This window comes from Telopea speciosissima, chromosome 8 (assembly GCF_018873765.1).
Source record: "Telopea speciosissima isolate NSW1024214 ecotype Mountain lineage chromosome 8, Tspe_v1, whole genome shotgun sequence".
NCBI lineage: Eukaryota > Viridiplantae > Streptophyta > Magnoliopsida > Proteales > Proteaceae > Telopea > Telopea speciosissima.
This window is the reverse complement of record NC_057923.1, coordinates 5688938-5831904: the sequence shown is the minus strand read 5'-3', so window position 1 is coordinate 5831904 and position 142967 is coordinate 5688938. Positions and strand designations below refer to the sequence as shown.

At 38.4% G+C, this 142967-nt stretch overlaps 11 protein-coding genes and 1 long non-coding RNA gene across 16 annotated transcripts in view; 5 read left to right on the top strand and 7 right to left on the bottom strand.

Moving 5' to 3' along the window:
* LOC122670702 (protein HHL1, chloroplastic) overlaps positions 1 to 1147 on the top strand; it is a 7467-nt gene extending 6320 nt beyond the window's left edge. Inside the window, exon 6 of the mRNA XM_043867662.1 lies at positions 908 to 1147. Within this exon, the coding sequence (XP_043723597.1) occupies positions 908 to 920 (13 nt within the window). The 3' untranslated portion in view covers positions 921 to 1147. The remainder of the gene's footprint in view (positions 1 to 907) is intronic.
* On the bottom strand, positions 1030 to 2943 carry LOC122671187 (tryptamine 5-hydroxylase-like; the record flags this gene model as incomplete). The annotated part of the gene is made up of 1 exon (XM_043868290.1): positions 1030 to 2943. A coding segment is annotated over one exon (1518 nt), but the record flags the coding sequence as incomplete, so codon positions are not given.
* Positions 2944 to 5569: 2626 nt separating this feature from the next.
* On the bottom strand, positions 5570 to 10962 carry LOC122638241 (probable carboxylesterase 11). Its single transcript, XM_043831108.1, has 2 exons — positions 9911 to 10962; positions 5570 to 6478 (listed from the first exon to the last, which is right to left on the bottom strand). Exons 1-2 carry the CDS (start codon positions 10933 to 10935, stop codon positions 5941 to 5943), a joined length of 1563 nt encoding a protein of 520 aa, XP_043687043.1. The 5' UTR covers positions 10936 to 10962; the 3' UTR covers positions 5570 to 5940.
* A 6195-nt stretch (positions 10963 to 17157) lies between these two features.
* Positions 17158 to 29337, bottom strand: LOC122671370 (serine/threonine protein phosphatase 2A 57 kDa regulatory subunit B' theta isoform-like). Of its 3 annotated transcripts, XM_043868534.1 has the most exons (4): positions 29180 to 29337; positions 28809 to 28973; positions 27034 to 28701; positions 17158 to 18020 (listed from the first exon to the last, which is right to left on the bottom strand). In XM_043868534.1, exons 3-4 carry the CDS (start codon positions 28249 to 28251, stop codon positions 17661 to 17663), a joined length of 1578 nt encoding a protein of 525 aa, XP_043724469.1. In that variant the 5' UTR covers positions 28252 to 28701; positions 28809 to 28973; positions 29180 to 29337; the 3' UTR covers positions 17158 to 17660. The 3 variants fall into 3 exon arrangements, with proteins under 3 accessions (XP_043724469.1, XP_043724468.1, XP_043724470.1); XM_043868533.1 differs by having other exon boundaries at positions 27034 to 28973; XM_043868535.1 differs by lacking the exon at positions 29180 to 29337 and having other exon boundaries at positions 27034 to 29042.
* A 7829-nt stretch (positions 29338 to 37166) lies between these two features.
* Positions 37167 to 58891, bottom strand: LOC122671950 (probable thimet oligopeptidase). The gene is made up of 20 exons (XM_043869444.1): positions 58639 to 58891; positions 58026 to 58147; positions 56260 to 56423; positions 54449 to 54539; positions 52619 to 52798; positions 51987 to 52067; positions 51100 to 51180; positions 47957 to 48049; positions 47325 to 47405; positions 47062 to 47224; positions 46843 to 46963; positions 46660 to 46732; positions 45332 to 45439; positions 41966 to 42063; positions 41840 to 41885; positions 41008 to 41104; positions 38869 to 38942; positions 38692 to 38796; positions 38517 to 38597; positions 37167 to 37525 (listed from the first exon to the last, which is right to left on the bottom strand). The coding sequence occupies exons 1-20, from the start codon at positions 58757 to 58759 to the stop codon at positions 37415 to 37417; spliced, it is 2091 nt and encodes a 696-aa protein (XP_043725379.1). The 5' UTR covers positions 58760 to 58891; the 3' UTR covers positions 37167 to 37414.
* Positions 58892 to 62195: 3304 nt separating this feature from the next.
* On the bottom strand, positions 62196 to 77874 carry LOC122671835 (AUGMIN subunit 6). Of its 2 annotated transcripts, XM_043869280.1 has the most exons (14): positions 77598 to 77874; positions 77433 to 77489; positions 77177 to 77271; positions 75764 to 75914; positions 75102 to 75227; positions 74840 to 74999; positions 72081 to 72141; positions 71682 to 72003; positions 71138 to 71263; positions 63962 to 64123; positions 63585 to 63837; positions 63301 to 63432; positions 62941 to 63252; positions 62196 to 62477 (listed from the first exon to the last, which is right to left on the bottom strand). In XM_043869280.1, exons 1-14 carry the CDS (start codon positions 77805 to 77807, stop codon positions 62437 to 62439), a joined length of 2208 nt encoding a protein of 735 aa, XP_043725215.1. In that variant the 5' UTR covers positions 77808 to 77874; the 3' UTR covers positions 62196 to 62436. The 2 variants fall into 2 exon arrangements, with proteins under 2 accessions (XP_043725215.1, XP_043725214.1); XM_043869279.1 differs by having other exon boundaries at positions 62941 to 63432.
* A 5390-nt stretch (positions 77875 to 83264) lies between these two features.
* LOC122670476 (signal recognition particle subunit SRP72-like) lies at positions 83265 to 92501 on the top strand. Its single transcript, XM_043867365.1, has 6 exons — positions 83265 to 83507; positions 83612 to 83754; positions 84957 to 85309; positions 90010 to 90106; positions 90187 to 90474; positions 91423 to 92501. The coding sequence occupies exons 1-6, from the start codon at positions 83363 to 83365 to the stop codon at positions 92437 to 92439; spliced, it is 2043 nt and encodes a 680-aa protein (XP_043723300.1). The 5' UTR covers positions 83265 to 83362; the 3' UTR covers positions 92440 to 92501.
* Positions 92502 to 93604: 1103 nt separating this feature from the next.
* On the top strand, positions 93605 to 101883 carry LOC122671566 (plant UBX domain-containing protein 1-like). Of its 2 annotated transcripts, none has more exons than XM_043868865.1 (8): positions 93605 to 93754; positions 95311 to 95413; positions 95587 to 95649; positions 96980 to 97047; positions 97508 to 97637; positions 97734 to 97838; positions 100613 to 100829; positions 101854 to 101883. In XM_043868865.1, the coding sequence occupies exons 1-7, from the start codon at positions 93671 to 93673 to the stop codon at positions 100810 to 100812; spliced, it is 753 nt and encodes a 250-aa protein (XP_043724800.1). In that variant the 5' UTR covers positions 93605 to 93670; the 3' UTR covers positions 100813 to 100829; positions 101854 to 101883. The 2 variants fall into 2 exon arrangements, with proteins under 2 accessions (XP_043724800.1, XP_043724798.1); XM_043868863.1 differs by having other exon boundaries at positions 100613 to 100828; positions 101838 to 101866.
* On the bottom strand, positions 93837 to 108909 carry LOC122671567. The gene is made up of 3 exons (XR_006334361.1): positions 108739 to 108909; positions 99057 to 99060; positions 93837 to 93848 (listed from the first exon to the last, which is right to left on the bottom strand). It is a non-coding gene; the product is annotated as an uncharacterized LOC122671567 (long non-coding RNA).
* Positions 108910 to 114175: 5266 nt separating this feature from the next.
* LOC122671186 (glucose-6-phosphate 1-dehydrogenase 6, cytoplasmic-like) lies at positions 114176 to 120670 on the top strand. The gene is made up of 15 exons (XM_043868289.1): positions 114176 to 114322; positions 114826 to 114911; positions 115666 to 115732; positions 115830 to 116016; positions 116547 to 116704; positions 116813 to 116881; positions 117489 to 117547; positions 118330 to 118366; positions 118458 to 118529; positions 118738 to 118885; positions 119060 to 119155; positions 119619 to 119689; positions 119966 to 120081; positions 120271 to 120316; positions 120406 to 120670. The coding sequence occupies exons 1-15, from the start codon at positions 114176 to 114178 to the stop codon at positions 120571 to 120573; spliced, it is 1527 nt and encodes a 508-aa protein (XP_043724224.1). The 3' UTR covers positions 120574 to 120670.
* Positions 120671 to 125311: 4641 nt separating this feature from the next.
* Positions 125312 to 128360, top strand: LOC122671185 (F-box protein SKIP14-like). Its single transcript, XM_043868288.1, has 2 exons — positions 125312 to 126680; positions 127821 to 128360. The coding sequence occupies exons 1-2, from the start codon at positions 125730 to 125732 to the stop codon at positions 128358 to 128360; spliced, it is 1491 nt and encodes a 496-aa protein (XP_043724223.1). The 5' UTR covers positions 125312 to 125729.
* A 2628-nt stretch (positions 128361 to 130988) lies between these two features.
* Positions 130989 to 134195, bottom strand: LOC122672818. The gene is made up of 2 exons (XM_043870309.1): positions 133740 to 134195; positions 130989 to 132195 (listed from the first exon to the last, which is right to left on the bottom strand). Exons 1-2 carry the CDS (start codon positions 133915 to 133917, stop codon positions 131198 to 131200), a joined length of 1176 nt encoding a protein of 391 aa, XP_043726244.1. The 5' UTR covers positions 133918 to 134195; the 3' UTR covers positions 130989 to 131197.
* Positions 134196 to 142967: the final 8772 nt, after the last annotated feature.

The window sequence follows — 142967 nt, the reverse complement described above, 5'->3', positions numbered from 1 at the left end:
TAATCAGATCAATATGGCCGAGGATGAGATTAAACAGCGTTTATTACTCCACTCCAACCGGCATGTTCTGTCACAAGGTGATGTCATTGGGTATAAGTCGGGGCTTGGGACAACATACCAGCGAGCCATGACTTGCCCAATAGTGCTCAATGTGTTTCTGATAGACATCATCTTTGATTGCATCCTGAACAGATCTGTTGCAATTCTGGAGGATCATGGCACATCCTGTCCTGCACTCGGGTCTAGATTGTGAGAGCTATGGGAAACTCCATGGAAATCACCCGATTTGTTGCCGTGGGCAGAATGCTGGAACTACAACCAAGAAACCAAATCTTTGTTGATAACCCAGTCAAACTAAACCCAGTCCGCAAAGAGTTTTTTTTGGGAGGAGGGGGGCACCAAAAGCTGAAGAGTGAATTGGCTGAACTTTGGGGTCATGAATCCTGTTCCACCATTCTACTCTGATCAAGGCTACATCTGCTGAAGAGAGAATTGAGTATTAACAATGTAGGAAAAGATGGCCCCCTGATTCACTTACTTGCATATAAGTCAGACGTGAGGAAGTTGCCTCCTCAGCAATCTCATTTTGTATGTATTATAGGTGTCAATTTTCTTGTGAGCAGCCTCCCTTCCAAACGCATTACATACATGGGAAATTGGATTTTCCAAATAATTGGACTCCGAGAACTGCTTCTATCCATTACTGGGGAAAGTGGTGCGGGAAGGGATCGCTAACGACATGAAGTCTACATCAGGCATTATATATGGATTTTCATGGGAAAAATAACATGATACATCTTTGATTGGTTTAGTCACCTCTTAGTTATGGTCCATTTATTTATTGTTTAACTGTAATTTGGGTTTGATGTAGCTATGCATCAGCTCTTATACTTGCACTTTCTTATAGGGTGAAAGACTGAGGGTGGAACATTCCAATCTCATCAACACAGTGCAGTGGTAATTGTTCCTTTGGGTTCGAAAACGATCATTTTGATGTATTACTCTCATGCAGTGGAGCAAGCTTTTATGCATAACTTGGTAGCACAAGGTTTTGTTCACAAATCAGAGTTGATCAAACAAAATTGTAGATTTTTCTGTATATGATGAAGAAAAGTAGAGTTTCTTGATATGCAAAAATGGTGATCATACATTGTTAATCTTCTATCCAATAATTAAGGATTTGCTAGAGTACTAGAAAAGTTGTAATGCTTTGATTAAAAGTAAATGAAGACTTTTCCTTACTTTTTAACAGATTATGTTTATTAAGCTCATCAATTACATCTTAGCTGTTGATACTGTTCTTACTACTGAAAAGCAAGCAGAGGATAACAGACTAGAACCACCTTGATGATAGAAGGAGCCTACATAAAGAACTCTAAATGATACAAAGTACTGCCACAACAAGATTGTACCATGAAAAGGTAACTAACAACCATAGTTTCCCTTGAACTCATAATCCTTATTGCTGATAGGGAGAAGAACCAGGGCAACCTTCTTTCTGGTGGCTAACCCAAAAATCTCAGTAAGGTCAACATCATCAGCTGTGACACCCAGTGGCAGGGCCCAATCAAAATGATACAGAAGCCTGGCCAGTGCAATCTCTATGGTAGCCAAGGCAAAGGAATAGCCAGGGCAACCCCTCCTCCCTCCTCCAAATGGTAACAACCGGAAGTCTTGATCCTTCACATCGATGTTAGTATCGGTGATGAACCTCTCAGGGTTGTAATCCAGAGGGTTATCCCAATACTGAGGATCACGTCCGATCGCATAGGCATTGATCAAAACTCGAGTTTTTGCTGGTATCTCGTAGATACCATCGTCGTCGAGGGTGCATTTCTCAATGGATTCTCGAGGAACCAAGAGTGGGACTGGATGGTGTAACCTTAATGTCTCTTTTATCACTGCTTTAAGGTAATGAAGTTGATGGAGATGGTGTTCTTGTACTGTTCCATCGCTTCTGGCTACCTTTCTCACTTCTAATTGGGCTTTCTCCATCACTTCTGGGTGTCTAGCCAGTTCCGTCATGGTCCATTCTAGTGTGGCTGCGGTTGTATCAGTCCCAGCAACAAACATGTCCAGAACCAGTGCTTTAAGATTATCATCAGTAATGGGAACTTCAAGGTCTCCACCTCCTTGCACCCTTAGCAGAACATCGACAAAATCCTCCTCTTCACCAGAAGAAGCCTCATCACCCTCCTTCCCCATCTTCTTCATTTCATGTTCTCCAATAATCTCATCACAAACCCTTCTCAAATCTCTCAAGTTATTCTCCAATCTTCTCCTCAGCCCACACCACTTGTTAAGCCACAGCCATTCCATACCTGGGAAGAAATCTCCCAAACTAAACCCAGCCAACAACGCTTGCGTCTCTGTCAGAATTTCCGGTAGTCGATGGTTTTCTCCCAAAAACCTTCTACCGAACGCGACCCGACACAATACATTGTTAGACAAAGCCAACAACCTCTCGCTCATATCGGTTTCGGACTCGGAAGAAATGGACCTCAGCAACCGATTCACTTCCTCGTCTCGGATGAGTTGGAACGAGTTGACTCGTTTCGTGCTGAGTAAGTGGGTGACGCAGATCTTACGGGTTTGGCGCCAGTAAGGGCCGTAGCGAGAGAAGGTAATGTCGGAGCAACCGAAGGAGAGGAACTGAGCTGCGATGAGTTGGGGTCGACTGGCGAAGGCGTGGTCGTGGGTTTTTAGGACTTGACGAGCGAGTTGAGCGGAGGAGATCACGAGGGTAGGGATTCCACCGAGTTGGAGGTAGATGATGGGACCGAGTTGGGTGGCTAGATGGGATAGGGTATGGTGGGGCATGTCGGTTTGGAGGAGATGGTGAAGGTGACCCAATATTGGGAGCTTTGGTGGAGATGGAGGGAGTCTCTTGTGCTTCTGTGACTGTGAGGGTTTGAGTTTCTTAAGGATGAATTTGATGAAGAAGAAGATGGTGAAGAGGAGGAGTGAGAGAGAGAGAAGGGTGAAATTTTCCATTTTTACTTCCTTTCCTATGCAAGGATTTTGAGATTTCGGAACTATCGATGGATGAAGTGTCTTCATTTTATCACTATATGTTGACTCTGTGTCTTTGTAGATCAGTGAGAGATAGAGACTAGAGAGTGTCTGACAGTGGATGGGCATTAATTTTGAGTATTAATTATGGGCATTAATTATGGCTTGTAGGAAGGATAGGGTTTTGGGTTTTGTATTTGGTGTTCATTTGGTTAGTGGGAGGTTCTTACAGATGGTCTTTGTGACTGACGACTGATAATGGAGAGGGAGGGACAGAAGGAGACAGTCCTTTGGGAAAATGTGAAAGAGAGTTTTCTTGGAAAGAACATCAAATTGAAGTCAATTCTGAATATATTACTTGTAATCTGGTTGATACGCATACAATTTTATGGAATTTGAGTTGGATCTAGTTGGATCTAGTTGGATCTTGTAATTGGTTCAATGAAAAGTAATCAATATGCCTAGGAATGATATGGTAGTTGATTCCCTTACAAAGAGAGTTTGTACAAAAGTAAATGTTCGAAATATTTATGAGACTTAGAACAATCTAAGTCTGGATTAAGAATTCAATGTTCCTTGTAATGATAATAAAAATCTTATAAAGATTGTTTCTAGTTCATTACAGTTTTTTCTAAAAATGAAAATATAGTGTGCATTTGGCTAACTTGACCAAGTGGGAGATGTTGATGATGTGGCCACATTGACTCAAGGTACAACATTATTCTCCAATAGCTGCACTTGTGGAGCAATTAACCAGTAATTATTAAGGAGCCCTTAATCGCCCAAAGACAGATAAACAAACATCTTATCGTTGATCACTCTATTAGTTCTCTCTCTCTGTTTTGTTTTTGTTTTTTTTGTTGTTTTTGTTTTTTGAAGTTCTGCAATAGGAAATTTCTTCGCAGCACATCTCTCCGTGTGTGTGCTAATCACACTCCTGTTAATCAGAAATAGTAATGTTGATTAATTCGGTTTTTTTTTTGGTGTTTCCTAGCTGTAATTAATCTGCATAACACGCCCTAAAGATGACGTAAGATCGAAAAATGATGTGAACAAGGAAAAAGAGGGTGGAGTGGCCTTGCCTATAGAAGCCTCTGATACCTCTCCTGTTCGACTCTTCCTTACATAGATCTACTAGGGAGGAACTTAATTTTTTATTTATTTTGGTAAAAAGAAAATTTATTGATGAAAGCCTCTAGGGAGGTAGGTACTACAAGCATCAAACATTAGAAAATACAACAAAAAGGAGGGAGGGGATTCTTAGAATGAAAAAACAGAATAAAGGCGGCCTCCAGAAACCAACGCATCAGCCATGAAATTGCCTTCTCGAAGCGTATGTGTGAAATTAATTTGTTGAAATTTGTTAGAGAGACCAATGCAATCAGTAATGATGTGTGAGATACACCAAGGGATAGAGATATTTAAACCTCTGAGACTGTTGATGACCCTAAGGTTGTCACTCTGTATAATAATATGATGGTAGCCTCTGAAGATGGCGATAGTCATGACCTGCCGGACAGCCAGAGGTTCAGCCACACATGAATGGATAGTACCAACATCAGGGAGGAGCCTTACTTGCGTGGTGAAGCTTAACCTTAGGTAATATGTTCTTGATTTAGACTTAGAATGCCAAAACAGAAAATGATCTTAACTTGATAAATTAGTTGGGGCTGATCAACTCTGTAGATTTGTTTGAAGATCTGTTTCGAACCAAGCACCACTCCTTGTGGGCACAGGTAAAGCAATTAAGACTGAATAGTGCATGATTTGGTTCTATGGTAGATTAGGTGAATGTTCTCCTATTTATTCTGTTTCTTTCTTTTTGGGGGTGGAGGATTGGAATGATCTGAGAAGAGGAGTGTCTAGTCACATAGAGGATGATGTATTGGCTCTTAGGTTGCTGAGGGAAGAGTTCGTGGAAGCCTTTAAGTAGACACATGGGCAACCAAGGAACTCTTTAGCATCCACCAGAGTGAATTTGAGAGCATTGGTATCCACAGCCATGGTATAGGCCAGAACCATCAATCTTCACACCAGAGATTGGCCTACAATCTACATTTTCAAGGGCTCGAGTTCTTCCACATTTGGAGATCTGTTTAGAAAATGAAAAGGCTTCTTTGATTACTGAAAACAATACCCTAAGTTCTCTTACTGCTTGATCTTTTGTGAAGACAACCAAATTACCTATATTATTCAACATCAATGTTTTCCTAAATTATTCATACTATGGTATTGTAGTTACTTGCTGTAAATAGGAACCTCAGCTAGTGATGAATTTAGAGGCCCCTCGTTCTTCATTGAGTGCCTCCCTGAGTCCTTCCCACTGAGACATGTGCATCCAAGAGCAACAGGACACTCAGAAAGGATGGATGGTGCAAACCCAGAAATCCCTCTCCTGGGTTGGGCCAAGACCTGCTTACATGCATTTAAAAGGAGGCACTGTGCTTTGAACTCCATTTAAATTGGGAACACATCAATGTCCCTCATAGTGGAGATCTTGCAGAATTCTTATTTAGGTCCTCCTTGAGCGGGAATTTCCTCTCGACAGGCATGAATGATTAATTGAATTCTATTCATGACAAATAATACATCTCACGGGGATGGAGAAAGCAAGAACAAAGACGCTCTTAGAACATCTGAAGAACACGAACTTGAACATGGAGGGCAATACATCTCACTGTCCAAACAAATCATAATCTCCGATGATACTTCTTATAAAAAGGAGCGAAGGGAGAAAAAAGAAAAAGAAGAAGGATTGGAACAAATCTGAAGCTATAACAGCAAGATTGGCAGGAAAGCACACCCCACGTATAGGACAGCCAGAGTAATGGGAGGGATTATTGTGATGCTCCCTCCCTTGTAAAAGAAACAAGAATACACAAAAATGTTGCTCTGGCTGCAACTATTGCTGCCTTTGTTTACATCTACTTAATAGGAGAACTCGTGACCTCTGAGTGAGATGTACTTCTTGACCCAGATCGCAATGTCCTCTGCACAGGCTTGGGCCTGCGGGGTCCTAAGGAGCATGTCAAGTGTTGCAAACTCATGCACAGCATCTTTATACTCAAGGACAGGAGCATCAACATTAACCTTCCTGAGCTCTTCTGAGTATGCAATGGCACGATCTCGCATCCAGTCATGTTCTGCAACAACTGTTAGTGTTGGGGGCATGTACTTAAGTGGTGGCTCCCTCCCAGGAATGAGAGGATTGGCAGCAGGATGGTCCAGGCTAAACTCCTCCTCTGGTAAGAAGAGTTTCCATGCAAGTATGCACATAGCTTTATCATAGAAGTAAGAGTTTGCTAGTTTGATCTCCGAATGTGTGGGGACACTACCAATGAAGAAGGGATACATTAAGACCTGTGCCACAACTTTGACAGGATCCAGAAGTTTGCCTGCCTCCACAGCTTTCCGAGCTACATAGTCTGCAATGTTTGCACCACAGCTCACACCCAAGAGTACGCACCTGTTTGAATGGCACGAAGATGAGTTAGGGTTTCTGTAACATTTGAGCATACAAATGCTACATTAGAACAAAATAAAGGAACAAATAGATGATAAGAAATATCAAGCAAAACAATGAACTGAGAATTAAAACCTACAATCTTAGCATAGATTTCAGCAGACCCCATTTAGTTGGGATAAGGCTGAGTTGTAGTATAACCTTAGCATAGATTTCAAGCTTGAACCCTTTCGGATTCAGTTTTCAGGATGGTGAGAATTAGAAAACAACCACCGTGCAAATCCTAGGTCACAGTATTCACACAATTGTACATCGCTAATTAGTGATTGCACAGATCCAATGCCTTTAGCCACCAAGCAATGTGCAAAATGAGTCAAAAGCTTCCTCCTTCAAGAGGACATATCAATAGACAATGTGCATACTGCTTCAGGAGGTAGTATTGGGTCATCAGATAGGACAATGTCAATGCTGGCATCATCCTTGTATTGTTAAGGCATTCAGCAAATTACCAATGAAATTTCTTGCCTTAATCAGAATGAGAAGAACATTAATGAGGACAATAGGCAAATACACACACAGTCAACTGACCTAAATAATTGAACATTTCCTCGTAGAGATGAGAAGTCAGACAAGTGGTTTTAGTGAAACTGAGAAATTCAAAAGGAGATAATTAAACATAGAATACAGTATCCAAATATCCAGTTCTCATTATCATTCAAACTTGTGGATCTTTGGTTGCATAGCCAAAAAAATCCTCTCCCAATTGAGTTTGGTAGCAATAACAACCACTAAATATAATTAGCAAAACGTACACAGTACAAGGTAAGGGAGCTCCAGAGAAGGTGGAGATTTTTGCATGGATTTTGTCTGGGGAGAGGTATTTACACATTAACAACAGCAAAAAGTAAGCTTTAAGTAGCCCAAGATTTTATTTGTATCACCAGCAGCATATTTGGCAAAGCTTCTCGGCAGCTTCTGCTTAGTGGTTTCTAGGAGCCAGTTTCCAAGGATTACAAGGGTTTGACAGAGGCAGGCCAGTGAAAACATTTTGTTAGGAACTTTACTGCCAAAAGCCTAAGAAACATATGAACCATCCCTCCCCCTCCTCTCCCCTCCTCCTCCTCTGCTTCTGGGGCTTCTTGAGCTTCTGGAGATAAGGATTCAAACAAAATGTTTTCATTGGCCATGCCCTTTTTAACCCCATAATCCCCAAAATCCGGCTTCCATAAGCTGAGAAGCTTAGCCAAACATGCATGAAGTAAGAGGAGGATCCAACATTTGGACCCTGGAATTCAGAAGAACTCTGTGAGACTTTGAAACCGATAAATGTTCTAACCTCCTTCACAGACTACAGAATATGTTGTTTATTTCACTGTAACAGATAAAAGATGAGTTCTCAGTTTAGTCTTGGTCTCTTACTACAATTTCTTTTGTGGTGATGAATTTGAAATTAACGACAAAGCATGCATCTGAAAAAGTATAGCTCCTCCAAGGACAAAGCATCCAGGCCCAACGGTCAAGATTCTGTAGTGTATTTTCTAATCAATTTTGTCATTATCTTTAACCAAATTCAGTCCCATGCCTCTGCAACCTAAAAAACGATCGTGAAAAGTCATCACATCACTTATATGAAGCCATGTGGAGGGATGTATGGCTTAAAAATAAAAACCCTTTTAGAACACTTTTCCAAAGTGCTAGCAAAATCTGATATCAAAATAACAATTAACAAAACCTAGAACCTCCCAAACTAAGAGAATATGGCGATAAACTATAAGCCCTCAGAATGAAGAAGAGACTCTTGCATAACCAACCTCATTTCCAACATTATTCAAATTTTCCTTCTTGGACTGTAGATATAACACAGAATTCTTGTACAGTAACTCCCATCCTCACAACATTAGTGATGATTTTCCATCTCTCCACAATTTCTTCAGGATAATTGTATGGTCTTAATAGGGAGGGAGGCATAATTAACAGAAAAGTACAAACTTTGCATTGTCTGAAAATTTGCACATCTTTGCACCTTTAGAGGTTGGAGATGGACGATGGCTAGGCTATAATCATTAGCTTGTTTGTTTTGGGTTCAGGTGGTCCTTACAATTTGAATGGAGGCCTATTACCCCACTCAATCTTGAACATTTTGTTCGGGTAGATGGTAACCCAAATCAAATGGCTTAGCCAATGATGGAGTTGTAGATTTGATGTTACTATCCTGATTTGGTTTCTTCAATCTAACAGTCTTATCCATCACTGGGCACATTGTTATCTTTCAGGTGTCTGCCTTCTTGTACTCTTTATTCTTTCAATATTCCCTAAAAACAGAACTCTCAAATCACATTGCCACTCCTCTTGGTAATCATCACCCTCCTTCCATTGAGGACTTAAATCATCATCACAACTTGAGCCACTTCAGCACTCTAATGAGCAAGAACATACAATTGAATGGCCCCCTGACAGACTTACAGAGTCATAGTTGACATTCTATGAGAAGATAACTCATTACTTTGCACCAGTCTTCTTCAGGATAAGATTTTTAATATTTGCCATCTCCTCAAGCTCAAGTTTTGCACCTCCAGAAATTTTACCCAACATATGAACAGAAAATCCACAAGGCAACAACCTCAGAGAATAAACTCTAAGTATCAGTCTTTCCACTAGCCATAGAGTCTCCAATTGTAAGACATAACAAGAAGAGTCCTTTTTTGCTGATTCACAATAACGTCTATTGATATCTGCTGAATACTAGTGAGCACTATTGTAAAAGGAACCTGCCTCAATTATCGTGGTTTTAAACTCCGAAATTCCATCTCAATCCCACCAGAGCTCATATCATATATGTTTCAAGAAGTAACACTCACTAATTCCTTTATTGAGGAAAATATACCAGGTCTGATAACCAAACATCCTCGGATCTACCCAGACCAATTTACCATTGTCTGTAATCCTCTTCCTGAGATTAAGGAAATGGTAAAACAGCAGTAAGCAGCCTTGGAGAACGGTACCATAACATGTTTCACAGGGAGAAAAATTAAATAACTGTGTTGCTACGAAATTGCATTACACTCAACCTTGTCTTATTAATCTACAAGACAAGATAAAAACTGATCTTACATAACATTTAAGAATAATGTAATTCTGTGCAAGTCTGGCCATTTGTTAATTGTAATATTGACTTATATATCAACCAGAAAGTTATTTTGAAAAAAAAAACAATGCTTACAAAGTATACTTCCATCACAGCAGTTTCTCTTACTAAAGAGGCAGTATTTCGATAAACAGATGCATTGAAAGTTGGCCAAACAAGTGTCGCATTGCATAACTTGGTTTCAGAAAACATACGAGTAAATTCTTAACACAGAACAACCATAAGACAAGCGCATGAAATCATCCAATGTCAGACAGAAGCAGAAAAAGAATAGTGGATTAAAATGTAACCTCGTGGGATCTCCATGGGCAGCTAACCAAGGCTCCACCATTGACGCACCAATGTCAACAATATGCCGATGAATATCAGATCTCTGGATATCAGAACCGTCAGCACGTTTACTCAAAAGGGACTTACCACACTCCGCCAGATTGACCTGCTTCGCCAACCAATGCAAAGCCTTCAATCCATCATCGAAGGCCGCCGGATACCGGTTCTCGGGCGCTAGCCTGTAACCAACCGCAATGACAATCACATCACACAATTTGACGATCCGTCTGCAGAAGAAATCATTGGCAGATGAGTCTTTGCTGCTAGCAACAAACCCTCCGCCATGAAATTGCAACAAAACTGGCAATTTCCGACTAGACCGTCGGTTATTGTCAAGGGACGGAGAATAACCCCCGTAAGGTCCCGTCTCCTGTTTCGAAGCCAAGCTCTCAGCCTCGGCGCTACCACCGTAGCTGCTCCTGCGGATCTGCTCAGCCAGATTAGCAGCAGACTTGGAAGAGGTGGAGGGGCCATAGCTGTTGCGACGATGGAGGCTGTTATGGTCATTGATGGAAGAATGTGAAGAATCCGGATTCGAGGACCTCGCAGAAGCCTTGATCCTAGCCCTAGCTTGGAGTTTGGAATCGGAATCGGAGGCAGCAAGACAGGTCTCAGGGAGGAAGATACGGACGGAGAGAGAGGTGAAAGGATCAATGTGAATGTCTTTGGTGGCAACGCCGTCGGTGAAGGAAGGGTTAGCGGCGGCGACTGATTCTTCGGGGCGCGTGGTGACACCAAAAGAGCTATCATCATCCAAAGGGCTTTGGCTATGGTTCTGCAAACGGTGTTTGAGCAGAAATTTGAAGAATACACTATATAACTTCACAGCGACGCTAGGCATCTCTCCTGTTCCTCTCTCTCCTCCTGGCCCCCCGTCCCACGTTCGCTTGCAGAAACCAGCGCAGAAGAGATAACGGTGTTTCCTTCCTTCTCTGAAAATTACGGTGAAATCATGGCGTTTGGTTCCATTTGGAGCTCTCTGCATACGGAGACTTCATGAAAGACGAACAAAAACCAAATTAAAAAGTTTGATTCAATTCGATCTTTCGAAGGAGTTTGAAGCCAAAAGAAAGCAAGAGCGAGAGACGAAATCACGAAAGAGAGAAGGGAGAGGGGAGAGAAGAGAGAGACGTAAATTCAGATTTTTCATACTCTTTTTTATTGTGATTTGATTTTGAATGACCAATAAGATCGGAGGCTGTTTCTTTTTCCCTCTAAATATATCGAAGGTTGTGTTTGCACTCCTGATCTTGGCGGCTCCGTTTGGTTTCAAGGGAAATGAAATTTCAGAACCTTAAAAAAATAAAAAACACTTTTGTAATTATTATCCATCATTGTATCATTTAAGTCTAAATCATTTCATATTTAGTAAAATTCATTTCACTTTGCATTGTAAATCTCTTAAATTTGGAAAGTGGAATACAAATTACATTTAAAAAACATCACTACTAAATATGGAATATGATTATCAAAATTTCCTTTTTAAGTTTAAAATAGTTTCTCTTGAAACCAAATGGAGCCCCTAAGGTAAGGTTGTTAATCGGTTTGATTTCGATGTAATCGATTCGGTTCAGTTCAAACCGTTTAATTAAGCGGTCTCAACTTTGAAATCATAATCGAACCACTTACTAAACTGTACGATATGATTCAGTAAACGGTTTCTATTTGCTTTTAGCACATTTATGTATATTTAAGAGTGTTAAATGGTTTATTCGGTTAAACGGTTTAGTTCAGTTCAAATCGTTTAACTAAACAGACTCAATTTTGAAACCATAACCAAACGGTTTCACAGTTTTAGTTTAAACGATTTCGGTTTGATTTTGACACCCTTACCCTAAGATATGCTTTCCATTGCTCCTCCATTCTGCACCAGGGTTTTAAAAAAGGAATCAGGGTTCGAACCGATCAATACATATTCTTGTTTAATCTAAAGATGAGCGAAATGCGGTTTTACTCGCCTCTCCTTGGTGGTTTGAAAAACACAGATTACACCTCCTTACTATTTCACCCTCTTCTCCATCGTTCTCTCTTCAGTATGAGCATTTCCACATTTGGGTATAGCTTATTAATATCCCTAAGCCCTGCTTCTTTGTTGATTGTGTTACAAAATACTTAGTTAGTAAGTTCAGGAACGGCAATTGATCAGGAATGGATACGTTCGACAATTAAACGGATTAGACGGCAATAATACTTTTCAAAAATTAGGTATAATAATATGCATACGACAATAATATGATACATATTTAATACGGCCGTTCTATAAGCAAAAATACGGACATATATTCACTATGTAATAGACATGCACCACTTAATAAACGAAATAATAGCATATAGATAATGATTTTATCAAAAAGAAACCTCACAACTAAAATAAACACGATATAATATTTCCTATTACATCTCATAAGATTATCATTTAACAAATCAAAATATCAATAAAAGTATCTCATCCGACATAAGAAAAAAAAATAAGACATAATGTGTTCTATATAACTCATCTCTAAGGTGAGCTCACATCAATGAACTCATCTCTGAGATGAACTAACATCACCAATGGAAGTTCATTTGCCTCAACAATCACCAATTTACCTAGCTGTAATTAATCGGCCACCTGAACTAAAATGAGAATGGAGATGACGAAGATGAATGGAGTGGGGGTAGTCGACGGCTAGGGTTCGAAGGGAAGAAGACCAAAATCGTATTATGCGAGGGTTTTGTTTTGCGTTTTTAAAAAAAAAATTAAACTAAACTTAAATTAAAAAATATAGTTCATGTTTAATACGTGTATAATACGGATGCATTTAAAAAACGAGTATTTTACCATATATATATGAAAATATACGGTAAAATATGTTTTCTTGAATTAAACGTTTGGATACGCGTATAATACGCGAACTTACTAAGTAAGACAAAATGTGTGAAACACTTGGGTAGGGGTGTCAATCGGTTGGTTCGATCCGGTTTTTTCAGTTTCGGTGTGGCAATTAGGGAAATCGAAATCGAACCAATAAGGACTTTTCGGTTTCGATACGGTTTGCTTTCGTGTCGGTTTCGGTTTATGATAACGGTTTGGATTCGGTTTGGTACCGGGTTTTCAAGTTGGGTTCGGTTTGTGCCTATTTTCTTCTCTTTCTCTTTTCAACTACATAAAATATTTCATTAGCCCCACACAGGAGATCAATGGAACAAGTATTGTTACAAATCAATTTCCCTATTTTCATTACCTCATACTCATTGATTTGTAACAATTTCCCTTACAACCATAAATTTGCTCACTAATATTGAAATCAATACAATTATTCATAATCTTATACTCATTATTTTTTAATTGGTTTCATTAGGTTCGGTCTTTGATTTTTTATTGGTCAGTCAGGTGCGGTCCGATTTTCAATCGGTCCCGTCATACCACAGTCCAAAACCAATCCAATAAGGATCGGTTCGGTTCGGTCTCAGGTTTTTTCGATCGGTCTTAACGTTTCGGACTAGGATTTGACATCTTTACCTGAAACTAACGTTTAACATCCCAAAATAGCATACTGGACCAAAGTGTTACAGTGTTTTGAAAGTAGAAGAGAGTTTGCAATTTGTAAAGTTGTAAGGATGCATTTGAATAAATGGGCATTTTTAAGGGGACATTTGTAAAAAACCCTAATTTTTTTATCCAATAGATCTAGGAAAATTGTCCCCATACAAAATTATGTTTGGCATCATGGAAAACTTCTTGTCCATATTTTTATTTGCAAAAAAATTCCACAAACAATCCAATCAAATACCCTCCTTTATTAAATTTCAGGATATATAGCATATGGGAAAAGATCTATGTTCGGGAGTGGCCTATGCCAACACTCCCATGTGTCTATCTCTCTCCTTCCCATATGAAAAGACAACTCTACCCCTTGTTTGGAGGAAGAAAGAAATAGACACACGGGAGTGCATGCGTAGGCCACACTCAAGAACAGGAAACTGCTTCCCCATAGCATACTTACATATAAGGGTGTCAAAATGAAAACCAAAATCGATTGTCAGAATCGGAACCGATCGTTTACGATCTAACCGAACCGCACCGTATAAAAGTGATGGGAATCCGATCTCATAGGTTCTATTATTGATTCAGTTCAATTCAAAACCGGAAAACCATCGATTAACCACACAGAAAACCGAGATTAGAAATATTCTTATTTGTTTAAAAATGGGGTTAAGCACTCTAAAATATTAGGACTCTTTATTGAAATTTTTTTGAATTTCAGTTTGAGTGCCAAATTCATGATTGGACGGAAGGTTTTAGTACGAGCTTGTTGTAGTGGACTTCATTAATGAATTGAGTGGGGTATGGATTGGTGATCTCCTCAGGTTGATTTCCCTTGCGAAACTTTGCGGCCTTGAGTAATCACTTAAAATTATCATTGCAACTAGCATGTCTAAGTGAACTTTGCCTAGAATTAGATGTGTATGAGACAATATAATTTCTCCCACATAACAAGGATATAGAAAATAAAATTAAAGGGTACAAAGGTGAAACCGATATTATAAATCGGATGTAGACCAGATAATGAAAATCGAATAGAAATTATTAAAACTGCACCACATATATAACGATTTTGAGTGATTCTTATTCGGTGCAATTTTAATTTCTACCTTACAAAATATGCACCGAATCAAAACCGCACCATTTGACACCCTTACTTACAGAGATGACCCTCTGTACTTCTCTTGAACCCTTCAATAGGAAATGGTTGCAAAGTGAGACATTGTAACCTACTTAGTTACTCCAAATCCTGAGCGTTAATAGAGCTCATCACATCATTAGATTGATTTAGTAAGACCCCATATGCCCATGTGCAGGCCATCAAGGCAATGAGCAAATATGGGTATCATAGCTGTACTGCTGTAGTGCTTTTTGGGCCCACATGGCTTGTGTCTCGCAGAGTTGAGCATGAGACAACTCACATCCAGCAGTAAAACCTTTTTCTTTGGCTACTGGAATCTTGGATTAGAAACAAATCTTGGTTTATACTGAGATGTGTCACGTGGTACGTTAGATGTTACTAAAAAGTAGAAGAGATCAAATATTAGTTGGAGACTTGGAGTACTAGCTATCATGAATGGACATTTATGGAAATACATGTCAATACAGGGAAGAGTATTTGACTTAAGGATTGATGTTCTTTGTGCCGTAGTGCAGTCTGTGCCCAAACAAAAGGGACTGCCATTCAGGGGGCAAGGTGATCATTTTGCCCACCCCCATGTGTCTGGATGCAGCCAGCAGCCCCACACACAGAACATTTGGCCTTGACTTAATTAGTTTCTAAAATATCATGTCCTCTCTATTCAACAATCAAAATGGTCATTACCTTCACAAGTGGCACAAATAAGTACGCAATACCAAGTATTGTTTCTAGTCCACCTACGGTTTGAGGAATCGTAATCAGATCGTTGATTTCCGTCAATCGGACTGAAGTCGGCCAATTCCGATTCCAAATTCATACTTTCCTGTTAGGGTTTAGGTCACTTCAGGCTGAATCGGAATCCATGGAGGCCAATTTCATTGTTGATTTCTTCAATTAAAATACTCAATTCAACTCAACTTAGTCATATCCCAATTAAATGGTTCACTACATGAATCATATTCCTACAATCATGCTCTATTCGAAACCATACAAGATTCCAATTCTAAGCTACATGTCTTTTCTCAACACTTTTTCTATGGTTACTTTAGGCATTTTTTTCTTGCTCATTCAATTTGAACTATATCACTTCTCTGTATTAGAGCATTCAAATGCCTCTGTTGCACATTTTCATGCCATCTTAGACGAGTTTCTCACAATTTATCATGAATAGGGACAACTCATAGGTTTATTCTAATTTGTTCATTCTTTATTTTATATATCTTTCTAGTTTTACCCAATGTTGAAGAACTCACTATCGAGGCTGGTTTCGACCAGCCAGGAAACTGAGATTTCCCACCTGGTATTTTTTTGGGCAAAACTCGACATGTCATGAACTGGCCAAAACTCAAAACTAGGTTGAAACTTGGTATTTCTTTTTGTCGAAATAAATAAAAAATTATCGAAATTTCCAAAATATTGTCTAACTATGTCGAAACCTATTCAATACAGTAGTACATATAGGTTTCGTCTCGAAAACTTGGGAAACTGAGATATCTTGGTTTAAATGTTTTTTCTTTACTGCCCAACATTCAGCCCTATACGTCATTGTGGCCATAAAAATGTTCTATAAAATTTCTCTGAGTTTAAAAAGGATACGTTGATCACACAACACTAAGGATGCACTTCTCCATTTCATCCACCTTATTCTAATTCTTTGTATAATATAATCATCTATTTCTCTTTCTTTATTCATAATTGAATGTAGAAATCTAAAATTGTCACTTTGTGGTAACTCCATGTCATTAATTTGTTGTTACTAAATTTACACATCATATATTCTATTTTTGTTTTACTTTATCTTGATTCCAACAAATAAGGAAAGAATCTTTATGGGTGCTCCAACAAATTAGGTCATTTCTAACAAGTGGATGCGTAACATGATCATTCTGACTATTAAAAATAAAAATATGATCCTTTCTATAAGCCACAAATCAATCTTAGTGGTCCACCTCTAATGTATGGACCAGTTGCCCACCACAATGTACCAGACTCTTCCAACATTTATTTATAGTATGTTAACAGTGAAATTTAAAAGAACAGAGTTCTTTTAAACATTTTCGAATCTTAAATTTCATGGGATTCAAATCTAAGCTGTTCTTTGAATTCAAATCCAAGTTAGAGTCAGCTAGTCTAAGGACACCATCTTATCAGCTAGTGGTATCACTCTTGTTCCTTTTCAAGTAGGGTTATTAACATTTTGGGAAAACAAAACCACCTGCTAGGTTGCGTGAAATCTGCGCCCAGACACAAGAGCTCACGAAATTACCTCCTACACCCATGAAATAAAAAATCTCATCCATGTTAATGCTTTTGTGTGTGTTCTCATTGGTGTAGGGGCCACACAACCTAGCAGCGATCTCTTGCCCTAACATTTTTACTAAAGGAATAGTAAGGACAGCACCTAATGAACTAAATCTCTGAGAAAGAGAGAGATTCCTTCATGTGGTCAGTAACATTGACAATTGAAACAATTCATATTTATATCCTTTCTCATTTACCCAATGTATCAAGTATATAAGAAGCATAACAGAAACTCATGCCAATAAACACTTCCATTCTTGAAAGAAATAAAAATAAAGGCATACACATAAATAAATGATGATTGAGTGGTTTAATTCGCATTCCGGAACCAATAGAAGCAAAAGAAGTACATGTGCTTAGGTAGGTAGATACCTCTGACTTGTAGCTCCTCTATGTGACCCTTTAGAGTTTATAACATCAACCAAGAAAAGCCAGAATTACTAAGCATCTTCCTCTATGATTGTGAACTGCAGTTGCTTGTAAACCCCATATGCTTTGTCCCTCATATATACAATCTGTGTATAAAACCAGAAGTTTGGGCCAGTTTGTTCCCTGTACAGTGATGCTGTTGACCCTCTGGGACCCGACAACCCAAAACAATCAGAAGTAACTAAGGGTGAGCAACTAGAGTACGAAGAACAGCATTCCACCTCCTAAAGCTTGTCACCTGTTTCATTGCTCTCACACCAATTGGAAATTTGAGACCGTTGGAAGGAACTACCAACAGATCTCTTTAATCTCTCTAGCCCACAGATGCATGGGGGAGGAATACTCGAGTAACAAGAACGACTTCGTTACTTGCAGCTTTTGATGCAGCAATCTCTTCTAACCGTTTCCAGGTGGCCTCACGCTTTGCTTTGATCTCCTTCTCTTTTGCTTCGTCCTCCTGAAACTTGACCAAGCACTCCTCAAATAAGCCAGGATCAATATCAGAGAAGATCTTGCGTACATTCAGTGTCAAGCTCTGAACTGCCTGATTCCAGTGGCTTCTTGCATTTTTCTCTAAGGCAGGGAAGATAATGGGCAGTATAACTTTGCGGTTTTGTTTGATTAAGTTCTCGATGTGATCATTGTTCCATAAGAACAGAGCCCTTTCTGCCACCTGCAACCAAGACTCAGTTAGTGGCGCTACTCAGTTTAAACCCTCCTCATATACACTCTATCATGCCATATAGGTAAATTAAGATAAGAACATAACTGTGCATTTAATCCTTAATTCAGTTAGGAACTTCAATTCTGATGGACAGGACAAGTGTTTCTTGCTACACAAAAGCAGGCAGCATGGTAAATATATATATGGGCTGATGTTCTCTGTGCCGCAGCGCAGCCTGCGCCCAGACATATGGGCTGAGTATTCAGGGAGGCAGGGTGGTCATTTCACCAACACCCATGTGCCTGGGTGCGGCATGCGCCCCTGGCACAGAGAACATCTATCTATATATATATATATATATGTTAAAAAAAAACAGAGCATCCCAGTGCACAAGGTTCCCGCTACTGCAGGGTCTGGGAGGGGCTAATGTACGCAGCCTTACCCCCCTACTTCGCAGGAGAGGCTGTTTCCAAGACATAATATCTGTTAATCGTTCTCTAATTAGTTGTGTGGGCCATCATTTATGGGCCTTGGTATAGTGGTGCTGTTGACCCCCTGGGACCTGCAACCCAAAACAATCAGAAGTAACTTAGGGTGAGCAACTAGATTACGAAGAACAGCATTCCACCTCCTAAAGCTTGTCACTCGTTTCATGACTCTTGCACCAATTGGAAATTTGAGACCGTTGGAAGGAACTACTAACAGATCAGTTTAATCTCTCCAGCCCACAGATGCATGGGGGAGGAATATTTTATGTGTATATATAAAATATATTGGAAAAATTACTTTAAATTACATCAATGTATATAAACCATAGTTCACAATTTCGCTGAAATCTCAGCAAAATTTAGCTCGTTTTGACATGCCTGAGACAAAACAGGAGGTGAAACCCAGAAGCAGCATAATTTTGGTTTAAAGTCTTAGTCATTTCGACTGTTTGCCCCCCAAAATGGCCAAGCAAAACTCACGAAAAAATGCACTGTTTCGGTCATTTCGGGGACTAGTTCCATCTTCCAGTGATGCCGTAGCATTATCTTGGTTGGACCAACAAAACCCAACCTGGAAACCTAGACTGAGACGAACCGGACCTAAATCAGGATTTCGGTAAAAAAAGGAGTAGATGGGAATTTGTTATTTGTTCGGGTTATTCTTGTAACCTTCATTTTACATTTTAGGGAAAAAAATCCCCATGCTGTCCATTAAACAGACACCCTCTCACAGGGCTTTTTATTCATTTTTTCTCTCTTCTCTTACCATATGGGTCCCCTACTAATGATACCGTCCCGCACGCTGCCATTGGCGTGGGAGACTCCTACACTGGCAGCTTCGGGAATCTTCCCCCTTTATTAATGTAGAACCAGTCCCCAACGAGACTAAGGAACTAATTCCACAGTAGGATTGTTCCATGCTAACAACATCACTTAATACCACCAATCCCAGCAATATAAGCTCCATAACTCTTAATAGTAAATAAGCAATAAATTAGAAAATAGAGAAGAAGAGGAAGAAGAAGGGAATAGATGGTTTGAGTATCTGACTCGCACCTAAGCCTCTCACTTCAAGGTCTCTCACCTCACATAGGACTCTCTCCTAAACAATTAATTAGGGTTTACCTAAAGTTTTGGTCCAAAATATGGCCATTTGACCACTTTAATGACTAAACGAAACATGAAGAGTTTCAGTCGAAACCCACAATATTTCGGTTTCAACTGAGTCTAAACCATAATCTCATACCTTGCGAGGCGACAACTTGACAACTATTGTAACATATGTCTGCCAAGGGCCACAGTCATTGGTCCTTTATTGTAAACTCTGAACTAGAAAACGCCTTGACAACTATGCAGAGATGTGACATACGTCTGTCAAGGGCCAGTCGTTGATCCTTTATTGTACACTCTGAACAGATAATCCTAATAGTTGACACATACACAGATTTCTTGCAAGCAAAGGGGAAAAGACAGTAGCAGCACTAGTCCCCAAATAGCCCCCAGGAGATGGTGGATCTATTCCCAAAAGATAAAAGCATCTGCACAGAGACTGCCACTCTGTTCCATGGCCCAAAAGGTCTTTCATCTTCTGCAATCATACAACGTATCTGATGACCTTACGGCAGAATACACCTATGAGTGTACCCAAATTACAACAATCCCCCTCAAGTTGGTGCATATTTATCACATATGCCCAACTTGCACAGAATAGAATGAAACACCTTACTACAAAGCCCTTTAGTGAAGACATCAGCCAATTGATCACCAGATTGAACAAATGGGATACATATAACTCCTTGATGAAATGGCGGTTTATCTCAACGTGCTTTGTCTTGTCATGCTGAACAGGATTGTGGGCAATACTAATAGCAGATTTGCTATCATAGTACAGAGTCATGGGTGAATTGGAATTAACACCAAGGTCATGATAAAGAAGACCCTTAAGCCACCACTTCAAGATCTTGGTAATATCTCTCTTTTTGAAAAAAGCGAGACAAGACTTGAGGCGAAATGAAATATTACCCCAACTCGGTCGAGATCTCGGTTCGAGATTTGGACCAAACTTACCTTTATAATGTACATATCTCGACCGAGACAATCGAGATCTCTCCAGAACTCGACAAAGAAGTGTGCATTTGACCTGATTTTTTAGGATTTTCGACGGTGGTTTATGATAGAGATATATGTAATAAGTTAAGATTGATGTATTGTACACTTTTACATTTGTAATGTTTATTTAAGTTGTTTTCTATTAATTGTATGATTTGATTGCTTTCAATTACTAAATTATGTGTAGAATAGGGCCTATTAGTACATCGTCGCCTACCAACCTAGGGTCTGAAGTGAAACTCCTATTTGGACTTTGTTTTTGCAAATCTAATAGTGCCATTGTGTTTAATTGGCCTAAAATAGGCTAAGTACCAAGTTCCAGGCCCAAACTAGGTCTAAAACCCATCGAAACCAACCTTCGAGTTCAAAAAATAATTTTACACCCACTCGCCGAGATCTCAGCCCAACTCGGTTTTTTGGCTGGGCAAAACTGAGTTCTTGAACCTTGTCAGCCACCAAAACTCACATATGCCATGTGTCATAGCACGGAATTTAGCCTCTGCACTAGACCAAGCAACAACAGCTTGCTTCTTACTCTGCCAAGTCACAAGGTTACCTCCTACAAAGGTACAATAGCCAAATGTGGACCTTCGATCATTAGGAGAGCCTGCCCAATCGGCATCAGTGAAGCCTTTCACACCCATGTGACTATGAGGAGAAAAAAGAACCCCTTACCCTGGAGCTGACTTTAGGTATCTTAGAATAGGATACACAGCATCTAAGTGGGTCGAGTATGGGTCATGCATATACTGACTCACCAGACTCACAGCATGAACAATGTCTAATTGCGTAAGGGAGAGATATATCAACCTTCCCACCAGTCGCTGATAGCCTCCTTTGTCAATTGGCTCACCATCTTTGCCCTTCAGATGTGTGTTTGCTTCGAGAGGAGTATCAACAGGGCAACAACCAAGCATCCCAATCTCGGATAAAAGATCCAAGGTATACTTCCTTTGAGAGAGAAAGATTCCCTTACAAGAACGAACAACTTCAAATCCCAAGGAAGTACCACAATTGCCCTAAATCTTTGATCTCAAAATCTTGTCCCAAATATTGTCAATTTAGCTATTTCAGCTGAGTCACTTCTAGTAAGGACGGTATCATCAACATAGAAAATGAGAACAATAATGTGATCACTTGACCGCTTAATGAACAAGGTGTGATCAACATTACTTTGAGTGTACCCAGTTGTGACCACAGCCTTATGAAAATTCTCAAACCAGGCTCTAGGGGACTGCTTTAGCCCATACAATGCACGCTTCAACTTACACCTTCCCTTGAGTTTCCTTACTTGAGAATCCTTGAGGAACTTCCATATATACCTCTTCTTCAAGTTCACCATGGAGGAAAGCATTTTTAACATCAAGTTGTTGTAGATCCCAACCCAAGTTAACAACACATGAAAGGATAACTCGAACGGTGTTTAGTTTTGCAATAGGTACAAATGTCTCCTGGTAGTCAATCCCATACATTTGGGTGAAACCCTTTTGTAACCAACCTAACTTTATATCGATCCACTGTTCTATCAGCTTTTTGTTTTACCGTATATACCCATTTGCAGCCCACGGGTCTCTTGCCTGAAGGAAGAGAGACAAGGTTCCATGTATCATTTTTTCCAAGGGCTCTCATCTCCTCTATCATAGCCTCTCCATCTCAAATCTGCCATTGCATCTTGCCAAGACTGGGGAATAGAAGTAGAAGACAATGAAGAAAAAAAATGCACGATAGGTAGGAGAGAGGGAATCATAAGATACAACATGAGAAATTGGGTGTTGGGTACAACTCCTTTTCCCTTTGCGGACAGCAATAGGCAAATTCAAAGAGTCATCACTAGGATGACAAAGGTTACTAGGTTCCATAGTTGTCACGGCGTCTAGGGGACCCAAGGTGTTGGAGATTGTCCAAAATCAAGGCGACACCAACAAGGCACACAAGTCGACTAAGTCGCCTGGACACCTAGGTTGACAACTATGCCAGGTTCAGATTATCTGAAGAGAGCGGTTGGCCAAGTAGAGCAGCAGTAGTGGTAATATTGGCTGAATCTTTGCAAGACGGAGAGCGAGTGAACACCTACAATGGTTTAGCACTTGGTACACTGTTAGTAGAAGGCTGCTCCCCTTGCACAAAGGGGAGCACATCGAGCTCAGGACGAGACAAGGAGGGATTATCGAGAAGAATTAGCGGCATGTCGTCAATAGAATGCTCCCCCCGAAGAGGTGCCGAGGAATAATAAGCAACGGACTCATGAAACACGACATCCATAGTGACAAACATACACTTATAGCCCTTCTGAGTGACAGAGTAGCCACCGAAAATGCACCGGAGCCCCCGAGGGTCAAGTTTGCTAGCAAAGTGATGGTTGTGTGCGAAACACACAACCAAAGACCCGTAGAGGAAGAGTAAAAGAGGATTGTTGTTGGAGAACATTCAAAGGAGACTAGGAACTCAACACGCGAGAAGGCATGCAGTTGATTAAGTAGACAACAGTAAAGACGGACTCACTCCAATAATGTTTAGGGACATGTATTTCAAACATTAGAGCGTGTGTGACCTCCAAAAGGTGACGGTTTCTGCAACATCGTTTTGCGCTGGAGTATCCAGGCAACTAGTTTGATGGATGATGCTTCAACAGCAAGATAGAACTGAAAAGATCCCTCAAAATATTCGCGACCATTATTATTGCGGAGAACTTTACCAATAGCATTAAACTGGGTTTTAATCATATGCTGAAAAAGCTGAAAGCAATGAAGCATCTCCTCTTATGACGCATCAAATATATCCAAGTAGCACAAGAATGACAATCAATAAAAGTCACAAAATAATGATAACCACAAATAGACACACAACGAGAGGGACCCCAAATATCAGAGTTAATTAAAACAAAAGGTTCAGAACTCATGTGTTCTGAAAGAGGGTAAACAGCACGAGTTTGCTTGGCAAAAAACACAAGCATCACAGAAAAAGTCATTAGGATTACACTTCTGAAATAGACTAGGAAAAACAAGAGATAAAGTCCTAAGAGGTGGGTAGCCTAAATGGCGATGCCACTGATGTAACTCTAATAAGGAGGAAATGGAAGCAAAAGCAAACGAATCCAACTGATGAGTTCGAGAGGTAAGAATTGAAGCCGCAGGGTGACTGTCCTATAGCAGATATAGACCACCACTCAATCTACCACTGTCAATCGTTCTCCCGTCACCAAGTCTTGAAACACGCAATGAGATGGAAAAAATGTGACCATACAATTTAAGCCCCGAGAAATACTACTATTAAAAAGAAGATTAGTAGAAAAATTGGGCACATAGAGAACAGAGGATAAAGGTAAAGAAGTAGAACAAGAGATGGATCCTTTCCCAAAGACACAGGAAAAAGAATCATCAGCTACTTGAACAAGTTCCTTACCTGACCCTGGATAAAAGGTAGAAAACTGACTAGAGGAACCAGTTACATGGACTGTAGATTCAATTATTCAAGATGATGGAATAGTAGAAGCACAATGACCAACAAAAGTGATACTTGAGTGCACAAAGTTGGAGGCAGAAGAGATCGAACTACAGGTGGCAGAAGCCGTAGAAGTCTGTGTTAATGAAGAAGTGGGTTCTAGCCTAGACATCAGTCGGCGGAGAACAAGTAACTCATCCTAAGAAAACTGGCCCTTGGTGGATGCAGGAGGTGGCACCTCAGTGTGATGTGCATAAGCAGTGTCCGAGGCACCACGTCCACGGCCACAGCCACGTCCACATGTAGCGGTGGAGGTAGGACGGCATTGTAACTTCCAACAATAATCCTTCGTGTGACGTTCTTTCCCGCAATACTCACATTTCGCCGAATCACCAGTTCACGATCAGAAGTGTGGGTAGAACCACTCCGTGACTGAGAACCAAAGCCTATGCTAGTGTAGAGAGCTGATCTCTCCTGGGAAACGGGTTGTAGCATGGCTGTCCAACGGCTCTCCTCAAGCTGAACTAGAGCATAGGACTAGTCCAAGGGAACGGGTCCCAACTGAGAAACTGGGATTGCATATGATCATACTCCACATTCAATCCTACCAAAAAATCATAAACACAGATCATATCTTCACGTTTCTTGAAGTTGGCAGCATCGGTATAACATGTAGCCTGAAAGGTCTCATAGAAATCAAGTTCCTGCCACATGCTGCGCAACTCAGGATAGTACTGGGACAAGGACATCTCATTCTGGGGGGTTCCATGAATTTTCTTCCGCAACTCATAGACTTGTGCAGCGTTTCCAACCTAAGAGTAGGTTTCCTTGGCTGCTTTCCAAATCTTCTCAGTAGAGTCTAAGAGAAAATAGCCACGAGCAATCGAAGGTTGCATAGAGTTAATCAAGAAGGACACGACAAGAGAGTCATCAGAAGTCCATTTTTGTAACGAAGGACCAGCAGTCGTAGGCTTCACAACTTCACCCATAAGGTATCCGGTAAAGCCACGGGCAGCAATAGAGAGGAAGCAAGAACGTGACCACATCAAATAGTTGTGGCCATCCTAGTTGATGGAGCTAACTGGGAACAAAGGACAGTCACTATTAGGGTTGCGAGTCACACCTTCAGTGTTAATAGATGTGGTACTTTCACCAGACATGATTGCTGATCAAATGATGATCCCAACTGCTCGCTACATCACGGTAAAGTTGAAAAAGCTGCTGAAGCAAAAGAGCATCACAAGGAAAATCCAGCGGAAAAGGAAGTCGCTGGTTTAGTCCATACGATGCAAACCAAACACAAAAAAAGGGACCCTTGGTGGGAAAAGAGAACCACTGAGGGTTAGATCATGTAGAAGCCTCCCGGAGAAGAGGAAGAGGGCTGTAGAAGAGAGGGAAAGAAAGACAAAGCTCTTGCAGTAGAGGAAAGAAGGGAGTCACGAAAAGAGGCCGCGAGAGGTGTGAGGGAGTCGAGAGGGAGGGGCAGTGGTGTTAAGAGTGGTGAGAGAGTGAGTTGCGAGAGGAAAAAGAGAAAGAGAGAGGCGTAAGGGTGCTGGCGGTGCTGCTGTGTTGCTTCACAATGGCGGTGGCGCTAGACAAAAGGACAGGTACTAGGACAGGGATCCCAAGACTGATTCCCGCTCTGATACCATGATGGAAGTTATTGGGGGATAATTGCTTGTGTCCCAAGGGATCACAGCCAAGTTCTATTTATAATAAAGGAGAAAAGAACAAAATTACAAGTATACCCTTAGGGCAGAATACACCTATGAGTATACCCAAATTACAACAGTATCATCTTACGTTAGATGGTTAGAATCTCAGTTCCAGGTCCCAATGGAAACTAATGGAGGTGGACAACATTCTTAGTATGAGATGATGATGAGGAACAAAAAAAAATTCCTTTCAGAAGCAGCCAAAATGATAGGTTGCTTTTGGGACTTGATAAAGAAATTTTTACCCTCACTTCAGCCAACAAAAATAACTACAAATTCCCTCCCCTCACTGCTGCTACAATCAACGAAACAAGTATCTCCAAAACCAGTCTTGGACCACACAAATTTAACTCTATTACCCCAACTTCCCCAAATCTCCAAGGACCCAATGAGCCATTATGTCAGTGAGCTGAATTCTGGGATTATTTCTGCCACAGGACTCCTTGATTACAGACTCTTGGCCTCGATGGCCAGTTTCTACTCCCATCAAGCATATGTTAGAACCGAGAAGAGGGAACCAATCACAACTTTAACCCCATCTTGGCCAGTTACAGTCCAGCAGAAGAAAATAAGTGAGAACATATCCACATCCATATCCTCCTGTTTCTCCTCTAATGCACTGAACCATGGATCTCCTCTAAGAAATCCAACAAACCAGACAGCTCCACAAATGTCCTTCATTACTAGATGTAAATGAGAGGTTTCCCATGGATGAGACAATCCATCATTCATGACTCATTTCCAGCCGAAAAAGAACCCAAACATGTAAAAAAACTTCTTCCCTTTCCTTCTATTCATTGTTATAAATATAAGCACAACTATTCTCGATAAAACACACGTGGGGATGCATCAAACACAAGCCAAAGCATTATAAAAGGCTGAAGCCATAAAAGGAAGAAAAAGATTCTAGATCATTTTGAAACAGTACATATGACTTTGTCTATTTTAACCTATGATCCTGAACAGCATCATCCAAAGAGAGGGGGAAGAATGTACAGATAAAGGCTGGATTATTAACAAACAATAATGTGATAAGTATACAACAAGGTAAACCATACCTCTTATTGTTGATTGGAGGAGACCATTTAGTCTCCATTTGAATTAAACAAAGATATGAGATCGTAACGAATAAAACATAAAACCATTTACTTGGAGCAAGAGAAGCAACATACAGAAAAACCATTTCGTTGAAGCAACGGAAGCATGTCTCCTGCAGAAAGGAATAGGAAAAGGGAGTAGCTGGTAACAAAACCTTGCAAAAGTTACTACCTGAAAGTGTGAACTGCTCAAACAACGAGCAATCTGGCGGAATAATGGTACCATACAGCGCTGGAACTCTTGAGGCTGAGTCGCTTCCAAAACCTCCTCCAGCTCACCTAAGAACATGACCTCTTTTGAACTATTAGTGATTGGCCAATACTTCAATAGGCCTCTTATAACAGTATCAGAAAGCTTACAATCTTTCTCTACAAATTGTGTAATGCAGTAAGATAACTGCTGATGGTACATGGGTATGCATTTTGGTTTGTGAAGTGGAATCAGAACTCGAACAAGAAACAGTTTGTGCTCTTCCTTCAGCGGTAGAGCAAACCCATTGATTATACTGCCCAAAATCTCTAACAATTCAGCAATCCCATTATGCTTCTCTGTTTCAAACATAAAACGGTAGAAGATGTGATTGATAGCTTTCCGGATGAATGGGCGGTGTACCATAAATTTTCCATAGGTACGGTGTAGAATTGTTTTCAAATATTCCCTCTCTCTGGGATCTTCAGAGTCAAAGAGATCTAGCAGCCTGAGAACAAATGAGTGATCGATGTACCTTTTAGCTAACTTTGCATCTGTCTCAGGGGATGCAACAAACCTCAGAAGGAACTCATACACAATTTGCAGGTGTGACCATGCAGGGTCCATTAAAGGTTCCTCCTCTTCCAAATCAAAGGCTTCTAGAATCTTGTTCTCACGCGGTGGGGATGTGAACGCTCTAAACAAATTCACCGATACCATTTTTATTATTTCTTGCATGACAGCTTCTGTGAACTTCCCATTTGCAGAAGTAACAAAATCCACAAGCTCTAGCAGAGTCTGCCGTTTGATTTCCTTTTCTTTCAGGTTCTTTGTTGGGTCAGTGAAGTCAAACACGAAGCAACATAAGTTCAGCTTTCTGATAAACAAGTTTTGCTTCTCAGAGCTGGGGACATCCCTAAAACTAGGCAGTGCCTCATAGGCACATGTTGCAGAATTTCCATTCATCTTTGAGTTTGCGATTGATGAAAGCTTATTCCCATGATTGACCCCAGAATTTGAAGCAGAATTAGAGGCTGGAAGAGATGAATGGTTTGGGTTCATAGACCGGCTATTTGATAGATCGTTGCTTCTTGAACTGGCAGAAGAATTTGAAGAAGGGCCAGAGGATCCACCTGATTCACGATTTTCAGCCGACTTAGAGGGCTTCCGAGGGAGCCTACCAAGTATCTGCTTGATCATAATTGAGTTAATAAACAAGCAGCTCCTCTTAAGCCCAGAAACCTGCTAGGTGAGTGGTTTCCTACAGCTCCTTCAAAACAGAAAACACTCAATCAACAAAACAGAAAACCCCTGGTATCAGTAAGAGAAGAATAACCGAGATTCATCAACCCATATCAAAACAGTGTTACCAGTTGACTGTCTTCTCATCCACCCAAATATTTTATCTCTACTTCCCCATCTGAATACTGGTGCTCTTTCCCTCCTCTTCAGTTTTTCCAAATACGGGGGCCAGGTCCCCCTCTTCATCTGAAGAGAATAATCAAAGCCACTATTAAAGCGAAATTTTTGTTCTGAAACGCCCTTCCAAATCCAAGATCAAACAAAACAACGAAGTTTCAATCAACCCACAAGAGCAGAAAACCCCCTCAGCTTTTCAACTTTCCGAAAGATGATATTTTCCCCTTCTTTCTCTAAAACCCAAGTGAGATTAAGGGGAAAAAAGACAACTTTTTATCATAAAATCAGAAACCCAGATGCAAGAGAAGACAACTCAAACCAAAGATCAAGAAACACACCCCGGAACCTTATGTCTTATATGCTGTCCCAATTAAAACCAAGGGCCAGGAAAAGAAGGGTGCAAGAAGAAAGAAGTATAATCTCAGCTTTCGCTTTTTTCCATTATGTTCCCCAAATTACTTGTAATTCGGCTGGATCAAAAGGCAAGAAGATCCGGATATGATCTAGAAAAACAGGATAGCATTCTTCACTAAACGTATTCAAAGAAGACGGAAAATATTAAAACTAAGCAAAAATTAAAGAGATAAAATACAACTAAATTAATATAGATGAAAATTTTTTTTCCTCAAAAAGCTAAAGAGAAGAATTGGAAGAAGAAGGAAGATGCCCAACTGAAAATAAGAAAATGAGCGATTATAATAATACTCACAAAGAGCTCAACTGGTCCTGATGAGAGATATAAGAGCAAGCAAAAAAGTCAGTAGTCGAAATCCAGAAAACCCACTAACGGAAAAGGTCAGACAGACAGTAATCCTTCTTCTCTTTGCTGTAGCCGTTTTTGTTTGTCAGAAAAATGAAAAACCTCTTCTCTCTCTTCTCTCTCTTCTCTCTCTTCTCTCTCTTCTCTCTCTTCTCACAGGAGGCTTTGGTTTGGAATGAAAAATAACACAGTAAAAGGGCTAAAAAAAAATTGGATTAGGGATTCAAAAAAGAAAAAGAATTACTTTTTACAACCAGTCTTTAGCTTTTTCGCATGTTTCCTTTTATTCTCTCTTCTCTTTAATTAAGGTGTTCTTTTTCTTTTATGCATAAAATATTATTTTAGTAAGATAGTTATGAAAATTAAGAGTAGGTAATCTTTATTTATATAAATTATAAATTTGAATTTTCCATTATTATAGATGATCATTACCAAATTTTATTTCTTTTCATACATTCAGGTTATGTTTGGATGTCAAGAAAATAAAAGAAAAAGAGACATATTTTATTGAGACCACCAATGATCAATCCAAGCGTTCAAAAAGCCACCCCCATAAAAATTTCAAAAAAAAAGGAAAAACAAAAAGAGAGACATTTTGGAAAGAGGATTAAAAAAATAGAACCTTGATACGTGGTCCAATCAGTGCAATGCTTTTTGCCATGGTCATTGGTCAGCTATATTTATTAGCAATGGGCCCCATGAAATAGTTGGTCTTTGAAGTCTTAAAACTGAAATGGACTTTGAATTGAGTGGTGATCTGTGCCTTTGTGGCCCTTGCAACAGCTTGGGTTTTGAGGTCCTTCTTGTGTTGAGATGGAAAGTGTTTTTTCACCCATGGAGAATGAAGAATCTCTTTTCACCCTTGATGATTTCACCTTGTGATTGGATTTTTGCATCATCATAAATTTTAGAGAAAAAGATTGTTGCCTGGTTGCATAGCCTTATGCTCACACACACACACAAGGGGGTGACCCCTTGTGTCCCCTCATTGGTCTTGTGCTGGTGCAGGCCATGGTAACATTCTTCTTCTCTAAACTTGTTTTATCAGTATTTATATATATCTGACAATGATAACTCTTCAAATTATTTTGAATTTTTCTCTTACTCTCCACCTAAAAAGAACATTTGAGAATATGATATTGAACAATCGAAAGAATGTGACAAATTCTAAATACACCTACAGAGCAAAGAACTAAAACACGATATTGTATCTGCATATTGGCTGATATGTATCGGTAGCCTGACCCAATACTAATATCGATATTGGCCTGATCATCCATTAATAAATAACCACTGACTTGTAAATGAACCGCATATGACTCTTTTCGATAGATATACTTAAAAGGTGAATGGTTCAGATGAAGAATTCTGTAAATATTTGATGAGAGGATGTATAAAGGTAAGGCTGAGTGTCCTACGAAAAAGTTACAAAATAAACATTATGGTGTGTATCTGCGCTCAGATACAGTCGGGCCTAAAATGACTGTCCCGCCCCCATGAAGAGGCAGGGGTGCCAGTCGTTTCGTGTCCACCTGTGTCTAGGCGCAACTACACATCATAGCACACGATCAAATGGCGTTTCATTTCCCAAATGATTATTTGGTTGGAGGTGTTTAAAGGATAAACCCAAGAGAGACCGAGAATAACTGAGAGATCATCTAAAATGGTGTGAAAGCACAGTTCAATCAAAATCATAAGAGTGATGGGGTCTTAACTGTTGAGAACTATAATATCACAATGTGATCTCCCTTGCTTTGTCCGGTGAATTAAGCTTTCCAGAGTTAACGCTCTAAATAGATTGGATGGTCCTTTTCCAAAGCTTAAATTTTGAAACCCAACCACTATCAGACGGCATCCACCGCTTGAATGGGTCAACCCAACTATTTCTCTCCACCCCCATGGTGAAGAGAGAATCTATTAATCTACCTCATCTAACCTTCTGATTGAACTGAAGAGAGGTATTTTCGATCATGAACAATAAAGAATGAGAATTAATGATGAACCCCGAGTTCAATCATGAAATCACATCACCATTGGACATGATTGAAGGAAAACTTATTGGGTTGTTGGATTTTAATCAAGTGATCAGTTTCAACAAGTTGGTTCACCATAAATAGGGATGGAGAGATTACTCTCATTACAGATAATGTCAATCAAGATAGATAATTAAAGTGAGAAAGAAGATGACCTAGAGTGGCACTTTGTTCTCTCTCTCTCTTTCTATACATGAAATGACCTTTTTGTCCATATGCATGAAACCGTTTCATCACATCTCATTGGTGTGTTCTCTTATACGGTTTGCCTGAAAATCCCTCTCTCTTAATGATTTTATATCTTTTTATTGCTAAATTTGTAAAAATAATCACAAGACTACCCAATGATATTTGAAGTCAAATGTCGGATGGTCAGAAGATGGAAAGTGCAGTTGTAAAGGTTGAAAGTTTTGAAATAATGACTTGAAAGAGTCCTATGCTTGAAATCAAAATAGGTACAATTAAAAAGATTAATTAATGATAGGTTGGTATTAAAAAAGATAATATATTAAAAATAAATGAATTTTCTTTTTTTGGGTAAAAAAAAGATTTATTGAAGGATAGAATGTGTATAGCCTAAAGCATAATATATTTTATTATATATAAATATATAATTACAAATTAATTATAAAAAAGGAAAGCATTAATTAATTAATTAACTACAAATCATAATATAAAATGAGAAAAGCAAATTAATTTGAAATCATAATTACAAATTAATTAATTTGACTATGTAAATAAGAAAACATTGGAAACAATATAAAATGGTATGAGTTAATGGTGGAGATGTCCTTAAACATAATGAGCCCTTGAATGACTAATAATAATGATGAGAATAAATTTTATTTAAATATAAAAATGGTGTTAATATATTACTAAACAATGAAACCAAGCTGTTCTTAAACTCTTACATGATAAAAGAAATAATTTGTTCAACAAATTTTGATTATAAAAAGGCCTACCATAGAGTAAAATTGCATAGAACATTCATACCCTACTAACTTGAGTTGCATTACAAACGATACCTAGGTAATAAATTCCTAAACAGTACTTCTCATAGGGAAAAATGGCCATGCCTCAAAAGAGAGCATTTAAACTGTGGGGAAGAGTTCTCTGCGTGAGAGGGTGACTCGTGTGATATGGGAGAGCATGTGGCAGCATCAACAAGGCTGATCATTATTGCCATTCATGGAGGCGGCGCGATCATATCACCCCCACTCTATGTCTAGTCGTAGGGCGCACACTCCCCAGTAGAGAACTTTATTTTCCTTAAACTATTGTGATTTTCAGTAATCAACTTCTACCTGTTTAAGATAAGGAGAGGGTTCTTTGAGCAAGTGGCATAGGAGAGTGCACCAATGAGGTGCGATGAAACAGTATTATATATAGAAGAGCAATGAGATCATTTCATGTGAGGAGGAAAGAGATAAACACAAAGGGTGCTAGCGTACCATCCCCCAATGGCTCAAGAACCTTTTTAATTTACCTTTCAACTTCTATTTGTTACTACAATTAAAAAGTTTGCAATGATTTCAAATATTATACAAATGGTGAGGACAACTGCTAGCGTAGCTTGCTTGAGGCTAGTATAATAGAGCCTAGCCCTTAGGAGGTTTCTAGTACGAGGCCTCCTATTCTTCATCTAGTTTAGGAATCCCCCACTCCCCCTCCCTCCTCCCCCCCCCCCCCCAAAAAAAAAGAAAGATATTATACAAATGGCTTCAAAGTTTAAAAACTCGGAATCAGGAATAGGATTGGTTTCCATCAATTACGATCATACCATTCCAAAATCGCCCGAAATAGGCTGGACTCGCTGCCCTAAAGGGGGAATGAACCATAAACTAAGAGGAGGGGGGGAAAAGATTTAGTCGTCTTCAAAATAAACTAGGGAAAAGGTTTCTTTATAGTCTTGGAGAGAGAGAGAGAGTTTTCTCTCATTTATTTTGTCGCATGGATGATCAAATATTATCCAAATTATATGGACAAATATACCCCTATGACCTTTACTCACATGTCAAGTTTCAACTTGAATGGAATTTGCCAAGTGGCAAATTAGGGCTTCAAAAAATCCACAAAGTGGGAGAGTGCACAGTGCATGTTGGAGCATGGTGCTTGTGAATGGGACATATATGAGGATGCGTGCCAACACACAGAGGCTTATATGGTTGAATATGGGTCTGAATTTTGTTCAATGTCCTGTACAAATTGTTCCCCAATTTATCCAATGATTAGAATTGCCAAATCATCCGGCCACACAGTAGAATTAGAGATCCCATGGAGAGTATCCTCTCTACACTAGACTGCAAGATTTGATAAAGGGAGCTAGACGGATGACCATACAATATGCATGGATTAAAAATCGGAATCGGCCAAGCCTGATCTTGATTCCTGCCGTTTCAAAGCAGATGATCCAATGGGAGTTTCAAGGGTTCAGACGGAATGTAGTTGATTCAGGCCAATTCTCGATCGATTCCAATCGGTCAAGAATAGAATTAGACCAGAATCAGCTGGACCCGATTCTTTTGTTTTGAAGCCCTAATCAAATGACACCATCTGATCATTGGATGGATGGATGAATGAAGATGAGACCCTCCTTTCTGTTCTCTCCAAAGCAAAAAGTGTTAGTGAAGCTCAGCATCCCTCATCCATCATCCACACTGTCATCACCGATACTCGGCTTCGGTTCTCGGAGTATGTTCAACCGGTGCTAGACTCTCCTTCCTCCTGGTCTTTTTTTTCTTATTGGTCTCTGCCGGTTTCCTACACCACTAACCGTGAGATGCCCTTTTCTTGGAGTGCTCTGCCCCCAGGCTGGACGACTGTCAATTGTGACGGATCTGTCCGTTCTTCTTTTGGAGGATATGGTACCATTACTCGTAACCTCTCTGGTCAGCCCTTTTTTGCTATTGCAGGTGGCACGTTGGATCGTAACATTCTTCAGATGGAGATTCTGGCCATTAAAGTTGGCCTTCTTAAAGCCCTCAGCTTGGGGTTGGATAACATCCTCTACATCTCTGACTCCCTTATGGCCATCCACATCATCAATGGCCGTATGACTACTCCTTGGTACCTGTTTGACTCTCTTGACAGTATATGGGACCTCCACGACTCCTTCCATCATATCGAGTTCCACTTCTGTGTGCGTGAGACAAACTTTTGTGCTGATTTTTTGGCTGACTTTGTCCATAGTCCTCAGGAGCTTCATTTTTGTATAGATAGCCTCCCCTCTAGGCTTCTTGACCTTCTCCACAAAGATGCAATAGGTCACCGTTACTTTAGGATGTAAATTTTCATTATTCTAATATAATCTTTTCCTTTTTCCAAAAAAAAAAAAAAAAAAATGCTAGTGATCTCCCAAAGTTCTGGTCATTCGTTGGTAGGAGAAGAAGTCCAAAGTCTAAACTCCAAACTCCAATTACATCAAATATATTTAAAGTAGTAAACAGAATCAAACTTGTAAGGCGAGGGTATTCTATTCTAACAATAAACCAGCTGACTTAAATCAAATCCTTGAAATGGAATGTGTCAAATTAGGGCAAAATTTTCCATCCAGATCAACAACCACTAAGATTTAATAAATAAATACTAATTAATTAATTAATCGAGATTCGAGAATACTAAAGGCTTGGCTTACATAGCTGTGCCAACATTTGAATATTCCACTATGGATCGCGGCGAACCTTCATGAGAAAAAGTCACCCTTTCCGTAAATAAAAATTAGAGAAAATGACATGTGGGTCTCCTCCTTGTATAGTTTTTTTTTTTTATTATGAACCATGCGATGTCTCTTCCCATGCTTCTATTGATTTAGCATGGGAGATTCTCTCCTACACCAGCAGTGTATTAATCCCTTGTATTAGATTATGGATAGATAAAACAACCCTTTGGCTTGTCTCCATTAAATTTCATGCATAACATGTAATAGATTTTCTCCCAAGCATTTTCAGTGACCAAATCAATAAAGGGCTGATCACTGATGTGGCAATTCAAACCATTGAGATAGTGAGCCATGTGGATTAGTCATTTGTCAAATTTCAAAACGATTCATTGTGTATCGGACAATTTCCCATGTAATGCTTTTAGGTATAAACTTGAATCAATAATGACGATAACATGTTCATAAAATTTGAGTACCAAGATGTTGTATTTTGGTCTAAGTAGCATGGACAAAGAGCCCCATTTCTCATCCTACCACACAAGCAAAATCACTCGTATATAGTGGTGAAGAAGGCATGCTTAGCTTAGGCCTTGTTCCTGGTATGACCTCAAATAGAGCTGATTGAAAAGCAAAGATCTATGTGATTGACCCTATTTAATTGGACTATGATGATGTGATAATGTTGTTATATTACACTTCATTTCGAGGCTTGGAGCAGAATGTTGGGGAGTTAAGAAGCAGTAATTAGCTAAGAAGGGTCTATACCCTAGAATTTGTGTAGATGTTGTTTCCAACACCCCACCCCCTTTTACTTCTTTATTATTATTTTGCTGTCTCTTCTAGGATCCGAATCATCGACCCCATTAAGCTGGGACAAGGCGATGACTTTGTTGTTGTTCTTAAATCCTGGTCAAAATTATCATTTTCGACACCCCATATGGAAAATTTTTATTTTAGAAATTTCCATAGTCAACCAAAATAACTGGAAACTTTTGTTCAATATCATCATAGATTAAAATAATTTACTTAACAACACAATAGACCATCTGAGTCTAAGGTTTCAGATTATTCACAAATAAATTAATTTTGTTCAATTTATATCAATCTATAATAGGCCAAAATATTGCCACAAGATAAAAGAATATTCCAAAATTTTCGATGGAAATTAAATTTCACTAATTTATGAATTTTATGCATATTATAACTTCATTATAAGAAAAATATGAATTTATTTTATTAAATTTACTAAAGGGGCATACCTTTGAAAGAGGAAAGAGCTTTACCTCTCTTACACTTTTGCCATATGGTAATAATCCTTTCAGTCATTTTAAATACATAAAAAGTTGCCTGAATAGATCACATGTCAAATTTGGTGACATATCTCAACTAAATGACCTAGTATTTATGGGAATTTTGCTTTGTTATCACAATTGTTTTTGTTCTCCAAACAAAAGTAAATTATTCAAGTCATTTCCAAAGCCTTATTCAAACATATGGTAAAGTCATTTTCAAAAAAGAAATCAAATTCAACAGAAATCCAATCCATGGTCACAAAATGTTGTGGACAATACATCCACAACTTCAGAAAAATGGTGACAAAGTGTGCATGCCTCCATAAATCTATTAGAGTTGGATTCCTTATCCCAATAAAATATTCAAGTTCATCAAAATTATACAATCTAGAACAAAATAAATGCAGCATTTTTCTAAATTGCCTTTGGAGTCTCCAAGAAGGACTAAAATTTAAAACCATATTTTAGACAAATGAAGTAGATCCAAAAGGGCATCAACTATTTGAAAAGGCATATATGCTACTGAATTCTGCAATGGCTCTCATATCATGAAGAAAAGCGCTACAAGTTTTGATTAGCACATTTGCAGCCATAGGATGTGATCAGTTTAAGCAATGTGTCAGCTGAAGCACAGCATTCATGTTTGACTACTACCTCAGTCAAAGGTTGTTGCAGGTGGCTGGTACCACAGCAATGATGAAAGACAGCACATCCCTGGTTAGGTATCATCGGCAACAGTAAGCAGGTCAACTCTAGCGATATACCCTGTGCATTTTTTGTTGCTCCACAAGGACAAAAGTCAGATATAATATCATCTTAAATAGTAAAGAGGTCATCCTTGTACCAGTTTTACTTATCTCAGAGAATAGAATTTAGCTTCTAACGGTCCACAAATCAGCATCTACGTATCCACTGTAATGGTTATGATTTGTTTCCCATCTGGTCATCACTTCGGAAATCCAATCATACCAACTGGAAGATTAGATTTGTAAGCTTTTTGGATTGAGCTGTAGCTTCAAAAGAACTTCTAGAAGATTTTGCCCTCATTGCTGAATTCAATGATAAATACAAGAATGAGCGATGCACACTCATTGTAGCAGGACTCGTTTTAAGTAAGAAAACTGTAATGCTAGCAAACATTGGAAATTTCTCACAGCAACCGAGTTGCAAGTTGGGCAAGGAAAGCATCCATACTATTGTATCACAAACTATTTCTGGTTTTGTTCTTGATATATGCTTGAATTGACGGTTCTCTTCCCAGAAAGTCAGAAAGAATTTCAGTGGGATCCTTTGCTCCTCCTGGAGCCAATACCTGCGAAATATAATATTGTTTACTCATCTTTGGTATTCAGAGGACTGAATAACCTTACAAGGTGATTTCAATCCATAATTTCTCATAAATAAGAAATTGATCAGAAGAAAATACCCTTGTGATACTGTGTAGGTGTTTTACAAGGTGATTTTCTTGATACTGTTTAGGTGTTTTACACATAATCGCTCCTAGATGTTTATTTACAATTGCATTGCCATTTCCTAAAGTTCTAGTGCAAAATACTTAAGATCTCTCAATAACTTCCCCTATTTTCTCCAATTTTTACCTGTTTCCCACCAGGTTTTGGTGATTCCAGAGCACGAGCTTATCATTATCTAAGTTTTGGCCATAAAATATTTGAGGTCAAGAATATTGTTCTGCCATTCTAGCCTATCCAGAGCCATGTCTTCAGTTAAAGCACAAACCATGAAATCTTTCTATTACCTATTAGGTTTGCCATTAAGTTAAACCATACATAATCTATTAACACTTTCATCTAAACACAAAATGGTTGCATTTGTTTAACCTTAGAGAGAAAAAAAAAAAAAAAAAAAAGAAGGGTCACAAATATAAAATTTCTATGGTTTTTGCCAACATAACAGAATTTAATACCATTATAGCAGTTGGTATCCCTCCTAAAATATTTTATTCTGTATACAAACCTCTAGATCTTATCTTGTAGTTTACACTAGAATTTGAAATATATATACATATATATATATATATATATATATATATATATATTTATATAACCTTCCAAAAGCTAGTAGTGCAATGGATATTTTAATGGACCTTAAATTTTAATATGACTGTTATCTGATGCAGAAAATATTAAGGAGGTAATGGAGAACAATTAGCACACCATTAATCTGATGTAGTGACAGAATAATCAAAACCAAGTTTCCCAGTTGGTTATATAGCAGTATTAAAATAAAAGGGTACTGATAAGTAAGCCAAAGAGACAAATCAACGGATCCCACAAAATTTATACCTTATTCCTGAACTGCAGGCCAACATACTGGTTCAAAAGACCATCTTGAAATTTAGAGACAAAAATATCAGCAGCAAAAACCTGTAAAAATAAAGCATCCATTGCAATATTACATATATCAGAAAGCATGTACACAAAACCAAAGCTTAGATGAAGCCAACTAAGTGATACAAACCTCACTCCAAATGCGACTGTAGCAAGCAGCTTCATAGCCTACAGCAATGCGTGGAAAACATGAAGCCGGATTTACACCCTCTAACATTGGCAATCCTAGCATCACCTGGAAGATAGTTCTTTTATGTGAGGAGTGAGGTTACTTCAAACTAAAAATGAATGACTACAGCATTCTAACCTTCTGATGGAGATGCTTGAGAAGCTCCACTGTGTCAACATTCTCAGTTGTATGTATAATCTGATCAAAAAAGCCTGAAGAATTCACGTAAATAAACTTCTGAGCTACATTAAAAGTGCAAGCTGCACCAAATTTATGTTTCAAGTCTGATCACATAATAATCATATACATCATCTCAATAATACATATAAAATAGTAACTCTCTCTCTCTCCCCCCCCCCCCCCCAACAAAGAAAAAAGAATATGTGAAATGATTCAGCATCCATTGGTGTGTACTCACACAAAATAATTCCTTCCTTGTTTTGGACCCTACTGAGGGCTAAATTTTGAAAAGAAAGGAAGACAGGTTTGGAGGCATATCTCTGTCCTAAATGCATATTTTTTTCTCATGTAGATGCTTTCACAAAGCTATATCCTGAACTATAGTTTCTAGCAAAAAATTAGAGCTCCAATTAACATCTATACCAAAGCTGCAAGCCAGAGACATAAACGGAAGTTTACACCTAAACAAAAGAAATATTAAAGTGGGGAAGCAAGAAAGAGAGTGGGAATCATTAAACTTTATGAAGAAACTGTCCCTTTCATTGGAAATCATTTGCAACATGATGCATATGGATTCTGGCATCCGCAAGGAAAATAGCAAGTTACCTCTTCCATTGCTAATGCTGTTTTAAACTGAAATATAAGTTTACTGGACCTCCAATGTAACTCTACAAAATTATAAATCGACACATCCTGTCAAACATAGAATAAATTAGTTTACAGTATACTTAACAACTCACACTAAAGCCTTATCCCAACTACTGAGCTCATCACCCAGTCCCTTTATCATATTATTCTAGGAGGTTTGAATGGTGCAATGGTAAAATGCTCGGGCTGCCAGCATGAAAGCTCCATCAGAAGGGTATGAGTATTTATGCAAGAAATGCCAAAGGTTTAGAACCACCCCGAGACCCTGTGATAGTGGGATATGCACAAGGTTATGCCCTACACTGCTACACATTGGGATGTTTCCCTAAAAATTAAAATTGCTCCTGTTCCCCCCCCCCCCCCAAAAAAAAAAGGGTGCAGAAAGAGAAAGATAACAAAAGAACAATAAGATAGAGGCAACTCCCTAGCATTCTAGGAACCTGTGTCGGAAATCAACCTCCCCTGAACCACTCTTGACCAGCAGCATCACTCAGTTTGGATCCAACAAATCTCCAAGTAAGCAGTATCTAAGAAAGATTTCACATTCTATCACTACCTTATCTGAGACCTTCACAATAAATTCCTTGCTATGCACCTCTTTCACTGCAAATCCATCTTCATTAAACGCAGATGGAACAATTTGCAAAAGCGAATTGAATACCCCACCCCAGTCAGTTACAAGTAGAAAAACTACTTTTGTAATGTTAATACAACAATACATTTTAAATGGATTGCACAAACTACATTATTGATTGTTTTTACTAAAGTCTAAAGTAGATACACTTTTCATGTCTTTTATATATAATTGGTTTTATTTTAGCAATATAATGTAGCATATTGTAACGAAACAACACAGCGAACGAGGCTGTCACAAAGAGATGTTTACAGATTCTCTAAGAATTGAAGATCAAAAACCCATAGAGATATCAAAGAACCAAGATCATTGCTAATGTTGTTTCTTGCCACTTGCCAGCAGACACAAAAATGTGGTGCCTTCCAGAGACCACCATTTTGTGTGACAACAAATAGAAGTCCTAAATTCCTAATACGCCAAATAACCTAGACTCCAAATTTAACCATCAATCAAAGTCAAATGGGTGCAAGTAATTGCTAAGCCAATAACAACACACATCATCAAAGCAAGCAGTGCAAAAGAAATTTGAAATATTTTGGGCAAAGTCTCATAACAAATAAAACTCTACAGATTACACTAGAGACCTTCCAATCCTACCCATAAGCATCACCTTTAATCATAGTTGTCAAGGCATCGTCCAGGCGACCTAGGGGTCCAGGTGCCTTGGTCACCATGTTGGAGTCACTTTGCGTCTGGACCCCCTCCAACAACTTGGGTTGCCTAGACGCCATGACAACTATGCTTTTGATTCCTCACTGGCGCAAATCATTAATTTTTCAGTTCTGTGACAATGAAGGCATGATATGATGACTTACAAAGGAGGATTTCTTGCTTCAATTTAAGTGCAGAAAAAGAGTCCTGCTTTCTTTTCAGCGCCCCACAAATTTCATCTGTGATGGGATTTGTAATATCCTGTAAATTATAATCTTTGTTAGTTTAGCAAACTACATCTGGAAATATCATCTGATTATAATATCAATATTTGAGGAGCAGCTAGAATTGTGCAATTTAAAAGAAGCAAAAATCATCTTTCTCAAATTCAGAGGGCATTATAACTGATGTCCAAGTCCAACCCTCATCACTTTGACATTGGGCTTAATTAGTATTTCATGGTTCATGATGACTGATGAGGAGATAGCATAATATTTTGGGGAGAGATTGATTACCCAGCTTAAAATAATTTTCGAAGGCCAAATCTAAGTGCACTTGGATTAAATAATGTAAGTACTCTGCTTCAGTAGAGGTTATATATAACCAATAATTTAACAAGGTGCCTCACTTGAAATTTGGTCATATCAGAAGCCTTATAGTGTTTCATTTGGATAAAATTGATCAAATACCAGTACTTTTTCCCCTAAAACTACTTTCATACAATTCACAAATTTTCTTGCACACCAGATTTTGTTGTAATTATTTTATTTTTTAACACCTAGTTCATAGTACAAAGTAAACTGCACAGACATGACACTGTTTCCGAGTTTCATAAGCCAACACATCTCCCACCTTGTAGCAATACTGAAGACGGATGCAATGTTAGTGTCATTGTCAGACAGAAAAAATATTTCACAGCAAAAATTTTAAAGTGAACAAAAGATAAAAGTAGGAAAAAGTAACTAAAAGAATCTAAATTAGCCAACTACATGTCACCTTATGAAATCCTGATATCAATTTGAGAGCGATGCCTTCATAACACCTAATGCACATTGAAGTATCTTAGCAAGATCACGTCTCCTTTTACATTCAAAATAACGGATACTGTGATCAATTGCATACCAATTTTCAATTAATTGAGCAGGAATCTCCACAAAGTCAGGATCAACACGAAGCCCAGAGAATCTTGCAAATGACGCACGATTGCAGATATGATGAACCTGAAAAGCCATTGCCAACAAAAGAATCATATTGAAAGAAAGGCATATACATTGCCTTCGAATTACACCTGCTTTAAAAAAATATCTAACAGAGGATTACATCATGGTAGTCAGAAATATTGATATACATTGTTGTGTGCCCTTCCTAACAGCTAGAGCTTTTGGGATATGCGGTTGTAACAAGAAATAAGAGTGAAAATGAAAAAATTATTTGAAGGGGAAAAAACCCTTGCTTTGCCAATTTAATCAGCTGGATTCCACTAGAATGACCAGTTTGATGCATAACCTAGAATAAGTGAATAACATCAAAGGGAAGAAAAAAAAGTTGTGGGGTATCATCTTGCTTACGAATCTCTAGTACCAAAAACCAAAGGGTAGATTTAACTGAAATGTCATATTAAATTGAAAAATCAGTTAGACCAGCAATATCAGGTATCCTGAACTCAACTTGTAGTGGACCAAGCCCTCCTATAAGACCAGATACAACCAAAATCTATACAGATTTCACTTCTCTGGAACTTCACATGATGATTTAGAAAACAATCCCCAGCAATATGACCCATGCAAGCAGAATAGAGTATAAAAATGATCTCTGTAGCCTCTCTCTTTTCTTTTTTTTTCATAGTGCAAAGCAATAGTAGTATAAGAACTAGAAACCCTGTTCTAGTGTTGTTATGAGGTACCAGATATATTTTGTTTAGCGTCAATAGATGTCCAGACTTTAGGAGATTGTCCACTACATCCATTTCCCATAAGTGTCGGTGACATGAGTTCCACATTGAATGTTCAATATTTAGAAATTACAATAAATTCTCTAAAACAGTTCATTCCAACCATCTACACAAATCTAACATGAATGCATAAATCAAAATACCCCCCCCCAACAACAAAAAAAACTGAATCAAAGCTCAAAGCTAGCCCTTATAAGTGCTCTTATGTCAGGTTACAAACCCATTAAGGCAATAACAATAGGCTGTCAAGTGGGCAGATGACCTTTTTTTGGAGGGTGATCAAAATTGGTCCCCAAATCCCATGTAGGGCTTCTTGCTTTATTATATAGCAATTAGCATGCCTAGGGCTCTAGATCTCTCTGTCATGAAAATAAGGAAGATGGCTCAATCATGTGCAATGAAAAGAAACCTACAGCCATGAGGAATTATGGAGAAAGTTGAAGCCTATAAAAGTAAAATGGAAAGCTAGAAGGACACCAATCAGAATGGAGAGGAAAGATATAAGGAATTCTATTTTCCAGTGGAATATATGGCCCTGGATAGTGAGGGATGGCTGAGAAGAATTTGAATAGCTGATCAAGCACTAGATGAAAGACCCTCGAACCCTTGAGCTTCCAGAGTTGGTGTCTCTCAGAGGGGGCCTTCTGTGGCCCACAGTTTCAGCCTGATTGGATCAAACATGAAAAAGTACTGCTCTTGAAGGAAACCTGTTTGATAACTCTGTTTTGGAATTTTTCTTTTTTTTGAGTTCAGTTTTGTTTTTTTTTGTTTTTTTATTAAAATCCTGTTATGTCCATAGTAAGGTTGTCTAAGGGTATTATGGATCATTATTACTTAAGAAAGAAGGCTATATCACATTGTATCGATCTGCTGGACTAAATACACATATTCTGATTATTTTTCTCTCTCCATATAATCAATTGCAGCAGCTGTTTCTGCTATTTTCTTCTTCAACCTTGGTTGAGTTCTGATAATCTACACCGTTAGATTCCCTCTACAGTAGCTGGTAATCTTAATTCCAGTGTTAAGAAATGATTCTTGACAACCAAATCTCAGTAGTTACAGCAAATCAATACAGCCTTCAAGAAAGATAAAATTTGAAACATTACGTAATTTCCATCAGAACAGATGCACATAAAAGGAAATCATACTTATCAAACCCAAATTCCAAATTTTAATAGGTGTCCTAACAACTTGATGAAAGCCCACAGCCTCCACAGGCATGGCTTTGGTCCCAGGTCAGAGGATTAGAAACACAAGCACATCTTCTCACTATGGTGCTATACCTACCTATTGAGCAAGTGGCAATGACTTTCATGTTCCCATAGTGTTTGCGCCTAGAGTGGAGAATAAAAAAGAAGTGTAATGATAACCAAAATAAAGAATAACGCAAAAATTCAAACCAATAGCATCGCAGCTATGCTTCAAAATTAAATCATCATTGGCTTCTATGAGCCTCACTGTGTCAGGGAACTCCAACTTGCATCCAAACTGATAATAATTGTTTCAAGTGAAACTAAAGGGCTGTAACCTGGCCTCACTGTGTCAGGGAACTCCAACTTGCATCCAAACTGATAATAATTGTTTTAAGTGAAACTAAAGGGCTGTAACCTGGCAAGTCCTTTCACAGGGGTCCAGGAGATCTGGACTGGAGACGGTCCTCACATTTAGCATTTTTTTTCACTAACAGCCAGACATTAATTCTAAAATCCTCATACAGAAAAGGAAAACATTCAAATCAACTGAAGAAAAAAAAGATGCATGGAATACTTGAGATTTGCAACAATAATTGAAAATGCTCAGATAAAGCCAATGCAACATATTTTAGAACAGTGAACTGGATTCGAACTTAAAAACGAAACAAAAAAGGACACAAGCAAAGGGTGGTTTTTTTTTCAGAAATAGAAACAGTTGTCAAGGTGTCGCCTAGGCGCTGCGTCAAGGCGTCGGAGTGGTTTTTTAGGGGCTGGGCGGTCGCCCGCCTTTGGTTAACTCATACAGGCGCCTTGGACCCTGGGCATCGCCTAGTGCACCTTGTGCTAGTACAATTTCTCACTGGTTATACTTGCTGTTATAAAACTCATAATATAATCAAGTTGAGAGTGCTGGAAATTGAATTCAAATAGTAGTTAGCATATATTGATTGACCAAGCCAGTTTAATTAGTTCTACTCCCTCTTTTTTTTTTCTTTTACTATGATTATTTATGATTTTGGTTATCCTTGGAAATGAATGAGGTTATACCATACCATTACGATCTATGCTTTTGGTGGTTAACTTGTTATTCACTTATTTCTTTTAATAATTTAACATATAAAGTATATGTTGGAGCATACTAAATGATGTTAGAAAAGAGGGGGAAAGATAATACTTTGTCGCATAGCCGGTGCCTAGGAGGGCGGCGCCTTGTCACCTAAGCACCTAGGCGCCCCCTCCACTGCCTTGGGTCGCCTTGACAACTATGCTTTATATATATGTATATATATTAAAAATGAAAAGGTTTCAAAGCAACATTGAGTAAGATAAAGATCAACCTACCACATGGCAGAACTCATGGAAGAGATTAACCACTTCTGAGAACCGCAACAACCCAAGATTACCATCCACTTCTTTTCGAAATTGAGAAATTAGCAATGCCACTGGAATCTACGCATGGATAAATGGAGGAAATACACAAAAGAGAATTAATTATCTACAATGGTCTAACATAATAAGTAATAACTCCAAGTCATTGTGATAAGGCTTAGTTGAGTTCAATTCTACAATTATATATATGTAAACCCATATGATGGATGCAAAGGCTGATATTTCTCAACTGAAAATATAGAAATAAAATGTTGCCATGAACATAGGGAAGAAAAATATGGATCCAGAAAAGAACAAGAAAAAGAAAATTTAAGATGCAAAAGGGTGGAAATCTAGGAGAAGAAAAAGCATGAGATTCTTTCATCTTCTCAAACAATATCATAGCTATGAAAATGAAACACAAGGGAGAAAATATATTCTTTTAAGTAATAGTGCATTGACTTGATTGATTCAGTATTTTTCTGTTTGGAATAGAGAGAGAGATCACTGGGTCTTGGCTCTGTAAAAAACATGCACATCTTATATGCTCAAAGTTCAAATATATTTTCACACCTGTGACAAAAGCATAACATGCTAGAATATCATTCGAACTCATGTTCAAAAGTACTTAAATAAACTTGCAACTGTTGGTGTTATTAGCAATCCCCAGCCGGGGGTTGGGGGGTGGGAGCCCCCGGACCGAATTTTTTGTAATGTGTACTAGGGGCAGTTTGGTACTTTTGCATGTATTGGGGGCTTCTCTATATGAACTGTCTAAATAGGAGGTGTGGTGGTCTAATTGACCTAAAATCATGAATCTCCCTTTCTCTCCATCTCTCGCAATCTCTCTTCTCTCTCTTGCGTTCCTATTTCTCTTGCAGATTTGAGAGTCTCTCTTACTCAACATTAACCAAACTCAAGGATCTTGGCAAACTTTGACATGGGAAACCCAAATTACAGATTAAACAGTTTTCAGTTTGGGAAGACTAAGGTCCAACTAACTGGCCCATGAATCCAAATACTAGCTGATTATACCCCTCATGAGAACCTAGCAATATGCACTATGCAGCATAACATTAACCCATAAATACATTAACGCATTGGCACCCACAGGCATGAGCAAATAGCAGGATATACAGTCTACAGTAAAAATTAACCCAGAAAATTTAATGATCAACGAAATATCAAAGTTGCATAAGTTCCACTGAAAAGCAAGATATAGTCACACAGCAACCAAGTCCAAAGAATTTCCAAAATCCTAAGTTTCAAGAAACCTGAAAGCCACTTTATGAGATAGTCACCTGCCGTGTACCATTGTATGACAAGGAACCATTTTGAAGAGATATGACACAGGTGTGACCATATTTTCCTTCCCTGTTTCACAATAAAGATTAAACCATTCTAGGTTATCCCATATAACTGATTTTACTAACAAAAGTGCAGACATCAGACTAAATGTTTCTGATTGAAGTAGAAAAGTGAACCTGGAATATATATCAAGGTAAAAGTAACCAAGTAGTTCACTAGAGCTGAAGTCCAAAGCCGAGAAAAGACGAACATCATTATGCCAAACCTCAGCATCTGCAATTTCCTCAAATCTTAGCCCTGCACAGTGACAAAAAGGATCCTATGTTTTTCATACCATTATAATGATAAATTCAAGAAGATTATTGAGTTGCATTAACCTCAACATATAACTTTACCAAATAGGTCCTGGAATATTTTGAAAATCCCAGAAAGAACCACGCTGGTGGGAAAGTATTTCTTCACAGCTCCAAAGTCTACATCAGATCTTTGCGATTCTACCCTTTTCACATAGTATAACAGATCTTCAACTCCAAATGGAGATTCACCTTCCTCTTTCTTCTGAAGCTCCACCGTGCTCAAAACGTTAAGATATCCCAAATTGAAGAAAAAAAAATGTAGCATAGAAGGACGAAGACTAGGTGAATTGGTGAAAACCCACCTTAATATCTTTAAGTGTAGTGAGTTCTCTGGCAGCCAGGTCATTTAAATTGACAGAGATATCTTCTAAGAACTCAAATACCTGGAAATCATAATCAAAAGGACCAAAATAATTAGCCTCATGGAGAACTTGAAGGAAGTCAAAAGGGAAGATCTCAAAGAAGAACACAGAACTAGGGTACGAAGTAATAGCATAAGATGCACAACTATTCTTAGTTTCCATTAGTGCACAAAGGTCCAAAAAAAGAAATGACTACCAAACAACCCTGTGATATGATTATTTGGAAGTAGAAGAAAGAATGATGGAACTCCAAAGAATTTAAATCTCTAAGATTCATTTGTGTGAATTTTCATATCATAATGCATCGCAATTCTTCATAACAGAACAATTTCTGCATACATTATTGATTACTTAACAGAAAAACAATGTGTTCAATGTAAATAACCATGCATTATAACATGCCAAATTGATGTCTGCTGTAAAAGTCCAGAAAATAAATAATGTAAAGCCCAAGCAAAACAAAGTTCTTTCTTTCAAAAACTATTATTTGCTAAAAACCCTAGACATTATCCAGATTAAACTCAAGAATATTGTAGAGAATATAACTTTACATTCCACAAGAAATTGCAGACCTTGGCAGATGTTTTTGCCATTCTAGGCTCAACAGCATAGTCTGCATAGTTCGAATACCCAAGCAAACGAGCAAGTTTATGGCGCAAACGAACCTGAAAAAAATCAGAAGAACAGTGTTAATCCTATCTGAATATACATCAATCTGTGCATATAACACCATAACCCATGAACAAAGGAACTCGTGTTCTAGAGATGATCTTCTAGGATAGATATTGTTAAACATGTATGAACATGGCTAGAAAGGAAAAAACCGTTGACGCACAATTCTATATTATGCATAAGCTCAGCTATTCTATTATGTTTAAAAATAGTTAATATATATCCAAATTTTCCAGTGCGTAACACATTTTTTCATATAATAGATACATTTATAGTCATATCTATGTAAGAAAAACACTTTTCTGATATTTACTATTTCGCAACCAGAGATTAGCAACCCCAAGTACATAGCTGATTTGGCATCATTCTGGGACATTTCGCAGCAATAAAAGATTTAGGTTAGAAAATACAGCAAAAGTCTGTATGCTCCAACTATAAGAAATCAAAGAAATAGAGGCACAATATTACATCAGGAGACTGCCAAAAGAAGAAAGGTGTTTGGATACATAACAAGATCACATCCATGCTTAGAACTTGCGTATAGCCTTACTGAAAGTCAATTTTTAAAAAAGGATAGAAAGATTTGGGTGTCCTCATGTATTTTTTTGGGGATTGAGGTTGTGAGGAATAGAAAGGCATTAGTCTTTCTCAGAGGAAGTACATGTTGGACACTCTATCTGAGACTGGAATGTTGGCTTCAAAGCCTATTGGCACACCTATGGATTCACACCAAAAGTTTGGGGATAATGATGGTGAAGAACTGGCAGGTAAACATCAGTACAGAGGATTGGTTGGGAAACTTATTTATCTCACTGTAACCAGACCAGATATTTCCTTTGTTGTTGTTATCAGTCAATTAATGGAGATGCCCAAATGGGCTCACTGGGAAGCGGCTTGCCAGATTCTTCATTATCTTAAAAATGCTCCAGGGAATGGTATTATCTACAGAACTAATAAAAATGTCTATCTTGTTGGGTATTTAGATGCTGATTGTGCTAGTGTTAAGAGTGATAGAAGATCTACGACTAGCTATTGTACCTTTGTGGGTGGGAACCTTGTTACTTGGAGGAGTAAGAAACAGACCACTATTGCCGATCTAGTGCAGAAGCTAAAGTACAGACCAATGGCTCATATGCAGCTGAGTTAATGTGGTGGTTAAAATCCCTTCTTTAAGAGTTTGGTAAACTTGTTGACATGTTTTGTGACAACCAGGCAGCTATTTATATTGCCAGCAATCCTGTGCTTCACGATCGGACCAAGCACATTGAGGTGGATTGCCATTTTGTTAGAAGTGTTGTTATGAAGAAATATTGCCACTCTTTTTGTTGGTTTTGGTAATCAGTTGAGTGATATGTTTACCAAGGCATCGTTTCGCCTTGCTTTTCTTGAAGGGTGTTCCAAGTTGGGCATGGGTAATATTTATGCTCCAGCTTGAGAGGAAGCATTAAAGTGTTTAATAGTGTGCAGGGGATATTTTCGTCTTAGTTCTTATACTTCTTGACTATACTTGTAATTTATCCCTCTTGTCCTTGTAATTTCTATAATTTTGGTTTATAAATACAAGCTTATGGCTCAGGGTTCCCCTAGCCTAGTCAAAACGTGATCAACATTCTTTGATTCTTTCTTCTCTTCTCCTTCTCTCGACGACTTCTTCTTCTTACTTTCTTATTCTTCGTTATATCCTCGTGTAGGTACTGTTTATTAGTGTCTAATCTTGTTGCAACCGCTTTATGACCAAAGGCGTTATCAAAATTTGGAGTTTTGGAGGCTCTAGAAATACATTTTTGTTGCACGTTTGGTGGGATTCTAGTTATTTAATTCTCTAAACTTGTCAAATGAGCTTAAATGTAACATTAGCTTCTTAAGGGTCATCAACCATGATTCGACTGTCAGGTTAAAATGCAAGCTGTTGGATGGATCTGTTTTTCCATAGGAGTTTCTAAGGAGTACATCTTTTGTCTGGGCTGTTGCCTGAAACCATTGGGAAAGTTAACTTTCAAGGAGCGACCCATCCATTGCAGCAGCTCCAATCCCTCCACCACTGTGTCTCTGCACAAGAGTTGAGTAACAGGCAAAGCTCAAGGTGCATACTTTTTGGAAACTCACTTTCAAAGACTACAGTGTGGTTCGTCAAAGCTTCCAGATCCAAGCACTCCAATCACCTTGTTTCTGAGTATCTGTGCACAAGAGTAGTGTGTGTGTGTGTGTGTGGACATGGGTTTCAGCTTTGAAGGGAAATGAAGTGGTGAAAGACCGCTTAATGACACTACTTTCCTGACCTATCCCAACCTTCATTACTAGGATCCACCCTATGATGATGTCAATGATTAGTAGTTTCTTTTATAAAATTAGGATTTAAAGCTGTAAAACCTAACACGATGCGGAGAAGAATGGAAATCGCAAACACAATCACACAATGCGCACAAAGATTTACGTGGTTCAGCAAGGTTGCCTACGTCCACGGTGAGATGAGATCTGTTTCACTATCAATGGAGAATAGGGTTACAGTTGCTCGTTCCTCACACCTCTCTCAGATTTGCAATACAGAGAAAGAACTCTCGCTACAGATTTATAGCGAAACCCTATACAGGAAATTTACCGAAATACCCATATAGTCCTTAAAAAAATTTCCCCCCGAACCCCCTCCGTACATCGCGATAGTCCAAAGCAGGCCCCCGGAGGCTCCACACAGCAGTCCATCATCAGAAATCAAGACACCAAAACCTCAACAAAAGCATGGTAAATTATTTAACAGAATAAAACTACAAGCAGAATAAGCACATAAGTGTATCTATCTATCCATAATAATCATATAAATATAACAGTAACACAGAACTAATGAAATAATCAATTCTTAATATGTCTAGACATAGTTGTCACGGCTTTGGCGACCCAAGGCTTTGGAAGGGGCCTGGACGCAAGGCGACACCAACAAGGTGTCCAAGGCGCCTGCATGCCTAGGCAACGCCAACGCTTTGACAACTATGAGTCTAGACAAATATCATAAAAACTTCCAAAGTCTTTGGCTTTCTAATGACATTACCAGATTTTCCAAGATAGGAAGATTAGCTTCTCCACATCTCCGCCCATATGCCACTGCTACTGTCTTCCTGGTGGTTCCTACCTTCACAAAATTGAAAAGGACTGTAAAGCACAAGAAATATATGCTCTTATGCAACACAAAGGTTCAGTTGACAAAAATGGACAACATGATAGGTTAGGAAAAAGAGAAAACAGTTACGAAACAGAAATTTGAATTACCCAATCTGTCTAATGGTCAGCTGAGAAAACAAGCACAACCCAGAATCAGTGTGTGTTCAGGTTAGCAGGGTTTCTTAGCGAAAAGCTGTGTTGACTGGTCACAGTTAGAGCTAAGCACCCAAGCAAAATCCAGCGTGTTCGGATTAGCAGGTTCCTTAGCAAAAAAAAAAAGGGGGTGGACTACTGACTGTTAGAGCTAAACGCCTGAGAAAAATTCAACCGGTTTATTTATCAGGTTGAAAGTAATAACATATAGCCCTTGAATTAGCAGGTCAGGTCAGAAACTTGCCGCCCATAAGGTACACACATCTAGGAATCTCTCCATGTTTTACCAAGCACCCATTAGAATTGCCCAATCAGATCCATAAAAATTACCTTTGAAATGCACACTAAGATCTTTGAGGATTGTAGAACACCCTCACAACAAAAGAATTAGTGAACAGGTTATTAGTGTGAAACTATTTTGCTGAGACACAATCAGCCCAAGTAATCATAGATTGCAGAATAGAACAACTAACACTGGCAGTAGCATCATTGCATCACCCACAAAAGACTTGTAAACATAAATAAGCCATTTATGAATTTTTTTTACCAAGTAAAATACAGTTATTCCAAATCAAGAAAAACAAATTAAAAGCAATCCCAGTCTGTAAACTCAGAAGACATTACCTTACAGAACTCTAGTAAAGGAACAACATGGTGACTTTGCAGCATGACCATTAATTTACCATTTTCAGCTTTGTCCAGACTCTGTGAAGAAAAACATTTTAAACTTTACTCAGAAATCCACTGTAGCACCTCAAAGGAAGGGAAATCAAATTCAAGATTCTAGTAATGGCTTAACACAAACTAGCAGAAATAAAGAGCCAAATCACTACATGCAGACTAATGCAGTTACTAGTTCATGGTAAATAAATCAAAAGTGCACAATGAAATCAACCAGGCAACATATTAAAAAATATAAGAATAACAGGATTTTCCATTAACATCTCAAGTATGCATCCATCATGAACCCAGGTACTTAAAACTATTAATGAATGATGACCAAAAATTTCTAGATGTGCTTTTTCACTGGCACACACTCCAAGATAGGTGGCGAGATTTCAATAACTTGACCATGGAAGAAAATTTCAACTCTGGACAAGTGAGGACTGTGCAATATGTAAAGATGTGCCTTTTCACTTGTCACATTCTTCTTAAGAGTGACACCAGACAATTTGATGTTAGAATGGAAGAAAGAGCAGGTATAAGTATGACATCAACTGGTAAAGAAACGTAAGAGAAGAATGAGTCTGTTTAACCTTAATAAAATCTGGTGGCACTCCAAACAGTTCTGTCTCACTGAAGAGAAGAAAAGTATTGTCATCTTTCAGATTTTGGATATACTGCATACTCAGCTCATCTATTTGGGTTCTCAACCGTTGCACTTCTTGTCTCTTGCTTGAAGTAAGATCCGATCCATTCCGCTCAAAATCTCTAATCTGTCACTGATTATGAACAATTAGTATGTGAATCTGTCACTGATTATGAAACAATCACTATGTGAACTGATAGATACATGGGCAATTGCATCCTCTGTTTTTGCTTCTCCTTATAGCACAAATACATTGTAAACCACAAGTCCACAACACCCCCGTCTCCTTACAAAACTTCACAAAAAATCAAATACATAAGCTTCAATGTTCATAAGAAAGAGTTTTTGCTTCTCCTTATAGCACAAATACATTTTAAACCACAACACCCCAGTCTCCTTACAAAACTTCACAAGAAGTCAAATACATAAGCTACAATGTTCATAAGAAAGACGCTAATTGTTGTATTGAGAAAATAAAGATCCATTCTGCTCTTCTGCCAAGAACAATGTTGGTTCCAGGGAACTTGTAGTCTCCCCTCAAAGGTCAATAGGAAATCAGATACCAAATATTGGGCCAGGAAGGACCCAGCTTGGCCCTAAATTCACCAGGCATCCACCATGCTTAGGCTGGGCAAGGGCTGATTATAGAAATCCTATGGTCACGCCCACCAATTGCCACACCATATACATTCTATATCAATGCATAACTCATAGTTCAGGCCCAACCCAGACCAGTCTATTGGGTCAGCCTAAGTCTGGTCTTTCCATCACAACTGGTGGCAATATGATGCTATTTTTTTCTGTTTTGACTTTTGCAACAACATAATTATTCCCACCAGTATAAGAAACAGGATCCAAGCAATAGTATTTTAAGGCAGCCCTGAATTGACCACTTGGAGGTGATTAGCTTTACAAAATAATTTGAAAAATGCAAAATAGCAAAACCCACATCCCAACTTTTGAGATTAGGGGAAAAATAGAATACATAAGAAACAGCATATATATTTATGTTTGTACACCCACTAAGTGATGATTCTGTGAACTAGACAAAGACAAGTAAGAAAAAAGTAACAAGAATCCAAGCAAGCTAGACAAGCATTACTGTTGCACAATGACTGCAAAATATGACGAATAATACTCTAATATCTTAATAAACAGTGACTACCATATAGTCTTCCAAATCAGCTCAAAGATGCCACTAAAGGGAGGATTCAGGGGAGAGCACCACTGAACTGTCCAAATTTGTTTCCATTATCATTTAGTTCTAAAATAAAAGTAAGCAATCAAATACAGGAAATATATTAAACCTAGAAAAGAGAAGGTATAATTAAACCTAAGATTACGATGTAATACAGCATGGCTGACTGTCTTAATTAATACTAGAGAAGCTCAACTCAACTAAAGCCTTATCCCAACTAAATGGTGATCGAAGATAAACACAAGTTGTGAAATATCAAAGAAAGATAGAGTAAAGGTATTAAATCCACTTTTGAAGAGGAACTTGTTTGCATATTCCAAGCGCCGTTTCCAATTAGGGAGGAAAAAATAAATTATGAACACAATGTTATAAGTTATAGATGTGGGAGAAATTTTAATATATTAAAAGGGTATATTTTGTCACTAAGATGGCATGGTAGGAAATTGAGGGGTCAACAGATCATGGCAGATTGGCACCCGTATATTAGATTTAACTAATTAAAATTTAGAAAAGATGCTAGCTAGATCAGAAAACAAGTATATTGTATCATATAGTGAAAAAATGGCATTATTTCCATACCAAACACTGAATGTAGCGTTTAGCTTCATGGCTCATCCATTCTCCCTTCGCGGCAAAAGCCTTGACAACACGGTACACATCTTCACGTTGACTGATCACCTTGCATGAAATAATAGAACATTAGTTTACCCACACAGACAAAAGAATCATAAGTGTATCTATTCTTTGACAAAGGTAAAAGGGGGGGGGGGGGAGGACTGGAATGCAAGATGTTAATTCACTTAAGAAAAATATGTGAGAACAACAACAAAAGTGTAGTTTTCTGGACTGGTCAATTCAAAACTTACGCTAAATTTCTTCAGAGAGAACAAACAACAAGGGGTTCATCCAAAAGTAATAAGGGATCTATACATATAAGAGAGATGCATTTCATCTAAATCATGGATAGCAAAAAACATGGAGGGTAGTAAGGGATCTTATAGTAGCTACGACTTGTGCAATGAAAAGGTTAAAAGAATATACAGGGATAAGGAAAATCAAGCTCCCCACTACAAAGAGTAGCACAAAGAGAAAGAAAACATGTCCATATGATTCACCAGAGCTCCATTTCATCTAAATCGTGTCTACTGATTCACAAATCAAAATAGATGTCACAATTAAAATGCTTTCGAAGGACCCATGGTTACACTAAGAACACCAAGAATATGCGAGGTGATGCAGGAGCATGGATTGCAGGTGACATTACAGTCATTTTGCTCATGGAGGAATAGTACATGCAACATAAAAATCCAACAGGTAGGTATTGAGGAGTGGTTAAGGTAGTTTTGATTTCATTCAAATACACATATCTATACATAATAAGAGAGAGATGGTTGGCTATTGAGGGGAAGCCAGGGTAGGTATGGCTTTATTCATTATAAAAATATGTATATAGTGGGAGAGAAATGATCGTGGCAGACATAATTGGAAGTGTTTCAGCCTCACAAAAAAAAATACAAAGAACATTACGTCACATATAAACTCTTTCACTTTTAGAGACAAAATATGCAAAGGAAATTATATCCGACTATAAACTATTCCACTTTTAACAAGATAAACCATTTAACTCTAAAATTATTACCTCTGTTACTAGTCCACATATTCCTTCAACTACAACTACTGCTTCCAAACCCCAATAAAAATATGTCTAGTAAAAAGAAGAGTGACAATACAATAAGCATGTCCTCATATAAAATGTATAAGATGCTCTGCTCAGCTGCCACTTCACATGCACATAAGATGAAGCCACCATTGGACGGGTAGTCAGGTACCTCCTTCAAGTCTCAGTTCACTAAAGATATCTTTAGCAACATCAAATGAATTTCACCCATTTCATTTTTAGATTATGAATGGAGCTCTAAAAGAACTAATTTTTACCATCCCAATGAATGCATTGACAAATCTGCAGTTGTGAACCATTCCATTTTGTTGATTTTTGTGGTGGGAATTTCTTATAGATGGAGCAAATCTAGTGGGTGCACATAAGCTCTTCATGGAGGTGGAAATTTTATCCGAAATTATTAATAATTGCAGAAAAAATTAGCTATACGTGTGTTTTTTCCTAAAAATTCTAGAATTAAAATGCTTTTAGTTTTGACAGCTTTAACATATTCCAAGGAGGGATTCTTGAACCTCTCTTTCTGTATTTTTAGAATCCAACTATGTAATTGTCAATAACATGCATAATACACAAAATCAGTGCAATCTTTCCAGTCTGAACATATCCCTGCATTAGTTTTGAGAATGCACAGATGAAAAAACTAGAAAAGCCAAGATGGGAACCATGCACAGAACAGAAAAAAACTAGAAAGATCTGAGCCAGCAGGTTTCACCTGCACATCTGACTATGGCCATCTATTCTCCTCTCAGCTTCAGCACTGGCTTTACGTACATCATCAGAAACAGATACCATCTTTTGGAATGTGCATGATTGCACAAGTGGAAATTGTTGTGCTTCTAGTTCTGCTAGAGGTGAAATGGCATTCATGTATGTGACCTGCAAAAGATATAAAGATGGTCAGAAGCAACTTATGAATAAAAAAGGTGTCTTAAGTAGGTAAATCATGAAATTTAAATAAAAACAAAAAATAGAACATTTCAGATGAAAATCATCTTGTCACGATAGACACTTCAGAGCTAGTAGAATTAGAAAACTTGTAACAATTGGAAAAAAAAAAAACGTAAAACTAAACCACATAAATGTGTAAGCTACTAAAACATAATGAGAGATACAGAGTAATGCAGATTTATCACCAAACTGGGCTTCTTTTATTAGGAATAACTCTAGGGTTGGGTAATATACATGTTGGCCCTTTGATCCCATGGGTTTTCTATGTAATAGGCCACTTTTATGGGCCTAAAAGATGGGTACTAAGGTTACATACGGGATTAGTTAGTAGATTTCTTTTTATTTGGTTAAGTGGTCATGTGACTATTTAATTATTATTTAAGTTTCATCCTCAAACAAGCTGCTGCCAGAGAGTTTCTGCAACAACAGTAAGTTCGAAGTGATCCCCATCTCCTCCATTCTTCTTCTAATCCTCTACAGCCCCAACCCTAGTTTTCCCCCTTCTGTTTTTAATTTTCCCATAACCTAAAACCTGCAACTATTCTTCTTCCCTTCTAGAAGATCACATGCAAGGTGATTTTCGCTAGAATCCTGCCTAGCCAAATCTAACCGTTAGAACCTGCTAAAATTTTGATCGAATCTTCCTCACACCCTAATTCTGACCTACAATCATATTCTACCCCAATCGGACTACCAGTTCATATTAGATCCTTGTGTACTAGCTCCTAGTTGGTCTCCTACCAATCTAGGACTACATTACAGAGAAACCAATATAACATGTTTAAGCATCATTTAACCAGGATTTGAATCGGGAGGGGTGACTCTCTTCTTCATCCCCGAAACAAAATGAGTGAGGGCTTAGTTGAGTTTTTGTTTTCTCCGAGGAATATGTTTAAGCATCATTTAGGCAATTGAAAGAAGACATACAAATAACTCCAAACCAGAAAGCCAGGGAAAAGTAAAGTTCCCTGAGGAGGTCAAGGAGTCAAAACATTATATTCCCGTTACAGACATATATGACAGTCGTTTGAAATATCATTGGATGATTACCAGTCTAATGAGAGAAACAAGTACTCTTTACCATAATGTAAACCCCATTAACAATCAGTAGCACCGACCAAATAATTCTTGACCCTAGGAGCACATACTACCAAAATTCATATAAGATCAATGAGGATAATGTTCAGTAAGCCCAAGCTCCTGGGAACAGAAAATATGATTGTGCTAATCATACCAGTGAATTATCTTAACGAGTATTAAAAAATGTCACATAACAGCAACAAAATATCACTCAGGAACATACATATAATCATGGAACAGAAGTCACCAAATTTTAAAAGCAACGTTGAAAGCAGAACATTGTTTGCACAACAATTACATTTTAGCCAGTTACAACTCACACCATGTGATTTCATGGCATAAAAACACGTTTATTTGCGAGGGTAGAGCTACATCGATTAAAGGCTTTAAGATCACAACACCACAGGATTGAAATGAAATTTGCCTGTAGGAAGGAAGATGCAATAATACCTTATCAAGGGGAACAGAAGCCACTGCATCATGGACCTCTTTTGACTTTGTAATGATGCGGTCAGTCAGTTTGAGAATGTCGGATGCAGAGAGATTTACGTCCGCATTCAAGCCCGGGAGTTCTGCCCCATATCCACCAAAAAAAGGGTCAGATGCTATTCGAGCCTTAATGGCTAATGCAGTAATGCTACAAATATACATTAACACAACCATTACAGTATCTGAATCGGAATAAAGAGCATCGAATACATAAATGGAGTCAGGATGTTCTATTCACTTTTTTTTTTCATAAATTGAAATCTTAGTATAAAAATAAAAGGGGAAAACAGAAACCCTGACAAATACATTAAAACGTTCGAATTGGTGGCGCAGGGAATATAAGCAATGAAATGCATTGGAAACTATAAACAACAAAATAAGCAAAGGAGAATATAGAGAAAGAGTAGATTATGTGCAGTTTATGGAAAGAATTTTCATTTCAACAGTCGCACAAAATTATCCTTCACAGAATTAACAATGGAAAGAGGAAAAGAAAAGTGAACTTCAGGAAAAACAGAAGTAGAAAATGAAACGGAATAAAAGGATTAGAGCAGAATTAATAATAAGAATATACCTTTACTCTTTCTCTTCTTTTGGGAATTGATAGCTGTGATAAGGATATTCAGAGCAACAGCGACGAGAGCAGCCACGCCTGTGAAAGCCAATACTCTATTATCTCTCTTTTTTCTGGCCATCGAAACGGTTCCTATCTTCGTCCCCGTTTGTTACTCTCTCTCTCTCTCTCTCTCTCTGCTAAGGGCTCTGCTCTAAGCTCTGAGCTCTCTGTGACCGAAGTCTTACCAAACCACAAATGGGAGGGAAATTTGTGTCAAACAGTCAAAGGCCGATACAGAAGACGACCATCCAAATTGCAAAGTCATAATTTTTTATTTGAATAATGTAACTCTAACCCTAATATTACCATTTTAGAGCTCTACTTCCAAATTTTACCATAGTAGCGTCAAATTAAGGCGCTACTGCCAAGCGGCCCGGTGCTGCCGAGACACAACAAGGCAGGAAATGACTTCCTTACCCCCACTCATGCAAGGCGCTCAAGCAGGGGTAAGACGTTCATTTCCCGCCTTGTTGTGTCTCAGCAACACGGTCCTGCCAAGCAGATTCCTCGGCAGTAGAAGATTCAAATTGGAAAATGCCCTATCATGCGAGAGCTCTTTCTTTCTATCTTTTTCATTTTGAGATGCACGATAGGGTAATTTCTTAAATAAATATTGCAAAGCCCCGTACTTAATTGAAGTTGATGCCTGTTCGAACGCTCTCATTGGCCCCCGTGCTGATGCAAGGGTTACACGCCTAATTAGCAATCTCTTGCCTCTATTTTTATAAGTTTTTTTCCCTTGGAACATACCAATGGATTCGCATCAGTCAATATTTGAAAGCAGCCTCAATCGATTCCTATTCAATCCGATCCTTGGATTTTTTTTTGGTAAGATGATCCTAAGATTACAAACCATGGTTGTGATACTACAGTGATTCAAAACATAGAATCAAAATCAAGATCAGTCTCGATCAACAACGAAATTGATATGTTCTTAGCATCTAGGGTTTTGTCCATGGCTTTTGTTTCGATCTTTGGGTTTGGTTTTGGTTCAGTCCAAGATACAACATGGAAAAATCGAAACTGAATAGAAAACTCTTTTCCAAACTAGCATGGTTCGGTTTTGATTCAATTTTATTCGATTCACTATTCGTTTTCTATCTGGTTTACTGGTTTGTATTCGGGAGCGGCAAAGAAACTTTAACTCAATAACAGCGCATCGAGAATCGAGATTATGGTTTATAATTGTCCAGAGTATGCCCTCCATCCACCTATTATCTGACTACCGTTTGTTTAACTCAATCACATCAATTGCTTTGGACCCTATTTTAGATGTTTGAACAAACTTCTTACATCTTCATCAACAGAATACCCTTTGTTTGTTATAATCATAATCCATCAACCTTTTTCCAAACATTAAAAAGGAATATAATTTTTATCTATATTGATTAAAACATTTAAAAATATATTATATGGAAGAAAGAACGTTGCCAAGTTGGCAGCAACGTGCACTAGCCCCTCCTTGTGTCTATCTACACTAATTAAAACATTAAATGATTAAAAAAGAATAGGATTGATTTGATTTGGTTTGAATCGACAATTTAAGCCTACAACAAAAATTGAATCGAATAAAGAAAATATTCATATTTTAAAATAAAAAATGAACCTCGTTTGTTTGAGTTCAATTCGATTTGGTATTAAATGGCCGATTTTGATTTTGGTTTCGATTTTAATTTTGACACCTTTAGACATCATGATCTGAACTCATCCACCATGCAAAAAATATATCTTCCTTATTGGACGAAGTTTCTGAAATAACCCTCCATTCTCATGTTAGTCACTATGATCCTACCTTTTTCAAACTCTGGATTAAAGAAGTTTTTCATATTTTTTTTTAAAAGAGAACCTAAGTTTTAGATCTGAAATTGAACTGAAAGGATGATAAAAAGGCATACCCACAAGGCACCCGCCATTGCGAGTCTAGAGAGAGTCATAATGTACGTAGCACCCCCTCCCCCTCTGCCTCCCTTCACAAAGAGACTATTTTCCAACTCAAACCCATAACTGCTACATCACAATGGAGCAACCTTACCATCGCACCGAAACTCACCCTCTGAACTGAAAAGATGGTAAGGTTCATATTTTACATTTTAAGCATTTCAACCAAACTATGGTATTGGGCTAAGGTGAACTGTGGTACCTGAGACCGGTACATCCATCCATGCGTGTTTGACCCAGACCAGTTTATCTGAAAGATACCAAATTATGTTTGAGTGAAACTCTAATAGCTCTCACTCGCATGTGTGATGGTTTTGAGGTTTGAGATCCCCACCGACGACTGAATAGAGTATGAAGGCGAAGAGCTCAATTCAACAATATGTGATGATATTTGCATACATTAAGGATTGGGTTTTACGTTGTATCTTCTCAGATTAAGTAGGAACATCTAATCATTTCAAACCTCTGTAAGTGTATTTAGAACAAGTAAATCTTATTCCCAAAAATTGGTGTAAAAAAGAGTTTTTAAAATAATTTGCTATTATGTCATTGACAAATTTTCAAGAGTATATACTTAGAGGACAAAAAAACAAATCGGGTTACAAATTACGACTCCTTGAATGATATAGTAAGAAAATCCCTTTCCTTATGGCACAAACACTAGCACTTTGCCTCCTCTTTTGGCCAAGAGTTTTGGAAACCGGGCATGCGAGTGATCAGGGTGGAACCCACCCTGATCAGGATGCATTTAAGCCCCATTTTAGGCGCTTTTGCCAGTTGAACATGGAGGAACGATCTATAATTTGAGAGCTTCACTCCTGCAATTATCAGCAAGGCCACATGCGAATCATTGTTCACATTTGCATCCAACCACATTAAGAATTCGGATATGTCGGAACCTGCAGTTGTCAACTATATTTGTGCATTTAACCCAGTTTCATTGATCATTCAACCGATCCATTGCTGGAGGTGGACCATGCGCTGGTTTGCCCTTCCTGAGTCACCCATATACTGTGTTTGCCATCAGCATTCCCAAACAAGCTTCCAGTCCACAGGTGGATATGAGCCATGCCAAGATCCAGTTGGGTAAATATTATTCATGAGTTATACAATCTCAGGAACTTCCCTGTGTAGAGTCCCCGACATGGTTAGTAGGATGAATTAACATCATCAAAGACCAACCTAATCATGTTATGTTTTCACATACCAATAATCCACTAGTGAAGCTTCAGCAGAATATCCAAAGCGACCTGCATATGATCGAGAACGTATATCAATTCAAGCAAACAATCATTATCCTAACAAGTCATCAACACGAAGTATAGCTCCGCCAATCCACCATGTAGCATAACTTGGCACTTAGTCATACAAGCACTGGTTGGAAGGCTATTACACATCCCAACCCCACCTTTTCAGTCCTCCGTATCAAGAACCAAACAACTGATGTTCCAGAATCACATCCAAAAATGTTATTCTTCTCCAGGAAGCTGATGGATCAGAAAAATTACAATCGTCTGATCCCATTGATCACAAGGTGGTGTCGCGAAAGGCGGCCATCCACATGTACAGATACACCATTTTTATTGAACTCAAAACCATAACATTTCAGATGTAATGACACTAAATATTAGAGAGGAAAAACAGAACCAAAATAATACACAACAAAATCATAAAAGCAGTGGGTCTCGCAGAAAGTAATGGGAGAGGAGGAATTATGATAAACTAAGTGTCATAATAAACAGCAACCCATTCCAGAGACTGAAGCGTGTTATGATTGGATTTAGCCCCTCCATATAACTGCCGTACAAGCCAAACTTCTCAGCACTCCATTAAAGCTGTGTCAGTTTCAGACAATGGTGCTGTGGGAAAAAAAAATAAGAAATATTTAGTACCACTAGCATTCTAAACCAATATGTGCTAAAGGAAAGCAAAAATAATGTTAAAAATAACAGAGGTTCAACAACTCAGGAAATGTCTTCACTTTAGCCACAAGTTCCCTCAACATGCATACCCCAAAATGAACCAAGTACTATCCTAACCAACCAATAGATGGATTCCTTTGGTGGAAGAAACAAGGTGTTCTTTGTCTGAGAGCAAAGATTAACCCAAAATTTTGACATCCAAACCCATTAGCATATAAACAACTAGTACACAGTCATCATTCCTTTTAAAGATGTTGTACCTAATAGAAATAACCACATACCATATTTGCAAATCATGTATATTAAATTAGAAGATAAAAACGACAACAAGGCATTGAAAGGAAAAAAATAAAAATTGATCTCGAAGCAATTTCGGAAGTGTTTGGTGAATTCAACATACCAAGCAAGTCCTCATATGAATCCAAGTCTGAGAACAGTGATGTCTCCATTAGCAATGGAGGTGAGAAGACCTGATCTGGAGTATCATCCATGTCATAAAATGCCCTTTCTGCATCAGAAGCAGCATACTTGGAACCAATAACTGAGAGGAATCCATTAGCTTCACTGCCATACTGATGTGGTGAATCTGTATCATTCAACCTATTTCGTGTATCATCATAATTGCTCCTAGCAGGAACCTCAGAGACATAATTCCCACGTAAGCAAGTGGGGTCTGATGGAGACACAAACAGCCTTTTGCTCCTAATTGCAACTAATTTGGTTTCTGGTGGTCCAATCCGAGATAATCCAGTCCCTGAAAGCGGTACAAAAAAATGTTCTGAGTTGCCATCAGATTGATTATCTGATGTGGAGTCCACATTGCAGGATTGCACTGAAAGGGCTGCTTCCCGAACAGATCTCCTCAAGTTCTGGATGTAAGAACTGTCACTATCTGCACAGCAAGAAAACAACAAATCTTCAGACTAAACCATAAGTTATCTAAGGACCACTCAACTCTATCCCAGGCATAAGGTTAGACAATAAACTTATAACAGTTAAAGGCACAGATGTGCAGTAGAAAGTATATTTAGACTGTGGGAAAACCTTGAGACAAAATATCAACGTGATTGTTTGATGAAGGCTGGTCCAGAAATTTCTCTTCTGACAAATTTTCCACTTGGCTGGCTTGGGAAACCAAAGTTTGACGCTTTTGGATATGTCCTCCTTTCACAGAAGAATTTGGGGTCAAACTAAACAAATGCGGGAGTTTCAAAGCAGGAGGGCTTGCTGAAACCTTATCAAGATGAACATTCAACAATTTTGAAGTCATATCTGCAACCTCATCGATGCCATTTTCCTGCTTGATCAGAAGAACTGCTATTAGTTCTACAAATTAAACCATCAAAAGACACTGTCAATCACTAAATATTTAAAATAGCAGGATATTGTTCCATCTAGATCAGTTTTATCCAAAGAACTACCACAGATCTTCCACTACTTTGAGCTTGCATAGGTGAGGTAGATCTGCCATGATTTTTGGTAATTGGAAGATGAGCAGATGAAATATTGTTCACTTCTTCAGTTAGCTCTGAAATTGATTTCTGTGTTGCTGGAGCAACTTCCTTCAGTTGGTTAATGAGCACCTGTGAACCAAAGTATCAGTTTGGAATGTGTCGCAATTGTAACAGATAATTACAGTATGTGATATGAATCTCAAGTAAAAACTGATTAGGAGATCAATTCTATAGAGCAAATTGCCAGAAAGCGGAAGAAAGAAACTACTTGACAAAAACAACTGGAATTGAAGCAAAAAACATGAAAAATTCATGAAGGTAAATGACTTTCCAGCACTAGCATGGTGGTTCCTGTCCGGAAAATTTCCTCTGTAAAGCAGAGGTCCACCCTAAACAACATTTTTACAGCAACAGTCTTAGTTACTTCAACACGAGGCAAGCACTGTAATGCCTTCACAATTATAGGTTGTAAATTTGCAAACTGATCTACTTGTGTTTCACGCTTTATAATATGTGAAAATTATGAATTGGATATTGTGACTAGACAGAATACCAACAACATGCAGAATTAAATTTGATGTTCCCAGGTTGACACTGAGAGGGGGGGTGAATCAATGTCTAAAGATTCTCACAACTTTTTCTGTGTAGACTTCTTAACTCACCCTTGGTGTTCCCCAACCAACTAGAACTGCTGACACATTGTAGGGATTCACAACATACACACTGCTGCCCAAAGCTGAAACACACAATGCTGCCAAGAGCTGAAGCTTGCACTCTCTACAATAACCACTCACGGGACACTCAACTATCCTTGTACTGTCACTGTAATGTGTCTTCAAACCCAAGGAGACACATCTATTGGCAGTTAATAGGATTTTCAGGTACATTAGAGGCACAATGGAATATGGGTTGTGGTACCCAAAAACTGAAAATTTCTCTCTTACAGCATTTTCAGATGCAAACTGGGCTGGAAGTATAGATGACAGAAAAAGCACTAGTGGTGGTGCATTCTTTTTGGGAAAGACTTTGGTGGCATGGCATAGTAAAAAGCAAGAATTTGTTTCACTTTCTACAGCTGGGGCCGAGTATATTGCAGCAGCAGCAAGTTGTATTCAAGTATTGTGGATGCAAAGGCAAATTTCAGATTTCGGTCTTCCGAGTGATGGACTTGTCAGTATTACGTGTGACAACATGAGTGCCATCAACATGAGTGACAACATTCAAGAACCAAGCATATTGATATTAGATATCATTTCTTGAAAGAAAAGGTCACAACTAATGCAGTGAGATCGGAATTTGTGTCTACAACTGACCAAGTAGCTAACATCTTCACCAAGCCACTTCCGAAAGACAACTTTGAGAGGCTTTGAGACAAACTTGGGGAGGTTACTTATAGGCCACCTTAGGTGGTATTGGTGCAGGGGGAGTAAGTGTGTGCATAGAACACCAACTCTCCATATGGTTGAGTCTATGCAATGAGAGCTCTCATGTAAGGGGAGTTCAGTTACCCTTTGTATTTGTTGTCAAAGAGGGAGATAGAATGTAATTGTGGCTGTTGCCAACAACTCCAAAGGGGGAGATTGTTGGTCCATTGGCCGTAGTGGTAATGTGTTGTCATTGTTGGCAACCAAGTGCAAACAAGTTAGGAAATTTTTTGAGAGGCTCCGGAAGTGTTCAGGGGCATTTAGTCCTCTTACATCTCTCAAGGGCAATATGGTAATTTGGTGCAACTAATATGCAAGTGACAGTAATTATTGAGATGATGGTAGTGTGTTGGCAAGTGTTACTGTGTTTATTCTTTCTTATTTCGAGAAGAGAGAAAATGGGCGGTGGGCCCCACACACTGTGGACCCCACAAAAGGCGCCTAACATGGTTGAGGTGGCAGCCAAATGGTCAGGCAGTGAAATGGTTGAGGTGATGTGGCCTAATAATGATGTAGGAAAAAGGAAATAAAAAAATAGAGTATTTGTTGCACTTTGAAGAACATAGCATAAAAACCTCTCCCATACTTAGTCAAATTTTGGCCAAGTTTTCCAATTGAGCATTCTGTTTGTGTTTTCTTTACAGGGGTTCCAATTGCAATTCTTTAATAGTTTGGTCTACAAGGACATGAATAGTTGAAGTCATGGACAAAGTAAGGCTTCAAGTCTTCTACAACAGGATTTATGAAGGGGATTTTAAATTTTGAAAAGATTCCAAAACAAGGAACCTATATGGATCTCAAAAAAGTTAAAGCAATTTATGTTGTATTCATGAAGAGTTTGAAAAACGATTGAAGAAAAATGAGATTCCATAAAGGAATCTGATTGGGTTCTCATAAAGAGTCTCGTAGACCGCGCTGTATGGGTTCTCGTGTTCTACAATGGTTTGTGCTTGTTTGTATGCACAAAAGGTTATTTAAAGATTTCAAAATATGGACTGTAATTTGCTAGAATAAAGCAAATCTGTCCCATATTCAAATCTAAGGGTTAATATCTATTCCAGCCCAAGCCGACAAGATGGAAGGCTGCCTCAGCCTTCCACTCCTATATATTTGTCTAAGAATTTTGATAGGTGGATTGCCCCAAACCGAGATCGGATGGCTGAGATATCACAAATAAAAGATCAGCCAATCGAAAAATTTTAAATGGAATCTTCTACGCAAGAGTGCTATGCTTAGGCGAAGCATCAAATCAAGGGATCACATGGGAGTACACACTATTGTTTCAATTAAGTCCGTAAGATGGGCATTGGAGCGCGTGGCACCATTAATAGCATCTTTAAGAAGTGTACAATACATGAGCGGAGTACCATAGAGGACACTTTGAGAGCTTCAAAAAGTTACTTCGCAGGGTGGCAGGCAATGTATCAATTCATTACTGGATCGTACAATGAGAAAAGGCTGAGCATTCCATCTTATCAGCTTAGGCTGGAATAGATATTAACCCTTAGATTTGAATATAGGACAGATTTGCTTTATTGTAGCAAATTACAGCCTATATTTTGAAATCTTTAAATAACCCTTTGTGCACACACACAAGCACAAACCATTGTAGAACACGAGAATCCATACGGCGTAGTCTACGAGATTCTTTGTGAGAATCCAATCAGATTCCATAAAATGGAATCTCATTTTTCTTCAATCGTTTTTCAAACCCTTCATGAATACAACATGAATTGCTTTAACCTTTTTGAGATCCATACAAATTCCTTGTTTTGAAATCTTTTCAAAATTTAAAAACCCCTTCATAAATCCGGTTGTAGAAGACTTGAAGCCTTACTTTGTAATTTATAACTAGGTCTCTGGCTTCAACTATTCATGCCCATGTAGACCAAACTATTAAAGAATTGCAATTAAAACCCCTGTAGAGAAAACACAAACAGAATGCTCACTTGAAAAACTTGGCCAAAATTTGACTAAGTATTGGAGAGGTTTTTATGTTATTTTCTTCAAAATGCAACAAATACTCCATTTTTTTTATTTCCTTTTGCCTACACCATTACCAGGCCACATCACCTCAACCATTTCACTGCCCTACCACTTGGTTGCCACCTCAACCATGTTAGGCACCCTTTTGTAGGTTCACAGTATGTGGGGTCCACCACCCATTTTCTCTCTCCTCAAAATAAGAAAGAATAAATACATAAACACTTGCTAACACACTACCATCATCTCAATAACAATAAGTACTGCCACTTGCATATTAGCTACACCAAATTACCATATTGCCTCTGAGAAATGTAAAAAGACTAAAATGCCCCTGAACACTTCCAAGGCTCCAGCACTTCCAAAACCTCTCAAAACATCTCCTAACTTGTTTGCACTTGGTTGCCAATAATGACAACACATTACCACTATAGCCAATGGACCAACAAAATTGACAAATGAACTTTGCAATCGAACAGGACTGAGAACCTTCTATTTTTAACTCATTAGTGATAAATATATACACCTGAGGTGATAGTAAGGATGTAACTCAACTCAACTCAGCCTTATCCCAACTACATGAGGTCGGCTTCATGGACCCTTTTTCTCCAATCAGCTCTATTCAAAGCCATACTTGTTATTAGTCTTAAACTATGCATGTCTTTCCTCACCACTTCTCCTAGTGTTATTTTAGGCCTAGCCCTGGTTCTTTTAGCTCCTTTAATCTGAATCAAATCACCCTCCATACTGGAGCATTCAAAGGTAACGTAGGAGCTAGTTCAACTAAGAACCAACCCTACAGTAGGATTGATGTACTGTCTAGCAGTGGAGATCTTCAGCAGACAGCAAAAGACCATAGAAAACTGCATACGCTATTTTGATAGGTCTTCAATCAGCAATGGATCGGAACTCAATAGGGCTTTTTGTATTAACTGGTTACAGAATTCCAACACTGTAGTTAGGCCTTAAATTGCAGTAGACTTCAGAATACAGATCTCCCACAGAATTAATTGAAAAATAAAAGAAAATTAGAAGAAGATAATAGAATGATAATTTGGATTGGGCCTCTCACGCACTCACAGGTATAGGCATCTCATAGCATGGTTTACAATCAAAACTCTTCTTTTTTCTCAAACTCGACTTGGTTGTTTCAGCCCTCTATGCATTATTTATAAACTTCAAATCGATTACATCAAAGTCTCCTAGAGATAAAATAAAATCCTAATAGAAATTTAAGTAACTAACAAATAATGAATCCTAAAAATAGAAACTACCCATTAGGCCATTACATGAAAACTTGTAATAATTAGAATCTAATTAAAAATAAATCCAAACCCATTAGTTGGCAAAATAAAGAGTCCTAGAATTTAGAAACTAATCTAATCTAAAACTAGAAACTAAAATTGAATACTAAGCGCCCCACGCAAAAACAAACAGAGTTCCTAAATTATCTCTTGACAGCTCAATCTCTTGGGATAAAAATCTCCATGCAACTAGCCTTCAAACCACCCTACATACAGCAGGCCATGGGGCCCACCAGGTCTACTAAAAAGCATTCCCAAACAAGGTAAATATGGGCTGTGATACTGTTCATGTGACCAGTGTTTTGGTCTTTTCTTCTTCATGCTTCGATCTACATCAACTGATATGCAAGGTTGCACATACAACCTGAATTATCTCCACACAATCTGGACTTGGGCTGTCTTAAGTGAAGCTCCATCGAACCAACAAAACCTGCCACATCATCAGACCAGGCTGCCTCCCACAGCAGTTGAATCCCACAACCATACTGGGCTGGTTTTGGGGCTTTTTCCTGCGGCTACACATTGGCCTTTGATCGCCATCAAAAGGCCTCCATTGCACATGTCCATGCCACCTCAAAAGACTTTCTCACAACTTATCATGCATCAGAGCTACTCCTAAAAAAAAAGGCATACCCAGTGCACAAGGCTCCCGCCACTGCGGGGTCTGGGGAGGGTCATAATATACGCAGCCTTACCCCTGCATCAGCGCTACTCTTAAATTAGATCTAATTGTTCATTCCTTATTTTAACTTTTCTAGTTTTACCATTCATCCACCTCAACATCCTGAATCAGCTACACTAAGTTTGTTTATGTGTTGTTTCTTTACTGCCCAACATTCAGTTCCAGACATCAGTAATGGTTGTATAACTCTCCTTTAAAATTTTCATTCGAGTTCGAACCCCTCCACTTCATCCAACCTATTCTAATTCTTTATGCAACACCATCCTCTATTTCTCCTTTATTTATGATTGCACCTACAGGAAAACAACACATGGGTAAAATTTCACGTATATCATTTGCAAGAAAAATTTTGCACCAGAAAGTAACCCTACTTTAGTTGTCATTATTTAGGGAAAATGGATTTGCCATACTCTTACAATTGGATTACATTGAGGGTTAGCTCTAAGCTCATATTTGTTTGCGCTAATTATAGATGAGCTGACTAGAGTAATTCAAAATCAGATCTCTTGGTGTATGTTTTCTGGTAATAATATTGTTTTGGTAGATGAAAGAAAAGTAGGGATAAATGCAAATTTGGAATTATGGAGATCAACCTTGCAATCAAAAGGTTTTAAGATAAGTAGAACAAAAACAGAGTACATGGTGTGTAACTTTAATAACAATAAGACTAAAAGTGAGATTGTGAAAATTAATGATAGTGAGATACCACAGAGTGACAAATTTCTTAATGTCATGTTTTGCATATTACATCCAAACAAACAGAGGCAAACCCTATTTTACAGGAAAATTTCCTTTTCTGCCTTTCTACATGGAAACAAACGGAGCCTTAATAGCATAATCTAAATATGGACACACTAGCTAAACCATTTCCAACCATTACATGAATGAATTTAGCATAAACTAATAGAATTCAGGGAAAACTGCCTTTACACGACCCTGTTTTGGAAGGGCTTCCTAAACAGTCCATTTTGAGCCACTTGGACTGATGATGTGGCAACTATGAATAATTGAATATTGGAATAGAAAGGACATGGTCTGCGTCAGTCATGTGTCAAATTTCAGAGCCTTCCATACCGTGTATTGGCATGCATCCCCATGTACATTTTACAAGCGCAGAGTACTTTGACCAACACTGTGCAGTATGCCATCATCCTGAATTTGCAAAGCTCTATTTTGCTACATAGCAAACTCCAATTAGACTGAAACTTGATATGTGAGCAGGGGACCTATGGGTATACCAGACCACAAAATTTAGCACCAATCTGATCAGCCACATGGCAGATTTTTAGTGCCATTTCGGTATAGCTTCCAAAATGGACCATGTAGGCAACCTGTATCCTTGAATTAAACCATCGGAACTGTGAAATAAGGTTCTTCAAGACATAGATGTAATGTGTCAGCAGCCCTTTCCTTGTGGGTGGGCAACATGACAGCACTCCTCTACCAGCTATTGCTCCATTGAGATGATAGTAGAAAATCAAATAATAGGAGATGAAGAAATATACATTAGATTGAGATGAAGACCATATATGGTATACCAATATACCACAATACCCATCAAGAGAAAGAAGCATAATTCATATATAAAATGATACATCTATGACTCAATAAAGAAACAGAAAAAAGAGAAATACAATGGAGAAATGAAAAAGGTTTAGCAGTCTATTAAAGTTACAGGCAGGACCAAAATCGACCAAACACACCCAAGTAAGAAGTTTCACGCACCCATGCTTATAATGCTATTTATTACCTGTATACTAGCTAAATGCTGCCGATGTTCCGCAAGGGTTGCTGCTAAAGATTCAACATGACCACTAGTACCACCATCATGCGCACTTCGTAAAAGCTCTGGACCCTCTCCATCATTAGCCTTGGCCTACAACAATATAGCAGGTTTGTTATCATTGGTACTTCAAACATTATAGGCCCAAGCACGAAAGTAACAACACGTCAATGAATGCCTAGCCAATTTCATGTTGGGAGATGCAGAAATTCAGAGTAGCAAACATATATATTGAGGTAAGCCAAACAAAATGGATGGCTTGGATCCATTCACAAGCACATGACAAAAGCCGGCTGTATTCAAATAATTTCTGTACGACCATATGAATAAATTAGGTAATGGTTTGCCCAGTATAATAAAAGCTTCATAAACCTATAAGGTGACTGCTTATGAATGCACCAAGGAGACCGCAATAACAAAAAGGTAGCTACATGCAACAATTGAATGATGCCATAAGACAACAAGCAATACATGGCACAACAGATTAATATCATAAAAGAAAATTGTATACCAAATAAAGTGACTGCTTATGAATACGTTGTAGAGCATGTGTCCAACGTCTAAGAATTTCCGCGACATCAACAGTTGGGTGGACCCTTCCACTTCTATCATCCACCTTAGAATGTGTTTCTTCATTTACTTGTAAATGACTTGAATCTGAACAGCTTTTCTGTTTTTCCTTATTCACATTGGGAAATGACCCATTTATCGGTTCTCTAGCATCTGTTTTGGCCGAAGTAAGATTACCAGGCTGACCAGATGATACATCTGGATGTGGAACCTGAGAACTTTGATCCATGGCAGCAAGCAAGGATGATCCAGAAATGCGGTACCTGGGAAGGAAAATTACATATGAGAGTAGATAAATGCTATTTACAGACTTTGAAAGGACAGAGGGAAGGAGGATTACCTATGCTCACGATGGGCAATCAAATCCTCAATTGGGCCTGAAGCAAGAACTTCATGTTGACCTGTAAACAGCACCACCAGTAAACGTCAAAGACAGTTAAACAATAAACTAGACAAATCTGACAGATCATAGAAAGCCAGCGCTAAATTTGGAAAAGGTTCCTGGTAAGGTGCCCTAATTGTGATTCTTGAGGGGATAGTTGGACAGTTGACATTCTAAAAAGAAGATGTAAAGCATCCCAATATTGGATATCTCCATACATATATATATATATTATGTATGGGGTAGGAAGTCAAATAGTCAAGTGTACTATGCCTAGCCTCACACAACTTTCTCTCGAGAGGAACAGTTTTTGGTTCTCCACCTTACTCCGCCGATTAAGGGAGATAGGGAAGTAAATGGTTAAGCTCTTCTATCAGGTCAAACCCTTCTTCATCCACAACAGATGTGCACCAGCTAACCGGCCTAATCGGGCCTACTTATGAGAGACACACATGAGCTATCTATAAACAACACCCTTCTTTTCGATTTGATGGATCTTTCATTTCTTCTTTTGTGTCGATTCGAGGTGGTTTAGGTGCCTCGATTAAGAATACCATGGGTGAATAAAAGTCACCAGACTCATGTCAGAACATGGATTTGTTGATCAGTGATCATTCTCTGGAAATACTTATACAAATATGTTCAGATTGACCAATCCACACAAAGGATCAGCCAATCCAGTGAGCAGACACCACTATTGCCAGTTGCTAGGCCAATTCACTGTGTATAATAGATTGGATCAGCCCCATTCAATACTGATCCAGATAGGTACCAGCCAATCCCTGAAAATAGGTGTCAGAAAGGGAACCTGGAAACACCTCATTCCATAGAATTTTCTCTGATCTAAATAAATAACATAAAAATAATATATATATATATATATATATATATATTCAAAGAAAGTTTTTTCCAAGTAACCGTGGTGAGGTGTTTAAAGATCACATGGGACACACATAACCACAAGGATATTTGTGTAACGCATTGTAACTTACCACCTGTTTGGCTCAGTCAGACAACAACACACCTAAAAATGTTCCTTAGTAACACAGAATCAGTAGACAAACATGTTTTCGACTTAGCAAGAGAAAGAAGAATCTACTATAGAGGGCGGACCTCGGCTCAACGGCAAGGTTGCTCCATTGCGACCTAGTGGTCACAGGTTTGAGTTGGGAAACAGCCACTCCCTAGATCCCGTACTGGTGGGAGCCTCTTGCACTGGGTACACCTTTTTTTAAGAAGAATCTACTATGCCCCCTAAGTTACATTCATCTGAAAAGAAATATTGAGATGTCTAGACCATTTTAGAGGTCCAACATTCTAGCGTTTTCACCATAGAGAACAGAAATCATTTGGCAAGGTATCCATGCAATTTCTAATAATCTTACAGGACCATCAATGGTACTTTTTGCATTAGAAAAATGCTCGAATAAATTATTTTTTGGAAATTCAACAATATAAATTAAAGCCTTTTAAAACAATCCAGGCTGCTGTGTCCAGCCCTTCTCTTTTTTTATGATTATAACAGAAATACAGAATTTGTCAGCTCAATTGCTCTAGCCTTAACATTGGTAATTTATTCCTCAATAGACAATCAAGCCAAGCGTGACTTGTCCACATCACCATCTCAGTTCTAACGCATTCTGCTAGGTGGAACCTCAAAATGGTTGAAAGTCAATTCAAATAGAAAACTTTGGCAACTGCATAGGAAAAGAGAAGGGGGGGGGGGGGGGAAGGAGTTCTAGTGTAGATTGATGAAATCCAAGGGATCTGTTCTGCCTGCAAGTAATAAGCCCAAAGAATGATCCAAGGTTACGCACTTTTGGTTTTTAGCAATGTTTTACCATATTAAGATTTATGGAATTTTTAGATTTTAGAAAAACCCAAGCATTTAAAAGTTGAAAATTGCACCTACCGCCAAAATTCCAATTTTTATTCTTAAATTGGGGGGTTGACTTTTTATCCTTTTGAAATTTTATTTTTTAACTATTTTTATTGGATTCAAATAGGCGGGTATTTGCTTATTTGTGAATTATGAATAATATCTTAAGTAAATGAAATAACAAATAAGTGCCTGTCCTGGTTTCGAGCCAGGCTTCCTCAAGTTTCGATGAGGATAAGTGAATATATATAGTAGGTGTTCAGGTCGAAACTTGCGAAATATGGACTATTTCGGTTGAAACATGGTCGAAACATGGGATTATCTGGAATCGATGGCCATCTCATCTCGGTTTCTTCGGAAACCAAGATGTTTTTACATGGTCACACCTCACACTCAAGCTAAGGATTAATATCATATCAAAGAGATTTTCTAATCTAGGATCTGCAAGGTGGACTCAATCCCTATTGAATGATGGGGTCTCAAACACCTCCATCTTTAGGAGTGGCACCATTATACTAATACCTTAAGAAACAGAAACCTATATATGAGGACATACACATATGTCGATATACAACTATACTAGTATGCAAAAGCACAAAAGAGATGAAAGAACAATCCAACCGGTCCATCGAAATCAAATCATATTCTACCAGCTAAGTAGTTAAGTGGCATTGAGCATCAGAGCATATACACACAAAATTTTCCACTGGAAAACATCCACCTTCCAAAGTTGATGGTTTATGTTTGGTGATGTTCAACTTCAAATAACAAGCTAAATGATTCAAAACTATGAAAAGCAACAATAGACATGCAAAAAAACATGGATTTGCATACTTACTCTTACGAGCTAATAAAGACTCCCATAGGCGAGTTGCCTTGGAAACCAAATGTGAGTTCTGACCCAAAGGGCTAGAGACACGGTCATCCCATAGTTCCCCTTCCAACTTTGAATTATTTCTTAAGTCCTGTAATTTTTCCAGCTCTTGCTGCAAATAAGCCTGACTTGCAGGATTGCAAGAAAATGTGAGAACAACTGATAAAACCACAAACATGTTGAAAAGTTGGTACCTCTAAATGAATGCGAACAAGTTACCCTTTACCTCTTCGGCACAAAGACCGCGAAATTCAGCTGTCATTTCATGAGCCAAGTTTGACCATATGGTTTGTCTATGGACAGCTGTTTCTGCATTTTTAAGAAACTTCCTTCGCTCAAGAGCTATCCTAGCCTGTTGACATGAGAGTCAAGTGCAAACTAATGACTGTTCACCAAGGTTTGTTACCAGTAAGCAAATGAGAAAATTAAATAAATAGAAGGCACCATGAAGGAACAGCAGAAAGTGCAGTGCACAACTCCCCCCCCCCTTTTTTCCAATCCATGTTCTGATCACTACAACAGCATTCAAATTTGTTTTTGTTATATGGAAATCAAATAATCAGAGTGAAAATACAACCTAATACATGCATAAAAACCAGCTCTGAAACAACCAGCCAGTTGTGCATTATCGTAGACATAGTTGTCCAAGCGCTAGGCGACCCAAGGCGTCGGAGGGGGAGGCAAAAACTAATGCTGCACCAACAAGGTGCCCATCCAAAAAAAGCCGCCTGGATGCCTAGGCGACGCCTTGACAACTATGATCGTAGAGACGGACAACTTAAAACTTAAAAGGAAAAGTTTCAACAAGGAATAGCTCAAAAGTTCCAGAAAAATCGACAAGGCAATTCCCTAACCAGTGTTTGGAAGAAAAAAAAACATTAATAGTACCTTTGTCACAGGAAGTAATGTAGCTGCATGTGAAAATGCTACATCTGTCAATGAAGCAGGCAGAGGGTTAGAAGCTACGTCAGCCGCAAAAGTTCTTCTGTGAACCTCTCGTAAAGCATGCAAAGAAAGTTGCCATAGAAGTTCAACAAATCTGCAGTAACAGGAAGTCAGTAACAAAGTTGTCCCCCAGTTGCTCGTTAATCACTATGCCACTACAAAACTCAATAACTTGTATTATCTGTGATTTCAAATGGAAAAGAGTACACTAAATGATCAAGGGTAAAATTTCCATACATCAGTAATTATACAATCTTACAGCACAAAATCCAAAAATACAAGAGGCAAAAGTTCCTCAGACAATATGCACATCAATAAGAATATGGATAACCAGTTGCAACTTAAGACCAGAACATCTTACGAACAAAGTTAACACCAATATTAAGAAGTAAGGTAACCAAACCTAGCTAGATTCCAAATCATATAAAGTTCACTTTTCAATAATGATTACTATGTTACATAAGTATGTCTAGTTGCAGTAGCATCTTCAGTGGAGGGGAGTACATTATTCATGCACTCTAGAAAAAACTTGGAACTCTTTACAACACCCCTGGAAATGGTAAAGACCCATTTATTCGATACATTTCATTCCTCAGCATAGGCATCTCAATTATTTTCATTGGACAGATGGAAATCATGAAAACTGTCCCCAACACTCCTGATGGGTCAAAAGAATAGAAATGAGGTATCAGTGACAATATTGTGGGGAGCACTTAATATATGGCACTGAAATCCACATCCAACTTAAAAAAGAAAAGATTAGAGTAATCTGTTACACAGCCGGGGCATCTATTACTGCAAGTATTGTATTTGCATCTCATTTGCAAGAACAAAATCATCAATCTTGTCACTCAAACTAGAACATCGAAGGAACAAATGTAGGCCTTTTAGTCCTTAGCTCACTTGAAGTAGAACATAGAAGCATCATTCTCAAACAGTTCACCAAGCAACAGAAAACTTTTGGCAATGTTCTAGTCTCCAGTTAGTTCTAGTTAGATAAATACCGGGAGACTTGCAAGATGAGACACAACTAGTAAAGATATTCTTAGTTTCAAACGACAGATGCATGATGAACCTTCATATAGGTGATATAGCATGGGGCAGAAGTTTAGCTCGATAATCAAACTCAGATAGTTTATAACAACACCAGTTGATCCTGAAACAGGGATCAAATCCCATTTGGAATCTGCAAAAACTTATTGGCTCATAGCTCATACAAAACTCAAGGAAGGTCTATGATACAGAAATGGGCTAAGATGAACAAAATTTTTAAAGTTACTTAAATTTTCAACTTCACCAAAGGGGGGAAGGAGCAAGGATAACATAAAATGAAACACAATTGGAGATATCACTAACCTCGGCCCGCAACAAGTTGCGAGGGAGGAAACCCTTGAATTGCTTCTCGGAAGTGCCCCTTGCGATTCGAGCTCATTTATAATCCCCTGGACAACCTACAAAAGCATAGAAAGGAAGGGGCAAATAAATGAGCAAATCTCGTAAACAAAGGGGAGGGAAGAAATTCGTCTGTCATTCAAACAAGCAACGAAAAATGGGGGAAAAAATTAGAAATCGCTGAGCACGACTCGTCATACATAATAATTTCTAAATTTACCTTACGGAAGTCCCGGGACTGTGCAGAATCAAAGATCGGCCATACCTTATCAAAATCCTGCAAGATCTCGATGAGTTCAGAACGAGAAGAGTCCAAAATAAGATGAAAAAAGCGAAATTAACAATGAAAATAACAAAATGTGATGTGCAGAAACAGTTACATAACCTTTGCAGATTGAATTGGGCCTCTAAGAGAAGATAAGATGAAATAAAGAAGCTGTTCGCCCAACTTCGGATTTGAATGGCGAAAAAATCCGACTCGAGGGTTACTGTTATTGCCTACGATGCCAATGATCGACGGATCAAGCCCTAGTAACAAACAGTTTGTGTACATTGCGCTCTCTAGCTCAACCTCTCTCTCCTTCTCTCTCTCCATTCTCAATTTTTCATCTCTCTATCTGTCCTCCTCGTTTCTTCTTCTTCTTCTTCTTCTTCTTCTCTCTGTGACCTCTGTGTAATTTCTTAATCTTTCAGGGTAACAGCTGCGAATTTTGATTTTGTTCAGAGGGTTTCAAATTTCCTTTTTCAGATGGACCCTGGAAGAAACACTTATGAGATGGCCCGAACCTGGGGAACAGTATGAGTATATTGACTGTACGAAGGGCCGAAATGTGATCTGATGATTTTAAAAAGGGGCTTTGGTCACTGGTGACGATGTCTTCACCGGCAAAAAAACCCTTCCCGTGTACGACTTTACGGTGAAAGAACGAGACTCAGAGGGACCCATTAGGTAAAAAACAGAGTGTATGCACTGTCCACGTTTGCTTTGCTGAACCCAAAATTTTGAAAACGAAAAGAGGAAAGAGGGGTGGAGGACTCTAACCTGAGCCAGGGGTACAGCATGTTTCAACTGGACCGGGTTTATTAAAACTCCAGGCCAACCCAGCCTTATGTCTGGCTAGGACATCTCAGCCCGACCCTGGTTAATCTTTATTGGGCCGGGCTGGGCCGAATCGGCCCAAAGTACCCATATCAACCCATAAGCTTTGAATTTAGCTCGTCTCTAGGGAGCTCAGCATGCCCAAGGTGCTGCCAGCCGTTGGGTTGTGTCGCACACATCCCTAGGTGTGCATCAAGATGTGTGCGGCATAGCTCAACCACTGGATGACCCTTGGCAGCACCTTGGAGACAATCCTGATCCATAAGTTTTGCCATTTCAAGGTTGGGCTAGTCCTGAATGATTATTAATTAGTGTATTATATTTTTCTTTCTTTTTTGGTATAATTAATGTATTATATCTATATCATATACATAATTACATATTGTATTAATGTATTCTACTAAAATATTATACATACTATCATTTTAAATATGCAGGGTTGAGCCAGGCTCAAACAAAGACCTCAACCAAGGCTTGCCTTACATATTGAAAAGTCCAACTCAAGCCCTACCTGAGGTCAGGCGGAGTTGAGTTCACTAAGCCGAATTTGCAGCCCTACCTAAGATGTTGTAGAGTCTAGGGGTGTCAATCGATTAGTCCAGGTTGATTTAATATTGGGTTTAATCAGTCCCTACTAATTTAAGATTCCACATCATCACCAATCATTTAGATAATCTAGTCTTGTAGGTTAGGGCATGGACGTGTTTCTAATCGGTTGGTTGATTATTGTTCCATAATCGGGCTCATGGTAATCGGTTAAAAATTAGGCTTTGAATAGGTTAATTGATTAATTGGTCGTAATCGGACCTTGAATGGAATATAATCAATCTAAATGTGTTTAAAAGGGATAATCAGATTATATACAATTAATTAACGATTGATATAAACTCTCACATACATGAACAGTGGAAAGCGTTCATAGATAGAACTTCCCCAAAATTCATGGTGAACTAGCTTTATCCCCAAATCGTTGTCCCCTCCAAATCCTCCAATTCCTCACATGGGGGTGGAAATGACCACCCTACTCCCAGCCCGAAAACGCTGTCCAAGATAGGATCCACTCCCCCCTATTAGAGGAATTGGAGGTGCCAACGAATTGGAAGTGATAATTATTCCTTTATCCCTCTTAATTTGTACAAAAAAGAGTTCAAGCAAAACAACTCAGTAGGGAAAACAATAAGTTGGCAATCAAGTATAGTGAATAATTTCAGACTATATCTTATAATATAAACTCTAAAAATGTATGCAGTTGCGTTTTATTTTGACTGTATACTCCAATTTACATAAGTAAACTTACAAAAAAAAGTTGGATAAGAAGATGTGACAATTTTATAATTGGATATCCAAGGAATGGTATGGATTAGTTATATTTATATGTTAACTCAATCATATACGCTCCCATGTTTTCCAATGCATCTCTTATGATCCATAAATTATTTTGTTGGTAGTCTTATAAATTTCTATTATTTTTTTGGAGAAATGGGAGCGTAATGGGAGCGTGGAATCTTTGGGTCTACCATCTGTTTACCAAATTTAAGTCTCATCTAACTACCACCTAGAACAACTAGGTGTGTCATCCACGTAACAAAACATGACCCATCAAAGATGAAAAGTGAAGAAAATTTGGTGCAGGTAAAAATATAGAATGTACATGTTTTCTAACCCCCACCTTTAAAATCAAAGTTTCATTGTAAACCACAGTTGTTATGCATGGTGCCAAAACTAGGCAGAGTAAGGGGAATCTTCACGTACACTGCTTACATGACATGTGTCATGACGTGGATCCCACTTAATTTATTAATTTTGTATTTATCCCTTGACACATGTTATTAATACATTGTACGTAAAATAAAAAATCACTTCATGTACGTAAAGATTCCCTAGACTCAGCTATGCATGGTGGTAGCAGGTACCTAGGTGTCTTATATGAGCATCATATTTGGGAATTTAGCTCGTCTGCAGGAACCCAACACGCCTAGGGTGCTATCAGAAATTGGGCTGTGCCGCATACATCCCTAGGCATGCATTGAGATGTGTGCGGCATAGCTCAATTGTTAGATGCCCATTGGCAGCACCTTGGACGCTGGGCTCCCTGGAGACGATCCTGATCCCATATTTGGACCCCCAAAAGAAAGAAAAAAAACGTAGTCTAAGCATGCATTCCAATTTCTTCTAGGTGCATTTTCCTTTGTAGGCAGCACCTTAACAACTAACTACTTTGGAAACCATAACTTAAACTTTTTTTTAGTGCAATTCAAGGGCCCATTGGCCATCAACCTCAATAGGACCCCACAAAGAGGCAATGAGGGGACCCACAAGGGATCAAATATGGTACCCAAAGGCTCCACTTATTGGAAAGCAAATAAATGTGGACTAGGTATCACTAAGAAGACTTGAACCACCAATCAAACGCCTGACGCAGATCTCCCAAGAGACTAGCGAACCACCAGGGCAAGGCCTTATGAAATTAAGGTATCATGTTAGAAACTTGGCATTGTACTTGAAAAACCAACATAAACGCAAGCTAGATCCTTTAATGACAATAAAACTAGATTAGCATCAAAGCCCCAAATGAATTGCAAGTCACATCAACCCCTCCAGTAATCTAGTGTTGGGTTAACTTTGAGTAACAGCCAAGCAATGAGAAATCATTGAAACTAGGGGGTGCAACTGGAGTGGGCCAAGGTTGGAAAATTGATGAATTTCAAAACAAATCGAGCCCAAACACAGCAAAGCCTGGTCCATTTTGGTCCAAACTTGAGCTCCAAATTGACCTTTGTTGCTCAGGGTCCAGATAATCAATAATTATAATTTTATTATGTGAAAAAGAATGTTGATTGGTGGCACATCATTACGTCCGGACATAGGGTTAGTGAAATGATCACCGTACTCCCCCATATTGGATGTCTGGGCGTGTGCTCAAACTGGCCATGCGATCAGGTATCATTCTCTCTCCCTATTATCGTATAAGGGATTTTCTTATGGACGCTTTAAAGTGTTAGATAAATTGTTACTTTACTTTTTGCCTTATTGATATAATGTTTTTTATTCCAATGAGGATAATTAGTGTCATTTCACATGTATACTTACAAATTTTAGAATACAATGACAACTTTTCATAACGATATAATGATAAATCATTTTCAAATTCTTACAAAAATAAAAAAAAATAAATCACTTTTAAAATTTTTGAATATTCATTTATACTCTTCACTTAAAGAACCTTTAGAAATAAGACAGAAGACAATTAAATGGATGTGTCAAATTCTAAATACACCCATATAAGTGTCATTTAGACAATCTCATTATATAATGATAGGAATGCCACTTGGGCCAAGTTGGGCCAGATGCTGTCAACCTTGATTGTGTCGTCCATTGTGCTGCCCAATAAGGTTGGGACCAACTTGATTCAGCCCAAATGGCATAGTTTTATCAAATTGAAGTGGCTTGGATTGGGGTAATGTTAAAGGTATCAGTGTAGAATTGAAACCGAAAATCGGAATTAAGACCAATTGTTTAAAACTAAATATAATTGAATCATAAAAAGAAGAAATTTGGTTTTGCTTTTGAAAATTGAAAGTTCATTCTGTTCGATTTTAAAATCGATTTGAACCATATAAATTGTAACCTATTTATATCGAATCTGAATCGAATCCAAACATAGTAATTCCTAAAAGGTTGAAATTAGCTTTCATTCCGTCTCTTCTGCTACCTTATTCGACTAATGAGTAATGACTCTCATCACTTCTCTTATATGTAGTTATGTACTTTGTTTTTTTTTCTCTCTCAGCTTGATACATAGTTGTTCTCGATAAAGTTTGGACTGATTGACAATATATGATGATATGGATTCACGACATTGAGAAGTTTTCCACATTTTATGGGATATGAAACAATTATTTACAATTGTTGTTAATGTTAATATAAAAAGACAAAAAAGAAAAAAGGATAGAACCCTAGTTTTTCTAGCTCACTTAATGGCTGCTAGAGACTGGGTCGAGCACCTCACTCAAACTTTCTTAGATGTCGATTGTATCTATTGTCGTTAGGTTTTTAATGTTATATTATCTTTCATAAAAAAAAGAAGTCAGTACGAAACATTCCCAAAGTCGCATACGAACCAAAGTGGTGATACGAACAAAATCGAATAAGTAAAAGCTGAATTACGAGAAGTATAGAAATCAAATTGAATAAAATTGATTCGATTCGGTTTGATTTTGGTTTGTACATGTTACATCTTGATTCAAACAAAAAAACCAACTGGTTGACACCCTTGGCTCAACCCTAGTGCGGCTGCATAATCTGGTTGGTCCGTGTCAGGTTACAAACTAGGGCTGCAACAGGGTCCGGTTGGGCCGGGCTTTATAGAACTCTAGTCCAACCCAGAGTCCCCTTAGCTGGGCCTAGACCTGACCCGACCCTAACTCAAGGCCTGAAAATCCAACCCTAACCCGCCCTTAGGGTTGGGCCGGGCTGAACCTGATTGGCCTTGATCACGAGGAGAGGGAAAGAAATGCATGGGCTGAAATGGGCCGGAGAGAAAATTATCACTTTTACGTAAAATAACACTATAGTAAAAATGATTATATCACTTATTATCTTCATATATAATATATTATATAACAGAATATTGGTAAACTTTAAAGTTTATGCTATATATATTTTATAATATAACTTAAAACAGAGTCGGGTCAAGCTAGGTCAGGCTTAGCCCGAGGCCTCAACTCTGGCCCGACCCAACCCTGATTCAAAACCAGAAATTTTCAATCCTAACCCGCCCTTAGGGTCAAATATATCAGCCCAGACCCTTTTCGGACTCAGGGCGGGGCTCAGGCCAACAGGGCCAAACTTGCACCCCTAATACAAAATGGGACATATGCGGACCGGTCAAGCGCCACTTGCTTGGACAAGCCCGGAGTCTGCGCACGTTAGAAATAGTTTTGGCTGAAAGAGGGATGTAAAAGAGCAGAGAGCGAGCGAAGGGAGCGTTGCAGGTCGCATTTCATTGCATTCGCAGGTAGAGAGCAGCGGAAATCACATCTAGCAAAACCATGGCCCCAAAAACGAAAGAGAAACCAAAGCCTTCGTCTTCATCTCCATCACAAGCACCCGCTGCTATCGAAGATCTATTCTCCTCCCTAAATCGACACATTCAGCGATCCGAGTACGAATTAGCCGTAAAAGTTGCTGGTCAAGGTTTTCACATCTTCCCTATCGTTCCATTTCTTATTGTCGTATTCTGTTACTACTGCAAAACTTTATTTGTTTTTTATCCCTGGATTCTGGAACTTACTTTGCAGTTATCGCAATTAACCCCGGTGATGAGGACGCACTTCGTTGCAAAATTGTGGCTTTGATCAAAGCCGATAGCATTGATCGTGCGCTTTCGACAATTCAAGATTCCGAGAAGGCGAAAATCCCAATTGATTTCAGTTTCTTCAAGGTAAACAGCTCACAGTGCATTCCTCGTTTAGTTTAGCACACCAGGAGCACATACTGCATTTTAAAATCGTTTTCATGTTGAAATATCAAATATATGTTGACTTAGTTCCACATGCCGCTTCTACTCTTGTTACCATAATTTACTACATCAAGTTCAAATTTATCAGGACTCCACAAAACGGGGGTGAGGGGTCATCTCCATTTGCCTTAGGTTGAAATGATCGATGTTTTACATTACCAGATGGGCCGAGAAGTGTCATTTTGGTATTCGGGCAGTTTAAACTGATTGAATCAATGTTATTAAGGCCTATTGGTCAAGAAGTGCAACTGGATGCTTTATTCAAGCAAGTGAAGCATTGCATAATCTATGCTGACAAACACAGGCTTGATATTTGCTCTTCTGGAGAAAATAAAGCCCACTCTATATTGTAAAAATTGTATAGGCTAACAAACTTAAGCCTTTTAATCTTTTCACTGGTTATGTACTTGTCTCCCACTACTCACAATTTATGTGTTTTTTGTGATTTTATTATCATATTATTATAGATTCTAGTAAGTTATTTCGTATTATCTCTGTCATTGATGTGCATTTTATGTTATTTCTAAGTGTTTTTATTATTTATTGTAAAGAGTTTTTTAAAAAATGTGACTCACTCCTGTTTGGTTCATGCCTTACCTTGTGCCTTGCACCTCAAGTGCCTGGAAACCATGGTGACTTGAGTGCGCCAACTATGTTTAGAGCTTTTGATTGAAATTCTGAAACAGATGCCTTCTCCAAATTTCTTCAACTGTTTTGTACTTATCTAATTAATTAGAACAAAATCTATTCTGAGATTTAAGATACTGCTACCCGGGGTTACGTAAACAGCTCCATGTTTCATTTTAGTGCGTTCCCAAATGGCATTCTTTTTGAGGGTGGGCCTTGATGCAACGGTAAGGTTGCTCCATTGTGACCAAGTGGTCATGGGTTCGAGTCTGGAAACAGCCTCTCCGTGAAAACAGGAGTAAGGCTGCGTACATTATGACCTTCCCCAGACCCCGCAGTGGCAGGAGCCTCGTGCACTGGGTACGCCCTTCTCCAAATGACATTCTTTTTCTGAAATTGACCATGGATTTCCCTTGCATGTTACTGTAAAATTTGTTTCATGCTTTGACCATGGTTTTATGTTTTGACATGGATCCTCTCTCTTTTTTTACATGTAGGCATATTGCTTATACAGACAAAACAAGTTAGAAGAAGCTTTGGATTCTTTGAAAAGCCAAGAGAGGAATTCAACTGCTATGCTACTAGAATCACAGATTCTATATCGGTTAGGAAGAATGGGTGCTTGTATGGATGTTTACCAGAAGCTTCAAAAGTTCAAGATTGATTCACTTGAGATAAATATTGTTGCTGGTTTGATTTTGGCTGGAAGGGCTTCAGAGGTCCAAGGTACAATGGATGCACTTAGAGTTAAACCAACTAGCAGTTTTGAGCTGGCATACAACACTGCTTGTTCTTTGATAGAAAAGAAACAATACACTGATGCTGAACATCACTTACTCTCGGCTAGAAGGTAACTTGCATTGCTGAAATATATAATCCACCATTTGACTCAACACTACTAAGACTTGTCCCAGTTTCTTGTGGTTGGCTATAAATCCCATTGACTTATCTGCCGTTCCACTCTACCTAGGGCATATTAGCAGATTTATCTTTCCGGATGTGTTTAATTATGCTTTGGCCATCTTATTTCTTATGCAAGAATTATTGGCTAAGATATTTGGCATGGAGATTGTTTCACATGTTTTTCCTGCTAAAGCATATTCAATTGGGTATAAAATGTTCTTGCTAGGGGCAGGCCTAGAATGACAATAGGAGAAGTGGTGAGGAAAGGCATGCATAGTTTAGGCATTGTTTCGAGTATGACCTTGAAATTGAATAGAGATGATTGGAGGGCTAGGATCCATGTAGGCGGCCCCATTTAGTTTGGGATAAGGAGGTTGTTGTTGTTGTTGAAGGCGTTTTTCATATTGTTGCTTAAGTTTAATAATTTGTATCGATTCTACAGCCCATTGGAGGGCAAGGATCCATGTAGCCAACCCCATGTAGTTTGGATAAGGCTGAGTTGCTGTTGTATAATATGTTCTTGCTATGTACATGCATGTGTCCCATATTCATTTGTGGTTTTTTGTTTTGACATTGAAGTCATGGGAATTTGTGTGTTCAGGAAATATTAATGTTGGCTGCATACATTATGATCCTCCCCAGACCCCGCAGTGGCGGGAACCTTGTGCACTGGGTACGCCCTTTTTTCGGAAATATTAATGTTGGGAGGTTCATTTGTGCCTCATTAGTTTAGAGAAGGCATATGGCTAAGGTCTTTAGAGAGGACATTTGGTAGGTTGATGGGAAAAAAAGTGTCTCAAGTAGATAAATCAAGATGTAGCCTTTCCCTTAAAATTTTATCTTTAATTTCCCCACTTTGTTTTGATCCAATGTCGGAGAACATAGTCACATGGATAAAAAGCTATGGATGAGATGCATGTAGACACCTAATTCTCACAACATAGGAGTATGTAATCAAGGATTGTGTATAACAGCAATCGCACCAATACACAGTCCATGCTAGCAGTCTAAGGAATAGTTCTATTAGGTATACAAAAAAAAAGGGGGAACAATTCTATTTGTTTTAAGATTTTTTTTTGGGGGGAATTCTGTAATGCGGAATAAACTGGAACATACTTTCAATAGGACCCATCAGGCCTGCTAGTTTGTCCATCTTTGTCTTCTTCTTCCTTCCTAGTTCTGGCGATGGTGGTGGTTACAGATGTGAGGCTTTAAGATAGAGTTGGTCCTTAGTTCAAGATACACATTGCTGTTTTTAGGGCTTCACTTCACAAGACAAAGAGAGATCATAATTACTAATCATGTTTCTTACCATGTCCATAAGTATTTGATTCCTCCTTTTGGAGACTTCATTTTGATTTGGTGATCCAAACATGGTATATTGAGCTACAATACCTTGCTCTTGTAGCAAGTCTTTGACCAGACTTTGTGTACCTTCCATAGTACTCACCACATTTATCTGATCTGACAATTTTTATCATCTTGCCAGTCTGTTTCTCTACCTTTACTTTGTAGTTCTTAAAAGCGTCTAATGCTTCATCCTTATGAACTAGAAGATGTAGATACTTGTATCTCGTATGATCATCTAAGAAGGAGATAAAATATCTCTGGCTGTTTAGATAGGGTGTGGCAAATGATTCACAAATGTGTGTGTGCATGATTTCGAGTGTCTCAGTACTCCTCCTAGCACCTTTTTTTTTTGTCTGGTTGGTCTGTTTTCCCTTATAAGTACCAAACTCAGTAAAATCTAGAATCTCAAGTACTCCATCGTTTACCAACCTTTTGATCCTACCCTAGAGATATGACCTAATCATTGGTGCCATAATTTAGAGATTTATCATCTACAATACATCTTTTAGTGCCAGTATTAACAGATAAAGATAGTAAATTACTTTCAAATTTAGAATCTAAATACATTAAATATAAACCATCCACAAGTGATCCAGAACCAACCACGGCATTGTTCTTTAACAACTTAAAAGTTGTTCCAACAAAATTAAGAATATATCCAAAAGATGTCAATCTAGACACGGATACTTAGAAAAGGACGAAATATAGAAAATCCCCTCTAAATCCAAGACATAACCGGATTGCAACACTAATTTGTAGACTCCAACCACCTCCACTTGAGAATGCATCCGGTTGCTTGAATAGATGTATATCGCACTTTCCGTCAAAGGCATTGTCTGAATGTCTGGCTGTCTGCAGAAAGCACTGCAAAGTATTGGCAATATGAATTGTAGTTCTAGAATCAATCCACCAAAAAGCTGTAATGAAAATTGATTAAATTGGATTCATAACAGACAAGAGTCTAAACATACCTTTCTTCTCCAACCACTGCCTGAACTTGATGCAATCCTTCTTCATGTGTCCCTTTTCCTGCAAAAGAAGCACTTGGGAATTGCCTTCAAGTCTTCTTTCTTGACATGCATTTTCCCGTTGTTCTTCTTCTGAAAGGACTTGCTGGACTGTCCTCTTGCTCGAGTGGTCAAGTGTGCACTCTCAACTGTCTCACTCTTCAGTCTCTTTTATTTGCATACACGTGGTCAAGAGCTCATTTATTGACCACTATTGCTGATGTTTGTTGTAAGAAATTTTGAAGGGACCAAATTCTTTAGGGAGAATATTCAAAATGAAGCACACTAAGAAAGGTTGAGATGTTTATATGCAGAGTCTTCAATTGAGCTGTCATATCTCTCACTTGCATAATATATGAGCTTACACCTTTGCTACCATTGTACTTGATGGAGCTAAAATTTTCACTTATGGTCATGGCTATGGCTTTGTCTGAGCTCACGAATTGGTCATCGATTGCTTTCGTTGAGGCTTTCACCTTATCACAGTCTGGAGTCGACCATCTTATGCTCTTGCTCGCATGAGCCTTTGTGAGCATTAGTCTAATGCAGTTAGATCACTCCCATCTCTCAAAATGTCTCTCTCGGCCGGCGTACTGGACTCCGTAAGAGTGGCAAGCTCTTCTATATGGAGTACCAAGTCGAGGTTTATGCTTCCAAAGGTAAGGAGAACTTTCTCCTTCCAATCAAAGTAATTGTTTCCAATCAAAGTAATTGTTTCCATTCAATACCGGGAGACAAAATTGGTTGTCTAACATAACTGTAAAACAAAACAAGCATACATACATACTAACATACATGAATATGGCATGCATTAAAATTTATACTAAAATTATAGTGACAAAACAAAGATCACTATAGCCCGCCAGTGGGCTAAAGCTGCAAGTTGCAATGATTTGTACCCTTATATTGAAAATAGTCGTGTGTTACAGACCGGTCTAATTTTCAGTATCAGGCCTACATTCATTATGACTTACCTATGGGCTAAAGCCGTAATTACAATGGCTTGAAAACTTTAAATGACAAGACTAGAATGCATCGCATCAATGCAAGCTTCTTTGTGGGCAAAAGCTGTCCTAGTGCTTTTCATTCTATCTTATCCCTACTGCTATGCACGAAAATTGTCACTTCTATATGGGGAATGTCCATGTACAATTAGTTGCAATTTATAATGAGTTGCTAGAAATATCAGTTTATGAGATTTAATGATGGTGACGTGGCAACCAAAACCCCATATTTCACTGAAGGGCAACAGACCGATGTATGGGATCATGCATGTGTATTTAAGGGGAAAAAAAAAGGAAAAAAAGAAGGAGAGGAGAAGAGAAATCTAAAGAGGTGGAAGTGTGGAAACGACACGACTGTGACGGAGGAATCAAACCCTTCTCTGCTTCTTCTTCCTTCATCTTTCTTCTTCTTTTTCTGATGGCACCATTGTGCCATCGATCCTCTCCCTCCCGTCTCCTCCCTGAAACCCTCTCTCCCATCTCCTCCCTAAAACCTTCTCTTTGCTTCTCTCTCTCTCTCCTCCCTGAATGCGACTGCGTAGTACAGCTTCTCCACCTGTAGAACTGGGGTTGTTGGGCTCCACCTCTCTTATGGTGCTGGAGATAATGAAATCAGCTCCCTTGACATCCTTGAACGACTTGTAGATGATCTGGTGCATCACCGTCCACATGTTGGTGATTTGGTGGCCTGCAGAAACAAGAAAAAATTAGATGTACCAAGTGAGTTGAACTGTTTCCTGCAATTGCGGTCAGTCTTGCTACCTCTTTAGTTGCCGTATGGGGCCCGACCATAAAAAACCATGCCTTCTGAGCCGAAAGCAAGGCCCGTCTTCCAAATCAAGAAAAATTGGCTCGTTGGGAAGAAAGATTGAGTGCAGCCTGCAGACCACATGTATGCACAGTCAGGTTGCTCACATAGCAGATCCCTCTCTCTCGGGATACTAACCATACGTAACAAAACATGGCATGCACACCTAGGGAGCCTGTCTGCCTAAGCGACAAGGTGCTGGTCACTACCTTGGGTCGCCTTGTTGCCGTGACAACTATATTTATTTTTAAGAACCACACACAAGGCTAGGTGATGGCAAGCTATTGTTGCCACCTATATCAGGTTCAGTTCCATTCTGTTTCATTTTATTGTTATTGCTTGTTTGTGATGTTGAATAACTTGTTTGCCTCTTTTGATGTTTGTTTTCTTGTTTTATCTTGAGCCTTCCGTGAGAAAACCTCTCCAGTTCAGAAAACTAAATACAGCAAAACCCATTAATCATGTTTTCTTTTGCCAGAATCGGTCAGGAAACACTAATGGAGGACAACTGGGCTGATGATGAGATTGAGACTGAACTTGCTCCAATTTCTGTCCAGCTTGCATATGTTCGTCAGGTAAGTTTTATGGTTTATAGGATTTTATTTTAGGCAATTCCTTGAAACTGCCTGTAATGCAAATTGCCTCGTTGCTTTAGCTACTCGGACACCCCCAAGAGGCCATTGAAGCTTACACAGACATTATAAGCCGAAATCTGGCTGATGACTCGTCACTTGCAGTGGCAATAAATAACCTTATCTCATTAAAGGGTCCGAAGGATGTCTCTGATGGCCTTAGAAAACTTGATCGGCTAATAGAAAAAGGTAATGAAGGTCAGAGCTTCCAGCTTGCTCGTGGATTGGACTTGAAGCTTTCATCAAAACAAAGGGAAGCAATATACACTAATCGAGTGCGTCTACTTCTTCATGCGAATAAGTTGGATCAGGTCTGTGCTTGTGATCCTACATATCTCTTTCTGTTGTTTACTTTTGTAATCAAGGTGGTCAAATCTCCTGGGCTTGGCTAGGCGACAGACCTCCTAGGCTGCCTAGGCATTGCCCAGGAACTGGACAGGACAAACTTTGGCTCATTTTTCTCTTGATGCCTGCAGAAGTAGTTATTTGAGTACATAAAGAACGCAAACATGGATGCACTTTGGCTCATTTTTCTTTTGATGCCCGCAGAAGTAGTTATTTGAGTACATAAAGAACGCAAACATGGATGCACTGAAGTCCAAAAAGAGAAACTAGATGTCCTCAATCTTCATATGAAGAACTCTAATTCTGTCTCAGTGTCTCTAGTAGTTCTATTCTAATGGTACTGGGCTGTTCACCTAGTGAAAAATAGAGCCTAGGTGCATGCCTAGCAGCCAGCGCAGGTGGCTGCCTGGAAGATTAGGTGCACACCTTCCTCAACCTCGCCAACCTGCATTCATCACCTGGTTGACTAGACGCTGCCTGCGCATCACTGTGACAAATTGGTTGTAATATGGGTAAATAATAAATACGCCACCACCCCACCCCCCCCCCCCCCCACAAAAAAAAGAAAAAAAAAAAAGAAAGAAAAAAGGAGGATGAAGGGGAAGTTTGCCAAAATTGATCTGTTTGTGGCAGAGGGGTGAAAATTTGGATCTTGATCTTTGTGATGTTGAGCTTGGAGGTAATTCTATATTGTCTTACATGTGAAGCAGCGGATGTCATTTATGTTATGCTATGAAATGTTCACTTGATGCTCTCTAAATTTCATGTGGCCCTTTTTTCCCCCTCTTTTCTTGAACTTTCAAGAGATTAATGATGCGACTTTCAGTTAAATAAATAAGAAACTGATGTTCCTATAGGTGTCTTCACAAATCTTGACTCTTTTGCAACCGCTTTCATGCTTGTGTCTGCTACAGGCTCGGGAACTAGTAGCTGCGCTTCCAGTCATGTTCCCAGATAGTGTGATGCCCATACTGCTTCAAGCTGCCGTTTTAGTGAGAGAGAACAAGCCTGGAAAGGCCGAAGAGATCCTTGGGCAGTTCTCTGACAGGTTCCCTGTGAAATCTAGGATGGCCCTTCTTTCACGGGCACAGGTTGCTGCTGCTGCAAGCCACCCACAGATTGCTGCAGAGTCCTTGGCGAGGATAACAGATATACAACACATGCCAGCCACCGTTGCCACCCTTGTCGCCCTAAAAGAGCGTGCTGGGGACATTGACGGTGCAGCTGCGGTGCTTGATTCAGCAATCAATTGGTGGTCAAATGCCATGGCTGAAGACAACAAGCTCAACATCATCATGCCTGAGGCGGCATCCTTCAAGCTCAAGCATGGGCGTGAGGAAGAGGCTGCAAACCTGTACGAGGAGCTAGTGAAGAGTCATGGGAGTGTTGAGGCTTTGGTTGGGCTGGTAACCACGGCTGCTAGGGTGGATGTTGAGAAGGCTGAGGTATATGAGAAACAGCTGAAGCCGCTGGCGGGGTTGAAGGGGGTTGATGTGGAAAGCTTGGAAAGGACATCTGGGGCAACACAGAAGGAAGGTGGGGGCCGTGTGGTGAATATAGAAGCCTATGAGGAGGCGAAGGGTAAGGTGAAAGCAAAGAAGAAGAGGAAGAGAAAGCCAAAGTATCCAAAAGGGTTTGATCCTGCGAACCCAGGGCCACCACCAGATCCAGAAAGATGGCTTCCCAAGAGGGAAAGGTCTAGTTACAGACCCAAGAGGAAGGATAAGAGAGCAGCTCAGGTAAGAGGTTCCCAGGGTGCAGTAGTGAGAGAGAAACATGAAGCTAGTGCTGTCAATACTAACAGCAACATTTTAAATTCAAAGTCGAGCCAAACAGCGGCATCTTCTTCAAAAGGACCCTCAAATAATGCAAACTCAGAGCAGTCCAAGCCTACTTTGTCAAAGTCATCTAGAAAGAAGTCAAGAAACTAACTAGGCAAGAAATCAAAATTTTGATTGAAGAATTTTGAGTTTTTCAGGTTTATCTAAAGATGTTTATTTGGAAGGTGTTTTTGGTTCTCTTCGTATTTCATCTTTTGGCCTTCTTGTAATCTTGTTAGCGAGATTTATTGAATTAGGCACACTTGAGCTCTGTTTGGATAATTGGAACTCCACCCAAACCCACATGTCTCATGGATTGATAGATTGATGTAAAAAGCAAAAACCCTTTGAATCCCCAAAGAATTAGTGGAAAAGGGGTTAGCATCCCCCCCCGCCCCCCTTCCTTTAGGGTAACGTAGATGTGGCCAGCCCAAAATTTTGTGACATGATATGCTTGTTGGCAGGTAAAGGTTCCTTACCCACCTATCAAGTTTCATCAGAATCGGAGTTGGTTAAGTGGCATAACAAAACTTAACTATGGGCATATGACAGGCTGAAAATAGATAGATGCATGGATGTAATTGGATTGTATTCAAATTTAGAATTTGACAAGTGGTCAATCTAGATGTTACACTATCCAATGATCGGTATCACTACTTCATTATATCATGTGGCAAAATTAATTTGATAACAAAGTAAGCTTGTCTTGTGGAAGCATGAAATGACATCCTATTTCTTCTGGGCTTTTTTGTGTAGTTTAATTCCTGAGAATGAGTGTCATCCAACGATTGGTATCGCCACTTCACTCTAATAAGATTACGTGTTGATGTTCTCTGTGCCGTAGCGTAGCTTGTGTCTAGACACATGGGTCTATCATTCAGGGGGGGTAGGGTGGTCATTTCACCCACCTCCATGTGTCTGGGCCCAGAAAACCTGAAATCTGGTCATAGTGTATTATTTTTCGGGAAAAAGAATGCCACCTGGTCACGCAGCATAGCATGTACCTGTGCTTAAACACAACACAGCAGTGAAAAGACCAGGGGTGTGTCGGTCATTTTGTGCACAACTGTCTGGATGTTGGTACACGCGCGACCGGCTAGCGTTCTTCCTCGCTAATTTTTTATAGGGGTAAGGCTCTTTGCCATATAGTGTCTGATGATGGGATTCCATATGGGGAACCGTACACGAAATCGCGAAGTGGGGAGACCAGTAAAGAGAAATTTCGACCCGTGTTTTTTTAACAGGAGGACACTTCTTTGAACATCTTTCCTTTTTAATAGCGAAGCGAAGGGTAGTGGTTTTTAACTCTGTTTCTGTGCTTCTTAACTCTGTGTCTTCGCTCATGAGAGATGATGGTTTGATAGGTTGTTTCTTGAAGAGGAGAAGATTGAGGAGCTTTGATCCCATGGAAGCAGAATTAGCGAAGGTCATCATCATCATCTACTTTTGCTTTACTTGATTTATCTGTCCATGACTATGAGTTGCTTTTTATTATTTCCTTCTTCCTGATCTTGACCTCTCTAGTTTTGTTCAGTTTAGTGTATTTAATTTTTAGAAGTCGTAGTGGGATATTTTTTGATTTAATCTTCTGCTTTTGGTAATGGGTACATTGGGTTTTCCCAGAATCTTGAATTTTGATGATTCTCTGGACTCCTTGAGTCAATTTAATGCCATCTTTCTCCCTCCCCCTTCTTCCATAGTGATGGCTTTATTGAATTGCAAAGCAATTTTTTTCATGCTTGTTCAGCTACATTAGTTCTGGTTGGTTTGCATGGACCTTGATATGAACGCAAAAGACTTATTGGGAAATTTAAGGAACATGGATTTTCTTCTGTTGTCAAGAAAACCCTTTAGCTGAAACTCCTCCCCCTTCCATTTTCGACCGAAATTTTGTGGGTTGTAAAGGTGCTTTAGTCAATAATCATGTACACTTCCACCACAAGAACCAACCTGGCTTGAATCAGGGGATTCCTAGCAGCACTAGTATCATCATACAGGTTTTGAGCTTCAGTTGTTTTTCAAGAACGTAGTCTTTTTTCATCCATTTAGTACTTTCACTGATTTTAGTTGAAGCGGTGTCAAAATCTCATTCTACAGTGGTGATAGGAATACCAATGACGAAGTTTTACTGTTGTTCGGAATTTGGGATATAATATGAAAAGTAAGGAAGTTTGATGGTGTGCTTCCTCCATTTCAGTGATAGTAGCGGACTTGAGGAAATTATGAAAATATTGCTGAAAATCAAAGAGGGTGTTTTGGGATGTGAGTCATCGAGCTTGAGATTAATGGTTGTAGGAAGTAACCAATAGAGACAATTGTTCCAAGTTTGTAGTCAAAGTTTCGATCGCAAAGTCCAAACGACTACAAGTATACAAACTTGGAACAATTGTGGTGGGTGGGGGGTAAAAAGTTCAATTAGTTAATTTTATGCATAAATCAAATGTCTGAAAGGAATTTGTGGCAAGGATATTTTCATTTTAGTTATTAAGAGGAGGACGATAGACCATTGTAGTAAGAGACTCTGTACTTTCCTTTTTTTGAAGGGTAACGTAACAGTTTTTTACGAAATGAGTTGGAAATACCTTGTTAGAATCTCTTCCAAAACTTCACATCCCGTGTAGGTTTGGAGTTAGTTTGTCAAAAATGTTTATTATCTCCTAGTTGTTTATATTTTTCTCATAACTGTAACCAGATTTTGCATCACTCTTGTTGGTTGAAATTTATCTATCGTATTTGAATCCTCTGACATCTCAAGTGAGAGTTGGTGACTATTCTTTTGCCTATTCTCTTGCAAATGATATTGTTCAATTAAATATTGGGCTAAATTGCTAGCACTTGGTATTGTTTTCAGAAAATTAGTTTGTTTCACCTTTTGGCTTCCAGATAATCTGGATTTTATTTTGTTAGCTGCCTTGTAAAATGAATGTCACGTACTAGCTGATGTACCTTTGTTTTTTAAACCTTTTCCTTTCCCACTGTCAGACCAAGCTTGCAGCTGTGGCAGAAGAACTTGGACGAGAAATTCGTGTGTTTGAAACATCAGCAACTTCTCTAAATGAATCTGCGACCATGACATTGAATGATGGTAAGCACCACTTGAACTTGCACAGTATCTTAAAAGTTGTTTAGCTGTATTCTAATTTTTTCAATCCTTTTGGATCCTCATGGCTTCTCTATCTGATGATCCTTTCAGGATTTGTGTGTGCCTGTGATCTCTGTTGTATGGATTTTATTTTATGACTTTGATTGTTTTGGCAGATGAGTCTGAGGATGAGTTCACAGCGGAGGATTATTTCCGGATTTTGGCAACCAAAAAGGAAGGTACACTAGAATGGTTCCATATCTAAGTAAGATTTTTTTCAATTGATTGGTTGTCTCTGTTCGATGTTCTTGAATTGTATGTACAAAGTGGGATGAAAGTGCCGAGGAAAATTCTTTTATTATCATCTTGCCTCTTTGTATGCCAGACCTACTGTTCTTCTGGCGTTTAATTTTTTTAATTTTCAGATTAGGCAGTTGCTATGTTATTTAGTTTTTAATGGATCAGATTGACTCTGGAATGCAAAGGAAGTTGTCCTTGGCGCAACGGTAAGGTTGCTCCATTGCTACCTAGTGGTCGTGGGTTTGAGTCAGAAAGCAGTCTCTTCGCGAAGTGGGGGTAAGGCTGCGTACATTATGACCTCCCCAGACCTTGCAGTGGCGGGAGGCTCGTGCATTGTGTACGCCCTTTATAATACTTATATAATGTCCCGGGAAGATCATTGGATGGAGCTGCAATAAAAAATTTCTGGAACCATCTGGTTGAATAGTCGTGTTATATGTCCAATCTGGATTGGAATCTCCTTTTTGGTACCAATTAATGATGGTACCCTGAAGGTGTGTTAATTTATCATTTGTGAATGGCAGATGGCTTCTTCTTCTTTACCTCATTCTTCTTGCACGCCTACTCCTTAAGCTGTATGTTGGCTGTTGTAAACCCTAAAAGAAAAAAAAAAGTTGGATGAATTACAAATTTTGGTGAAGAAAAGAATGAAAGAAACTGGCTCAAAACAGGACTCTAACTAAACTAGTAAAGTAAATCCCGTTTTCATACTTTCTACCCATATTTTAGGCCCATTACAAAGAAAACCCATGGGATCAAAGGCCCAACACCTACATAACTCAACCCAAGGTTTATTTCCAATAAAATAAGCCCTTTAGGTGACTTATCTGCATCACCTGTTATAGTCCAACTTCCCTTAAATCCCTCCAAAATTCCACTCTAGTCCTTGTGAGGCCTAGTACAAACTCATCTAACGGCCTTCCCTTTAGAACTCATCATAGAATATGGCTGTGGACATCAATTACATTGTGTGGTTACTCTCCACCAAAACACCTCCCATTGCCTCACTCTTTAGCAGCCACGCATTTTATCTCATAAAATGAGCAGTATTGTCATGTTCTTTCCAGGTAAAATTATGGTCTGCTGGCCCAGAGTCCCCACCATTGTCTAGGATACAGATATAGGTTGAAGTTTTGTGAAAATATTGAGACTAAAATAATTGATTTGGTTTGAAAAGATTTGTGGCAATCTCCTGAGGAATGCATTATTCATTCATAGTGCTAAATGCATTTATATTTTTTTAAACTTGTTTGATTGGTTATTTGACAGACAAATTCCTGAAGACCCGCAAAATCCGAGAAGCAGAGGAGGCTGCTCGTAGGTCAAGAATAACTAAGGTGCTGGCAGGCATCCTCTTCATGTGATTACAACTTTTTAAATAACGCTTTTGTCTGCATTTCAGATGTCATAAATTCTCAACCTTCATGAAATTTCTTTTGATTATATTCTCAAATGTGATAATTTCCACCCTTTTTGCTCAATTTCTGACAAATAACATACTAACATGTTCTCTCCCTTCCTTCTAACTCATTTAGAATGTGCAATGCCACGTGCTGGTTATGCCCATTGAGCCGTAGATGGTTCTGAGTAAAAAAGAACTGTGGCCTATGAGATTATGCAAAAGAAATAAAATAAATGTCGGTCTTACATAAAATATAACAATTACTGACTCCTGCAATGAATCAGAATCTCTTAATTAATATACAATTTTACTATGACATCTTCAATGATATACTTAATTTGCCTATTTCTTGTTTTGTCACACGGAGTATGTTGTTTGCCACTCTCTTGATGTAGGCAATAATTCGGATACGCTTCCCTGATAATTGCACATTAGAGGTGAAGTTTCATCCATCAGAAACTTTGCAAAGTTTAATTGAGCTTCTAATGAAAGTGGTTGCCAGACCAGACTTACCATTCTATATATGTAAGTATTATCTAATTCATGTCCTTTAAATATCTGAACACCCATTACGTGTGTGTGATAAATATGCTTAAGGCCTGATTGATGCTTCTGTGTTAGATACAACTCCTCCAAAAAAGCAAATGGTGGACATGTCTCAGGATTTCTACTCTGCTGGCTTTGTTCCTGGTGCAATTGTATATTTCTCGTATGATCTACAGGAAGGTTAGTTAGGGTGAGGCTTAGTTGAGTTATGTACAGAAAAGGCCAGTGTCTGCTCTCTTATTGCTGTGATATCATTTTAACATTTACACTTGCAAGTTCAATCCTAGATTGCCTAATTCTCAAGTGGTGTTAATTGCAAAAACTTGTCAGTCTTTAATCGCTAACACAGATTTAAGCATATGTCAGGGTGCACCCTTGTGGTATTGTGTTGACTGAATCTGAGTAGTAAACACTTAAAATTGGGGAATCGATATTTTTCTCTGTAACAACAGCCTTCATTTTCCTTTAGAATTGGACTGCTCTCAAAGTATTGGAATGATAATGCTGAATCTAGTTATGTGCTTAACATTCGATGTTAGAAGATGCACATTGTCATGGTCTTGCTGGAGAAAAACTTTTGTCAGGTATTTAACATACCATGTTCCTTATTTGCATGTGCTCCCAAAGAGTCATAGTCGTCTATTCATAAATTACTATATAATGTGGTCATGTGATGTATTGTGTTAGTGCTTTTCTGCTTAATCTTGTCAACTTGTTCTGCCATTTGACTGTTTCAGGGTCGGATCATTATCTGCTTTTAAATAGTGGTACCCATGTTTTTTTACCACTTCAACCAAGTCATTTTCCACCTTCCTTTGTATGGTTAAATTATCCATTTTCATACATTTTCGGTGCTCCTAAATGAATAGTTCAATTTAAAAATAAACGTTGCCTGTCAAATCAACATATTGTTGTACATACATATACATACTGTAATAGTATATATTTTTATGCATTAATCATATTTGTGCATGCGAAAGCATGTGTACTTTTGCTTGCACCCATGCGAATGACTTGCGGCTGATGCTATCATGGTTATTGTCAGTTTTAGAAACTTTTGCTGCTTCTATTTGTTGGCTTCGATTCCGGATTTTCATGTTCTGTGAGGTCCTTCCATTTAATGAGAAGAGGATGCCAAAATTGCAATTGCTTTGTCTTTAACCGGCCACAAAGCTTTACACACACTATACTAAAGGGCTATTACACTGTGCTGTTCCCACCTATGCGGGTCCTGGGAGGGGTGAGTTGAGTCAGTCCCAACCTTTTTTGCATTTTTGTGCAAAGTGGCTGCCCTCAAGACTCGAACCGAGCATTTCCCTGGCAGCCCGAACCTCTTACCATTGCTCTAAGCAATTGGCTACATAACATCACAAAGCCATCAAACCCAATACAAATGACGCAACTTCTGAGGAGAATCAAAAGGTTGAGTTAGATTTTAGAGACAAAAAAAAGGCAGTTTTAATGGAAATACAATTCTAATTAATTGGGGATGTTAGTGGATGTGATCCTGATCTAAACCCAATACAAATTAAGTGTATTTGGATGTACTTATGTTGATTGTATTTTATTTAGTTTCAATCTGGGATAGGTAGGTCTGTTTGCAAATGCATCGGACCCATTCTCATTCTGGTAAATGCTATTCTAATTAACATCATTATCTCCATTACACTGCTTGTTTGCGTTGATTCTTTTCCTAAAGTGATCTATTGAGTATCTAGTAGCTTATGTTCATCTTTTGAGTCGACAAATAAAAAGCCGAAAGCTAGAAACTTTTAATGGCATTATTGTATTTTTTTTTAATGAAGTTGTACATATTCTTATTCGATCCAATTGTGAGCCCTTTGTACAATTAGATGATCTTTATGTATCTGTGGGTTATTTTATTTTTTTGATGGCTAAAGTAAAATTGCAATTAGAAGAAAGATAATTTTTACAATAGTGTCAGATTGATAAGCTTTGTGTAGCAGAGATGAGGATGTTAACATGAATGTGTGGAAAAACAAGGAAGGATAAAGTATGGAATGAACATATAAGATCGAATTTGGGAGTTGCCCCAATCAATGACAAGCTCCGAGAGAGTCGTTTAAGGTGGTATGGTCATATTCAACGGAGGCCTAGGGACGCCCCAGTAAGGAGGAGTGATTTGATTCCAATTGAAGGAGCTAAAAGAGCTAGGGGCAGACCTAAAATGACCATAGGAGAAGTGGTGAGGAAGGACATGCATAGTCTAGGGCTTGTACCAAGTATGACCTTGGACAGAGCCTATTGGAGGGCAAGGATCCATGTAGCAGACCCCATTTAGCTGAGATTCTCCTGACGTGCTGTGCTGTACCTCTTTCCTCTTACTGTCCTCTTGTTTTATCTATTTCCCATCTTTTATTGCCTTTTTTTTTTTTTGTTCCATCTCTTACCCCATCTCTCCTTTCCCATCCTTTCTTTCCCTTTTTTGGTTTTGTTTGGATCCATGTCGCCGACCCCTAAGTTGGGATAAAGTTGAGTTTTTTGTTGTTGTCGGGACAGTTATTAAAACACAACGTTCGAGCATAGTGGCTAAAATATGAGCTGGTCTAATAATGTCACGGTCTTTTTTAACAACTTTAAAACGAGAGAAGGAACATAAAGATTCCTGAATATCATAGAGGAGCGAGAACAGTGTCCATGGCCTGATGTGAGCCTCTGGATGATGCAGCCATTGTACCAATTCCCGAGAGTCTGTCCAGATTTCTATTGTTGAACATCCCAGCTGAAGTGATCTGTGGGTTATTTTAGATGACCCTGAAGATTTATTAACACTAATGTAATTGGCGGTAAATCTCTATTGTCTACATGATGCTTATTTGGGTGGTTATGTATCGCAGCTCTTATTTACTAGATCTAATGACTCCTATTTATATGACCATTATGTCTGGAAAATGAATTAGATTCTAAAATTATGCCTCACTTGGCTTGTTTAGGGGACAATGCTGCAGAAACTTCAGCCCCCTTTCTTCGAGATGAGATCATGTGCCTCAAGGGCCTGGATGTATTTCCGGTACAGGCTGAATCTGTCCAATCTGCAGTGGAACCTGCAATGGTGGAACCATCATCACCTGTTGTGGAAGAACGTAAAGCTGTTGGGAAGAAACCTGTTAAGCCAAAATGGCTCAAAATGTGAAAAAGCCTATTGCATATGTAAGATTCTTTTTTCCTGTTTTTTTTTTTTTAACTTTATTTCTATTTTAGTTTTAAGCAATTTTTATTCTTGTATCTGGACGCTGGTTCTTTTGGTGGTCCACATGCCAAACTTGATTGCATATTTCTACCAAGTGGTAGCTCGTTGGCACTCGGAATAGGGCCATACATAGCCCCTGTCACCTCTACCTGTGAGGAGAATTATGGCTCAAAAATATTTCTTCAGGTGGTAGTTAAAAAATTTGTTTGCTGGCTGATACTGTAATGGGAGGAGAATCCCAATACCCGGGGCAAATGGCTGATTTGGGTATAGAACTTTATGGCCTATCTAGGGAGTGTCCTATTGACTATTGTCGAAATGGCAATATCACACCTTCACGTGTCTCAGGCGAAGGGGCAACCACATGTCTTGGCTAGATGGATCATCTAAAAAACTTTTACACATTTTACTTTATCTTCTCTTTTCATCTGTGTTACACATATATGAATCACATATGGGTGGATGCAAGCAAAATAGAAAGATATAAATGCATTTTCCATTAATAGGCTGCTAATCACAAATGGATAGAGAGAAGGAAGATCTAAATCGTATAATTATTACTATGTGTGGCTCGTACCTTCGTGTATGATTAAATTACAAAGATATAAATGCATGTTCAATGGTGAAAGACATCCTATACTTTCTTCATGATTAGACTACTATCATTTCCTACAACCGCAATTACCTTGTGACAGTATGGGAGTATGGGAAGGCAGCCATGACTTTCCTGCAACAAAGGGTTCCACCTCCAGGTGGTTGCCCTGATGGCCTGATGTGCAAATCCTCTCTATACTTCTCAATAATGGATGTTAGACCAACTTGGGTAAATTTTCTTAGTTGTGCTTTGTTATATTCGATTTGCTTTTCCCCCTCCCCCCTAACTTGATCTGTATCTTGGCTTTTATTTGTGTTTGCTTTTATTCATTTATTTAACGCTTTCCAGGGAATCCAAAGCTTACAAATACCAGTTTTCAACTGTGGCAGGTATATATGGGATGAACTGAAACAGTCTATACTGCTTTGATTCTTGTAGGGTTGTAGCAGAAATAAATGATTACAACGGGCTTTTGTTGGAGAAAGAACTACCAGGAAAAAGTAAAAATTCTACGGTGTTAATTGGTAAATGGGATGGCTTATTATTATGTCATTATCGAAAGTTATTGTTTATCACTTTTTTCAAATACACTGTAAAGATGTTTGTAACCAACCCAGTTACAACAATGTGTTGTAACTGGACTTATTTGTCATCTTTTTAATATAGGGTGGCTTTTGGTAATTTCCCCTTCATCTTCAATTCTCTCTACTCTTTCCTTCCCTTTCTTCATCTCCGACTTCGGCTCACCTGCCCTCCTTTTCCCCTCCCTTGTTGGCTCGGCTTTCTCCCCTTACTTCCTCTCTCCTCCCTCATATGGCTCCCTACATCCACCCCAACCTCGTTGACAAGCAACTTAGTGGTAGTAATATCTAGGGATGTAAACAGATCGGATTCGTCTCAGATAGTGCTATATCCGCATCCACATTCGATTAGCTTTTGGACGGATTCAGATAGTGCTAAACGGATACGGACACGGATACAGAACGGATATTTTATCCGTTAACATGTAAATATAGTTTTTTGGATAGTTATAGTCTATCCGTATCTGCATCCATCTAGCTTTCAAACGGATTCGGATAATATTAAAAAGATATAAATACGGATACGGAAATGGATTTTGGTTATTCATTTACATCCATAGTACTAATATCTCCTTTTGATAACAATCTTATATGAACTCTGTTCTTCACCATTATCTTAAAGTGATGATGAATACTTTCCAACCCTAAGCCCCAAGGTGTTCCCACGTAGGATTCTGACCACCAAAAACTCCAATATAAAACTCTCCCATTTTGCAATCTCTCAAGATGACCTATTGCATTATGTTGCAATCTCTCATGACCTAATGCAGACAGAGGTGAAGAGAATAAAGACGATAGAAAATGGAAATTAAACAGCTAGAGATGAGTTAAGACTGGCAAAATGTCTTGTATTTCAATCGATTTCGTCTGAAGTTTGCTTTTTGGAATTCATAAAATAAAATAAAACAAACAATTAAATGCTCAGATTGAAATGGCTAGAGATTCATCATTTCCTTTTAATAGAAACATGCTAATCTGTCAATTTCTTTTTCATAAGTAAACAAGTTCTTGAGATCACTGTGAGTACAACAGAAACAAAACCCATTCTCGCTCCCACCCTCACTGACATACCATCCCTTAATACAAAAAAAGGGAGAATGTTTTCTGTGTCGTAGCATAGGCTCTGCCCAGGCACATGGGTAGCCTGTGCAATGGGGCAGGGTGGTCATTGCATTCACCGCGCTCACCCCCATGTGCCTGAGAGCAACCTTTGCGAGCCCCTAAAAAAAATTAGAACAAAAAAGGAGAAAAAAAAAAAAAACTGAATACAACCTCTTTACAACAAACTTCCACGAAAGAATAGAAACCATCCTTCCCCCTCCAAAAGCAAAAAAACATAAAAAAAAGCCTGAATCTGTTACTGTTACTGGTTTTATGGAGAATAACAAGCCTCACGTTGCTTAGTCATGAGTTGGTTAGGATTGATTTTATTTGTAATTTAAAATAAAGAGTAGTTGCTGAATTTTAGCCACGACTTAGTACTAGTAGAACGTTAGGTAGTATCGTGTTAGACTGCGGAGGTTTTGAGTCCCTTCAAGTGTTCATCCGAATTCTCGTTTCTTCTCTTCCTCTTATGTCTGTAAACCTCTATTTTGGTGTTTACTCAAAATAGGTAACCCCAAAGCGACCGTAACATAATCTTTCCGATGATGGGCAGATCAGTGAATGCCATAATAGGGACAATGAGAGAGTAAGGGATTTCACACTGACATGAAACCGAGAGAAGGATAAACGAAAAAAAAGAGAGAAAATTTACGTCTATCACCTTTGGAATTTTAAAAATTACATCTGTACTCCTAAGTGCTAATTTAGTTTTATTTTGAAAAGACATTTTTGCCCTTTTTTATTTGTTATTAGGGAAATTTACGTTTACCAGCCCTATGGTTTCAAACAATTATGTCTACCACCCCTACAAATAAGAAAGGGCAAAATTGTCTTTTTAAAATAAAATTAACTGGGTTAGCACTCAGGGGTACGGATGTAATTTTTAAAATTCCAAAGATGGTAAGACATAATTTGAAAATACAAGGGTGATCGACGCAAATTTCTCTTATGTAAAAGCACATTCATTAAGGGAATTATGGCCATTTAGTTAATATTTGGGCAATGACATCATCTCTTAATTGTTCTCATCTAACGGTAGGGGTACGTTCGTAAGAATCTTCCAAAATACAAGGGAGGTTAATGAAATAGATAAAATTCCAAGGATGATAAACGTAATTAAAATTAACTGGGTTAGCACTCAGGGGTACGGATGTAATTTTTAAAATTTCAAAGATGGTAAGACATAATTTGAAAATACAAGGGTGATCGACGCAAATTTCTCTTATGTAAAAGCACATTCATTAAGGGAATTATGGCCATTTAGTTAATATTTGGGCAATGACATCATCTCTTAATTGTTCTCATCTAACGGTAGGGGTACGTTCGTAAGAATCTTCCAAAATACAAGGGAGGTTAATGAAATAGATAAAATTCCAAGGATGATAAACGTAATTATTTGAAATCATAGGAGTGGTAAACATATATTCCCCCCACCCCCAAAAAAAAATAGAAAAGGATTAAGTGATTAACATGTAATTGTGAAATTATATTATATGTCCCTCAATCTATATACATTAAATTCATTAAATTTGGGACAAATAAAGTCTGGTTACCAGTTCGTTACAAATTGACGCATCCTTTTTTTTGGGTAAACTCAAATACAACAACCATAATTTTATCCCAACTAAATGGGGTCGGCTAAGAGGCTGTGACAATAATAGAAATAAGAGAAATAGAAGAGAGTAAAAAACTAAAAGAAAAAAATATAAACAAGTACAGAGGAGTAAAAGAAAGTGAAAAGATAAAATAAAGTTACCAAAGGAAAAAATCTAAGCAGTAGTAAAAGTAGCATCCCAAGAACATCCCTCTATAAGGGGTCGGCTACATGGGTCCTTGTCCTCCAAACAACTCTATCCACGGTCATACTAGGGTTGAGCCCTCCTAACTGCATATCATTTCTTACCACTTCTCCAATAGTCATTTTAGGTTTGTTCCTACCTCTTTTAGCTCCTTAAAACTGAATCTGGTCACTCCTTACTGGTGCATCCATGGGTCTCCATTGGATATGACCATACCACTTCAAGCGGTTCTCACGGAGCTTGTCCTAGATTGGTGCAACTCCCAATTCGGTTCTAATACAATCATTCCTTATTTTATCTCTCCTGGTCTTACCACACATCCTCCTCAACATCCTCATCTCTGCTACACTCATCTTATCTATATTACTTTTCTTAGCGGCCTAACATTCCGCCCTATATATATTATCGCTGGTCTTATTACTGTTCTGTAGAATTTTCCCTTAAGCTTAATAGACATGCGTTTGTCACATAAAACTCTTGATACACCTCTCCACTTCATCCATCCTATATTTGGGTTAACTCAAATATATTTGTGAAATGATAGGATTTAGTCTCATTAAAATACCTTATACTAAAAAAAAAGGAGGTGTACCCAATGCATGAGTCTCCTGCCACTACGAGATCGATTTGGAGAAGAGTCATAATGTACAAAAGAAGACCTTTTCTCCAAGGCCAGATTAGCAATGTTAGTAACTAAACCCGATAAAGACGAGTCTTTGTTTACACATAATGAAATCCTAGCACTAAGATCAGTTATCTTCAGGTCCTAATACAAAGTTGATCTCTCTCTCACATCAACTATTTTGTAACATTACTTAGCATTCACTTCTAAGGGAAAAAGTTCCTATACATATCCCTTATAGAAATTCTTCCCATATACGCTGGTTAGAATGGCATATTTTTTTTTTTTTGGTTATGTGGTAAATCAAATGGAGCTCAAATTTTAGGGACAAATAAGTCTTAAGATTCTCAGCCTATGTGTCAGGTTCAGCTCAGATGGGTGAAAGGGTGAAAGGGTGAAAGGGTACACAAGGACGGTTAATAAAAATAGAAAGATGCATGTCAATACATACAAGAGAAGGTGTTTTATTTTATTTTTAATGAAATAAGAGAAGGTATTTGATTGACTTGAAAGAATGAAATTTAACATGTGATTAATTTAATCTCAGACCTACCTATCCAATGGTTAGAATTGCCACATCATCATCTCCTGTGGTTAAAATTGGTGAGTTGACTTGATAAGCTTATTAGGTGGATCTGTTTAAAACAATTTTTTCCTATATAAAATTATAAATAACAAACCCCTTGGTTAGGTTATGAGTCAAATTTAATGACTTAGTTACATGACCCACCATGACATGGAGCACACTTCTCCTTAGTAATTGTAAAGAGAAAATTTTCTTTTGGCAACGATAAAAGAAACAATCAATAATCTAGGGCCATTAGTACTCTCTCCACATTTGTTGGAGGCCTAGAATATCTTTAAGTATTCCCCAATAACTATCCTACGTCAATGAAGGTCATCAGTGAAGGAATTCCCACCCCACGGCTTGGGGAAAAACTCTCTCTTTTTTTCTACCTATGGTGAACGAGGTATTCCTTTACTATGGACATTAACAGGAATGGAATGAGGATCATAATAAACGGATGGACATTTTCATACTTTCATTCTATAAAGAAAGTATTAATGATTGTCAAATCGTGAGTTTTTCTTCTTCCATCTTTGAAGGAAAATTCTCTTTTTTTTTTTCTTTTTTTTTTTTCTGATGAAAAAGAAAAAAATATATATTAGATAAAAAACTAATCAATTACATCAGACCCAATTTGTACAAAATTACACCTTTCAGTTAAGGCATGAAAGACAAATTTTCTGGTTAAGGCATGAATTATAATATAGTAATAATATAAATTCTCACAAAGAATGAATGGTTTAAATAAAAAATTTGCTTCAAAGGAATCACATCCTCCACCTCCAAAGAAAAAGGGGAAAAAGCCTAAGATAATCATTAAATAATGGTTATTTACTATAATATTAACAGTTCTTAAATAAGAAAATTTTTGTTATTAATAAAGGTTTGAGGTGCTTAAGTTTAGGAGAATAACTAATAGTAGTTGCCACTTTCCACACTATATATCGAACAAAAGATTAAGAAAAGATTTATCTTTGGTTTGACAAACGGATAGCATGACCAATGTTGCTGTCGAGATCCCCCGGAGATGTGCCTGAACACACAAGAACCAAGAGATAGAGTGGAAGCGTTGGTTGGAGCGGACTCCTAGGGGGTGGGGGTGGAACTCTTTGATGCCTAAGTTAGATCTCAAAGAAACATCAATTGTAGGGTTAGGGACAAAAAACGAGTAATAGTTCTAAAAAATGATTGAATCTAAGCAAATTAAAATGGATCGAACCCCTTTCCTTGATCACTGTAGTCCTATTTATATGGTCTTGAAGGAATGTCCCCTTGTTCGCATAAGCTTCCTTGTCCTCCAGATCATGTATTCTTTGGGTTTCCTGGCGGGAGATTTGAGTGGGAATGGTTAACGGAATTTGTGCATACTTGTAGTTGGCATCATGGGGAATCTCCAACTGGCTGTTCACATGTAAAGCTTCTTACTCACGAGTTTGACATGAAGAGTCGAGGGTTAATAGTTTCCTCCTGACCTCAGGCTTGTTGCTCGCGCGTTACCTTTGGCCCGAGTTTATTACACGTATTGCTCTGTCATTAGAGATTCAATATTGTATGTACGTATCAACACGCAAGAGGGTAGATTAATGGACATTCTTAATAAAATTATTGTTAGTTGAATAAACATGCTTAGCTAACACTAATCACACACCTTACAGTTTGATTAACCCCCCAAGTAAACTACTCATAGTGATGTTGGATATGCTGGCTTGTGTGGGCCCTTGGTAACCATCAAGTAAAGCCCAAATGTCTCATAAGTCATCCGTGGGAAGACACAACACCCATCCATCAAACTTTGAAAACAATTTTTCAACCAATGAAGGCATATCGCTTTAAATTATTTTGTATCATTGTTTGGTTGGTAAGAAAATGTATTTTTTTTTCCTTTCTTGCCAAACATACCCTTGTGTTCTCAGATGTGATTCGATGGCTAAGGAGAAAATTGAAGAAAGAATCTCTTCAGCCAAAGTGATTTGAAGTTAAGATTTAACTATTAGAATAAGGAATGTCATTATTAAGTATTAACTCCACTCTTATTTGTGAAGGTCTGAAATACCCTTTCTCAGTCCAATCCGAAGGTAAATTCCCATGGATTAAGAGGTTCCCTTTTCACCGTGGGTGAAAGGAAAATTGATCACTGATGGGCAATGTCGAACCTCATACTATATAGGAAAGATTTAGGATCTTCCATTCTCTTTTATCGTTTGTGAAGAGAAATTAAAACAAAAGGATAATTTTATCTTCTAGTTTTGAAAAATTCTACCTACACCCCCAGGTTTGCAAACAGTAACAAATAAGCTCATTCTGTCAGTTCATGATTAATTGTATTAAAAATATGACGTGAAATGACAAAATTGCCCTTACCCAAAAAAAACACAAAACCTGCTAACTCTTTCCCAAATCGATTGGGGAAGATGAGTTCTGAAAATCCTTGAACACTTGGAATGTTCTTAATTTGGACAAAGTATTGATTTATGAAGCCACCAAACTAAACTAAACGCCGAGAATCAGAAAAGTTGCATCAGAATTTAAAGAATTAAAAAAAGTAACTAGAACTAAGAACATTTATCAAAAGGAAGGAGACTCGGTGCAGTGATGTTTACCTGAAACTTTTGAGCTTGTCAACGGATTGAGTAGAAATAAAAGATACTTCAAAGCATTCAAAGATGGGATCTCTGAGCTCAAGATCGGGTACTAAATACTAACCAGGGTTTCTTCTATGGAGTGGGATTTGCTGGAATTACGACTGCTTTTTCACTTTTCAGTTTTGTCTGTTGGAATAGCGAACAACCAGTCCCGTTTTCGTAACCCCCATCCACCCACCCTAGCGTTGAATGGTTGGGGAGCCGTAAGGTTCTTTCTAGTCATAAATATGGCATATGGGCTGGAAAAAGATCCCATTCCAAGTTTATGTTTCAATGTAGTATAATTCGATTTCTCTGTTGTTCTTAGTTTTCGGTTCGAATTAGTGTTTTTTATTGTAATTCCGGTCTTCTGATTCTTCGTTTTCATTTTTCTTGCCCGCCTCCCTTCGTATGTATAGTTGCTTGATTATCCATTTGGGGAAAATCATCATTAACAAGCTCTTTTGGGGTTTATCAGATTCATTTCTACCTCATAGAGAAATCTCCGAATGGTATGTTTATAATTTTTCATTATTATTACCGGTTTTTTTTTTCTAATGGATTCTCAACGCCATGTATATCCATATTAAGCGTGAGAAGACAACCTACTTTCTGCAACCAATGCAACCAGACAAGTTCTCTGGCAAGTGGATATGTGGGTTGTGCTCCGAAACTGTGAAGGAGGAGGTGGAGAAGAATGGTGGGAGAGGAGAAGAAGCTTTGAATTCTCACTTGCAACTCATCTTCCCTAATCGATTTGGGGAAGATGAGTTGTAGGTTTTTTTTTTTGTAAGGACAATTTTGTCATTTCACATTATATTTTTAATATTGTTAGTCATGGATTGACGGAATGAGCTTATTTGTCACTGTTTGCAAATCTCAGAAGGGATACGTAGAATTTTTCAAAACTGGAGAGTAAAATTATCCTTTGGTCAAACCTCAGGGGTGGTATATATAAATTACCCTTAAAAGAATGATTGAATAACAAAATATTCCTTCATAATGCCCTTTTATTTAAAGAAATATATTTTTAAGTGAGAGCGTCTACTAAACAAAAGAGGGTGGACCTTGGCACAATGGTAAAGTTGGTCCATTATGACAAAGTGGTCTTGTTTTCGAGTTAGGAAACAACCTCTTCGCAAAGTAGGGGTAAGACTGATTAAATTATGACCTCCCCAAATCTTGCTGTGGCGGGAGCCTTGAGATGCTCGACCTTGACATGTATCGAATTTTCAAAATTTTTTTATTTAAAAATCATAGACGTTGAGCTAGCACTTGTCTTTCTTCTTAATGAAAATATTTCGCTGCCCTCCTATGTATTATCATGTTTATTTGTTTTTGGGGAATGTTCTGACTTCTTTCACCCACAAGAGCCAATGAGAGCACGCACAAAAGCATCATGGGGGGAAGGGTTTTCACCTTTCATAGGGGGCTGGGTGGTCATTTTATCCCATGGTTTGAGATATTGGTATCGTATCGCTCATATCGGACTATACGTACCGGTTTTGTAAGTGATCGATCCTGATACCGTGTTGATACTGTGTCAGAGACATTGTACGGATAAGGGATAAAATAGTCAAAAAACCTCATTTTTTTAAAGAAAATCAGGGGTAAATTTATCCGATCCGTGTCGATACCTATTTGATATCGTATCGATTTTCGTGTTGACTGATGCCCGTTACCATGCACTAAAACCATGTTTCATCCCCCATTGTGTTGCCGTGATAACAAACTCCTCGGAACTTTTCTCTCTCTCTCTCTTTTTCTTTGTTTTTCTTCAAAAGAACACGTTATAACGTCTTTATTTTTTTTTGGTAAAAGAACATATTATAACGTCTAGTTGGTGACTTGGTGTTCTACTTTTATGCCAACCTAAAGTGTTTTTTTTTTTTTAATAAGGAAGTTATTATGTCGTTATATTATAAGTCAGCTCTTACCTTTTGTGGTAAATAATCATTGAGTCCATGTTCTATAGAAAGGATCAGAAAAAGGATGGGACTAACAACAGCTGTCTAGCGCACGCAGTTGGTGAGCCATGGTGCACTTCATGCCCATGCTCACCAGGAGGTCTTGATATTAATGTTATAATAATGTAAGGGATATTATTCTTTTGTTTTTCATTTAAATTATATGTATTATGAGAATTTTATATAACATTATACACTATGGTGATCAGATTACCCCTATAAATAGAGGTGACCCCCCTTCATGACACACTTGAAGAGGCTTTACCCCCCCCTCCACTCCGTCCCCATTCATTGTTTTACATTCTTTTGAGCCACTTCTAAGCCTTTGTCTTATTTTGGTCCCCCTTCCATTCATTAGTTAGACTGCGGTCACTCCGTCTGAGATTTGGGTTGCCTAGGATCGTTCCACTTTTTTTGTGCATTCCCTAGCCTATATTTTGACCATTTACAACCATTATTATGTCCGCATCAGAATAGTTAGTCTTTTTAGTTGTTATTCTGTCCGAGTCCGAGTAACGAAAATCCCGAATACAACCGTTACTTTGTTTAAAGTTTAAGTAACGAAATTTCTTTTACCTAGCCATTACTCTGTCCGACAAGAAAGAGGCAAACTGATCGTCCGTCTCCACCTGAATCGTTGGATATCGTATATTTCATATTTGGTATATTTTCCTTTATTTCTTTTGTTTCTTGGTAGATATCCATATCTTTCTTTCTTATTACTTTTAGCACAATGTAAACCATTAAAGTAGTTCACTTTAGTGTTTATAGTACATGATTTTTTCCTTTCTTTTTTATGTTTGATGAATCATAATTTAGCTTTGTATGTTTGTATAAGACACATTATTAAAGGAGAATTTTCAGAATTTTACATCTAATAGAAAGATCAGTTTAACCGAGTGATATGGAATCATGTAGCCTTTTCCGCTCATCCCGGATGAAAAATATTTCAACAGTTTAGATTTTAGGTGGTGTGTTTAACGTTGCATTTAATAATTAGAGGGGTAGCGCTGCTACCTTTTCCCCTTAGAATTAATGATGTTTAGGGGTGGTAGCACCCAATTGAACCATATGGTGCCTTTGAGGCGGTCACCATGTGCATGGGGAAGGAGGATATGACAAAGTTGGTTTAGCCATATGGCTAGAAGGAGGAACTGGCCAATGACAGATTTGACCATGTGCATGTCAAACAATAAGGTGGCTTTTGAGGAACAACCACCTTGTCCATGCCTAAGTAGGTGGCTTTCTAAGACCAGCCACATGCCTCTAAGGATGAGGTGGCATTAATACTTCAACCACATAGGTTTTTGTCTAGAGTTTCGAGGGCAGACCCTATAATATTTTGAAAGCTTAGTAAAGTGACATATTGTACTCTATTTTATAGGTCTAGGGTGATCAAGTAGTGCTGAAATTATTGGGGAATACACATATTAATGATCAAGTTAGTTTTTTTTTTTTGTTTTTTGTGAGACAAGGTGAGGGATCATATACTAGTATTGTTATATGTTGAGTATTTGAAATGTATGAACATGGCAATGTGTCTTAAGTTGTGTATTGTAGCGTATGAGTATGATATAGATTATTGAGTGAGAGACTTATATGCATGATTAATGAATGTGAGAGAATTGTATATGTATTGCTAAATGAGGTGTAATGAATTATTTGACACGACACATTTTGAATGTTATGATTATGGGATGAATGAAATGAGTATGAGTATGAGTATCTGTGATACGAGAACTACAATATTATGAGTACGAACCGTGTCATTCCTCTCTTGGGATGCAATATTGGGATAAAGAGTTGAATAGATGACACGAGGCCAGGCTAACGTTTTCTATATAGTGCACAACCAATATTTCACAATATTGACTATGACTTAATTCAACAATAAAATGTTGTATGTGTATTTGTACACTGTTTATTGAAGCACATGAACACATAATTGTATTATAATATGTTTTCCTCATTGAATTGTTAACTCACCCTGTTATAAATATTCTTTTTCAAATGACGAATTAAGAGAAGAAGTGTGTACAGTTCCAGACTTTTCGGGCGGGGGAGTGCACGTAGTACACTAACCTTAAAAGCAGAACATGGGGACTTTTGTTGTTTTGAAAACATTGTGTTAATATGAATCTTTTAATGAAAAATAACTTTTTAATAACTTTGTTAAATCTACAGTTCTTGTCACCAATGTTTGTTTATACAATGTGTCAGTCTAAATCCAACTCCAGTATTATTAAGTCTTCTGCTATGTATGTGTTGTGTATGAGAGTTGTGATATTTATATGAATGTAAATGGTGATACCTGTCAACGTTCGTAAGGGTAGTACCTTATATCCTGTTCGGGTTTGGGGTCGTTACAGTAGGTGATTCAGATTCCAACTTTGGATTCAGGAGGTAAACAAGAGCATGTTTGGGTTACATCATCTTCGTTTTAAGGATCTAGCCTGCACCGCAGCTATACGAGAGCATTACCCAAACCACGGTCCTTATCAATTGACCGGCTGGGCCGGGCTGGCTGGTTACTGTAATGTTGTATAAGAAAAGTCAGAGAGAGAGAGAGCAAGTTGATGAAGAACGAAACCAATTGAAAACCAGAATCCAATTTCTATTCTTCTTCGAACATTGCATCGATAAGGTAGCAAAGAGGTGATCCTCCATTTCCATTCACTCTTCGTATTTCTTCAAATATCTTTCGTTAATTTCTGTTTCTTCCATCTCTATTCAGTCACACTGTTGTGATTGCACTTCGCCTTTGATCGTTTCCTTCTCGTTTTCGCCACCTTCTTCGTCTTGTTCTTGTTCTTCTTGTTGTTCAAGCACTTGCATCATTTGGTACGTGGTTTTCTCTCTTTCCGTATAATTCAAATTAATTACGAGCTATTCGATTCTTTTAGTGGCCTCTGTAGTATCTATAGTTTCTTCTTCCACATTCCTAAAGTTTGAATCATCGAAAGGTTCAAGTGAGATTTGATGTTTTTAAGCTTAAGCACATTTCACTTTGTTTATGTAGATTCAATTTGAACATAGTAACTACTAACTAGTTGCCATTCACAAATTTGAAAAACAAATTTGATTTTTTTTTTTTTGGGTACACCGTCTAGTTACTGAAGTCGAACAGACCCAATTTCTCTTCTTTTTCGGTTTTTATGGATGAAAAGAGGAATGAAAGTATGAAACTACTAGTGAAATCTTTTTGAATCAAGCGTTTCTCCAGCCAGCCTTGCATGTGATATGGGCTACTCATCTCTGCATGCTGTACTAAAATTAATTTAATTTCCTTCTTCAGAGTTCTTTGAAGAACGCTAACAAAATTGCTATTTGATGCTCTACTTACAACTTCTTCCTTTTTTCCACCCTCTATAATTTACAGATCAGGTGTTGTCATCACCACAGTAGCACAGTTGTGAGATAGCTCTGCCCATTCAACCTGTTTAGGAAAAATGGGATCGAACGAGGTTTCCACAGAATTCTCAAAGGACCTTGAATTTGTTCCGGAAAATGGCTGTCTCTCCATTGTTGTGTTTGGTGCCTCTGGTGACCTTGCCAAAAAGATGACATTCCCGGCACTTTTCAATCTTTACCGGCAGGTTTGTTAGAAATACTCTGTTTTCCCTCTTTGGGAATATAGTAATTGAATTATCACTTGTGTGCTTCTGGAAATCGGATCCAACTAACTAAATAATATTTGAATTGTTTGTGAAAACAAGACAAATGTGCCCGTGCAACTCTGGTCAGAATCTGTGTTAATGCTCCCAGTTATCTCAATTATGAATATGCCACTCCATTAAGTTCATCATTTTTCTCTAAGCACAACAACTGCGATAGCTTTATCAATAGCATCTCTCATCTTCCATAACCTTGACTCTGAAAATGCCCATACTCTGTAGCTAAAAGTTAAACATGGTCACAATGATTTCTTTTATTATTATTTTTTTTGGGGGGGGGGGGGCTTGGACCCGTAAAGTGTTCATCTTACCTTGGATGAGTATCAAGCTAGGGTTAGAAATTCATCCTATTTCCTATTGTAGACTCTCATCATTATTTGAATTAATCAACAGTGATTTTATCATTTTTGTTGGATCATACACAGGGGTTCCTTCCACCAAGTGAAGTTCATATTTTTGGGTATGCACGAACAAAGCTTTCAGATGCTGAGTTAAGAGATCGCATAAGTGGGTGAGATTCATAACTGTGTCTTTGTCTTTGTAGGTTTCATTGTTATGGTTCAAAATTTTGTAAAATGTTTGACTGTGATAAGACAGTTTTTAGTTTTTAGTTTTTTTTTTTTTTTTTTTTTTTTTTTTTCTGGACCTGTAGTTGACAGTGTTAGTTACTTTGATAGAACTGTGATTAATGGTGTTTAGTCTACCACGCATGTAACCTTATTCAATTTTTTGTTTGTGAAAAGAAAAAATGAGCCTAAAGTTACTGTCTTCGAGAACATTGTGATGTGGAAACTTTTTTTTTATTCTTACTTGTGTTGGGGGTACAATGTCTTGTATTCCGTCGCTTGGTTTGTGGGTTGATTCTGAAGGGCCATTAAGAGGCAGTAAGGGTATTTCGGTGAAATTCCTGTATAGGGTTTCGCTATAAATATGTAGCGAGGGTTCTTTCTCTGTAATTCAATCTGAGAGAGGTGTGAGGATGAGCGGCTGTAACCCTATTCTCCATTGATAGTGAATTAGATCTCATCTCACTGTGGACGTGGGCAATCTTGCCGAACCACGTAAATCCTTGTGTTCGTTGTGTGATTGTTGTTTGCGATTTGCATTCTTTTCAGCATCGTTTTAGGATTCATTTTTTCAACAACCTTTTCATTTAGTCTTGTTTGTTAGTCCACAAGTTCAGACACATCTCTGTTCACTTCTTGCGTTGCTTCAATTCACCTAATGCGGATGAAGATTAATTCACATGTGAACATTAACTGCAGGCGTCTTGTATATGGAGAGGCAGCTTCTTCTGAGCTCTCTGAAGTTGTATCAAATTTTTTGCAATTGGTAAATATGTCCTATCTCCCTATGTTATTCTTGTTGGTTTTATCAATCACTTCCTATCATTGTAACTTTTCATTGTTGGTATAATTACATTTTTCAGGTCACATATGTCAATGGTTCTTATGATTCTGAGGATGGCTTCCGTCAATTGGATAAGGAAATTTGTGAGCATGAAATCTCAAAAAACAGTCAAGAAGGATCAGGCCGGAGACTTTTTTATCTTGCACTTCCTCCATTAACATATCCAATTGTTTGCAAAATGATCAGGGATTGTTGCATGAGTAAATGTAAGCTTCTCCTGTGGATTTGGATCATCAAACTCAATCTTCAGCACATTTGACTAGTATATTCTACTCATTCAACTTTTCGGTCACACCCACTATTCACACATTAATCCTTGAGTTGTGTTTCACAAACATAGTTGTTTGCAGGAGGGATAGCTAATGCATTGAAGAGAGATTTTCAAACTTCTAATATGATCTGAGTTAATTTATATTTGTTTCTTTCATATTGACGTTGATGCTTGATTTCGTCCCTTCCAGTTAAGTTGCATCTAGATTGTTCTTTGTGCTGCACAAAGACAAATGTACCACATATCTGTGGAAGACCATATTATTTCTGATGGCACCATATGACCCTACATAGTTCAGGTTGTATGTACGGAAGATTGAGCCGTGGGGAGGGAGAGAATCACTTTTGGATGAGTAGAAAATTCTGGAATATATCTTTATGGACACCATATTTCCTTTCAACTGGCATTGGAATCTCTGAAATCTCAATCAGATGCTTATTATTCCATGTATGCAATTCTTTTCAGCTGATCTTGGTGGATGGACTCGAGTAATTGCTGAGAAGCCTTTTGGAAAGGATTTGGGATCTTCAGAGGAACTTCATAAACAGCTTGGGGAGTTATTTGATGAACAACAACTTTACCGTATTGACCACTACTTGGGAAAGGAATTGGTGCAAAACTTGGTAATATGGGCCACACAGTGTTTAGTTTTTGCTTATCCCTTTTTTCCACCAATATTTTTCTCTCCAACTATATGCTTATCAAGCCTCCCTTCTCCTTTTAATTTCCAGATGGTGCTTCGTTTTGCTAATCGCTTTTTTATGCCTCTGTGGAACCGTGACAACATTGACAACATACAGGTGAGATTGAGAATCAATCATGTAAACCTTATTTTTGGGGGGTTCATTACCATGTGCCTGTCATACTCCAAATTGATATTTAAATATTTCTACATAAGATTGGGATAGAACTTATACCATACCATATTCTTGGCTGAGCATGCTATATGTTATTGTTATGATTCTTGCCTTCTTTTGGGAGGGGTTGTTATTGATTAAATTTAAGAGGGATGTAAATGCAATAGAGTAAACTGTCTGCTGATAGGTGTAGGCGTATGTATTATACAATTTAGTGCAATTCTCATGAAAAATTTGTTACTTCTTTGATTGCCATGGTTCTAGTAGTCTACATGTCTGTTGTTGGTCTGAATGGGAAAATTTTCATTGAATACACTTAGAACTTTATGGTGTTATATTTAGTGTCTTTGCCATGGTGGCTGTGACCCTTGTGTTACAATGTTTAAATAAATCTTACTCATGCTTCACAGTGAATGTAAAAAATGGCGTTCACAATTTTGTGTTATTGAGCTTATATAGAAAATGAGTCTTTTGGCCTAAACTGAAGGATTCTCCACATTGTACTGTTACAACTTTGCCAGAATTTAACTATTTGTCTTTACTTTGTCAGATTGTATTCAGGGAGGATTTTGGAACTGAAGGTCGTGGTGGATATTTTGATGAATATGGGTATGTGCTCTGGATTCTTATCGCTATCTTGTTTTTGTATGCTATACTTGTAACACTTTTTTTTTTTGCTAACGAGGAAAACCCTTAAACCTGCCTGGGTTTACGGTTCAGGCCCTAGGGAGAACCCCGGTTACATGAAGCCTTCCCCCACCCCGTATAATGCTTCATTCGTGGGGACTCAAACCTGGGACCCCGTGACCCAAGCACATCGTCCTAAACTAGCCGAGCAAACCCACAGGGGGTATTTGTAACACTTGTTTATGACAATGTGTAAATTTATTTATAACAAGCTCTAAGAGAGTCATTTAAGGTGGTATGGTCATATTCAACGGAGGCCTAGGGATGCCTCAGTTAGGAGGAGTGATATGATTCAGATTGAAGGAGCTAAATGAGCTAGGGGTAGGCCTAAAATGACCATAGGAGAAGTGGTGAGGAAGGACTTGCATAGTCTAGGTCTTGTACCAAGTATGACCTCGTATAGAGCTCTTGGAGGGCAAGGATCCATGTAGCAGACCCCATTTAGCTGAGATTCTCCTGACATGCTGGGTTGTGCCTATTTCCTCTTACTATCTTTCAGCTTTCATTTGTCATTTTCAATTTTTTCATTTCTCTTCTCTTTCCCCATCCCTCTTTTCCAATCTTTTCTTTCCCTTTTTTGGTTACCTTGTTTTGTTTGGATCCATGTGGCCGACCCTATTAAGTTGGGATAAGGCTGAGTTTGTTGTTGCTGTTGTTGTTTGTAACTTTATTTATAACAGTTGCATGCTGTGATTTTATTGCAGAATTATCCGTGATGTCATTCAAAATCATCTGTTACAGGTAGTCTTCACATGTCTTTTTGGGAATCTGATTTTTTCTTTTCAATGAAGCAGAAGCAACTGTTTAAGCTTTATGTTTACGCCAACTGTAGGTGCTTTGCATAGTCGCCATGGAGAAGCCTGTTTCTCTTGATCCTGAGCACATCAGGGATGAGAAAGTGAAGGTCATTATCCTAACTCACTCTCCCACGTTCATTTTTAGTTCTGATATTGTTAAGAAAATTATACACCCTTCAAATATTTACTATAGTTTCCATCTTATTTCTTTACATCCTATATGAATTTTCTATTCATTTTCTAAAGATCTTCTTTCCCAACATTTTTGTGATATGAATATTGCCTGTCCATGATGATCATATTCTGAAATTTCAGGTTCTTCAATCAGTCTTACCTATAAATATGGAAGAGGTGGTATTAGGACAGTATGAAGGGTACAAGGATGATCCAACAGTTTCTGACACCTCCAATACCCCAACCTTTGCATCTTTCATTTTGCATATACACAATGAGAGATGGGAAGGTAAGTTCTTTTCTGAATGTTTGTGATTTTCATTTTATCATTATAAATTTCAACATTTTCTATTTGATATTCATAATGTTTATGTATTCATTTTCGTTTATTAAGCCCTAGATTTCAAAACATTCAATATTTTCTAGTTTCATATTAATTTTGAAACTTTTGATCCCCTCTCAGGTGTTCCTTTTATAATCAAGGCAGGAAAAGCATTAAACACAAGCAAGGCAGAAGTTCGTGTTCAGTTTAAGGATGTTCCTGGTGATATCTTTAAATGTATGGCAAATGGCAATTGTGCTTTTATATGTTTAAATGAAGTCCATAGAGACTTTATTTTAGACTCTTGAACATTCTCTTGATGAATCTAAATCAAATTGATTCCAAAAAGTACGAATATTAGATGATATTACCCAAATATGTTAGATTCTGGTTGAACTTGAAATGCACAATTCGTGACTCAAAATGAATTGGACCAATACAGACCCAAATATGTTTGAATCCTGTAAATCTGGCCCAATCCCGACTTGGTTGAATTGGCATCAGTTCTGCCTCACCCTGGAACAGACTCAAGTTTCAGTCGCTAAGGCTGGATGCCACTGTGTGTGGTTCATGTGGTGATCCACCTGGGCTCATTTGATTTCATTTCGAAGTACTTCCTGGTAGTCCATTATAATTAAATGAATTTTGTCTTCTGTTGCATGAAAAGGGTCTTATATTTTTGGAGTTTTATAATGCTTAGGTAAGAAACTCGGGAGAAATGAGTTGCTAATACGCCTGCAACCAGCAGAGGCCATGTACATGAAACTGACGGTGAGTATTTGATTCTCGTCATTTGACTGCAGGATATATTGTTATGGTTTTGTCTAAAGCTTTCTTAATTAAATATAAAAGATCTAGATGGTTTACTTTAGAAACATGCTTGAAGTTCTCAATTATGTTAATTTAATGGTAAGCAATGTAAGGGGGTTTGCATTTACATATTCTAGAGATTTGGGAAATCCAAATGGATTGAAGATTTTGGTTCCAAATAGGCCTGCTCTGTTTTGGTTTAGTGTTTCTTATTAACTCCTTATCTTTTTCTCACAGGTCAAGAAACCTGGACTGGAAATGTCAACCATACAGAGTGAACTAGACTTGTCCTATGAACAACGCTATCCAGGGGTTACAATTCCTGATGCTTATGAGCGTCTGTTTCTTGATTCGTATGCTTCCACTTCCATATCCGTTTTTCTTTTTTGAATGTTCCTATATACATCTATACACTGAATCATACTTATAGACTTGAAATCCAACTTTGGATGAGTTATTGCAGATTAGAAGGAAGATCCAAGATTTGGATTCATAGTTATAAGGAATGAATAGCTAACTAGACTGAGTTCTTCCTTTTGCAGAATACGGGGTGATCAGCAGCATTTTGTTCGGGATGATGAGTTGAAGGTAAACACTTTTATACCCAGATTGAGATATCAAATCTGAAACATGGATTTGCTTGCAAGTTGACAAAGTTTTTATGTTGTGATTATTAGGTATCATGGGAGATATTCACTCCATTGCTGCACAGAATTGATGAAGGTGGGATGAAGCCAATTCCATACAAACGAGGCAGCCGAGGTCCTGAAGGAGCAGATGAGCTTGTGACAAAGGCTGGCTATGTGCGAAAACAAGGTTATATTTGGATTTCACCTTCCTTGTAATCAAATGAGCTTCATAGTGGGATTTGGTTCTTCATCCAGAAGAATTGTGTATGGTGTGATATGTAAGAGAAGTACAGTGTGCAATGAAATTTTGTAATTTTTTTTTTCTTTTGGTAAGGAATGAAATTTTGTATTTAAGACATTGCAAAAGAGTTTTTTTTTTCCCTAGCAAGTGTCAATTTCAATTCTCGTTTCAATATCTTAAAAACAAAAATAAGAGAGAAGAAACAAAAGGAAGACAAACTCTGGTGGCCAACCCGATTCAACCGGACCGGTTGAATTGGTTGACCCATCATGCGGTTCCCAAACTGGGGGGTTGACTGGCTGCGAGTGATGGGTTTTTTTATTGTGGTTGAACCTACTGACCTGTCACCTAGTGCCAAAGCGGTTATGTATTCAGATCCCATTTTCCTCCAACGACGACAAAGAGAGAATCTCTTCATCCACCCTATCTCACCCTCTGATTGGACTGCAGAAGAGTATTTTGGATCATAAACAATAATGGGTAAGTGGTAATGATGAGCCAACAATCTAATCATAGCGTCATCCCATTGGTGAAGAGATTATCTCTTCTCTGTAAGTCAGAAAACTTGGTCATTATTCAAAACGCTAAATTGTGCATGGACCAAGTTGATGTATATTCCACGGTTCTCTGGAAAAAGATCCTCTCCAATTCCAACTCTTTTCCATCCATCCATCCAATGGTTGGAGGATTTGGACACGCATCCTCAAGTGTTGGATGCATGTTCAGAGTCGTTATCCTTTGCTACCGTTGTCCGGACAGCAGAGTGTTGTCCTCTCACATGGGCGTGAAATGACAATTTAACCACTCTGCCCAAACACACTGCCCGAGGGGTGATTAAATCATCATTTCACGCCCATGTGAGGGGACAACACTCTGCTGTCTGGGCAGCAAACAACAGAGGATAAAAATTCTGCATGTTCAAGTCTTCCCAGCCGTTGGATGGGTGGTTGGAGAAGAGTTGAACAAGTAGCTAGAGAGGATTCGGATCTTGAACTTCCCTCTTTTTTTTTTTTTTTGTCGCAGAATAAAAAGATCCTCTCCAACTCCAACACTTTTCCATCCAACCATCCAATGGTGGGAGGACTTGGACACGCATCCTCAAGTGTTGGATGCATGTTCAAGTCTTCCCAACAGTTAGATGGGTGGTTGGAGAAAGAGTTGGATAAGTAGCTAGAGAGGATTCGGATCTGGAACTCCCCTTTTTTTTTTTTTTTAAGTCGCGGAAGAAAAAGATCGTCTCTAACTTCAACTTCTCTTCAATTATCCATTCAACAGTGGGGAGGACTTGATACACATATCCTAAAGTATTGACATTTGCTTGAATCCTAATCCAAAAAGTAGAGTGATATATTTAGTTGAACTAAACTTTCAAAAATTCTGATGAGTTTATTATAATGGCTTAAATACCTACTATTGTGGAGGTGGTTTACATCATCATTTATTAGCCAAGTAAACCTACTATTGTGGAGGTGGTTTACATTATCATTTATTAGCCAAGTAAACCGACTATTGTGGAGGTGGTTTCCCACATCATCATTTATTGGCAAAGTATGTTTCTCAACTCAATTTTCTCATGTGGAGATATAAAGCTTTTAAAATTGGTTGAAATTTTATTTAAAAAATGTGTTTTGATCATTTAATTTAAGTTTGATACATAGTGAATCATATAGTTGAGATAAGATTCTAGAATTGATACATGGCTAATTCATTTGGCGTTTGGCGTACAACTCATCTAACAGTTAGGTTGCCAAAACTTTCTATCCACTTGACTTGGTGTGGTGGATGGATCATTTAAATATGCTTATCAAAATAGGTCTCCAAAAATAAAATTTTGCCAAATTGGTTTGGTTAGCCAATGATTAAAGGTAATTCAAAAGATTATCTATTTCTTTAATGTACATTAGAATTCCAATTATAAAAAAAAACAGAATAAGTATTATTTTTTGGGAGAGGGTTCCCTACGATGACAATGTAGGAAGAATCTCCCATGTCACACCAATAGTGGCACATAAAATGGTATCAAAACAATTTAAAACTCATGGGAGAGTGATAGTACATTGGCATGGGAGGGGGGAACTTTTTCCTTTATTTATATTGGGTTTTCTTCCCCGTCACTATGCCTGGTGAAGTATTACGCTTCACTATTTGCAACATGTCAGTATGTACATGGGTTAGTCCATGTGATAGAGGATCAGGAAAGCTCATTGAACAATTTCGACTTAAAATATTTTACCAAAAAAAATCCAACTTAAAAACAATAGAAAAAGTAACTAAAATTACAAAGATGTCATTTTGTGTTTTATATTCATCTTCATTTGATGACATTTTGATAATTTTACTAAAACTTTGAAATCAAAGATTGAACAACTTTCCTTGTTTACTTTGAATTAAAATTTGGCCATTGAAATGTATGTGGGTTCTCTATCACATGGTAAATAGTGAAGCGTTATACTTCATTAGGCATAGTGACGGGGAAGAAGGACCCATATTATTCTTAAATCATGCTTTTATGTTAGTAATGCATGTTTTTATTCATTTATTTAATCACATGGTAACTATTCTTTTTAACTTTAACCAGATATTCTTAATCCTCTAGAAGTAGAATCTGATTTCCCAGCATTTCAACTTTACATTCAACAAAGTTGGTCTCCATCAAATATAATACCCAGATGGGTTCCCCTCTCCTTTAAGGTATCCCACCAAATATATATTCTTTCAACAAATGGAAAAAGGATGACTTTTAGGTAGCGTAAGGGAGGAAAGCCTTCCAAGGGTAGGTATCCCAAGGAAGATGATTCCACTCCTCTTCCTCCATTCAACACTTCAAGGTCACACCACACACATTCCATTCTTCCTCTTCAACTTACCATCCCTTCTCACCCAAAAAAAAAGGGGGGAAATGCGAAGGAATCCGTACATTATCACATAATGGTATGTGAAGTTTACACTGACACTCTCTCTCAATAAATATGTAGATTCTATATTAGACGATTTCTCTTTACTATTCCTCTCTCATTTGTGGGATTTCTCACTCTAATATTCTGAAAAGCCTCTCTACCCATAAGAAATGAAACAATATTAATGCCATTCATTTTGCGGGTTGTAAAGGGATCCCTCTTGCTAATCAATGTATTTTAACTATCAAATGCATCACCATTAAGCCAGGATCCATCTTGCTAATCAATGTATTTTAAGTTATTTGATATCGCCATTAGTACATATAAACTTCAACATGTCTCTAACAAATAAAAATAAAAAAAAAAAAATTCAACATGTCCAAAACATATGAGTGGGGAAGGAAAACTTTCTCCATGAGATTATTTATGACAATATGATTGACTGTGTAAACAAATGTCTATTGATGAGTTCAAAATTTTGTACATTGATTAATAAAACAAATCCTATTCTCTTGGCATCTAAGGAATTACGATTTAGATTTTAGACCACATAGTTTACTATCAATTCCAAGTAGATATTCTTATCCACCCTAAGTTGACAATTACAATGAATGACAGATGTATGCACAACAATCTTTCTACGTAATTTATTGTTTGTATTGTTAAAGGATCAAGTTTCTCTGTACCTGCAGTGAGTCTCGAAAGAATATCCATACCCCCCTTCCATTGGTACCATTGGATTGTATTCGGAACTAGGTATTTTGATATCGTACTTATAGCAAATATTCGTGATATCAATACATGTTAACCTATACGTTGATAATATCGATACCGATATTAATACCGATACTTAGAACCATATGTGCAACACGCATATAATCAAGGATTAGGAGGATTAGAATTCGAAGAGTTAATAATTCCCACCCAACAAAAGTTCCAATGCCATCAAACCGTTTATTTCTAAACAAATTTGAATCCTACGGAGTAAATGCGATGATGGTACGTGGGGCCATAAAAGGGCCATCTTAAACGGTAAAAAAGAATAGATGCGTGGTAGGCGGGGTCACCATCTCTTTAGTTAAAGATCCAATGGCTAGAAACTTATATAAGTTTATAGAGGGCGGTGAAGAGATTAGGGCAAGGGAAGGAGGGGGTTTTAGGCCTTCCACAGATCGATTAGGATTTGGGAGAAGAAGAAGAAGAAGGGAATAAGAAAGAAAGAACGAAAGCGTGGTTTAATGGCTTGCGCTTGCTTCTGCGAAGAATGAGTACTTTTTCTCCTCTCAGCTCAACACGTGTCTTTCTCCCTAACCCCTCTTCCTTCTACTCTCCTAAACTTGGCAATTTCCGTTTCTCTTCCTTCTCTTTCTCTCTATCTAGCTTCTATCGAATTCTTATTTCTTTTATTTTTTTTATGTTTTCCTCGCTATTGCTTCACTCTTTTCTTCATCTCTCCTCCTCGATTTCCTATCCTATTGTTATTTGTTTGATTCTGCAATTGACGGGGGAGTTTCGTTGATTGTTTTTCTTGGGGATTGCAAATTCGGAATCGATCGATAGGTTTTATGTCGAGTCTTTGTTGCGTTCATTCGTGCGGATAGGGCATTGGTGTTCTTCTTTGTTTCGGGTGTTGGGAATCAGTGCCGATCGAATCAATTTCGATTGTTTCCCGAGGCGGATAACAAGGAAAAGAAAAGGTTGAGTTTTTCTTCTGTGTTTTTTTCTTTCTTGCCCGACTCATCTATTTTTGGGTTGGATTGATTGGAAGTTAGAACATAGTCCTCATCAGATTAGAACTTCGAAGGGATTATTAAAAGAAAAGAAAAAGCCTTTCTTTCTGTTGATTGTAATAGTGTCATAAAATTCTCATATTATTTCATTTCTGTTGGTCGATTGTAGCTGCTATTGAGTTCTCGAACAAGAAACTCGGTGAAATTTTTGGTGCTTTATTTTAGTTTGCAATCCAAAATCGAGAGTTTTCTTGTGGGGTATCTTCTAGTCTAGGGTTTGCATTTCCTTCTTCTTTTAGGGTTTGTTATCAGATTTTGTTAATCAATTTCCTCTTTTTTCCCATTTATTCTCTTCCAATCGTCCATCTTCCTTTCTTGTTACCCCCTTTTTGCAAGAACAGGTGTCGACCTCTAGGTGTTTGGCGTTACAATCTGGAGTTCGATTAATCTTTTCTTGATTCTTTTGTTTTGGGAGGAGAAAGAAATATATATTTGCCCTATAGAATGACCTTGAACTTTTCTAGTCGGCCCATCTTTCCTGCTAATCCGTCCGAAGACAATTTACTTTCCTCCATTAGAATTGCCAATGGCTACGTTGTGGAGGGAATTCCCGACAAGAACTCATATGGTTTTGGTAAACCACGTCGTTTCAACTGGGAAATTGAGGATTCCTATGATTGCAAAAGGGACAGAGCTGATAGGGAAGGTTCTCACGAGCCAATCTCCAATGATATTCTTGACATCCTTCCATCGGATCCCTTCGGCATGGATATAAGTGCCACTTTTACTGCTATCACGGGTTGGATGGAGGACCTGGAAGCAGACTCTGAGAACTACATGAGAGGTGAAGCTAGTGCAAAGAAAGGAGATTATCAGTTAGTTGCGGGGTTGAATTTTATCTGGAATAGTGCCATGAGGTTTCAGACGGAGCCAGGATCCATTGGAATTGGTGAACGATCAAACCCAGTTGGTAGGTTTGATGGATGGTTGGAGGACAAAGAATTTGGGGATGGATCATGTGACGGTGGCTTCGGATCAGTTACATCAGTATGCAATGTGGAGGAGATCCCTAGTTCTGATGATGACGGTGATTCTCGTGCTGCCAGCTGTCGATCCAATGAGTGTCATGAGGGTGCTGAATATTGTCCTCCTGGAGAAGAAGCAGATGCTCCACACGAGGCTTTGCTCTTTGCCCTCAGTTATCTTGGTGTACAGGATCTCCTTTCTGTTGAAAGGGTTTGCAGAACTCTCCGTTCTGCAGTGCAAAATGACGCCCTCCTGTGGATGAATATTCATATAGACCAGCCATTGAGTGAAAGGATCACAGATGATGCTCTTATGCAGCTAATTGGCCGAGCTCAAGGCAATTTGCAATCTTTGAGTCTAGTGGAGTGCTCAAGGATCACAGATGATGGTCTGAAACGCATCCTTGAAACTAATCCAAGATTAAACAAGGTATGTACTGCAACCATTTTCTTGTTTGCACAGTATTAATTTGAATTCCAATATTGAGTTCTCTGAATTGGTCTCTTTCCATCATGGATTTGTTAATGCAAATATTGCATGAAAGTGGTTAGTCACTGTTCATTGTGAAATACTATGCATGAAATGCAAAGATGTAGACATCAGATTCACTACATTACTAGATTGCAATGTGTTTTGTTCCTTGTCTAGAAGGAAAAGAAAAGAACTTGTAAATTCCGATTGGTTTGGAAAATGAATGCCGAGTTTATTTATTTATTGGTAATTACACAAACCACACGCCAATCCCAAAAGGTTAACCGATTTTTGGGATCGCGGAATGGCGGAACACACACCACACTCACACACCCGATGTGGGACTAAACCCACACACCCAGCGTAGTTTGTTTTGTTAATAGCACAAACCACTCACCAATCCCAAAAGGTTAACTGACCTTTGGGATCGTGGAATAGTTTAATATTTTTTATTAGATATTGAGGTATGCAAAGTGAATTATATTTATAGAATGGGCTTCAACAGGCAAGCTACATAGAGCCTTCTATACAACTAGACATTAGAAAGCAAGTGTTCTTAAGTGTGTTTTCAATAACTAGTTGCTTCATAAGGCTTAAATAACTCCAGACTATTGTTTTCATTGCTTCATTGAGAAGTTCTGCAATGGTAGACAATCATGAAGTTTTTTTCTGTCTGATGTGATTCGGTTTGAGAAGGGATCCACCACTCCAAGGAATTTGTTGATCCATGGAATGGGCTATTATCTTCAACTGGACAATTATCTGCCATCCACATGCTTGATCATGCGATATACCTAACATGGGTTTATGTCTGAAGATGTTACCCACAAATAAATGAAATTTATTTAACAGCTACTACATGATTTTATTTTTCAGGATGGAATCCACTTTAATCTCGGTTTTTTTTTTTATTATGGCTGTTTCATGTCGATGCTCATGTTTTAGTAGTTCTGCAATTTTGCCGCCTTTTCTTGAATTTCAAAATTAATTGCTTGAAGCTTATGTTAGGTCCCCCCCACCCCCCCCAAATTACTCCATTCATGTTTAATTATCTGCTTGTCAATGAGATACTTACTATTATTCCCTTTTCCTATGCAGCTGAGTGTCCCAGTATGTACGAGACTCAGTGTTGAGGGAATCGTGAATAACTTGAAGGCTTTCAAGTCTTCCGGGGCACCTGGGATAAAACACCTAAGGATTGGTGGCCTTTATGGTGTAACTAATAGACACTATGAAGAGTTGAAGCTCTTGTTGGGTTCAGAAAATTGTCAACAGCCAAAATATCATAAACCACGGTTTTATCACTGTGGACATTTGTCTCCCTCTTGTGACGATGATCGTGCTATTGATATTGAAATGTGTCCAAGATGCCAGAATTTGAGACTGGTCTATGATTGCCCTGCAGAGAGCTGCCAAGCGAAGCAGACTGCTTCCCAGTTGTGCAGGGCATGCACATTCTGCATTGCACGGTGTGTCCAATGTGGGCGGTGTGTCAATGATGGTGAATATGAGGAGACATTCTGCCTGGACTTGATTTGTTTAAGCTGTGGGAAGCAACTACCGAGTTGCCCGGAAATGCAGGACAAAGATGTTCCCTTCCACCAAGAAACTAGGTACGATATTCACCTCAATGGCTAGAGGTTATGTCATAATTTTTGCCTTTCGGCTTTGGATGTTTGGATGTTGGTGAGCAACTGTGTCATTGGCAGTCCATATATTTAACCAAAGATGACAGCACACATGACAAGGTGATCCTTTCCCATCTGTTTGACTTTGAGTCAGCAGGTTTAATGTTGGTTTAATCTTTTTGAATGCACCCTACCCTGGCTTGGAATGAGGGTTGCCATGATATCAGCCTTGGAAAACCTTATTATTTCTGAGAGAAAAAGAAAGTACTAATTGGGGTAAAAATACTCTATTGGAAGAATGAAATTATACCCGGGAAAAAAAAAGAACAGAAAAACAAGATACATGAAAACATTAAAAAAAGGAGGAAGAGAAAAATAGAATGTTGAGAGGCTGTCAACATTTTTCAGATCCTACCTATTAAAGCTCGGAGAATGAAAATGTGGTTTATATGTTTTATTGTGATGCTGTCTAAGTCGGCACAGTTCATATGCCTGTCACCAAAAGATTGAAGTTACAAATGAAGCTTCCAATATAAGTGGTAGGAGCTCAGAGACTGAGAACATGATTTATGTCTACCTGTGAAAGTTGTTGGTGCTGCTGTTGAAATTGGCTTTCCACCTGCCTGTTGGCGTGCTGTTGCCAATTAAATGGAGAAGAAACATCCAAGGGACGTGGCCGAAAAGTGGGAGAAGATGAAAGGGTGGATGGATAAAGTTGTGATATAGTTTTATGACCAGTGCCTGTGCGTTCAGAGTATTGACTGGCTTCTCATTGTTGAGAATAGAGATGGTAATACTATCTGTAACTTGTAACTTTTAACTTGTGTTTGTTTTTCTTAAGGGAGTATCTCTCCTACTATGTTATCTGTGGCTTCCTCCATCCTTTCCTGTTATGTAACAAGGATGGACTGTGCTACAATGTCAAACATTACATGTAATGACAGCTTGGCTAGGAAAAATAAAATGATTCTGTCTGCTTTTGTTTCGCCATAAGATATTTTATGGGATTTGTGTAATATCAATACAAATTTGATTAAGAATTAGAAAAAAAAAAGTAAGTGGGGGGGGGGGGGGGGCGGGGTTGGAAAGGGGGAAGGGAGAAATGTTTTACTGAGATGTGACACAAAAAGTTTGAAAGCATTCCATACTTGATACCCATATCAGTTGAGCTATTCAGGAAAGCTTTACCCTTGTAAAATGCAGAACTCAAATGAAAAGTGTCTATTGTATTTTTAAATGCTTCATTTAAATAGCCACGTGGACAAATAAGCGATTTGTAAGTATCATTGCCCTATCAAGTGTTACACCATATCTCCTTTAGTGGGTAAGGCTATTACCCAACCCTACTTTTCACATTGATTTGTTTTTTAGTACAACACATTGGCACCAATTGGTTTCATTTGGTGCAGGAAAGATGAAAGGGAAGGAGAGTGAAATTTTTGAAACCCATGAAGGAAACTATTGTATATATTGTCTACATGATTTTATAAATTATAAATTTTTTTTCCCTTATTATATATGGGAAAAGGAATGGTGTTGTGTCTTGACGTGTACCTGGGCCAAGCACAATCATGTGCAAAATGAGTGGCACATCTCTGGTCTTTTTTGCATTTCCAGGGGGTATGCTGGTCATTCTGCACGCGGCTGTGCCTGGGTGCAGGACGAGTGCCAAAATCAAATCGGAACGTTCTTTCGTCCAGGGTTTGTTATTGCTATTGAGGCCTAGTTAATTTGTGGCTAGTGGCGGCGTTGGCACTTGGCCTGATTGTATTCAAGGTGCAAACGGATCATCCAAGCAAGAGGTTTACAAGACAAAGTAAGTGTAAAACAAAGTTAAACCTACATGTTTTGTAATTCTTTTTCTGATCTCACACATCTAGGCAATTTCCCTGTAATTTTAGGGGTAGGATAACAGCGATGACGGCATCAACTAGGGTGGGATTTTTTCATGGGGACAGGACTGTCATTTCGTGCGCTCTTATGTTTAGGCGTAGGTTGCGTACAGTCTGGCAAGGATCTTTTTCCCTAATTTTATAGAGAAGAATTCTCTGAGCCAACTACAGAGGGTACTCTCTCTCTCTTCCCACATGAAATGACTTCTCAACTCCTCTATGAACGAAACTGTTTTGTCGCTCCTAATTGGTACACTTCTTATGCTGCTTGCTCAGAGAACCCTATCCTCTTATTTTAATATGGTAAGTTAGAGGAAGGGGAAGGGAGATAAACGTGGTTCATTCCCAGGCCATAGTTGCTTGAGATGCTCATCCATTTTTAAGAACTGAAATTGCCCAATGAAAAGATAAAACAATGAGAGTAGACCTGAGAATGTAAGATACCTTCAACCAATATGAAACCATTCCAAGCCATGCATTCTCATGTGGACAACTGAGCTCACAGCTGAGTATGCTAGTGCAAATGAACTTTACTGCAAGACTCTACATCTATCCTCTCCAGGCGCTACCGGAAAGGAGGAGGGGAAGGGGAAGGGGAAGGGGAAGGGTAAAAATCCTGCTTTTTATTCTAGTATAGTTGATGAGAGAAGGTAAGACTCAACCTCAGTTCATATCCAGAGAATCTAATAATTATGATGGTCATGAATTTCAGAGTACATGGAATTTTAAACCAGGACAAGAAGAAATTGATCATGGAAAATTTGGATTACTAGTAGGCTGCGAAACAAGGATCCGTCGGTTTTGAGAGAATTGAGAGGAAGATAATGATGTGAAACAACATCTTGTTCTTTCAAATCAGAAAATATGAAAAATATAAATACAATGCAATGAGAGCTTCTAGGCCAATTGAAACATGAATGATGGAACCAATATGTCATCCTTGCACTGAAGTCCATCACTTGTAAAACTGTGTGTGGCCAGCAATGTCCCTGCATATCAGCTTCGCCTCAGAAGCCAATTTCAAGCTCTTACTAATAACCAGCCCTGTCTGCTTGTGTGTGGGAGCTGGTCCGTAGGCCTTTGCATCCTCCTCTTTCCCAAGCAGAAAAGCTTCTCTTGCAGGTACAACATTCTCCCACCAAAATTCCTGCAGAATCCTATGAATCAGCTTCCAATATTCCTGATCTCGGCAAACACGGAAGATTGTACTCCCATTTTGAGTCCAGCAATACAAATCAACCCATTCTCTATCCATGATCTCCATCTGACCCTGCACCTGAGGCATATAATAGAAAGGCACAGTTGACCATGGCAAAGCAAGTTCAGGCTTCCCCTTATTATATGGGCACTTCACCTCCAGAACCCCACCCCCAGGACTACACCCTAGAAGCCCATCCGGGGAGGCACCAAGCCATTTGAACTTGTCCTCTGCATGCACTGCAAACCCAAGGGAACTAACATCATGACCTGTGATACCCTTGTACCGCTCTATTGCAGCAGATTCGTTGAGCACACCCCATGCCATGGCAGCTTTTCCAGCAGCAGTAATGGATCCAGCATCCGATGTGAATACTTTCTCATGCCAAAGCTCAGAACGGCGGTTGCCCTTCCAAAATCCCAGAGCAGTACTGAAGGTGCTAGTTGTCAGCTTGTCCCTACGGAGTGCAAACCATTCTTCTGAGCGCTGTGGGGTATTAAAGGGGATTTGGTTGGCCACTACCAGTGGTGCAGGGGGACGAAGGAGGAGTTGGGTTGATGAAGATGTCATCAGTGAGGCAGTGGCAGAACAGGCTCGGGCAATGCCACCAATACACTCCCTTCTCACTGGCAGTGCTGTCATAGCTTTGTGATTGAGAATATGGAATTGGCAGACACAATCATGGTTCATTGCAGACATAATCATGCAGTTGATGGGGGTTGCCATCGGTCGCAGGATCCAACCAGGATCACATACTCCTAGGTAGGTAAGTAGAATAATCAGGACATGAATTGAAAATAAGTTTAACAGACACCATTTTACATTGACTTCAAAGTCTTTAGCATCCCTTCACACTAAGACCTTCCCGGTTTTTATGGTGTTCCAGTGACTGGTATAGCTTGAAAATTGTAAGGAAGTTTTCTAAAAATATAACAAAGAACGTGTTCAGAAGAACACAATATGAAGCAAAGATGTTAGATTCCATTCTTGCAACTCAGGAGTACATCTTCACTCTGGCAAAGCAATGATGGATTGTGGAGTCAGATATCAAGGCAATTAAATGAATCCAATAATTTCTCCAAAGCATTCTTCAATATATATATATATATATATTATTATTATTAAACAATGATCATAGCCACTTTTCTTATTTTATTCTTATTATTTTTCTTCTCCCTTGTAAATGCTGTTTCTTTTTGTGGGAGGTCATATTCAAATCATTGCAAGAGACCAGATTGCTATGATCATTGCTTAATTGATTAACCAGAATCTCATGGATAGGACCGATAGAATGAACAGTTTAAACCCCCATGCATTAATGCTATTTGTTCTCCAGAGCATTAAGACTCACAGACATCCATACATACAGAAGCTGGCATACGGACATGTATTTCGTTAATCAACATAGACTGTCATAAGAACAGGATTGAGGTCAATGTTAACACCAACTTTCGGTTCAGAAAATTCTACACACAATGGGAGTAGAATCAGTTAGGCAAAGGGTATTGAGAATTTGGGATTTTAGGGAAAAGCACAAAAATGAATGGATAGACAGTACTTTATAATAAAGAAAGAGAGGGTAGTCACTTGGTCAGGGAATTTTTCTTGAGTTCTTTATCTGTGATCAGTTTGAGGCTGGGGAGGGGTTTCTTAGCTAGACACCAAGTGTTTGGTTTTTGAAGTGAAAAGCTTCAAGAGATCCAGGAAGATCCCAAGGACAATTGTAATTCAAAAAAAGACCTAGCAAAATGAGTAATTTGATTCTTGAAATAAATTAACTTCATTCAAGATGAATAGAAGTCAAGTAGTTATGGACAGGGGTGTAAAAATAGGAAATGACCTGGTATAATGCAGCGGGTATGGCAGAGATTAAGTTTTATACTTATTCAGCAGCCAAGCACCAAAATGCAATGCAACAAGAAGGATTCTCAAAGACTTCTAAACTGTTTCAAAAAAATTCAGTAGTGTAATATCTTTCAACAGGTTTTAAATGGCTTCAATATTGATAAATCTCTTTAATGTAGAAGAAAACTGGAACAACAATAATTTATCAGTAATTGCAGCCAACAGCCAGAGTTCTGAGACAATACAGAACAGATGCTATAAAAGGCAGGACAGAAAAAGAATTGCATCTTGCATATGCGACAATTCTCACAATCCCAATCTTAAGCATAAGAACCAAAATGGAAATAAATTTCAAAACTGACGAAAAGAATAAGAGCAGAGTAATTACAGAAGTAGCAGACTGAAGCTAAAGTTTAAGAAACATGAAAAGTCGGAGAGTGTTTTGCATTTGTACCTGAACCAGTCCTTGAAAGGCTGCTGGTGTTACAATGGACTTCAACGTTGCGAACGATTTTGGATGAAATAGATAAACGTAGAACATCTGGCAGTTTTTGAGAAGTAGAGAGAGGTCGCTGAATGTAAACGCCGGGGGTTCCCCACTGAGCCGAAGAAACCGTTGTGGGTCTCATCATATCCTCTTGTTTCTTACCATTCCCAACCAGCCTAACACTACTGCGGGTTTCAATAGTCGGAAGCTTGAAACGCAGAGGGAGAGAGAGCTACAAAGGATATCTTTTAAGTCGCAACATCTAACAAACACAAGGTGTGCATATCCTGAACAGACTCCAAGGGCGAGGAGAGCCGTGGGGATTTAGCATTCCCCATCAATAATCGATATTTAGTGATCGACCCAGCTCTGTATTTTCAATTTCACGAAGATACCCCACTTAAATGATCAAAAGTCACAGCTCAGACCAAAAGATGAATTGAAGACATTCAATTCAGAGCACGAGGCAAGGATATTTTCGGCATGTACTTTTGAAGGGAAAGATGAACTTCGCTTGGGTATTGGGTGTCGGAGCCCTTTGGTTTTGGTAAAGTAGTAAACTTTATGGGACTTGGAAGTGAAGCCATGGAGAACTGCTACCACGAAATCCCAGAAAATGCCCATGAGGGTTTGTTTTCCTTCTGTATATTCCTCTTTGCTTTGTGGGTTTTCATTTCATTAGTTTTTTGTTCTCTTCTTGTTTCTGTTGCTTTTATTTACTTGCAGAAAGCCCAAGTCCTCAATCAAAATTCACAGGAAAATCAGATGCATGCCAAGGATGCCCCAGTTAAGAAGCTTGTGCAACTGCTCTTATGATGACGAGAAAGCTTTCTTTTCTGGGTACCATTTTCCTGCAATAATATGAAATCCGCAAATACTGCTGCATGGGTACTTATGTGTAAAATTAGGCTTTTCTTTGTGAAATTTTTACTTTTTATAATAATGTAAAATGCAGATTTTAAGTTCTTGGATATTGGGATTGGAAGCAATTTGTGAAACATAGTATTCAACTCTCTCAATCATGCGTATCTTCTTAGTAAGCTTATCAAGAATGCATACCAAGTTTGTTGTGCTAAGATCTCCAAACCTAGATTCTAACTCTAATAAAGAAAGCTGGCCATAGAGGATCTTTTAAAGAGGGATTTGTTACAGAAGTTGTTGTGCCGACTCAGGTGGGGAGAGATAGTAGGGAATCGGTTATGGATAAGAGTGAGGGGTGGTTGTGCCTCACCTTTCCCACCCCTATCCGTTCCTCTACCAATATGAATGCTTCTGGGGCCCTTCAATGTACATTGAATCTGAGTATGATAGTTCATTTGTCGGTTCTTCTTAGGAGTTTTTGGAGTCTATAATAGATGACAACCCCATTCCATGTGGAGTCAGATTAGGTAAAATCATTCTTTCATATTTCGGACTGGCATGCAATGTCCTTTGTTGGTCTCTCTCGAGTGGAAGATCTAGAGTTGAAGCATACTGAGGAGACGAATGCAAAATCTGATGGACCCTGGATACTTGCAGTGTGAACTCGCTATTACTCCTTGGGATGGTCCAATTTTGATCCTGTTGTTTTTCTTTTTTTTGGTTAATTGGGAGCTTTACATATATAGTTTGATAGGGGGGAGGGGGATCAAACCAGGGAGGGGATAAGATACCAGCCAAGAGACTCGAACTCGAGACCTCTTGGTTAGCATGGGCATGAAGCACACCACGGCTCACCAACTGAGCTAAGCAGTTGTTGGTATCCTATTGTTTTTCTCTTTGTTTGTTCGGGTTCTAGTACCTCTTGATGGCATTTTTGCCTTGTAATATACTTTTTCCCCCTTCCTTTGGGGTTTAATATATTATTTAATCACCCAATAAAGAATGCGTACCCAGACCAAAAAAGATGAAGCAAAAGAAAGAAGAATAAGGGGCATAAATCATTTTTTGATTAAACAGAAGTGAGAGAGACTGTTACATGTGTTAGCATTGAGAGACCTTCAGATATCTTGGAGAGAGACAGAGATAATGTTCAGGTTTCAAATATTTAAGTTATACATTGAACATGAAATCCAGGTTAACTAGGTCTGGAAATAATCTCCTACCCTAGCTGATGTATTGTTCAGTTAAGATTAGGTTGTGTTAACCTAAACATGGTCAAAGAAGGCTTAACTGAACAATATATTAGTTAAAATGTAAAGAATGCCCAGGCTGTTGGTTAAGAGGTATTGCATCATTCTGATCATCAGAGTCCTTCTTCCCCTTTCGAGCTCTATTTGCTTTTGTAATTGATTTGGAAGCCTTCGAAATGCTCAGGCTATTGGTTAAGAGGGGACTGACATTTGTGCATTCCATCTTAAGGCATCCATTTCTATCTCAACTCATTATTGTCTGCAACACATTTGAACATGTCCATTTTATCAATCAACATGGAATTGTTGGGTGGAAAATGGCAGATCCTGTCTTTAATTTGGTGGTAAATGAGTTGCATACAGATACAGGGGGCAATATTTCTTGTTCACTTATTTGAAGGCTCAGATCAATGGTCTCAGCTGAAAGATTGCCCATTCTGTAGGTAAATAAATGCTTATATCTATATTTGATTCTTGTTTTAGTTAAAATACTCTGACATTGCCAAAAATAAAACAATTGAGAGAGCACCTTTAATCCTACCTGCACAATTTGGGTAGAACTGGCTTTCAGGGTGTACAAGCAGTCCACTCACAAGCAGGGATGACACCAAGATGAAAGTAGCAGTTCCTCAAAAATCGAAAAATTTCAATTCGACCTAGTTTCTGCATGCAGCTTATTGACTGTAATTTTTTTGCCAGAGTCTATGCACACAATTTTCATCACATTAAAGTCTGTTGAGGAAAATTGATCCTTTCCAAAAACCATTTATAGCTGATGAAACATGGTGAATGCTGCAGCAAGTGGCATAGAGCTTTCTTCTTACTTCAATGTCCATGTCAGGTGTTGAAATCAACTTCTATACCAAGAGAATGATGGATTTGTTTAGCTCTTTCTTTTCTGTTACTTTCTGTATCTTTTACGTGAAAATAATAGGATCAAGTTTTTCTTTGCCGATGACTATTGGTGATGTGACACTATGTTTGGACTCTAGGTTTGTCAAATGAGGTGAATGAAGAGATTCTTTCTTCACCTAAATTGGGTCCAAAATAATATTACACAAAGATGTCCATGGAGAGCCTCTTACATAGGAATGAAGTTTCTTTTTTGGTAATGGAAAATTTTTAATATCTTAACCAATTCTATATCTCCCACCATTATCAGTTATTGGAGGATTCTTGTTCTTCTCCCTCCCCCCCCCCCCCCGCCCCCCAACCACAAAAAAAAAGAAAAAGAAAAAAGAGTAAAACTAGTCACTACATGTGGCACGTGCACTCTCTTTCATGTTTGAAGCTCCAATTGAAAATGAAAAATAATAAATAAATAAGCTACTCCCACCCATTGAATCAACTCTATGGCCTAAGAAGGGAGTTGAGGCAGTTAGATTGCAACTTTTAATCCCAGTTCCACAGTGTTGTGTGTGTGTGTGTGTGAGAGAGAGAGAGAGAGAGAGAGAGAGTTGTTTGAATCAGACAATGGAGGGGCACTTAACTGAAACTGACTGTTAAGAACACTTAAAACAACTACAACACATGAACAGAACAGGGAACTCTGCTAAAGTATAAGGAAAAAAGGAGAAACTAGCTCACAGATCACAACTGCAAGGAAACACAACCATACAGTCTGGTCCTTTATAAAGAAAACAAGCTGTGTAATTATCACTAATCATCTATCTACTGCCTATGTCTGTAATTCTTTATAGGAGAAGAAGCACAGGCAATACAAGCCAGCAAAAGAATGGCAGAAGAAGCTCCATCATCCTCACCAGAAAAACAACTCTTCTTGAATTTGCAAGTTTTGCCTTTGTTACACTGCATCTGCTGATGTTGTTGATCTCTGCCTTTCTGTTGTGGCTGCTGTTGCCTATTCTTCTGCACCACCACCACCTTTGACACCATTTTCTTTTCTTCCTCACCCCTCTCCACTCTCCCCTCTTAACAGTCGACTCTCTCTGTTTCTGACTTCTAAGAGCAATTGCTGCAAATTCCCTCTTACTAAGCTGCTCTCTAGAGTCATAACAACCAGTGCAGTTGATATCACCCTTTTATAGGCACCAGTGGTATCCAAATGGGTCCCTGTTTCTCCCAAAATCACCAATTTAATCAGTGATAATGCATGGTTATGTTGGGCCCCACTCTGGAAATTGGAAAAAAAAATAAATAAAAAACCCAATCATGGGCTTGGGGTGGATCTGAACTCTGAAGCAGTAGATTAAAACAGTATCATTAATATAGTTAAGTATTACCTATGGCTTCAAGAATGGCCCCTGTTTCTCCCAAAATCACCAATTTAATCTGTGATAATGCATTGGGTATGTTGGGCCCCACTCTGGAAATTGGAAAAGGCCCAATCATTTGGCTTGAGGTGGATCTAAACTCTGAAGCACTAGATTAACACAGTATCATTAATATAGTTAAGTATTACATATGGCTTCAAGAAAATGTTTCTTTTAAGGCTTTAAAATAGTTAAAAATGGAAAAACACATGAACATCTAACCATCCCTTATCATGTTACAACATGATATTAATTATGGTTATGAACTTATTATCAAGTTTGTTAGGGATTAATTCTAAATTAGGGGAAGAAAAGTAGTCCAAGTTGTAATCTAGGAACTGGGCCTGTCTATCAGACCATGTCTGGGCCCCACTCTGGAAATTGGGAAAAAAAAAAACCAATCATGGGCTTGGGGTGGATCTGGACTCTGAAGCAGTAGATTAAAACAGTATCATGAATATAGTTAAGTATTACATATGGCTTCAAGAATGGCCCCTGTTTCTCCCAAAATCACCAATTTAATCAGTGATAAATGCATTGGGTATGTTGGGCCCCACTCTGGAAATTGGAAAAAGCCCAATCATTGCCAACAACATGATATTAATTATGGTTATGAACTTATAATCAAGTTTGTTAGGGATTAATTCTAAATTAGGGGAAGAAAAGTAGTCCAAGTTGTAATCTAGGAACTGGGCCTGTCTATCAGACCATGTCTGGGGAAAGAGGGAGATGCTCATGTGCAGCATGTGTCAACTACTCTTCCTGTTTCTCTGACTTGAGTGATGACTCTATCTGTCATTTCAGTAGGGCCCAAGCCCATGGTTTGTTTCAGTTCTTTATTTTTTTATTGATGGATTATATTTGTGGATTTATTACCCATAGATTCACTTCAAAAAGGCCCCAAACCTTTCTTTTTTTAACTGCAACAATGAACAATTATAGAGGATAAATTGAAGGAGGAAACAATGTATCTAGTATCTAGGGTGTCAAACAGTTGGTTTGGTCTGAACTGGTTCTATGCATGTATCAATTCAAACCAAAGATGAACCGTTACGGTGAGATTTGGTTTCGATCGGTTTTGGGTTTTTATCGGATTGTCTTGATGGACTCTTACTGGTCTGCAATCAGTTTGTTACTGGTTCATCTTCGATTTTTCGATTTATATCAATTCCTAAAAACCCTAAACTGAACACGATTGATAAGAGAATCGATTCGGTATGGATTTTTGGATCAGTTCCGGTCGATCCAACCGGTTCGGGTTGAATATTGAAACCCTGTTAGTTTAATAACCAGAGCCAATTCAGCCAAAGTTTACATACAGAACAAGATGCATAGATTAAAAGTAGAAACTGGAAACCTATCCATTAGCACATGAAGGGTCCCACTTTGATGAATTTTGCTTTTTGTTGTGTTTGAAATAGACAAATCAAAAAAAGCAAACAGGATATGAGCCCATAATTCTGAGCAAATAGGGTCACAGCTTAGAAAAATGCAGAAAATGGGTTGTTGGCCATTGAGAGAGCAACTCACTATTAAAGATTGGACCCATATAGATCATTTCAATGGAGAAAACCCTCCATTGACTCTCTTTTTAAGTTTTATTGACCCTAAGATTCCATTCTAGAGTTTCTAGGTTAAGCTTAGTTTGGATATTAAAGCTTAAATGTGGTTAGGTAATCTTTCAAACATGTTATGACACCTTATTGTACAATTGGCAATACAGATCACAGACTGGAAATTTGTCTAACATAACTATAATAATAATAATAATAATAATAATATATAGATTAGTATATGAGAATCCAAAGGCATAGGAACTTGCAGACTTAAAACCTAGTTCTGTTTCTCTCATGGCTCCTCCATTTTTAAATGCTTTCACTTGCTTGGAGTATAATAAGAGTGTAAGACTGGGTTTTCCCAAATGATGAGGTTGGTTCAATAGTTGTCTATATGATTGTCAATGATTTATAATCATGTGATTGTTGCACATATATCATATTGTATGGAATATAATACGATTGGGGGGATCAATACGCTGCCTCCTTATATTGGCATCATACACGTCTAAATGGGGAAAGAGTTTTGAATGATGTTTCTTCGTATATAACAGGGGCCTACATCATTAAATGAGGAAAGAAGAAAGAGTATATGTATGAGGGCCCCACACATGTATGGATGAAATTTCTGGATTGCTTTGATTTGTCTTGGCACCATTTTATGTAAATTTCGAATCTTTTTCAATGGTGGAAGAAAAAATTCAAGTCAATTTCATTGAAAGGAGCTTGGTTTTCGGGATTTATATTAATTCTCTATAACTTATGGATTGAACGAAATCATCGTCGTTTTGAAAATAAAAAAAGGATGGTGATGCATAATTTTAATATGGCTCTACAAGACCTGGTAGAGGTGAGCTCAAAAATGTTCAATGAGATCTTGTTTGGATCTTCTTTGAGGTAGAATTCTTCTGTATATGTGTAGGCTACATAATGCTGAAGTTGGGTGCTCAAAGATTATGGATTGAATGTGATTCGGCCTCAGTTGTCATTTTAATTCGAGCATATTCAGTGCCCTGGTACTGAATGCAAGATTATTGGATTTTCTTGTTCTCTTTTTTTGTCTTCCATTGAATGGAAAATCACTCAATGTTTCTTAGAGGTGAATCCTATAACTGGTTTCTTCGCGAAGGATGCGGTGAAGACAGGCTTTTCTTCTTCTTAGTTCTCCCTCCCATCTCATATTCAAGAGGAGTTGGGGGGGGGGGGGGGGATTCTCTTTCTATGCCTAGATTCAGGTTTGATTAAACTTTTTTCCTTTTGTGAGTCTGGTTTCCCTGCTGATGGCCATGTCAAAGGTGGGGTGTCTTTCTTCTCTTGTTTCTTGTATTTGTTTGGGCATAATGCTGTATTTTTCTTTTCATTTTTAATATATTCTTTCTTATTCTTTAGTAAAAAATCCAAACCGTTAAGGTGATATTCAATTTTTGTTCAGTCATTTTGGAATTATTAGATTCTTTTAGTGGACTCCTATCGGTTCATTAACAGTTTGTTATTGTTTTGGTATCGATATATGTATAAGCGTTGCCTGTCGTGTGGATCCTATACTCAGACACAAGAGCGTGTAAAATTACCATCCACCTCTCTTGAATAAAAAATTTCATCCATGTTGATTCCCTTATGTGTACTCTCATTGGTCTCATGTTAATGCAGGGGCTACATGACCAAGCAACGATCTCAACCATATGAATCAACATGTATTTTGGAACATTTGATTTTGTCTTGTATTTTTATTGATCAAACTAACCCTTTTTTTCATACAATTTTGACTTTGTAATCTTTTTAAAAATAGGTTGTTTTGCCATGTGGCGACTCCACGGGGCCTAAAAATATATTGATCTCTCTCTCTCTCACTCCCCTACTTTGGCCTTGCTTGCTAAATAAAACAACTCAACTCCACTAAGCCTTGGCCTTATGCAGACTAGGTTCTCTTATTAACAGGCGGACCTGACCCAAGCCTGGACTGATTCAAGTCCAAATTTCTTAATGGACTGGACTTGGGCTTAGGCTCCAAATCCATAGAATGGTTTGTTCCTTTTGTTGGAAAATGTAAGTTGGGCTTGGACTTGGGCTTAGGCTTGGGCTTGGATCAAGGATACATTGAAATAGCAAGAAACTTCTTTATGTTGGTTTCGTTTGATTGCAAGGGAAAATCAAAGTTCTATTGTTTACCAGGGAAATTAAAGGGAAGAGAAGTGAAATTTTCAAAATTTTTAAAAGAAACTTCAATAATCATTAACCTACATGACTATATTATGGGCAAGACATCATTGCTTGGTCTTGTAGACGTTGCATTAGCACGGGGCCAATGAGAGCACGAACAAGGGCATCAACATGGATGAGAATTTTATTTTGGGAGGGGATGGGCGGTAATTTTGTGCGCTATTATCTCTAGACGCAGGTGACACATGATCGAACACTTTTTCGCTTATGATCGGTATCGAAGCTGGTCTATTGGAGCGAATTGGATGATCGGGCCAAGGGAACAAGTAACAGATGAGTGGTAGCTAATCTATGACCACCATTGCGTGTTAGCACTTGCTGATTTACAACCAGCATGATCTCGCCATCAATCCAGAAGAGAAGCAAGCTACCTTTCTTTGATCCACTTTCCTAGGCAAGGAAGAAAATGAAAAAGACCGCAAATGGTGGTCATGGTAGGCTCGAGGATCTTACCCGGCAGAGTGAACTCTTCTATTGTGTTGCATTTCCTCCAGCGGCGTAGTTGCACCCTGACATATTGGGAAAGAGGTATTTTGTCAAACAAGGGGGCAAAGGTGTCTTTTCATATAGGGAGGAGAGAGATATAGACTCATGAGAGTGCTGATGTAGGCCACACTATGAGACAGTTCTTTTACCCTAAATTAAAAGACCAAAGTGGAGGCCAAAGTTTTAAAACACGGAATCGGGACAGAATCAGATTCGTGGCAATTCTGATCCAGTCCGGATCAGAATTGGCTGGGATCGGTCACCAAGAACCCTAGAATCAATCCCAACGACAAATTTGTTTATGTGTCGATCCATACCGATATTGTATCAGTTTTGAAGATGACAGATACCGATACCGATACCGATCCAAGTTAGACCTGAAGTGAAGGAGTCGCACACTTCATGTACTGTTCCTCTTCTCTTCTCCGCTCTCGCAGTGCATAACCATTTCACTTCACCGTCTCTCTCTCTTTCTCTGCTTAAGAATAAGAATCCTCGAAAAATTTTCTGTTCGTTCTGAAGAATTTTCCATTCTATTTTTCCGATGAC

Excerpts from the sequence above, each read along its gene's own strand:
- LOC122638241 (XM_043831108.1), bottom strand. The coding sequence starts at position 10,935 with ATGCAGAGAGCTCCAAATGGAACCAAACGCCATGATTTCACCGTAATT. Across the intron at positions 6,479-9,910 it reads GCCCATGGAGATCCCACGAG|GTGCGTACTCTTGGGTGTGA; the intron begins GTTACATTTTAA and ends CCATTCAAACAG.
- LOC122671370 (XM_043868533.1), bottom strand. The coding sequence starts at position 28,251 with ATGATCAAGCAGATACTTGGTAGGCTCCCTCGGAAGCCCTCTAAGTCG. Across the intron at positions 18,021-27,033 it reads TGAGCAGTTCACACTTTCAG|GTGGCAGAAAGGGCTCTGTT; the intron begins GTAGTAACTTTT and ends TCTTGGTTGCAG.
- LOC122671950 (XM_043869444.1), bottom strand. The coding sequence starts at position 58,759 with ATGGCCAGAAAAAAGAGAGATAATAGAGTATTGGCTTTCACAGGCGTG. Across the intron at positions 47,225-47,324 it reads CTACACTTAAAGATATTAAG|AAGAAAGAGGAAGGTGAATC; the intron begins GTGGGTTTTCAC and ends GTGGAGCTTCAG. Across the intron at positions 38,797-38,868 it reads TCAAGCATCTCCATCAGAAG|GTGATGCTAGGATTGCCAAT; the intron begins GTTAGAATGCTG and ends ACTATCTTCCAG.
- LOC122671835 (XM_043869279.1), bottom strand. The coding sequence starts at position 77,807 with ATGGAGAGAGAGAAGGAGAGAGAGGTTGAGCTAGAGAGCGCAATGTAC. Across the intron at positions 71,264-71,681 it reads ATAAGCAGTCACTTTATTTG|GCCAAGGCTAATGATGGAGA; the intron begins GTATACAATTTT and ends ATATTGTTGTAG. Across the intron at positions 64,124-71,137 it reads AGCATTTAGCTAGTATACAG|GTGCTCATTAACCAACTGAA; the intron begins GTAATAAATAGC and ends TTTGGTTCACAG.
- LOC122670476 (XM_043867365.1), top strand. The coding sequence starts at position 83,363 with ATGGCCCCAAAAACGAAAGAGAAACCAAAGCCTTCGTCTTCATCTCCA. Across the intron at positions 83,508-83,611 it reads CGTAAAAGTTGCTGGTCAAG|TTATCGCAATTAACCCCGGT; the intron begins GTTTTCACATCT and ends CTTACTTTGCAG. Across the intron at positions 83,755-84,956 it reads TTGATTTCAGTTTCTTCAAG|GCATATTGCTTATACAGACA; the intron begins GTAAACAGCTCA and ends TTTTACATGTAG.
- LOC122671566 (XM_043868865.1), top strand. The coding sequence starts at position 93,671 with ATGAGAGATGATGGTTTGATAGGTTGTTTCTTGAAGAGGAGAAGATTG. Across the intron at positions 93,755-95,310 it reads TGGAAGCAGAATTAGCGAAG|ACCAAGCTTGCAGCTGTGGC; the intron begins GTCATCATCATC and ends TCCCACTGTCAG. Across the intron at positions 97,048-97,507 it reads GTAGGTCAAGAATAACTAAG|GCAATAATTCGGATACGCTT; the intron begins GTGCTGGCAGGC and ends CTCTTGATGTAG.
- LOC122671186 (XM_043868289.1), top strand. The coding sequence starts at position 114,176 with ATGGGATCGAACGAGGTTTCCACAGAATTCTCAAAGGACCTTGAATTT. Across the intron at positions 116,882-117,488 it reads ACAACATTGACAACATACAG|ATTGTATTCAGGGAGGATTT; the intron begins GTGAGATTGAGA and ends TTACTTTGTCAG. Across the intron at positions 119,156-119,618 it reads TCCTGGTGATATCTTTAAAT|GTAAGAAACTCGGGAGAAAT; the intron begins GTATGGCAAATG and ends TATAATGCTTAG.
- LOC122671185 (XM_043868288.1), top strand. The coding sequence starts at position 125,730 with ATGACCTTGAACTTTTCTAGTCGGCCCATCTTTCCTGCTAATCCGTCC. Across the intron at positions 126,681-127,820 it reads CTAATCCAAGATTAAACAAG|CTGAGTGTCCCAGTATGTAC; the intron begins GTATGTACTGCA and ends TTTCCTATGCAG.
- LOC122672818 (XM_043870309.1), bottom strand. The coding sequence starts at position 133,917 with ATGATGAGACCCACAACGGTTTCTTCGGCTCAGTGGGGAACCCCCGGC. Across the intron at positions 132,196-133,739 it reads CCTTTCAAGGACTGGTTCAG|TATGTGATCCTGGTTGGATC; the intron begins GTACAAATGCAA and ends CCTACCTAGGAG.